Below are 113,603 nucleotides of genomic sequence, written 5' to 3'. Positions count from 1 at the left end.
TGAACTTGTGCCATTTCTGGGTTTCTGTACCACACCATTTTCAGCCCAAATACGGTCCACAATTGTTCAGTTCCTTCACTGCATGGGCTTATTACTAATGATTCTTTTAGTGCAGCACTAACAGAATTTAAATTTAACACACTGTCAGGTGGTGGACTGAATAACTAAACAATAAGAAATTGTTTTTTAAAATCCTATACTTATTTTGAATTCTTATTTGAAAAGTTTAGGTACCTGGCTGTGTTCGCCTAATGCCAACTCATCCTCACATTCAGTTAGGGATGAGTTTTGAAAAACCTCCTTCACTGTTTGGAAACTGTTCCATTCCAATTTGTTCTTTTCCCCTAGCTGTGCTTGTAGACTCAAAATTTGAGCTACAAAACCCGAATGAATAAAAGCAAATAAATAGAATCATTACGTATTAGGCCTACCATCCTTAGCTTTGTTGTTATCTAATATTTTGTGTTGTTCCAATAACTGGGCCTGCAGCTTCATAATTTGATCTAATAAACAATAATTAATAATTGAAAACCAACATAATAATCTTTATACTTACCATTTTGTTGTTTTATTATCTTATCCATTTTTCAATTGTTTCTCCAGCCACGCAGTTTTCTCCATCCACGCTGCTCAATTAAATGCAAATGGCATACAATTAACTGAAATTGCATACATACTTGTAATAACGAAACCGACTGATAGATGGCTACGGGTGGAAAAAAGAGAAAAAAGTGTGATTTTTTTTTTTTCCGCCATTTTTTTTTTTTTTTTTCATGTAAAACGGATTGCCATATAAAACGGATTGCCATATATACTGGCGGTTCGGCATTGAACAGCCGCAACGCCATCTTTGGAGCTTAACGTGCGGAGCTCAAGCAGCTCCGTGCTAAGGGTCTTTTGTGTCAACTGCTTAATTCGCAAACATTTCGTTGATTTAAACTAACTGAGATTGATTCTGAAAAATAAACTGAACGGAATGCGCAGTGAACTAAATCCGTTGATACCGTATTGTTTTTTAAAACTGGGAAATTACACCAATACAAGCCTCGGCGTTATGAGCGCAAATGCCGTCCACCAAAAGTACTTCGAGAAATGCTGGAGTATTGAAACATTCAAGTAAAACATAAAATTCTTTTAATCATTCAAAGTAATTCTTCAACCGTGGAAATGGATCGTATTTACTTAGTCGCCAGACTTTCAGCTGCCCTAACGGAGATTTTGTTCATAAATGAATCGATAAATACTGTAGATGAACTGCAAAGAAACAAGTTTGATTATAATTCGATTTGTCTGGCAATTCTTTTTTGTCCAAATTATTTCTTTTGATTACTGCTGTGCTAGGGCCCTGTCCTGTCAGTTTAATAACCGATTCGTCAGCTAAATAAAATTCAAAAAATTCCATTTGTTTTTCTTGAACTCGTTACTTTGACTGCTGTTTAGTCGTTTCGTTAAAGCAAATGGAAACATCCTAAATAAGATAGTCTACTTTAACCAATATAATTAATCCACGAATAACGAGTGCTCAACCATTGAGCAATAATTCTTTCATGCGTCTTCGGTTTTCTTTAACAATTAACACAACGGGATTTGCTCAAGGGTAATCGCAATAGTTACTGAAACAGACGTAAAAAGATTTAAATGGACAATATTACCGCTGCTGTTGAAATAGAATAAAACTTCTTTAGACTAATTGCTGGTGGCAATTAGAAGGCATCGGCTTAGCCACACATTATATTACATTACCTTTGTTTTCTAAGCATCACTCCGATGCTGCTCAAAAGGATTAAGAAGAGGATTAGTTTTCTCTTAAGCATATGGTTCCTTCAGGTCAAATGTCTACTTGACACATTCGCGTACAAACTGCACTATTATTGAGCAACGCATAGACCTATAAAAAATTGTACAGCTGTTGTGCGTATATAAACTCTATACCAAATAAACCAATGCGTAAGACACGCAGGACGCCTGAATCGGACGGGTACTAGATCGATTATGGTGGCGTTGGTCGGGTATGAACTAAACCGACGTCGCCCACGGTTGAAAAGAACCAGACACAGGCTTTGAAACCTTTGAGTAGAAAACAAACAGGTAAATAGTCATCCAAAAACATTTCAAAAGAAAATCACCTTTCGAATCAGATCGTCTTCGCAGGCCATGCGGATGCGTTCAGACGTAGCCGGCGAGTTTATAGTGAAATTGCCAATGATGCCAGCTTCGGTCCTAGCCGAGTGGATGGCGTCTTTAATCGCAAAAAAGACACTGGCTGCTAGAAATAAGGGCGGCTCTCCAACCGCCTGAAAAAAAAAAAGAAAAAATCAATATGACAACAATGATAGCTACATCAAAGGCAAATTCATACTTTGGAAGAGTAAACGGCGTGAGGATTAGGACATCCCCGTAGAAGAGAAACATTAAACTCTTCCGGAATGTCATCAGCTGACGGTATCTTGTAATTGGATGGTCCACGAGTAATGATCTGGCCGTTACTCGGCGAAAACAGTGGTTCTTCTAGAGTGAACAAGCCTAGCCCTTGAACGAATCCACCTTCGACTTGGCCTAATATCAAATAAATACATACGAAATGTAACATGTATTTTTATTGGAAATAAATAGACTGTTAAGTGAGACACGTAGTAAAATGAAAGTCGATTCGCAGTAAACGTGAGGCAAAATTGAATTTACCCAATAAGAGATAAACAATATTTCTGTAAGTAAAACACCTACGCTAATTTTTGTTCTAGTTTACCTATATCAATGGCTGGGTTCAAGCTTTCTCCAAGATCCATTACAATGTCCGTCCTCAATACTCTGTGGTTGCCCGTCAGGCAATCCACTTCGACAACGGAGCAAGCTGCACCGAAGGTAAAGTAGCGGAACGGAGTTCCTTTGTTGGTTACAAAGTCATAACCGATATCTGGAGTTCTATCAAAATCCATAAAAGAACTATTAAAGCCAGTAATATGGAAACATTAACATACCACACGTTTTTTACTTGTAAAAGCCTGTTGTTGAGAGGCTGATGCGCTGAAAATATGCTTGCTGGACCCATTGCTCCCAAGTTCCATCTGGATTAGCTTTGCGAATGGGCGCCAGGCGGTCCATTAGAATTTGACAAGCATTCTATCATTTCCAAAAGTAAGGGAAATCCTAAAATTCAAGAATAAACAAATCAAGTAACGCGAATTGACGTACGAGGACGGCCATTCCGTTGAGGTCAGATCCGGCGCTAGCTGCGGTCGGTGACGTGTTCGGGACTTTATCTGTCGACGTCTCCGAAATGAATATCAATTCGACAGGAATTTTGAGCACTCGGCTGGCCACTTGAAGCATTTTCGTGTGCAATCCTTGGCCCATTTCAGTTCCACCGTGAGTCAACAACACTGATCCGTCTTTTTAGACGTGCACTAAAGCTCCGGCTTGATTCAAAAAGAGCGCTGTGAAAGCGATGCCGAACTTGGTGGGAATCATAGCCATCCCACGCTTCTTGAACCGATGAGCTCGATTGAAATCGTCTATTTCTTTCCGACGTTCGTCCATGCGAGCTAGCGCCTGGCATTCGCTCCAACAGCGATCCAGCGTGCAGTACTCGAGCCGTTGATTGTAATGAGTTTCGTCGCCCTCTCTGTACAAGTTGAGCGATCGTACAGTCGTAGGATCCATGTTGAGGTACGTGGCTACGTCGGTCATTACATTTTCGATAACGGCCATGCCTTGAGGTCCACCAAAACCGCGGAAGGCTGTGTTTGAGGGTAGATTCGTCCGGCACACAAGACCATGACAACGTAAATGATCAAAGTGGTAAGCATTGTCAATGTGGAAGACGGCCCGTTCCACAATACTGCGAGACAAGTCCATCGTGTTACCCCCGTTGGAGAATAGTTGGACATCGAGGGCTGTTATTTTCCCCGTTGAATCAAAACCGACTTTGTAATGCGCCAGGAAAGGATGGCGAGTTCCAGTACTCATCATGTCTTCATCACGGTCCAGCATGCATCGGACAGGCCTTTGGAGTCGGAAGGAGGCCACGGCTGCCGGAGCGGCCAACATAGCAGAACGGGTTTCTTTACCACCAAAGCCACCGCCCATCCGCTTAACTCGACAGACGACGCGATTAGCCGGTAAGCCTAAAACTTCTGCCACGACTTGTTGCACTTCAGACGGATTTTGCGTCGAACACGTGACGTCCAATTCTCCATCTTCACCTTTGGGTATCACCAAAACGGCATGCGTTTCCAGGTAGAAATGTTCCTGACCGGCCATTTGGAACGTTCCTTCCAAGACGTGCTGGGCATTGGGTAGGGCGGCATCCACATTTCCTTTGATTATCTGGCGGGTATGACCTTCGTAGAAAGAATTGTGGTCAATAGCGTCTTCAATGGTGATGATGGTTGGGCCGGATGAAGATCGGTATGTTACTTTAACAAGACGGCTGGCCCTCTGGGCCAGCGCTAAATTGTCAGCCACTACGCAAGCGATCACCTGACCGCAACACGTGACTCTTTCCGACGCAAATACTTCTTCGTCATGAATAATGGGTCCGAAGATATTTCGGCCTGGGTCAATATCCTTAGCGGAGAAGAAGCCACGGACGCCTTCTAGCGCTAAAGCAGCAGACGGGTCGATGGAAACGATGTCTGCATTGGCTTGATTGCTCAAGACGAGGGCCATGTGGAGCTCACCTGCGACTGGTGGTAAATCATCGCAATAGAGGGCTTCACCCGTTACATGTTTCTCGCCCGCTACGTGAGCCAATGGTCGACCTACTGGATCTAAATTGGGCTGGTCTTTGGGCACCAATTCAAACAACTGGGCGGATTTGAATCGCCCGCGTTCGATGTCTAGTTCAGCGCCAGATAATTCCTCCGCGATGGAGCTTGTCACGATGTTCCGTGCGATCAAATCTCTCAAAACGTAGAGATGAAATTTGAAGAAGAAACTGAGGCAGAGCGATTGGCGATACGAACTCATTCCACCCGGTGCGGACGGCGACAGCGGCAAATCTTCCAGTAAAAAGCGGCAAACATCTTCCACTAAAGAATCTTCTTCCCAGCAACGGCCATTCAGTTTCTCCATTGTTCCAATAGCCATAACAGTAGTGGGTGCCATGCCACCAAAAGCCATTGAAATCTCTAGAATTTTGCTGGACTGAGGATGGAAAAGAACCCGGAAAGCCCCGTTAACGATGGCTATATCATCTTCTCTGCGACGTGACTGTTTGTATCCATTAACATACTCGTCCGGCCTCGTGCGTGGAACAGCAATTTTCAAGAGGATCTCATCCGGCTGGACAACATTACGCCGATAACCAGTGAAGAAATGTTGATCCATCTTAACGTAGCGGATGCCTTTCGTCTGACTCTGTAACGTCAGAATGCATCCGGCTGCCATGAAGAGAGGATTCAGATCGGAGATTGGGCTGCCCGTCATGATGTTTCCAGCAATGGCTGCTACGTTACGAATTTGCTTGCCCGCAAACCAATGCAGCATTTGATTTAAAGCTGAAAAGAATCGCGTCGATTCTCGGGGCTCCTTTTTGATTTCACGTTCCAGCATTTCTTTGAACGTCGAGAGAGTGACGGCCCCGCCGAATAGCAGGGCATCTTCAGTCCGTTCTACAGCGAGCGTTTCGGTAATCATGACTGGGCTGATTAGAACTGGATAATCGCAATGCTTGAATTTCATTTCCAAGGCCACTTCGGTGTTGCCCACCACAACTTTAGCGTGAGGGAAGTCCGATTTCAGTTTTAGCAGTTGCTCCAGTTTGACTGGTCGGTACCACGTGACGCGTTCTCCCTTGATGACTAAATATTGCTTATCCAGTTCGTCGGAAAGCTGAAGAGCCGGCGGGAAGATGGGCTCTTGGTTTTCCGAGTACGATTCTTCGAAATCAGACGGATTAGTCAAGGTTGTGCAAACGGGTCTTTGCAGCGTTGCACCGTTTCCATTGGTATGACCATTGATGGCATCCCCATTACTTTGGCTGATTGGGTCCATGCGGCAGCCATTGCCGTTTGCCTGACCACCGCAACAACCGTCCCTTGTTAAAGTACGGCATCCTTCTAAAATTGGTCTGTACCCGGTACAGCGGCAGAGGTTACCTTTGAAAAATGAATATGCATGCATAATCAGATCGCTTCTTTAAATATTGTTATGCTGTGCATAAACAATTCTCGAGTCGTTCTGCACATGGCCAAAAATGTAACAGACTTCTTATTTTATGGCAGTTGCTGATGGCACGCCATTTATTATTCGTTTTATTTTTACCTTGGAAGCCTTCTTCCACTTCTGCCATAGAGGGCAACTCTGTCTTGTTACTCCTGAGCAACGTATACATGGACATAACGAATCCTGGCGTGCAAAATCCACATTGAGAGCCATGAGCTTTGGCTAGACGCTCTTGTACGGCATGGAGACGTCTTTTGTGTTGTTTTCGCTGGCCTTCCACGTCGCCTGGTTGGCCTATCCCCTCCACTGTGGTGACAGCCAAGCCATGCACGGCGCATATCGGGGTCAAGCAAGCATTGACAGCGTAATGCCTTAAAAAAAAATCGAATTTTAGAACATAAAAATATTTACATACTTTGATTCCTTCTTTATTATTACACAATCGTTGCGGTTGTTCGGTCGTAACGAGAAATCATGACAGTGCAGGCTCCACATCCTCCTTCGCCGCAGCCAAGCTTCGTTCCAGTCAGTCGTACTAAAATGAGATCCAGTTCGAAGTGAATTTGTTATAGTTAAATTCTTATTAAATTGGATAGTTGTTGTTCTACGTTACACTGGTTGCGCAAGTAGAACAGGAGGGTCCATTCCGGTTGCGCCGTGTCCTCCACCACCTTTTACATAACAAGTTGTGGGCGTTATTTTAGGACACATTTTCACTTTCAGAATTCTATTCAAAATTCCTCTGTTTACCTTGCTACCGTTCACGTAAAACACTAAACTCGACACTGCTTCATCCATTGTTGCCTCGGTTTCACGGCTGAAGCGCAACTGTTGTGACGTATCACCAAGCAAGTGCAGGACCAAATGAATATATACTTTCTGCTGTTCCACGTCTGCCCTGCTCTTCTGCGTCGATAAATGCACAGCCACGAGTAGTCCCTTCGGGCTGTTTTTATACGATGAGAATGCCGATAAGAAGGCAGAGAAAATTTAATGGAGATGATGCCTCAGGCAACCAATGAAACAAGTTTCTTGAGCGCCAAGTTCTCGATCCCATTCTTTGATGCCATTTTCGTAAAAAAATCGTACGAAGTAATAATATCTCGCCGAAATAATATGGTTGCTGTGCGTAATAAGGCAACACTGCAACAAAGCGCAGTTACTCGCAGGCAGATTTCTTTCGGCAAACGTCATGTCGTAGCTCTGTTAATAAGTGCTTTGTACATCAGCCCAATTCAGTTAGTTTCTAAAATAGATAAATATATAGAAAATAATCGGCGATCACGATGTTTATATAGGCACCTGTTATTCAATTTATAATTGTCCATTGGATTCTTCCTTGAAACTAAAGTTACAAGTTCGAGAGAGGACTTATACGATGTGCGCTAGTGGTCTTCGAACTGATGTGCGGATTATTCAGGTGCTACCGAGAGCCCATTGCTGGAAGAGCAATTCTGTGATAAAACAGAAACAGAATTAGTGCAAACAAAAGAATTTTTTTAGTGTAGCTTGCTGTAATTATTATTGGTGTCTAGGCAAATCAAATACATTTGACTACTAAATGTGAGCAATACAACATATGCTATATTACTATCTATTACGATACTTAATTCTAAAAGGTTCTAAAGAAAATGGTTAATAAACCTTACTTTTGTTCAACTTTGAAGGTGGTATTTACCATATCTATGGAAATGATGAATTGTTAGCACTGGGACCATTGCCACTGACTCGGTTAGGACTAGAACAGAAAAAACGTAGCACCAAACTGATTGGGGCATGGAAGACAATCATTAGTGATATTCAAGATGGACAGGCTTCATGGCATGGAAGACAATCATTAGTAATAAGAAGGACACGGAAGGACAAGCTTTCTGTTACCTCTTGAATTTCTCATGCTGATAGGCTTCATGGTATACTTCAAGCAAAATTAGCTCTGAATCTCATTCTGGATTAGTCATTGGTTTAATGCAGAGATACTTTGTCCTTAAAAGAAAGCAAAAAACAATAATAATATCATAGTGAAGAAAAATGAGTGGACAGTTTGAAACTTAAAATGAGCAAGGAAATTTATACTGAGGTCCCGAAACACAGCTGGCAAGTCTCTATGACTATGAACAGGTGGCTGTCCAAAACATTAAAGTATAGGATCAATTGACCTAGACATTTCCATTGTGTCACATAGACATGAAATAAATTTATTGATAAATTGCCCAGGAGGCATAGTTGAAAACCATTTTTGAACCAAAATAATTAGTGAGTTAGAGCCAATGGTTTTCCACATTCTTTGCCTGCTAATTGGCAAAGATGACAAAACTTGGGATGAATCGCGCTCACGTTTGCATAGATAGGGTTCAGCAACTCAAAACACAGATTCTTCCTTTCATAGATCATGGCTTGCATGATTTAATTAGTTTTGACATGATCGTTTATTTGTTTTTAGGTCCTTTGCGTCACCTTTTTATGCACTTCACCGTAATTGAGTAATATCTTTAATAATTTAAGAGTCTTAAATTAAAAATTATAAGTGTCTTAAATTAAGACACTTAATTTAACGAGCTGTTACCTTTTTCTGGATAGGTATCGAGATTTTGGGTTATATAAAATTAAAAGGAATAAAGCAATTTATAAAAAACCAAAAAAGATATGGCAACACTATTTTTGTTGACTTGTTCGGCGACCAGAAGGCTGCAGCTCGTCTTGGTGGTCAAGTTTTCTGTAATCGACGAATGTTAAGATGCCCAGAATGAAAGCTTCAGTTAACGTCAATGATGCATCAATTGCTGTCAAGTAAGTGACAAGATAATGTAGTAATTAAATTTCGTGCTAAATTTATGATTTAAGTAAAAATCACGAACTTTTTTGAAGAACTATTCTTGATGTGAACGGTGGGATACACGGAATGACTCCACTATTTCATTAAATTCAATTTAAGCAAAAGGCTTATCAGTTTGGTTTTCACAATGATTTTCAAACAGGCAAAATCGATACCTGACGCTCAAGATGACCAAAATAAAATTTTGTAGTTTCATCAATGCTATTCCCAGTCCAACTAGTTGGGCTTTATACTAAAAATTTAAGATTTGAATTGGCAAATAGCTGTGTGTAACAATTCACAGTATTTAACTATACCTGAAAGTTGATTGCCACCAGCTGAGGCGCAAAAGAGCGGGTAATGATGTTAAACGCCCACATGGCCAAGCAAAAGCAAACAATGTTTAAAACGTTCAAAAAAATGAAAACGCCGTCGGGACCCTGTATAAAATTCAGTTGCATAATCGTACTCATGCTAAGACTGAAACATCTTTCAAGAAAATACCTTGTCTCGGCGAATCACTTCAGCTTCAGTTAAGAGGACAATCAATACAATAATGGTCAATTGAACCAGGGGCATTTGATAGACGAGTGATTTGAAGACACGCAGCCTCTTCCTGTTATTGAAAACCGCTATTCGTTAGTTAATTATTCCCACTGATTTATGTACAATTATACTTTGTATAGTCGAGTTGACGGATGCAGAGTCCAAGACAGCAGCACGGTGGAAGGCAGAATGTCATGGGCGTATTCGATTGCAATAGGTCTTCCAGCGCAGCTGATTGGCCACCTTTAAAGTTCAACGTTAAATCCACGAAGTGCATCATTATAAATGGCATAAAACTGTCATAATAACCAAAGAGAGATCAAAATTAGCAGTTTTACAAAATTCTTAAAACACGTCGTTACGCAATGTAGTGTACATTTGTTTGACGGTATCGCAGAGATTTCCGGCTCGTGGAATCAATAACGTCATCAGTGCCAAGAACGAAATAATCTGAAAAAAGCGGAAATCATAGTTATTTACATATGACGGTTAATGAACTTCAAAAACATATACCAACGGGAAGGAGGTAACCCAGCATAAAAGAAGTCGGCGATGCGGTGGACTGTGTCGTACAAAGCTGGCAACGTTCAGAATGAAGAGAGCAACAAGTATCAATGTGGCCACTGCAAACGTGATTGTGGCGATCCAACCATAAAAACCGAGCGCTATTAATGAATCCACAGGAAAGCAATCTTAATCAATCGTTCAAATCTGAAAATCTCAAAAAAAAATCTGAAAGAAAGAAAAAGAATTGATACCCTCCAAATGTTGTTGGACGCTAGGGGGTCGAGTACTAAAAGTCAACATGCTGCAGTTATCCTCCATGGTGTCAACGTGTTATTTGAGCCAAATATCACAAATGTAGGGTGGAACAAAAATAGAAAGACGTTGCCGCATCAACGAACTAGCAAGGAATGAATACTCGGTTGGGAGTTGAACCATAAAGAGCATCGATAGATAGAAAGTGGTATCCCTCTGTATGCGTTATTTACCTTGACGTTCCTTTTTCAGGATAAAGCAAAATATATATTAAGTCCCGGTCACGAGTGGACTGACCATCATTTAAACCCTTACCAGTAAATGCAAACGTTCGAAAGTGCGCGTAAATGTGGACAAACAAAAGTCTACAAATCACGACGTCATCACAGTTTTTAATTTTTGTATTTGAAGAAAGTTGTTTACGTTACATGCTTTTGAAAGAGACCGCGGCCGTGAGAGTGCCACTCCACAAGGGGACGTGGCGGGCATTCGCTTTCCCTTGTTCCAAAAGCCAAAATAAATACTAGTCATGCCTATTTCGATTTATTTAAACTGCTTGGTAGCTATCCGGTTTACGCAAGAAACTCCATGCCATCTACGAACTCCAGTCTTTACCTCTTGCTCTATGACTGTTATAATACTAGCAGATGTGGCCGAGTGGTTAAGGCGATAGACTTGAAATCTATTCCTCTCTGAGGGCGTAGGTTCGAACCCTACCATCTGCGTTTCATCTTTTTTCACATTTTTACCTAATTTTTAACGTTACCTTCAGTCAAAGATTACAATTTCCGTATTTCATCTTATCATTTTGTCGTTTTACGCATTTCAGCAAAATTACTGTGACAACAAACTACCAGCTTCAACCGGCACTAGTCAATATAACGTAGGCTAAATATTTTCATTATGCGTTACAAGTACATTTTAAGATTTACTTACGGTAGCCGAAAATAATTTTTCATACATTAAAACCTAAATAAGGCACTGTTGTTTGCAGTCATTTGTTGCCAAGCTCAACACACACTGTAGGAAATTCCGTCGATTACATTGACAGGAGGCATATTCCTAAAATCGTGTATGGGCTGCTTCATTATCACAGGGGGTGGAGGAGCAAGAAGGTGACGCTCAAAGGACGGCGTGTCTAGCATGTCCCCTTTCGAAGAGCGTTTCATCTCGGTGATGTCACTCACTTGGTATACCAGGTAAAAGAAGATACCGAAAAGAAGTGATTCCAAAAGGGACAAGGCAGCGTCAATAGCTAGAGTTAAATTTTAAGTATTAGTCACTTAGGCTCTTTTAGTTTTTTTTTTGCAAATGCAACCTACTTTTTCTCATAATAGCCGGTGAGATGTAAGGAACGATGCATGGAATGACTTTGGAGAAATAGAGAATACCCAGGATAAAGTTTTGCATCTTCAGGATGACGACAAAAGCGCTCAGCACTTTAGTTCGCAACTGTATGACAAAAAAAAAAAAACCCCCAAAATTAAAGCTAATGATTTGGCAAAAATTTTACATGCAATTAAACTATGTAACTAACTATATATCTCTTCCATTTGGTCTTCAGCATCGGGCTCAGAGCGGCGTTCAGAATGTTGAAACCCCAAATTCCAAACATAAATGCCAAAATGTTCAAAGCAGCAAAGAATTGGAATAATTTGTCGGCCGTCTATAATAGATAGAGGCGTGTTAATTCCAAGGAAATCAATAAAATAGGAAACAAAAAAAGATATAGAAATTTAAAGAAAAAAAACAATACTTTTTGTTCGAGAAAATCCGCGTGATCCAGCACGTTCATTATTATAATTAAAACAAATTGCAAGACTGGCGCTTGGTAGACCAATCCTTTAACAATGCGAAGTCTTATCCTGTAAAACGGAAAGGTAATTGTGCTTCAACAAAGGATGGAAAATCCCTTTTTAAAAAATACTTACTTGGTGAAAGTGAGATCATGGACGCAAATTCCAAAGAAACAACAAGGCGGTTGACACAAGGAAAAGGGGGCCTGAACCTCGACCACCTCGTTAAGGACACCCTCTTCGCCTCCTTGAATCAACAAAGCCAAATCGACGAAATGCATCAAGACGAAAGGTAAATACCTGCGTCAAAATGTCGTCATTAGAAATTTTGTTTAATATTGAGAAAGAGTCGCTTAATAAATTACACTTGTTTGACGGTGTCGCAAATATCACTGGCCCTGGGAATCAGAAAGATAAAGAGCGACAATATTGAGACCACCATGGGCATAGAAGTGATCCAGCAGAGCAATCTTCTTCTGCGTGCTGGACTCCTCTTGATATTAGTAAAAACATTGATGATGAAAAGGACAATCAACAGCGCGGTACTAATTCCGCCGGCAATTCCCACGCCCATGGCGAACTTGCCCAATGCTGTTCACAACAGGAAAATCAAAGATTAGATTATCGAGCAACAGTTACGTCAACCGATAAATTCAAGACGGAACATTCTCACCTTTCATTTGTTGGCCTATATTTGGGGGTGTCACGTTATTGTACTGAAAATAGCTACAATTGTAGGAGTATTCCATTTTGGTTGTTTGCATTTTTTTTTTCGGTAAGTAAAAGTTCAGGAATCAAGTGCACAATGTCTATATCCAAAAGGCAGGACAATTGAAGTGAAAAACGTACATAAAGGTTTCGCGTGAGTTTATCGACTGAAGTGAGATACGCAACTGCACCGATGACTGATTGGGCATTTTCTTTCCAGTGGGGCTTTATATACAGCATGTAGAACGACATTCATGTTCTGTCTGCCATATCTCACCGTTTCTCGAGCACGTGACCTTTTCACTGGTCGTCACGCATTTTTTATCATTGCCTAATAACGGCGGAAATCGTCATAGGTGTTGGCAAAGAATAATTCTGTAAATAGAGTAAAAGTTAATTATAAATCTCGACTGACCGAGAAATAAATCACAGGTTGACGATAAATGAATGTTGGCCTTGGCGTGCCTAGTTATTTTATCTCATGTTGCTCTGATGCCGATATTACACTTTGATTCCAAAGTCTTTCTAAACGCATTTTAATTTAGTTTTTCCTATGGTATTACTTTTGAAGGCTGCCACCAAAGATTTATTTATTATTAAAATGAATTTTGACGTTTTTCCAAAATTTGTTCAGAGTTTTTCTACAACAGTGAAATGGAAAATCTCACAGATTGAACACTTACAGCTGTGCGAATAGCGAACACAGTGACCATGAAATCACAGCCAGACATCCTATAGGAATTTGAGATAGAGCCAGACGTATTGGCATCGTTTACCGATCAAACAATTATCATCTCTGGGTTTTTCTTGTGTCAATCAACATTTTCCTCAACAACATATCGGGAATGTGAATCTTTGCCCGTTACAAAAATTAGACTTGTACAAATACTCGGTACTACTGGAACCGATTGCGGAGTTGAACCGGTGGACCATTGAAGCTACCCATTATTTTTGGTTTTAAATCTTCCTAATAAATGAATTCCGTTTCACGTCACTTCGTTTTATCTGCTTTCTTCTTCCGTTGCGCTATTCTAACTCGTAAGGATAAACAAATTCGTTATTTCGTGTTATCTTCTTTTAATTCCCCACCCTCAATTTCTTTAATACATACAAGTCCGCTTAGCTAAAAAAAAACCTGGAAACATCTGTACAAAATCGAAAACAAAGATAAATTGCGTTCACATTTCGCGCTGCTGTCAATCACGCAGGGGAAAACTGCCAGAAGGAAGTGCGATAACGGTGAAATTCTGTAAACAACTCACTGAGAGTAGAGGCATCTAGCAAGTCCACGTTCAAATGCATGCTATGGACGGCTCACGGTGTTTACAATGTTCGAATCGATAAATTTTTAAAATAAACATCTATGGTTGTTGTTTACTGCACCCAAGATAGATATTTCAACCAATGCTCAAGTTTCAAATTGCATAACTGTAGAGACAACAAATGGAATGTCCACTAACGTTGGTGACATGAAAATGTTTGATTAACCGTGTGAATCAAGAGAATACATTTCTACTGTACTTCTTTTCAGTTGTCTAACTCTTGTAAGGTGAGTTTTTCCCTTAACTAAAATCTGGTGATCATCTTACTTCTGTTATATTCTACAAACATCAATATTTCCATCCATCTACCATCAACCAAGCAATTATTTTCAATGAAGTACCTTCTTTTTTGGTGGAATCCATTACTGCATGTGTCAATCTACATCCCAGTTCCACATAGCTTCGTTTAGCTTTCATTTTTTGCTTTAACACTGCACTACTTCACACTTCGCTTCACACGAGTGAATCAAATAAGGGTACAAAATTCTAAAAGAACATAAAACGAAAAGAATTTGAAAAGGAAGAAAGGAATACATTGCTTATTTGAATTCGATGACACGATTTATGAGCTGGCAGTGCTACATCCACGTGCCGGTACACCAGAGAAGCTACAAGGTTATGAGCAAATCTCGCGGCCTTCAATTATGGAGCATTCAACGGCTAGCCATCTAGCGGTAACAAACCCGCCAAACACACTTGAAATTAGAATTCCATGCATTACTGCTCTGTTTGCAAAGACCAAAAACTGAAAACGTAACGGTGCCCTGCACCTTTTTCTTGTACACCCAGAAAGTCCAATTTTTATAGCTACAGAGATGGTAAACATTTAAACATTAATGGTCCCCCAAAGAACCGAAAAAGAAACCATATTTACCAAACACGTCCAGCACCATCTATGGGCAGAAAATTCGAATCGAGAAAATCGACAAACAGTACTAGTAGGACAAAAAAACACTAACACCCAAATCAAATATATATTCTCTATAGGCCCAAAATTTTATCTACATAGAAATAACAATTGACAATAGACGCCAAATTTTACCCAAACAACATGAGCGAAGAAGAAAACAACGTGTGTTTTGTTCTTTATTAAGCAAACAAACCGACAGTCTGCCGTTCAACTAATTTCTTAAACACGCCATTGGGGATGGAAATCAGTGCTTCATAGGTGCCCAGCTCAACCACTCGGCCGCGTTCCAGCACAGCAATCTGCGATGCCTTGCGGATGGTCGACAGTCGATGGGCAATAGTCAAGACCGTTCGGTCTTTCATCACGCGTTCTAGTGCCTCCTGAACAAGAGATTCGCTTTCAGAATCAAGCGCGCTCGTAGCTTCGTCTAGTAGCAATATACGAGGATTCTAATACAGTACAAATGAACATGTGCAATTATCGTTACATTGATGAAGTATTAAATTTTCTTTCAATACCTTGACTATGGCTCGTGCAATGGCTATTCTTTGCCTTTGTCCACCGGATAGGAGAACACCTCGTTCACCGACAATAGTTTCCAGTCCTTGAGGACATTGCTGAATGAACGACCAAGCATTAGCCTCTTTGGCAGCTTGGATAAGCTGTTCTTCACTAACAGAATCAGGCGTGTTGGCTCCATATAAAATATTTTCACGTATCGAGCAGGAAAACAACGATGGTTCCTGAAATAGTAGTGTTGGAAGTCCTCTCACGATAGATGTTGAAAGTAGCATAATGCATTACCTGGCTGACTGTGCCTATGTTCGACCGGAGCCATTGAGGATCGAGGTCGGTTACAGAATAACCATCAACAAGTACTTGACCCTAAACGTGGAAAACCACAATTTGATAAAAGGGAATGCAATAGGTAAACAGAAAAAACTATTTTCGTTACGCTGATGGGATCGTAAAAGCGGAGAAGAAGTGCTGCCAGGGTACTCTTTCCCGATCCGCTGGAACCGACAATCGCGGTGACGGATCCGGCCGGAACGTCGAGATTTAAATGGTTGAAAATGGGCGCGTCGGATCTGGTTGGGTAGGCAAAACTAAGGTCGCGGAACTGAATAGCGCCTTGGAATTGCCCGGCCGGGATGACAGCACCTCCAGAAATGGGGATGTCCGGCCGCTTGTCAATCAGTTGCCAAAGACGGGTAGAAGCACCTAATCCTTTCATCATTTCCGAGTAACACGAGGAGAGGCCACTCAGCGAAATGGTGACGTACGCGGCGTAAAGCAAAAAGGCAGAGAGCTGGCCAGCCGTCAGTGACGACTCCGTCACCATCAGCCCGCCGTAGTAGAGAACAGAAATTATGATTGCATTTCCGCTCAAACCAGTCTGTAACATTATAAAAAAAAAAACCTGGTGCCATTAGACAATTTTGAGAAAAATCCTTACATCCAGAAAATAAAATTACCAAAGCGAAAAAAATTCCTTTCGCTTTTGCTTCTTTGTAACCAAGTTGAAGTACGTGCTCGATACGTTCGTCATAGCGTGCAAACTCACGGTTCTCTTGGCCAAACGCCCTTACAGTCCGTACATTTGCAATTCGTTCCTCTGCAACTTGAGTGGCTTGCGCTAACGCATCCTAGAAAACAAAGAGGTTTGTCAAGTTTCCAAAGAAAAAGAATGTCGTCGTTGTACCTGAACATTTTTAGAAATTTTTCTAACGAAACGGCCATAGAGAATGGCCATTCCTGCAACTGGTGGAACAATCGACAGGCCGACTAGAGCTAACTGCGGGGACATGTAAAACTACACGGGATAAAAATTGTGGCTAAACAAAAAATTCTTTCGTTCTAATATGTTTGTAAACAAATACCATCATAGCAACACCTGAAACCACTAATGCACTGGATCTGATACCATCAGAAATGTTGGAGGTGACACACTGACTGACTAGGGATGTATCGGCAGAAAGCCTGTTGATCAGCTCTCCTGTCTTGTTTTTGTCAAAGAAAGCTACCTAGAATTTAGAAAATTAAAACCCGATGTTAGATGACTTAGTTCACATCAACGAGAAGTGGATAAAATCAGATAATCACTTCTTGTTTGATTATGGCAGCATAAACATTCCTTCGTAAAGCTTGAGTGATCCTCTGACCTGAAGGTGGACAAATATATTTGGAATAATAACAAGAAATCTTTACTGATGCAGCAAAATACCTGATACACCCATCAGGTAAGTACGTCCAAAATTACAAGCAGCTCCAAAGATGAAAATACCAACAAGGGCAAGGGAGACGTTGGTAAGATTTTCTACCATGGATTCTTGATTTGCCCCGTAAATGATATCTATGACCTTCCCCAGAGCAAATGGTATGGCCATAGTTATTGCACTGGAGACAAAGAGTAGTGCTATGCCACCTGATATAAGAACAAACACATGAAGGTCAAGAAGTGTTGCACATAATTAACAAACAGGTTGAATACCAGTCAATCTGTACTTTTCAGATTTCGCCAAACCAACAAGTCTCCGAAGTTCTTCGGATTTGATTTTGGGTTTGGTGGCTTTGGTGGCGGTCTCGGTTGTAGTTAAGCCGGCGTTCCTCAGCGAAGTTGAGCTGAGGAATCTCCATGAGCAGACACTATTGTTCTTACCATGTTTCGCATGTAGAAAAGATCTGCTGGCTAGACTACTACATTTCGCTCTTGTTAGGAAAATTACCTGTCGAGAGCACGACGGTGATGCCAATAGACGGGATACAAGAGCCATGGAGCGATAAGAAAACACACGTTACGTGACTTCGGGAATTGTTTACATCGGAGCGGGGTGTTGCTAATCAGTAACATCGTGTATTTTCAGTGAATTTTATTTTTCTTAAAAACGAGGCGCGAATTTAAATACTTATTTGGTAGGATTTAAAAAAAAGACGCATCCAGTGACATTCTTTACTTGGATGTAATGTTTAAGTCCACAATACCTTTTCTTTCAACAGTTTTATCATTAAAATAAAATCCGGACCGAATGTGTTAGGTTTTCACGCGCGCGTGTTAATTTTTATTTAAAAAATACCAGAACAAATTCCTGGATCCAACCAGTGAATTAGCTGTTTATAAACAACATTCATATTTCACTAAAGAATAGAAAGTTCGCGAGGGTAACACTGGATTGACAGGTTGTCCTAACCATAATAACTTGGCTTGGTGATGACAGTCATCCACCTTTCCAACCACCAAGCTCAAGGTTGTCAAGTTTGACTAGTTTATCTTTAAAAAAAGAAATATTTAAACATTTTTTTTTCTGCGGCTGACTTGCAAACGATGGCAATATCCAACTTTTGCCTATGTTATTGCCACTCGAATCTGTAAATCCAACTAATAAGAAAATGTGTTGACGATGGCGCAGTTCAGAGCTAAACTATAAGGTCTTTGAATCGACCATTTCCTACTTAAAAGTTGGCTAGTTGTATGGCAAAGTCCTGCTTAAATTGAATGTATAGTCTATTCGGATGGAATTGTCCTTGATTCATTTTCAAAGACTCGCGTGAAATCAAAGATCAATCAATTCTATCCGGAACTTATTGCCGGCGACGTCGGTCGCGGATGCCACTCGTTATTGATTGAAAATTGAAAGTTCCCGCTGCTTTGTACATGTTCAAATTTTTCTTATATTTGTACAGTTATACCAAACGGGACGGTTCCTCTTTCCGATTCCCTTTTTCTTTTACTCGTTCATTCTCCTGCTCCCGTTTCTCGCTTTTTCTTGTTCTCTCTCGTTTTCTCTCTCTACACTCCTGCTCAATTGAACAAAAGCAGGAAAGCGTCAATCAGAGCCCACCCGCCCTCGTTCTTTCTCTCCGTCTTTCCCTTTCGTGTAAAAGATTTCTCACAGAGCATCGTTCACCGGGAGCATTTTCCCGATTGTGAGGCTCATTCTCTCCCGACGAATTTTTAATATTTTTATTTATTTTTTCTCCAGAGTGATCAGTGGACTACAGCGCGCGCTGGCTTGCATACCGGCCGGCTGTTTAGACGCAAAAGTGGCCTAGGTAAAATAGCAAGTGAAAAAAAAAACAAAAGATAATCCCGGGTGTGGAAACTGGGGAGGAACGATAGAAAGGGTGGAATAGCCTTCCGTGTTATAAGCCACCCTCTGTGATTGCATTTGATTTCATTTTTGGCGGTATACCGGACGCTCTCCGACGTTTGACTCAAGGTCAGTCAGTCGCCGTCGGGACATCATCGCGGACGCACGTACCATCTCTTTCCTCTTCGTTTCCCCATCCGACAGTGTGCATCGTTCGGGAGACGAAAAAAAACGGGCCAACTAAGACGGACGAAAATTTTTGGAACATGTTGCCACCTTACCGGCCAATACTTCTTGCTTGTCTGCCCTTTTACCATCGTTTTTGACCAAGACAAACAAGAAAAAAAAACAGAAGAAAGTGCGAACGAGTTAGGCCTAACAAGGCCAGTAACCCAAAAATACCAAGAAAACAAACAAAAGTGTTGACCGGGTTTTGTTCGAAATCAAAGACAATGGGTGATCGAAGTGAATCGTTGTGGGTCCATCCGGCGGCAGTGTTGACGGACACGATGCTGTCCTTGTGTCTCGTCGCTCCGATGGTGGTATGCTATTGGCGCGGTACCTGGTTCCTCCTGGATGTCTACCTCTACCCGGACGATACGGCCATCAGTTGCTGGATCTCGTTGGTCGTTGGATTTGGCATTCTGCTGTTGGCCACTTGGTTTCAGCGCTACTTGCAGGATTACGTCACTCGACAGGCAGCTTGGCTCTATTTCTTACTCTCCAGACTTTACACCGTCGTACTCTGTCTCGGTATATCATTATTTATCTTAGCACCTAACCCACAGTGGACAATGAGATCTCTAAAATGTCGATGTAATCGCGAACGATAAGGCTGCGTGAATCATTGGCGCGGTGTTTGGGGAACGCTGGACGTTTACACGGGAATCGGATGGACAACGGCGTCCATGTCACTCGTTATTGGCGTTACTGGCCTCATTTGGCTGCACGCTTTCCGCAACATCATGGCACCACCACTGGTCATTATCGTCGATGATCCCGAAGAATATTTCACCTTTCCCACCATGTTTCGCACCCTTGTAATGTTTCTATCACTTTATATGTCTAACATTTTCTTGGCTAGTTCTTTAATTCCATTATTCCTTGGATAAAGGAATCTAAACAACGTCACCTGATAGCCCTGGATGGTCTATTCAGCGTGACAGTGGTAGGTTCGTTGGTCGTCTTGGTCTGGCGAGGATCCTTTCTTTTACTGGACCTCGTTATGTTCCCCGAAGACGTAGAACGGTCTGCCTGGGGATCTACGGTTAATATATTTCACATTTGTTTCTTGACGATGATAGTCTTCATGTCAAAGAGAAAATTGAATTGAAACTCCTCGTAGATTTTGGGCTACTCGTCATCGTTGTTCAGTTTCGCTCTGCAAGCGCCGTTGGCAGTTCTATGTTCGCGGATCACTGGCATTTGGCGCATCGTCGTCTTGGACGTGTCTACGGCCGTGGGTTACCTTGGATCGGTCAACGTCTGGCGTGGATTGTGGAACCTTTATGACATCTATTTATTCCCAGGTGCTCCCCTCAGTGAACAGGTTGCAACGGGCGCCTTTAACGCAGTTCTCTTAATCGCTGAAAATCGCATTTGAAATCTCATGTAGAACACAAAGTATGGAGCAATTTGCTGACCCACGTAGCCGGACTTGCCGTCCTGAGCATCTGCTATTGCGCCCACTCCATCCTCGTCCGCGGTGTCTACCTGGACGCCGAAGAACCAGGGGCTGACGCTGCTGCATTGCCTTATTACTACGTTAGATACTTCATTTTGGTGCGAAAAAAAACAAACAAACAAAAGATATCATGTTGATTACTGAAATTAAGGATTTGTCGACATTCATTTAACTCATTTTTTTCGTACTGGAACAGAAACGACGAAGAGTTTTGGCAGGACTGGCTGCAGAGGTGGAAACAACAGAACGGGAAGACGAGCGAAAGCAGAGAGACGGAAGAGTCATCGAAAACGGTTGGCTGCCAGAAGAAGTCGTTACGATGATTGACGAATCTCCAGATGAGGAAGATCATCGGTGGAAAGGCTCCAATAATGACAAAGAATCTGCTATTTAAATTTGAATTTCTTATTATAGCATTATCAGTTGTGTAAAATTTTGAGGTCCGTTGGCATGAAAACTCGTCGTTTGTTTTTACTTCTATTTTGGACTTTGTGGAGATTTGCAACGCGCTGTGTCTTATTTCTTTCGTTTGACGTGTTGTTGTCTCTACTTTTCTCGCCCATACACTTCTTTGTTTCAGACATTTTTGTTTGTTTGTTTATTATTTTATTCTGTTTTGTCCTACTCCCGCCATCCCCTCCCCTGGATTGTAATCGTTGTAATACAAATTCAACTTTGCAACTCGTTGACTGTTGACACTGAATATCATCAGACTAGAGGCGATGTTGTTTGCTTGCTTGAGCAACCAGAGACTAATGAATTCACGGCCCGTGCCTTTTGTTATTGTTTAAGACTTTAAGAGATCGTCTTCCGCCTTCCCAACATGACGAATTTGATAAGGAATCTCATCCATGACACCGTCTCCTGTTTCACTTTGAGCAAATCGTCGCCAGCCTTGGAATCACCATTGTTTGATTGTTGAATTCGTCAACTCGACAAGACCTCCCGCTCATCGATCATACTAAGCTGCCAAATTAATTCTCATCGTTAAATTGCTGTTGCGTTTGTTATGCTCTCCAGCCACACCGTCATACCAAAGAATCATACATACACGTTATATATCCTTTGTGAAACGTTTTAGAAACGACTTCTTTTACAAGATTGGCGATTTCGTGGTGGATTTAATAGATTCAATTGGCGCCACTTTAGATATCCGCGTGATATCCGTCTGCTTAGAGCTTACATTTTGACATATTGATGAGGTTGGTTACCCGATAGCGGCCACGGGGATACACCTACAATTTCAAATTATCAAAGTAGCTCATCTTTTGGAACAAATTTGTAAGAAAATAATTACTTTGCTGGTTTTTTTTTGCCATTCCAATTCGAAGCCATGGTCAGTGAAGGAAAAGGTGACGTTTATGACAGTTTGATTTTTCACCCTAATGTATATATATATTTATACTGAAATTCGACTTTCGATCGCTTTAAACTTTTAGATGAAGCGGCTAAAGTATCTCATCACTTATCATTGCTTAGGGAAGAATATAACAAGTTGCAAGCCCGCCATGCAGAAGTGCTTAAACAACTAAGTGCCTCTCCAGGAGAACATTCCAATAGTTTTCTTGCCCGTATTTTGAAGTTTGTTGCCAATTTACACTTGTCTCAACATCTCAGGTAACTTAAAAGTTACAAAACAAAAAATGTTATCAAATTAACTAAATATCTATGAGACTGCAGTGATGTGAGGGTAAAGCTCGCAACTGGCTCTGTACCTAGTCATCGTTTTGTACTTACAGCCAGAGCTGACACTTGGCTTGAAACTCACCAAAACTGGGAAAATGTTACAGAGTTAGGTAGGAGTACTCAAAACAGGTTGTTATAAAAACATCTTCATAATTTCACAACTGCTTTTTTAAGATTGGAGCCATTTAGATCAAGATATTGGAGAGGCCTTGCTGTGTTGGGTTTATAAAGATGAACTGAAAGTGCCAAATAATCGTTTAGATTTTCTTGTCAGTCTTCTTAAGGCTGCTGGCCAGTACAAGCTTAATGACTTGATAAGTAGTTGTGAACAGCAACTCATTCCTATGGTAAAGGTGTCCAATTGTGTCGAGCTTTTCGTCAGATCTGAAGAAACCGGTGCCGAAACCCTCAGAAAATTTTGTGCTAGCCTAATGAGCAACCACTGGGTAAGTCGCAGTTTACATTAATTTTTTTGCCACACACTGTAGTGAATACATTTTATGCTCATCAACACCCTAGGAAGATTTGAACCGTGAAAATTTAGCACCGTTTTCTGCCCAGTCTCTCTACCGACTGCTGGAAGAACATTCCTCCCACCCACTACACGCCGCCGTACGTCTTGGCAGAGAAGACGTCGTATTTCTGGATTTGATCAAGTACACTCAACAGGTACATCATTTTTCTTTTTATTACAGCGAAAACGCCCTTAACCATCGTACTAGCACACACGATTTAAGATTCTGGTTATTTTATCACAGACCATCATAGGGATGATGCGATGTTTTTCTAAACAAGTAAAATTTTCAAGAAACAGCAATCACAGGATATCGTTAGTTACAGGATATCGGGGAGGGGGGTACGTTTAAAGAATATAGTAAACAAGAAAAAGAAACAAACAAATGAGTAAGTTGGATTGTACGGTAGACGCAGCGTTACAGAATCTGCTTGAGCAGTAGCAATACTGGGTAGGAGGTTTGGTGCCTTGATGTTCCAAGATGCAGCCATCTTGGTAAATAGTTTCATTGACATCATTGACTGTTTGCCACTGACCACGTTTTAGCACCCTGTAGGAGAAACTCTGCTGGGCACAACCTCTCTCAGTGACAATTGCATTTCCTTTGAAGAAAGAGAAAAATTTGTTGAAGATCGATAAATTCAAACAATAGCCAAGCAATATTACTTCCATCTGGAAACTCGAGTGTGAAGTTCCTCTTCATGCAGAATGTTGAGAGGGGACAGTCGATGACAAACTTGCTAGAACCATCAAACTGTGAACAAGGTTCTAAGGAAGTAGTCTGGTTGTTTGTGTTTGGGACTGCTTTTGGAAGGCAACGATAACATTGGATTCCTAACACTGGAAAGGTACAAGGAAAATATTAATGTGTGATCTCATTAGAGAATCTACTTTCCTTTGCTTTGTCATTTTCATTCTTTTAAGTTTTTTATCTTATATTTTTGCAGAATTAATTTTAATCAATATTCCTAGTAACTTTATTTTGTACATTGAAAACTTATACAAATACTTTTTTTTATCTGGTAACTTGCCATAGCATGGTTGACAATACTTATAGCTTATACTGCCATGTTGCAAGTAAACTACTTTTATTAAGTTATATAATAGTTAATATCAATCGCGTGTTCTCTCCTATTTACCTGGAAGGAATGTCGAAGTGAACAATAGAAAAGGGATTAACCGAACCACTGTCGGGAACATCTTTTCCTTGTATAAAATCCCGTGTTGTGATGGAGAAATCCGTTGGTTTTACAGCTTTGAGCAACTCCGATTATTCATTTCCTTCTCGTCTTTATGTGTCTTTGGGGCTGTTTGATTTTTATCAGAACGACCAGTCGTATTACTCCCTCCTCGAAACCCGAAACGAACTGTCAGATTTTCCTTGTTGTGCTGACAGTCTTTTTCCCTATTGGTCCGCCCTTTCCTTCTCCAAATGGGTTTCGGCAACCTTTTGTTTATTACCGTTTTTATTGAGTGTTGTTTACGTGGGGCATTTTTTTTTCTCTTTCAAATAGTTACCTGTCAGGTTGAACACTGTCGACTCGAAGGGAGATATCGCGTTAGATATTGCATTACACCTACGCTACGAATCTTTGGCTCTTTGTTTGGTTCAACATGGAGCTAACGTGGACTGCGTCGACCCAACCGGCCAGCGGTTACTACACAAAGCCATTTTGCGAAGTAAAGACAACGTCGGATTCGAATCAAGCAACTTGTATTTATTAAACTTATTAATAATGTAATTATACAGAAGACGAATTTGCCTGTAATTTCCTACTTAAACACGGTGCTCTGCCAACGGCCGTTTTGTCCGACTCGGGCTACTCTCCCTTGCATTTATTGGCCGACTGGAAAACTGACACTGTTGCTGAAGTTTCAAGGTTACTTTTGAAACAAGGTAGCGGGCCCAATGCCGTCGCAGAAGACGGAAGGTAAAGTTCAACGTGACAATCTGTCATCCACGTGACCACATTATTTTTTTTCCTTCATTGATTTTTTATTATTTTTTTTTTACTTGCCAGCACGCCGTTGCACCTGGCCGTCCGTTCGAACAATGCGGTACTAATTGAGATCTTGTTGGGAGACCCCAGAACGGATTGCGAACGACAGGACAAGGAAGGTTTCGTCCCATTGTGGTACGCCCTGCAAAATCAGGTAACACCAGAAATACTAAGAAAAAAAATAGAATGCAAAGTAAAACCTTTTTTGTTCTAGGCGGATTTGTCCATTGCAGAGCAGCTCGTGGCCAAGTGTCCTACGTGTGTCAACGCAGTGTCTTCCGTAACCGGAGATCCGCTTCTGCATATGGCGGCGTTCGCCAAACTTGAACAAGCTACGTAAGCTTTTTTAATAGATTAATCGTATTGTTCCTGACTGGTGGTGACAAAGAAACTGCCAAATTCTTCCTCTTTCGTCATGGCATAGTCACCATTGATGCCTTAAGTGGGCCTTTGTGGGCGTCGCTCTGTTCGCCAATGAGCTGTGCCTTAATTTATGTTTTATTATTCCCACGTTATTGTTAGTATCTAAAAGCCTGTCTGTTGTTTTCTTCTCAGGTTCTTCCTCGTGAATCGCAAGGCGGATGTGAATGCACTGAATAGGCAGGGCGAATCTCCATTGCATATTGCCAGTCGGTCTGGAATGTCTAATTTGGTCAAGAAGCTGTTGGAGAGCGGCTCGGATCCTAATCTTCAGACTCCGCCTCCTTCACTTTCTAGCCCCATCCAAGCCAAAGTAGCTGATGAAAGTTACAATCCGTTCGAAGATGACGAAGTTGACCAATCTCAAGAGGAACATAATGAAAACATTGGCCTTCATTCGTCCATACACCTAGCCGTTCATGGTGGGTTCGAAGACGTCATCACAGCATTCGTGGAACACACTGAGTAATTAATCTTATTATAAAATATTTTGTTTTCAAAATAACTTGATATTTCTCGGGTGTACAGGAAGAACAAATCGACAATAGATTTTGATGTGAGAGATTCTTCTGGTGAATCTACTTTATGTGCGGCGTTACGTTTGGGCCGCTATTCGATAGCTCAGCTCTTGCTGAGAGGTCGGGCGTCAGTCAATGCCATGAGTCCCAATGATGGATACCGTTTGTTACATTACTTCCTGCTGAGGGGAGATGAAAAAGCCGCGCTCTTTTTATTAGACAATGGCGCGGATGTTCACGCACTCACGCCGACTGGAGAATCTTCATTGGTGCTGTGCATTCGCAAAAATTTGCCGTCGGTTTTGGAAGCGCTCTGTCGTCGTGGAGCTAATATGGAAGAAGCTCCTGGTGATGCTTGTCCGCTTTGGCTAGCGCTGACGACGGCCAATGAAGATTTGGCTTCCATTCTCGTCCGTTATGGCGTCGACACGGATCACTGGGAAGAAGGACCCGATGGGGCCAGTCAAACGTTGCTCCATCGTGCCTTGGATGCTAGTGATGAAACATCTGCTTGTTTCCTCATCCGCAGCGGATGCGAAGTCAATAGTCCTCGGAGAGGTGGAGCTGAGAACGATAAGAGCAGTCCGCTCCATCTCTGCGCTCAATGGGGTCTGGAACAGGTGGCCGCCACTCTTCTAGAACATGGGGCAGATATCAGCCCTCGCGATGTGGAGGGGAAGACACCACTCCATGTGGCTATTGAACAACATCAGGCTGGCCTTGTTCTACTGTTACTCAGACAGCCTGCCATTGACCTCTACGCCGTCGATCGAACCCAGAAGACACCCTTTGCCACTGCGTTGCTGGTTAAAAACAATAAAGCTGCGGCTGCCGTTCTCGAAAAGGATCCTTCCGTCGCCGAACAAGTAAATTCATTTCTTTTCATTTGCAATAACAATTTAGAAAGCACTGCTTAGCTATTGCATTTTTTTTTAGTATGATAACAAAGGAAGGACGTTACTTCACGACATTGTTTTGCGCGGTGATTTAGAAGGATTGCTCTTTTTACTTTCCGTTCGTGTGAACATAAACTCTCGGACGTCTGACACGGCCAAATTGACACCACTTCATTTAGCCGTTCAAACAGGTAACGAATACAACAATAGTTTTATTTGAAGTCTGTACTCATGGTTTTAAAAACGAAAATTAATTGTCAACGCAGGCAAAGATGAAATGATATTACGTAATTTGATCGTGGCTGGTGCAGGGCTGAATGAACGCGGACCACGCCAGCAATCGGCTTTGCATATGGCAGCCGAGCGCGAAGACGGCGCTACGTTGACAAGCATTTTGCTTGATGCAGGAGCTGACTGGTCGGCGCTAGACGATTGCGGAAATTCTGCTCTACATACAGCAGCCAGGCTTTGTCACGTGTCTGTGGCCCAGGTGCTTTTGACCCAGTCGCAAATTGATGCCGAATCGCGAACAATGCGCGGTCAGAATCCTCTCCATCTGGCGGCTGGAAGCGGGCGCGATGCATCCGCTAGTCTTCTAAGCCTTTTTTTGCAGTGTATGCCTCAATATCCAATCAACGCACCCGATATCGACGGCAATTCGCGTATGATTTCATGAATAATTTGTCCGATTTCAAGACGACGTAAACTAATGTTCGTCTGTGGTCTTTAATTTCAGCACTTTTATTGGCCTACATGAAAGGGAATGTATCGTTGTGCAAAGCTCTCGTCCGAGCTGGGGCCTGTTTAGCCGCCACGAACAAAAGTGGTGTCTCTATATTCAACTACCAACTGGCTACCAAGCAACTGCTTGTTAGGTAAACTTTTTCTTTTTCGTTCCGAGCAGTTGTAAATGAATAATTTTATAAGTGTTACTTTATCAGGTTATTGGAGCAGCTGAATGAGGAGCCGCCTTGGGCTGAACACGACTATTGCATGGAGTGTGGTAATAAATTTGGCATTACCACCCGCAAACATCATTGGCAAGTTTTTGATTCTACAATTCTATCCACATTGATTTATTTTAATTTCTATTATTACTATTGTTTTGATCACTTTGTAGTCGACATTGCGGAAGAATCTTATGCAGCAAATGTTCGGATCAGGTGGTACCCATTCTCAAGTTCAATCTGAGTAAACCTGTTCGGGTGTGCCTGCTGTGCTCACAGGTCTTGAGTTCCGGTGTTCCATCTCCATAAGTTACATTTGTTGATGTACTGCAGTTTAGATTTGTTTGAATATTTTTTTCTTCGGCCGACAAATGTTCAATCTATGAATTGAAAACCAAACGAGAATTAAGAAATACACCAATATTGTTATCAACATCCATGTCGAACTATATTCTGTAGTTCAATCTTAAACCAATTTGAACTTCTGAACCATTTTTCTTTCATTAAACAAATAGATTTACTTCCAACAAGAAAGGCTTGCTATCCAAAATTGTTAATATTTTAATAAATAACTATAAAGAGAATGAAAATCGAAAAATTCATCCGAGAATTCCTCTTTGGGCTTACCCATTGCCGATAGCCTGCTCCCTGGTGGCAAAAAAGGGAACTTTAGGCTATTTGGGATTTCGGCCTTCAGGCTTTAGTTAACAGTTGGGAATTCCCGGCCTTAAAGTATCAAGCATGTTACGTAAAAATTAAAAAAATCATGGCCTTTTCCCAAACAACAAACAGTGTTAGATTTCATTCTCATCATGGTTCGAATATTGTATTAGGTGAGAACAACACGGTGGCATATCGTAAGGCAAGTTTTGCCAACGGCCTGGTTTTTAGTGAGAGGTCGCTTAAACCGGGAGAAGTATTTTTCGTTAAAATAACTCAAACTGAATTGGGTTGGAATGGACACCTTCGACTAGGACTAACACAGTAAGTGAAAGATATTTTAAAGCAGCTAATCTTTCATGTCAAACTTAACATGAATTGCATTTTGCAGGTTGGATCCCAATACGTTTTTTGATCTACCACTAATCTCTTTTGATCTGCTGCCACTTGGCCAAACATGGGTTTTCTCTATATTCAAACCTGGTAATGAAGATTCTGAAGTCCGATTACCATCTGGTATGTCATAGATTTTTTTAGATAGTTACATTACCATTACAATAATGATGCATTTGTTTTATTTAGAAGTTGGAAGTTTAATTGGTTTGCATTACAAACCATACAATGAATTATTTGCCCACTTGCACCTGATTGTTGATGGAGTAGATAGAGGAGTTGTAGAATCTGATATCCCATATAACTCTAAGCCCCTGTTTGTAGTTGCTGACATATATGGAACAACAAAAGAAATTCGAATTAGGCAGATGCATGAAGTTACTTCTCTTCAAACAGCCTGTAAAGTTGCCATAATGCAAAACATTGCCCAAAAAGCCGTTGTTTCGTTACCACTTCCAAAGTTTCTTAAAGATTTCCTTTTGTATAGATGAATCTTTCTGTCAAAGTTCATTCTTGTCAAATTTTGTTATTGTATTCTTATGGAATTTCTATTTCTGTTTTACTTTTTGTTTGTATTTTGATGTGAATACCGATATCGCCGTCTAAACAATCATTCTTGTTATTTGTTAAACATTGTTTAGATTTTATCTTAAATAAATAATTTTTTTTTGTACATTTTGTTTGCCTACCATACCTTTTTATGGTAAACTCTTTTCTTATAAGCTGCAACCCGCCAAAACGTGCAAAATTAAAAGTGGGAAGATTGACAAAGTTAGAAAAGCAGAAAGAAAACCAGGGTAGCATAGGTATCATACTATCCCTTCCGTCAAAACGAAACAGAATTACATATACCCATTTGTCTGCTAAAGAAACTTTCTCTGGTGACTGTACAAGCTAATTTGGCAACAAAGCACTGTTTTTGAAATTTGAAAGCGTTTGGTTTTAAGCAGTCAAATTGTGTGTTTGTGGTGCGAAACATTTAGGAATTAGGCCTTGATAATGGCTTCAGAGAAACAAGAAGAAGATGTCGAGCGAATTGTTAATTGTATCAACAGCTGTTGGCCTGACTCTACATTTACTTACATGGATATCCGTAAACCGTGTGGTGAAAAATTCCGTGATGTACTTAAGAAATTTCTTAAAGGTTTTCTAGGTTGCAATTACCAGCTACCCGCTGTAAGTAAAGTTTAGTTTTTAAACTCCTGTGTTCGTTTTATTAGCTAGCTAACTATGAAATTCTTATTTTCTAGGTCAACATGAATGAATTTTCACGGAATCCTGAAATGTTTCCACACTTGGAAGGCAATATGTCACTATTTCGTGAAATCAATGATATTCTCAAGCATCTTGGATACACCAACTTCAAATATGGAAATATGCTAAAACCAAGTGAGTATTAAAGAATGTGTGTTTAGGAAACAGTTTTGTATTTTGACAACCATCATTTTTTTGCAGCATCAAATATTGTCAGAGATGTATTGCTGAGCTTAGTAAATTTCCTTGCATACTTTGAAGCTGAAGAAACCCACAAAGAGGAAATTGAAGAAGAAGTTCAAAGACTTAAACATCAAGTTATAAACAACGAAAAGCGTCTGATTGAAGAGGAGCGTTATTTAGATAAATGCAGACAGGTTTGGATTTGTTTATTCCTTTTCACCCTGTCACTTGTTTCATTGAATTTAGTAGTACTTTCATTGTTTCTTCTAGACTGATGAGGAGAAGAAAATTATGGGGGCTGAATTACGACATATGTTGGTTAATAGAAAGGAAAAGTATTTGAAAATTGAGGCAGTTGTTACAAAGCTAGAAAACGAAGTCGATGATTTCACCAAACGAATACAAGGTATTAGTGTCAGGATAGAGCAAGCTGCATACACATTAAAACAGGTAAAGTGTTTGCATCATCCATTGGTCCAACAGCTTTACCAATATCTATTTTTTAAGGTGGAATTGGAAAAAGAAAGAGCTGCAGAAGCAGTTGTTCCTGATCCAGATGCATTAGAAGCAGAGCTTAGTAAAAGCCATTCTGATAAGGAAAAAGTAGAGGTGGACTTTATGTGCCTTAAAAATCGATTGCCGATTCTTGAGCAGCAGATCCAAGATCGTACAATGCAACTTCAGGAGCATAAAGAAACCCACCAACGCTTAGCACAAGTCAAAACCAGAGAATCTAAAATAAAGTAACACCTCATATGACTCCATTATCATTCACATTTTAACCAACTGGTTTATGTTTTTCTGACAGATTAGAGTGGCAGAAAACTGAGCTTGGTTATCGACAAGTGGACGAAGAGAAACAGATTCTGGAAAACCAATTGAAGAAAGATACGAGTTTAATAGAAAGCAAAAAGCGGATGTTTGATGAATATAATCAGAAAGTAGAACAACTAAGAGGTCAACTGGAACAAGCCCGCTCTGACGTGAAACAGTATTATTTCAACAAACATACGTTATCAAACAAAGAAATTAATTTTATTCATTTTTCCAGACGCATGAATGAAGACGATTGTCGAAAAATGCAGTTACTAGCACGTATTCAAGCTATGGACAACGAAGTTGCTCAGTTGAATCACGATTTGAACTCTGGCCAGAAAGCCCTTGAAGAAGGAGCTGCAATTTTCGAAGCCATTCATTACAAGCATCAGCAAGACGTAAAAATTATTTTTCTGCATTTTACATTGAGAGTTATGTGCTTAATAGGATTTCGATTTTTGACTTATTATTATTTTGGTGTGTATTGTAGGTCGCTGAAATTTCTCGCAAGTACGAAGAACGATTCGAAACCATTCAGCAATTCCTTTTAAATGGAAATTTTCCAATGTTTTCTTCATAGTTTTTTGTCCCACATACATGTCACCAGTAAAGGATGTCAACCCAAGTTCTTTTTGTTACAATAAAATTCATATTGACCCATTAAATATTATTAAAAACAAGGACTCGCGTTTTAATGTATATTTTTATTTTCATAGCACTGCATGAGACAAGGAAACCAATTGCCGGAAATGCTGAAAATATTATAGGCGCTCAGCTTTTTTAGCCACTTGGCGGAATATTCCATCCGAGCGTCTCCCCGTTACGTGCGTTCTCCTTTTCAAGCCATTCGTGAAGCGGCCGGAAATAGTTTAACAAAGGTAATACGGACATTTCACGTTGACCAGTTAATGCTTCCATCGCATCAGGCCATGGCTTGGACGATCCCATGCTCAACATTTTCCTACAGTAGCACATATTCTAGATTAAACTGTACGCAATAGAAGCTCGGATCACTTACGCTAATGCCGTCCCGGCTTTAGTTGAGTTGTAAAAATCACATTTATACAACGGCCCGACGTGATCAGAAATGTCGCAAAGAGCCTGGGCAAACTGGAATTGCATAATGGTCCTGGTGAAGTAACGTATCATGTCGAAATCTCCCGAAACGTGAAAGATTGCTACTGGATCGAGATCTTGAGGATCGTCACGTGGAACCGGTGGTGCTACACCTACTGTTGCCATCCTAAAATGCGATCAGATATTAGATCAAACTGTATCGGTTAATTTATCAAGATTCTCCACTTTTCCAGCCAGTATGCCTGATTCCACTCGTCCGTTGGAATTTCTCCTCTGAAGAGCTTCCATCGCCATGTGTCCTGTACCAGATGAAAAGGCAGAGTGGAGACGGTTGATAGCGCTTGCTGCATCAGAAAGTTAATGTCCACTTCTGCGAATGTTTATCAATGAACGTTGGGTTACATATAACCTCATAATCATAGAATGCAGTTTTCTTTTTACCTGGATCGTCTTCCATTACGTCCAGCAATCCGACGGACTGAAGGTGTTTTGTAGTTGCTACGCTCATCGCCATTAATTCGCCAATGGCCTCGTGAAATCCGTCGTTGGCTCCGTCTCTACACATTCAAAACGGAAGATTCCAGTCGTCATTGATATTCGACGAAAATAAAATTACTCACCTGTATCCGTAAGGCAGATGAGCGTATTGCATGCCATATTGTATGTGACCCAATTCATGATGGATTGTCAAGAAATCGCTAAAACTAACGCTTGTGCACATCCGGATGCGGAAGTCTTTGCCATCACTAAAATCCCAAGCTGTAGCGTGACACACCACTTCGCGATCAGTTGGCTTCTCCAGCATTGATAGATTGAAAAACGTGTCTGGAACAGGTTTGAGTCCCATGGAAACCAAAAACTCATTTCCCATGTCAAACATCCGACAGACTGTGTAATTTTGGGCAATCATGGCCGGTGTGGGATCGACCGATGGTTTGTTTGGATACGGCCGGACGATGTCACCGAGATCGGACCAAAAACGACCCCACATGTCACCGACGAGGTGAGCAGGCAGAGGACCCTTTAGATCGATGACGCTTGGGCCGTACGTTTCGTAGAGTCGACGACGGACGTATGCGTGCAGTTGGCGATAGAGTGGTTCAACTTGTTTGTACAAGTCTTGAACTAGAGATTCCAGCTCTTTAGTCTCGTAGTTTTGTCGCCATTCATCACCGTAATCCTCGTATCCGTTCAAGCGGGCTTGCTTGTTTTTCAGATGGACGTATTTGACATAAAGAGGTCGGATAGCTCGACCAACACCTTCGTGCCATTGCTGCCACGCCCACAGTCGTTCGGTGGCATTGGTCGATGAAGCCATCAACTTGGTTAATTCAGGCTCTAGGGAGTAACATTTCTCTTCTTTGCAAACCTGTTCATTTTGGGAACAAAACAAAGCCTTTCAATAATCAGTGTTTCCTTGATTACAACAATCATAGAAGACCTTATGGTTGCCATATATTCGACTCATCTGATGAAGAACTTGAGTCAATTCCTTCATCTCCTCAGGGTCCAGGCTTAAAGAGCCAACTTTGGTGAGCAACCGATGCGTGTCGTATGTAAATAAGGTGGTGTCAAACGAAGACGCGTTGCTGTTCGCTGTGTCGCCGTAGGCTGACACACGTGCGCTGACTTCTTCCTGTACAGTATGTAAAAATTGACATGGATTTCAGATAAAACACGATACCTTGAATTATAAAAATCTACCACGATGGCTGCATTGTAATCTGTTAAATTTGTTTGGTAGTTCCAGCTTGCCCGTGCCCTCTCATTGACCAATTGACTAAATTCCTTGTTGTATCGCTCAAGAAACTCTTTGGCTAGACCTTCATCCTTGTTGTGGCCAACTGCTGTCTTTCTGTTAGGAGCACTCGATGATTTGATTAATTAAGTAAAAAGAGAAACTCGGCAACAACCGGTATAACATTTTAACACGAAAACTACCTGTTGGCGAACGCCGTTGGGACAGACAACAAGGAATTAAGCACGAGTATCAAGAAGAAGTAGTTCATTCCTCGGCCGTCAGAGACACACTGTGGTGGCAATTTACCACCTAATTCGCCAGATGAAGCGTCTGTCCTGGAGGAACCACTTTGAAAGTTCAGGTAATTTTGCATTTAAGTTAGTTCTCTTAAAATAATCGACAACTTCAACATGAAAATAGCCTAATCGTTGAGTTACAGATGCCTTTCGTGGACATGTTGTTTCTACGTAGAAATGATGAAGAGATCAGAAATACGACGAACATATTATTTTACATTTTTATTTTTTTTCATCTTTTTTTTTTCAAAACTAGTTTGAGCTAGACCAACAATGTGCGTTGCTAGGGGCAAAAGCAAGGAAAACTCAAGATTGAAATTTTTTTAAAGGAAAGAAAGATCAGACGTGTCAAGCGGTGGAAATTGGAAGGTCACACCAGCAAGAATATATGATCAACTCGATCGCGGTCGTTCTTTAACGATGAAATCAAATGTCAGTGCACCATAAAGTTGTAAAATCTATTCCAAAAAAAAATCGTTAAAGCCATATTTAATCTACTTCACACGAGGATGTTTCTTTGTCTTTTTTTTTGGCTATTTATGACAGTGTTTGCTGTAAAATCCTTCAATGGGTCTTCAAAGGTGGGCAATCATCCTCACATTGATTTAAATAACTTTAAAATTTTAATTTTAAACAATCTCGGGTTCTAAGCCATTAAGTAATTTAGCGAAATACAATTCAATTTTGTGGAAATAATCAAAAGTATACCTCCCCGACGGGGAATTGAACCCCGGTCTCCCGCGTGACAGGCGGGGATACTGACCACTATACTATCGAGGACTTATTTACAGTATGGCAAGAATATTATTGGCCGTCATTATTTATATCATTTTGATGTGTTAGTTTAAGACGCAAAAAGCCAAAATCAGAAATCAGGTACTGTATCCAGGCCCGAAAAAAAGATCTGCTTGCACATCAGCACAGCTTGTTCCCGCCTAGTTTGTTCTCGTTCATTTAAAAAACGGTTGGTTTCATGAGAAAACCAATTACGTAATGGAAATCAGCGTTCAATTTTTTCCCCATTTTTTAATTCACATTTTGAAAGATGTATATTAGCGAATTCAGAACATATTGTATTTCCACAACAAGGAAAGGTTCAACAAGGAAGACCGACCATGGGAATGACAAATTTTTAAAAAATATTAGAACTAATTTGGTTACCCACTCTACACTATCAATCCACTAAAGGAATTGATTTTTCTTGACTTTCTGTAATTAATTTCGACTCATTAGGTAGTTTCAGATTATTTAGCGCATCCAGTTCACTTGTCGATGTTAACACTGTCCAGATGTGCTACGAATCTGAATAAGTCACAGTGTGAAGTTATGACGTACAAACCCAAGGGCTTCTGAGAAATTTTCAGTTTAATGTACCGTTACGATATTTTGGTATTGACACGTGTCATCTATGCGGAATAAGATTTGACGGAGCGGAATGCTAAACAGCCGGAAATACTGACGACTGTCTCAAAACCCTGACTTCCCGTTTGTTTTATTGTTCTCGTTTTAGACTAAAACATCAAATAAGAGAGCATTTTTTATTACAGGTGTGTTCGTTTTGATGGCAAGAATTTAATTGTTTCACTGTGCCCTTTTCAAAGTCGATTGAATACGTGAAAACTTGAAGAAAATTGATTGTGGGAATGCCCCACATTGCAAGTTTGCAATGACGGATGATTCAGCGCAATCTCCCTTTCTCCGTAGATTCAGCCACATCACCGTGGAGAAGGAAAAACAATGGACATGTGACTTTAACACACAAAAAAAGTTACGTCATTTAGAAAGTCCATTAACGTCGTTCTAATTGCAATTCTATCGTCCGCGGCTATTCTAGTAGCCAAATCATCCGGAAAAATGGAACCAGGAAAATCCTGGAGGCAAAAATTCACATTTACAAAATCAACGTTTCGTGACCTTGTAGATTAAAATCCACACGACGTTTATTAGCTAAAATTTTGATTATTTTGCCCTGTTGAATATTTTTAGAAAATACTTAAAATATAAAATGACTATTTAAGCGTTCACTTAAATGCATAACGGAGGTCTCGTACAGAGCAAAGCATTTCTTAAGCTGTTTTAACGCGTCGAAATAAAAAGAGAAAGTTAGTAAATACTAAAGTAAAATTTACTGATGTCATTTGCTGATTCAGGTACATACACTTTTGGCTGCACTCAAGGTAAATTCGAGTCATTTGATTGGCTTCCAGCTGTACACACGTCTACTAAAGAGACCATATAAGAAAGTTTGTGGCGCGTCCAATGGTTCAACAAAAGTCGACCCCCGCGTGTAGCTTTCGTGAAATGGGGACATTTGGTTTTATCGTGAAAAAAAAAGCACAAAAGCCATCCATGATGATGAGGCATGAACAGTCCAATCTCTACACCCTAACGAGTTGGCAATCGAAACAAAGACGACCTCGCTCCACATACTTACATTACGGATCGATTCAAAGCAACAGTGCAATAATGATGAGCCATTAGTTATTCATTCATTACATGGCAAACTAGATTTTTTTTTCTAACTATTTCTATGCTGAGTGAATGTGGAGAAAGCCCGACGACTATCCAAAACATTTTTGGGTTGTTCTTTGTCATATCATTTTTCTGATTTCTAACAAAATTACGCAACTTCCGCTTGCAGTCGAAACTAGCTCGAAATAAAAATGTTTACCCGTGCAGCTATAACAGAATTTCGTTTCAATCGAAATAGAGAAAATAATATACTTTTAAACAATGTTTGATAACGAAGCAAAATGGCGTGACAAGTTTTGTTAGGGCCATAAGTTTCACGTTCGGCGATCGGTTACACATACAACACGGACGAGCTGCAGATGGTGAGAGAAAGCAAAAGTTTGGTTCTTTCTCTCTCTCTCTCTCTTTATAATTTCGTTTTCTCTTCGTTATAAAAAGAATAGCGTATATTTTTTTCTCCATTTCTTTTTATTTTGATAGTGTGCAAAAATTGCGGGGAAAGTATAACTCACCAGTAGCTTTAAAAAAATCGAATACACTTTCACGCCTTGGGGATACAGGTTTGCTTTCCCTGTTTGCCGATGAATGTAACGAGGGAGGGACTTGGGTTACATATACAAACTCTCATCGTATACCCCCCATTATAATAGATTGCCGGTGGGTTGGCGGAGAAAGTCCCGCCAGCCAACAGCAGGCCCTAAAGACTACAGCTGAAAACCTAAACGTCAGTTAGTAGCGACTGCAACGTCGTCCCAACAGGTTCTGTTCTTGCCGCCCGGTATAAACGTCAACCCATCCCAGTGGAAGAGAGTTATATTCCACGGGCAAACAAAGGGGATCTATAGATAAACTATTTTATAGTACACACAGCTCACTTCCAGGTAAGTCCAACGTATCCTGGCAATTTTTCTTTTATGCATTTCGAAACTATCGAATCCCTTGATGCGGAACTTGTCATTGTGTTTCGACATTTGGGGACAATGCGTGTGTAACATTTGTTTTCCCTAAAACACCCCTCTCACTTTCTAGAAGAGAAAGAAAAGATCCGTTATGCTTTTATACCCTGGTGACCTCAATCTCTTGTCCCTAATATTATTTATGTACATACTGAATTAAGACGTGATTACAATTAGCTGTTTGAACGTTCTAATCCAGTTTTTATTTGAAACAGAGCGCCAGTTAGCAACAACACATCAAAAAATGACACCCAATAAATCAGTGGAAAATGCTGATTCAGAAATTGAAACAATACCCGGCACTTGCGATTCGGGATGGACAGCGTGCTGGAAACAGCGCACGCTCCCCGAAAAACTGCTCCTGTCAGCGATTGCCATTATTTTTATTGGTATACTTTATTTTTTTTTTTTATTGAAATTTGATCTGCTTACAGCATTTTAATCCATGCAAAAACATCAAAAGGTTTCTTCGTGGCTATGATAGTTTTAGTTGAAATCTATCTGAGATTAGAGGATCGACTTTTAACGGCTGGAAACAAATCGTTCATCGTCACGGACGATGTGATCCCTGTAGGATCGCTAATTGGCAACCTGACACGGGTTAGCAGCTTTTTAAATAAAAATAAAAACAAAAACACACATTAGAAAGTGAAAGAAATCTGATACAGGAACCGGATATGTGCGTGTCATTGGAATGCGTAGAAGCATCAGCGCGGATTCTAACAGCGCTGGATACGAAAGCCGATCCGTGCGACGATATGGCCCAATTCGCTTGCGGTGGTTGGCTCGAACGACAAGCCCGAACGCCTGGTGGTAAAGACGTCGTCCTGGTATTAGAGAATCTTCAAGCTTCGGTCGATCACCAATTGAAATGTGAGTTTACAAACATCGCACGAACCTTCAAATATCCGTTAGGTTCGATTGAAACAACAATTTGTTTGTGTATACAGTAATGCTGGAAAGCCCAACGAAACCGGATGAAATCAAAGCCAACGACAAAGTTCGCAGTTATTTCGCGTCGTGCATGGCTGATCGTCAGGACCAAGTTCGTCACGCTTCCGGTAAGTTGGCGCCCTTTTGTTTTGTTTTTCCTGTCTATACAGCACTTGAAATTCATTCAACTCGTTGTCACCTTGATCTCAAATGCAGTGAAAAAAGCCGTTGACGAACTCGGATTCATTGCCGCACCATCGGAATGGGATCCAGCTCAATGGGACCTAACGGAGTTGATCGGAAAAATCCTGAACGTGAACGGAGCACCGCTTTTTGATCTCGTCGTGCAAGTTGACGATCGCAACACTTCACGTTACGTGTTGAGTGTAACTTTGCCCAGGCAGAGTGGCATCGTTCCGCAATTCCATTCGCCTGTTCCGCGCGACCTCTTGCATCAACTGAACGTCATTCGAGAAAAGAAAGAAAGGCACAGAGTGAAAAGACAATTCCTAGGCATGGGTGATGGCCAACTGGATAATCACGATGAATTTCCTGATTTCGCCATATTTGAATCGTTGAACCATCCTGATCCATCTCAGGACCTTGATAACCAATTTCTACCAGACGCCAATTTCCTCCAATCGATTCAGGTAGGCAAAATCACGACGAGACTTGTAAATTCAACGTGTTAACATGTTGTTTGTCTTAAAGCAATTGTCGAGAGACGCTAGGGCTTCAGCAGCCTTCCGGTTAATGCAGGACCTTGGGGCTTTCAATTCTTTCTCTGGTGCCAATGATTACAGGAAGGAGGAATCGGCCATCCGCCGAGTAATATCTTCCATCGATCACCTGTTGCCCAGCGATCGAGACCGAAAACTCAAGCAGCAAAGTTCCAAAATACTCAACTATTACACAGTGGATTTGCTCCAACAACATTTTGGCTTTGTAATTACATAATCCTCCTGCTTTTAAAAAAAATTTCAAGTATTTATATTCATTTTTCTGCGCAGATCAACTGGCCCGTTTTGTTGCGGAAAACATTTAGAAAAGATGTTCCTATGGATACAACGGTGGTTGTTCATTACCCGGACATCCTTCATCAAATCGAGGCGATTGTGAACGTGACAGAACCGAGAATCCTGCACAACACTTTGCTAATGTTAGTGGTGCGTGATCTCGCTTTGGAGCTCTTCAAAGCACCACCTGGCATGGACAAATGGTCGTTTTGCATCCAGGCAGTTAAAGGAGGATTCGGTGAGATTCTCAGCGGCATCTATCTGCAACATTTCACTCCCGCTCAGCTAGAAAACTACCGAGTTAAGGTCAGCATATCAAATCATTTATTTTATTATTATTTAATAATTTTTGGGGTTTATTTCTGCTGTTTTAATTAGGCTGAAGAGATGTTTGTGGCTCTTAAGGAATCGGTAATTGAAATGATTCAACAGTCCAGTTGGCCAGACTCAATCACCAAAGTGAAAGCCTTGAATAAAGCTCGCAATTTAAAACCAAATTTGGTGGCGCCTTCCATTTTCTTCAATCAAACTTTTCTTGAAAGCATGGCGGCTCAGGTAAGCATTATTGCTTTAACTTAATTGAGTTGAATTCAGAACAATGAATAAATAAAAGGTGAACATCGATGGACTGGATTTCGTAGCGAGTACCTGGCAAATGTACCAACTCTTCCGACGTGATTTTTTCGACATTTACGGCAAACCGGTTGATGAAACAACTGTGACGTAATTGATTCAAAAAGCGTAATACTTAAAAAAACAGGTAGCAGATCATTCTAACCTGGTTATCTTTCATTGACAGGTGGCAAATGCTTGCGTATCCGATGATTGCCAACGCGTTTTACTTGCAGCATTTTAACAGCATGGGTGAGTTTGATTAGTTAAATGTGTAAGACGTCCATGATAGTAAAAATGGATTCATCTTGACATGTAGTGTTACCCCTCGGACTGTTGCACGATCCGCTTTTTTCTCTGGACACGCCCAACTACCTCGGATTGGGTACTCTTGGCTTCATCGTAGCTCACGAGATCATGCACGGTTTCGACAATTCCGGTGTCGAATTCGACGAGGAAGGAGTCAGGCGGAATTTACTTAGCCCGTCTTCGCAACGGTTGTTCCAGCAGAAAATGACGTGCGTCAGCAATCAATTCTCCAACGCCTTCCGCACTGAATATTCCATTAACGGAACTAGCATTGTTCTCAAGGTGGGATATTTACCTATTAAAATGAACGTCGATAAATATCCTTAGAATATTAAAATTATGTAGGTGGATGGCGAACTGACGTTAAATGAGAACGTCGCAGATTTGGGAGCCATTAAAGCCATTGTGGCAACGCAAAGAAGAATGGCCCGTGAGAAGGGATCCCAACCAAATTTACCCGGTTTAAACTACACACATGAGCAAATCATGTTGATCAATGCTGCTCAGGTATTGAAAAAATCTATGACCAGTCATTTAAATAAGGGTAATTCTCTACTGAATTTAAATGTACAGGCTTATTGCGCCCTGATTACTCCGCAAGCTTACGCTCTGATTCTCGGTATGGACGAGCACGCTCCACCTCACGATCGGTATAGACTGATTTCATTTGTTCTCTTCGTTTTCTGTATTTATTTAAACACTAAAAGTTTCATATCGTGAAATAGAGTCAACGGTTTCATGATGAACTTACCCGAATACGGACGGATTTTCAACTGTCCGGCCGGAACGCGCATCAATCCTAAAAAGAAATGTTCCGTCTGGTAGAGAAACCCGAGTCACCTAAATCATTACAATTGTGATTAATCATTCTCCTATGTAAATAATGAATATCATTGATATTGTTGCGTATTCATCCTACGCCGTGTCCGGAGAAAGGAAATCCTGATGTCAGGCACAATAGTCTGTCATCCGCTCCGAGCTCTATCTGTGAACATGTACAAGTCTCATTTTCCGCTTTGGCATCGGCTCGGACATTATTCTTTTTTATTTGTCGTTTCATATCCATTATTTCTTCTATCGAGCTGTTATAATCACGGTGTGCGAGTATATATGTATACGTGTGCAGGTCACTTGAAAATACAGGTACATGCATCGCTCAAAACACTAACAGCATGTAATGAAATTCTTGTATGGACGTCTCGCAGTATCTTAAAGTTTTAACGCAAAGAAATTATAGGCTTCCGTAGTGTAGTGGCTATCACGGCTGTCTCACACACAGCAGGTCCTCAGTTCGAACCTGGGCGGAAGCAAACTTTTACCAAAAGCATGTAAGGTGAATAAAAAAATTTTATTGAAAGATTCTTTCCGATGGCGACCTTCAGTTGTTCTTGAGTTTTCAAGCAATATAGCTTAAGTTGATACATTAATTTCTCATCGGCCTTTTTTTTCTGTTCGCTGCTATCGCCATCTACCGGTCAGATATATAGTAGTTAGTTCTTTATTTACGCTTACCCAAAATTTCTGCTATATAGCACTAGCGCTGTAGCGTACTGGCGAGCTAGCATTGCGTCAAATATTCGGTGTATTTCGAAAACGACTAACTTAATGAAAAAACGGCAATTTTACCACAATCAGCATTCATTTTTGAGTATATCCTTTGATGTTCAACCAACTCCGATGAGTGTTAGTTTTTGCAGAAAAGATTTTTAAGCCCGACTAGTCGGGCTTATTTTGTCGGATTTATTTAGTCGGGCTTAAAAATTTTTTCTGTAAAAACTGACACTCATCGGAATTGGTTGAATATCACAGAATATACTCAAAATTGAATGCTGATTCTGGGAAAATTGCTATGTTTTTCATTAAGTTAATCGTTTTTGAAATACGCCAAATATTTGACGCAATGCTAGCGTGCAAGTAGGCCTACACGACAGCGCTAGCGCGATGCAGCAGAAATGTTCGATGAGTGTATGTGAAGCAATAACTAGAAATCTGACCGCTACATGATGACAGGTGTAGAACAGAAAAACAAGTAGGTTAATACAATTTATTAGTTTTTTAACTGAGCAGTAGATGGCATCTGACTATGTTGACGTTTCAACATAAACAGACGTTTGAAATGCTCATAGCCATAGATTTTTTTTCACCAGCTTTCTAATAATATAACGCGCGTGCTGTTGCGTCCTTGAACTCCTCCCGAAAACAAGTTTTTGTTGCTTCTCCAGCCAGGACCAATAGGCTGCACATCGCTGACGTCTTGCCTTTGTTTGTCTCCTCCTACCAAATGTTATGATCAGTAATTCTTGCTGGCAAACAATTTTTTCTCGCAAAATCTTTCACCATGACAGAAAAGGGTATAAAAAATGTTTTTACCATATGTTACAGTTCTAAGATTATTTTTTAAATAATAGCTCCCGATAGCAAAATTGTAAAATGTACCCTCAAATATGATGACTATATTCCTAACATCTCTCTAAACCAATACCTTTTCCATGAAATGAGTAAATGGAAATCTAGGATTGCAATGGTATGTAATATACATTTTTTTCCCCTTCAAGCTCAGTTATTGTCAGTTGACATCTTAGGTTAACGTCAGTACCATGGAAGAGCTTACTTATGGACAACTGATCTGTGATGTAAACCATTTGGCAGCAGGTCTTCAAGCTTCACAAGGCTTGAAATATGGACAATGTGTTGCATTGGCTATACCTAATTCCATGGAATTTATAGTTACTCTGCTAGCTGTGAACCAGTTGGGGGCAGTTGCTTCATTTGTTAATCCAATCTATACTTTTCGTCAGTATTAGTTTTCCAAATAATACCAAGTTTGCAGTGGATTAAAACTCTTTTTTCTTTAAGGGGAACTGGAACATGTGGCTAGTATAAACAATGCAGACATCTGGATATGTACATCAGAATTTGTTCCAATGCTCTCCAAGCTTGGCAAAGCCGGATATAGTACTAGGGCTGTCGTCATCGACAGCTCGAACACTGAAGCTTCGCAATGGCACGCAATCCTTAAGTCTGGTCAGTCCTTGACCGTCGACCCTCCAAATGTTAACGTCTTTGAAGATCTTGCTACCATGCCATTCTCGAGCGGTACTACGGGCTTACCCAAAGGGGTGATGCTTACTCATCGCAACGTGGTCTCCGCATTGTGTCAATTCAAGTAAGGCTAACAGTAATAAAGATACAATAGAATACTGATCTCTATCTTGTCATACACCCCACAGAGCTTGGTCTCCATACACCGAAAAAGACGTCAATCTTGGTCTGTTGCCCATGTTCCATCAGTATGGTTGTCTTATGGTCCTAACCACTCTAGCAGTTGGTGCCAAGGCCATTATTTTGCCTAAATTTAACTTCTCGGACATGTTACGTGCAATTCAAAAATATAAGGTTCCCAATGAATTTCAATTACACTTATCAGTGTATTAACTTAGTTTCTTTTTCTACTGGCAGGTAACAATGATACCTCTAGTGCCTCCTATAGCTGTTCTCCTAGCCAAACATCCGGCTGCAAACAATTTCGATCTTTCTTCCGTAAGAGCTATTGTTAGCTCGGCGGCACCTTTAAGCTTAGAAATTATAAAAACGATTATTAGTAAGTATAACTGGGACGTCCTTCAAGGCTACGGGATGACTGAGTGTACCTTGGCTACACACTTCATGCCACCCGGCCAGCGCAAATACGGAAGCGTCGGTATGGTTATGCCGTATTATGAATCAAAGGTAGATCGATCAATCTATTTAACTACATGTGTTTGTTATTCTCGTTACACATATTTTTTTATATTTAGATCGTTGATCAAAATACCGGACAAGATCTAGGTGCTCAGCAAGTGGGCGAAATCTGCGTTCGTGGTTCAATGGTGATGAAGGGCTACTGTGGTAATCCGGGAGCTACCGCCGCTATGATTGACGCACAGAACTGGCTCCACACTGGGGACATTGGTTATTATGATGAAGATGGTTTCTTCTATGTGGTTGACCGGCTCAAGGAACTGATCAAGTATAAAGCCACGCAAGTTGCCCCCTCAGAGCTTGAACATTTGCTGTTAACACACTCAGAAGTGACTGATGCTGCTGTCATCGGGATTCCCGACGAAGTAGCCGGCGAGCTTCCAAGAGCGTTCGTCGTCAAACGGCCAGGTTCTACTGTTACTGCATTAGACCTTATTCGTTTCATCGACGGTAAATTAATCAAATTAGTGCATCTAAAAGAATATAAAACTTGACGTTTCAATTTTTGAGCGCAGGTCAAGTTTCTCCCTCTAAGAAACTCCGGGGAGGTGTCGTTTTTCTTGACGCCATTCCGAAGCTGTTAAGCGGAAAAATTTTACGACGTGAGCTAAGAGCGCTCTCTTCCAAATTGTAACACGCAACCTGTGAACCTCAAAAAATCTCGGTGTTCTATTAGCGCTGCGTCATATTGTGATGGAAGCGACGCAATTTGCTTTTTATCAGGCCATCATTTCTAGATATTTTATTTTTCCCTTATTGAATAGAATAGTTTAATCAAATAAAGAAGTTCAAACTTCCATAAGATTATAACATACGTTTGGATAGGGTTACCATCTCTATAACAGGTGTTGCTGATCCCATGTTTCCTGTTCCGACTTAGGGTTCATCTAGACACCCTACAGATAAATGTTCCAGGCCTCTCCGCGAAACTATAACAAGTATTTTTCCCACATGAGCCTATAGTTAGAGCTTACTGCTGAGCTTCAGTTCACGACGAAGGATTTTTCCCGTGGCAGTTTTGGGGATGCTCTTGATAAAGACAACTCCACCACGTAGCCGCTTGTGTGGACTCACTTTATCTAATATGAGAGATTCAATGCATTGAAGAAGATGGACCTGCTATTTGTAAATTATGAAATTGCTAACCAGCCACAAATTTGACGACGTCATCTTCAGTCAGGGTAGAACCAGGAATTTTGACGACATAGGCGCGAGGTAGTTCACCTGCGGCTTCGTCAGGAACGGGAGCAACGGCCGCTTCCATAATGCCAGGATGAGTCAACAGGATCTGTTCGAGCTCGGTTGGGGACACTTGCAATCCCTTGTATTTAATGAGTTCTTTCATACGGTCCGTGATGAAAAAGAATCCATCTTCGTCGTAATAGCCAATATCACCAGTATGCAGCCATCCCTGGGAGTCGATCGTGTGTTGGGTAGCATCGTCGTCACCTATGTATCCCTTCATAATTAAAGGTCCTCTGACGCAAATTTCACCTTCTTCGTTAGGGCCCAAAGCTTTGTTCGTATCAGGATCCACTACGATGGACTCGCAGAAAGGCATTACGGTGCCGATACTTCCATCACGAGAGGAGCCAATAAAATTGCTATGCGTTCGCAGGGTTGATTCCGTCATTCCGTAACCTAAACACATTTACGAATGAGTTTTGCGTGAACGGCAATCAATCATGCTTCATAAACGAGATGAAACCTTGAAACACGAAACATCCAAATTTTTCCACCAATCCAGCTTGAATTTCTTTGCTGAGGGCAGCCGCGCCGGAGAAAAGCAATCGAAGCGAAGACAAATCATAATGTTGCTCGACTGGTTGCTTGACCAGTTGAGTAGCGATGGCAGGAACAACAGACATAATTGAAATCTGCGTTTTCAATGAGTATTTTATTCTAGAGAATCTTAGTGAAAAAAAAAAATAATATTCATACCCGATATTCTTGAATGGCCTCCAACATGTTCTTGAAAGTGAAATGAGGCACCAGAATAAATCGCAATCCTCTGACCATGTTATCAAAAATGCTGCTAATGCCAAAAGTATGATAGAGAGGAAGCATAACAGTATTAAGGTCTTCGGGATTCTTGGGGATATCTTTTGTGAGCTCCCTGCAAGACGTAAGCAACAAATTACAAATAATAAAACTAAATTATAATAATTGTTATCTAAGTGTTCAACTATCAGTCGTTGCGCTTGAAACTAACACATTTTGTCTCCGAGCTGCAATGTAGTTGGCATTTGTCAGAGATACTCCTTTGGGGACTCCAGTAGTTCCGCTTGAAAACAGGATAAGCGCCGTATCTTCTTTGGAATTGATGGTAGGTCGTCGAACAGGTTTACCCTGCCCAAATGCTAACAAACCAGCCCAAGTTGATGGATGCTCCGCTTTGTTCGTCAAAACAATCAAGGGCGGTCGTTGCGCGGCATTTGGAAACAGTTCGTGAAACTTCGTTGAAAATTCTTCTGTCCCAATCCACACTTTTGGGTTTGTAAGTTTAATTGCATGTTTCAGCTCACCTTAGAACAAGAAGGAATAAAAAAGAGGACATAACTAGTATGTTCATTTGAATTACTTATTGTTTGACTGGGATTAATGAGTGTAGCAGCTGCACCACAATAGTTAACACCCAAAACTGCAACAGGGTACTCCAAGCAGCTCGGAAGAACAATGGCAATATTTTCTTTGGGCTGGACACCAAACTTAATTTGTAATCCAGCTGCTAATGCCTTGGTTTGATTGACAATTTGTGAGAAGGTAATGTTCTGCTTGGTCTCTGAGTTGGTCTGTAACAATCAAATAAAATGATAACTCTAAATCAGATTCCAAAAGTGAGAATGTTTCCCTACAGAAGAAATATCATCACCAAATTTTTCAATCTCATTAAGAATGTACTCTGCTAGAGATATGTCTTCAGGAATAACATTGTCATATTCTCCTGGATAGGTCAATATTCTGGAAGCTGCGTGATTACATAGTAACACTTAGTTTAATAAATTTATGTGGTATTTTAAAAGTAAAATTTACCGACCAGGTTGATGCACAGTCATGTTGTGGATAACACAATTGTCACAGCCAATGTGATAAACCTTCTGAAACACTCACAGTATTTGATTGTATAACTGCAAAAACAATATCAACCATGAAGAACCTATCAGAAAAGATAACTGACCCTTATGTCTTGATCATAAAAAAGGACTTTGAGCTTTTCGCTCCCTTATGCTTGGTACCTTTCAATATCGAGTATGTTATGGTTTTATTCTATAACTTCGCCTTGTCTTTCATTAGCGCGATTTTACTTGGCTACATTTGAATGTTTAGCTTTCAAAGTTACTGTACATGGGTTTCCCACTCACCTTATCGGATTATAGTATGTCAAGAGATACACGCTAGCATCGCAGAGGCAGCTAGTGCAAACGCACCAACTACAATAATAAACTCTATGCGCGCCTGAAGCAATTTTATTATCTTTTGTGTATATTTAAGACGATACGTCAAGTCTGTTGACGAATTAAGCGCTGCATGGTGATATAGACAAGTACACTGTTGAAGGCCACGCCACCTGTTGTCGAGGATGACAGAACACTTATATTGACGATATCAGCTATGCAACTGGAAGTCTGAAAGGCTTCCGAGCAGCATAACCAATGGCTTGATATTAAGAGATACGGCAATGGTATAAGGTTTGTTCAGGAGCCAATAGCTGTTCCTGTTCCTGTTCCGAGTCGGGGCGGGTACCCCGATTACAGCCAATCGGGGCAAATGGTTTTTCACATGTTACGTCCAATTATACACTTTATTAATTAATACTACAATTTTATCTAGGCTTACCGTAATACAATTAAAGGCCATGAAATTCAAAATAATGTTCATTTGTTAAATATAATGTAATAGAATAATATTTTGATTTAACGTGCTAAACAGGAGATCACTACCTGTTTCTTTGCCAAAGTTGTTTTCTCCTTCGGGCCTTTCGTAATTCTCTAGTATTTGCCGACCCAAGAAATTAATAAATAAAAACTTTAAATATAAAACCGTGTTGTATTTATTGTCGAAAAAAAAAGAGCTGGCAAGCCACAAAAAATCAGAAACACCATGCACATTTTTTTTATTTGCAAAAATACACAATGTTTGACAGTTTCTGCGTTAGAGAAAGTTGATTTTAAAAAATCCTTTTGATAAGCCGAACCAGTTATGAGGTCACATCACATCTTATTATTCAAAGCAATCTGCGCCTGCAATTTTTCGCCCCACAGTAGCAAAACAACTTTTTGCCAGGCACACTGTCGATCTGATAACCGTAGTCCCACGTCAGCTCGGTACCTGCACGAATGAATTCCTGAGCGAAGAATCCTACCCATGGAAAACGCAAATCTTGTGTGTCGACGAAAATGTTTTGCACAAAAATATTCGGCTCGCAAGAGTGCTGGAAATTAAAACCCATTTTTAAACTGATGGAATCAAATAATTACGAATGAATTTGTTTTTGGTCCTTACATTAAAATATCTACCAATGTTCCCAATGTTCCTCGCATCGATAACAAAACATTTTTCCATCGGGCCGTATAAAGTACGGGTAAAATTTTTCTGGCCATCTTCTTGGCCGTCATCAGCAACGTCAATCGGTTTCACTGGTGTACGAGATAACAATTTCGACATCTTACTGGGGCGCCCTCTTCTCCCTCCTCTTTTTCCACCTGGATAGTTTTTCGAACCGGAAGCGTCGGAAGATTCATCCCAGTCGTCATCTATAATGAAAAAAATAATGAAATATAGAAACCGTAATAATACACAGACTAGAGGTAAAAGTTTCAAAGAAAGGAGACTTAAGCAATAATAAATCGCACCACTAGTGGATGATTGAGATTCCGAACTCTGTTGATCGCTTTGATAGCATTCACTCTCGTAGCCATCTTTTTGATTTTCGATTAGTTCGATAAAATTCAAATCGGCCAAATATTCGTCGCCAAATTGCGTTCCATCGTCGTTTGCATCTTGATCAGTTAGCAGCTCTCCTACATATACGCAGATAAATTGGCCGTTTGGAATGTCATCTAAACAGCGAATACCCCAGCCGCACTTGACAGTCCGGAACAGCTAAACGAACGTAAGATCATTTAAACAGTAATTTGATGTCATGTTACACTCAAAGGAAATACTTGTAGTCGCAAATGTAAAGGCCTTTGAGCCACGCGGTTAAGACACGTCTTTTGGCACCGACAGCGAGAATTGCATTCATAGACGCCCGTCACCAAGTTTTGCGTCAAACGGCGGTATTCATATCCAGCATTGGGATTGATCTTTCCACCAGGGCCTCTGGCAGTTGCCTGTCGAATTATTTTTTATTTATATAGTAATCAAGAAACTTGAAGGCAAGGTCATTTTCGACGTTACATTTATGGTGAGTTGCCAACATTGGCATTTTTCTTTGTCTTGGCAGTCGTCCGTGCAATCGCAGCAGATGAGAAAGCTGGGATCTAAATTCATTGTGACTCCTTTTCGGGGAATGCGTTCAGTGCAGTAATCAACGTAAAGCGGACTTTGACGGTCAATCGAATTGACACATGATATCCGAACATTTTCCTTACCATAACTTATGTCTAGATCAAACAGAAATACATAAGAAGCCACTGAATGGCACATTTGAGAAGTCTATGGTACCTTTGATTTGACAGTAGATAATATTTGGTTTGAATTCTTTGAAGCATTGGACTAGACTATCAAAGCAAAACAGGTCGATACCCAGTTCGCTTCCTGTGATTCGTAGATACCGGTGTACTTCCTCGAGGTTTCGTACGCGGCGTCCACAAGGGGCACGATAAAATACAATCAAGGAGCTTTCACCTTGTCGCTGTTTAGCTAATTCTCGCGCCCAACCCCATCGCATTGGAATCGAAAACGGATTGACATCTAAATAGAAAAACGTTCCTTTATCAATTGCTTTAGAAAATAATAATAATAAAATTTTCGGAGAAAAAATAAAATAAAGTAAAATACATAAATAAAAATACTTTTGTTCTCTCCATCCACGAATGGGTATTCCTTCACACAGTAGGTACCACACTGATGTGGCTCGAAATAAATATGTTGATTACACGGATTCACTTGACGATTCATACAGCCATCGTCCACATCTGGTTCTCTCGTTCGTCGTTGTGCTGATACAACAGGAGGCGATTTAAAAACTTTGGTAGTGCTTTTCCGGGCTACGGCTCGAATTGGGTTCTAAAGCAAAAAATAAATAAATAAAAATAAAAATTGAAGAAATACTTCTCACAGCTTTTTAGAGCCATTCCAATTTTACCTCCTGGGATGCAGATGGCAGTTGAAGGGCTAACAAAGGCGGAGATGAAGGTTTATGCAAGTCATCCACTGGTCCACCAGTATACTCCACATACGGGGCATTTTTCTTTTGATGTACAAGTACCATGTTATGGGTAGGCCTCGTGGGTCTCGTGGTTCCTTGCTTTTTCCTGGCTTCTTCTTTGGCAAGCAGGTCGTACAGATGGCGGAAACGAGTTGATCCTCGATAAATCCATTCAAAACGTTTTTCAGAAGGAAAGTAAATTTTGGCCAGAGAGCCATCCACCGCATCTACGCGTCCACGAAACCAATAACCGTTCAATTCCGTTTTGATAGTCTGTCCGCGTTGTAACTTCACCATGGCGCGCTCTGGGTATCCTTTTAAATACGTCGACACGAAAGCACGAGATTTCGAATAGACATCTTGCCAGACGTCTCGTGAGCTGTGACATACCATCATAATCTAATAAGTTTGTTGTTAAAAACAAAACAAATCAAAAATTGGTAAACAAGAAATGGATTTCGATAGCATAACCAAACTTTGGATACAGATTTTCACCTGTTCATGGTGGCAATACTGCGCATATCCTTGATCGAAAAACACGAGATATCGCTGTTGAGTTAAGGCTTTGGCCTCTTCGGCTATTATGCCAGCGTAATAAGCTAAAGGTTCCATCATCTCGTATTTTTCTCCAACGTACTGAGCTATAACTCGGGCCCCAACAGCGAACTGGACAGGACTTGGTTCAGCATATGCCAAGTATTTTGGAGGGAAGGTGCGCGATGGTTTATCAGCCGCATTTTCAAAACAGATCTCGTAAGGCATTTCCTTATTTTCTTTAATCTGGCAACGAATGAAAACACGGTGGTAATAACATAAAATGAAAAACATACTAGTAGATAATAATTATTGTTTTATACCTTTACTACTGTTCCTTTAAACCACGGTTTCAAAAGAGATATTTTCATTGCATATACTGTTTGCAGAGCTTGAATTGGCTTATGAATGAATTCTCCAATAGGAGGTAGTTCTCTTATTTTTTTGTAAGTTGACACTGTTTCTAAGGAAGCAGGAGAAGAGCTCAAAGTGGTACTGTGTTTTGTCACTATCCCTTCTTCATCTATATCGACAGAATCCACGTAGCAAATTATGGGTTCGTATGGTTGAAACAGTTCTTTCCTCAGGGCAGTGATGTTATTCTCAAGAGCTGAAATCGACAAGTCAAGCTTGGTGAATTCTTCTTTGGCAACAGCACATTTATCTCCTGTAAATGATTATTACAACAAGAAAATGTATCATTTACCATCGGATCCTTATAAATAAACTTAACTATGTCATTGTTACTCAAATGGATGGATGCATCTTGCAGCTGTTTACTGAATTGGTATTTCTCCATTACTGATTCAACAAATTGTTCAACATCCACAGTTATTTCTACTTCTTCTGGGCATTCTTCTGGCTCTTCATCAGATTCAGCATTGACATCCTCAGCATCGAGATCAATAATTTCGATGCCATTCTTTGGTCTCTTAGGTCCAGAGACAATGCTTTTATGCTCAGACAGTAAATTTACTAAAGCGATTTGATGATTTTCTGCTTCTTCAAAACATTTTTTGCAAACCCTTCTTGATTTGCCAGTGTCTAGGCTAAAATAAGCACGCACAAAATAAGGCGCCAGTCCAAGATTGTCTCCTTTCACATTGCAAGCAGAACAAATTTTCACTCGTACTCCATTTTTTCCCGAATTTTCTTTTTCTTTCTCTATTTCCATTTGTTTGCTTGGACTTTCTCCGCGCAAATTAAAAAAAAAAAACCAGAAAAATAAAACAAATAAAATTGAAAAAAAAAAAATCCTAATTCAAAATTTTAAAGCAAACATAGTCTGCTACAGAATGCTTGTAAACCACGCCATCTACTAGTGACAGACGGTGATCACAAAGACGATAGCGCGGAGTCTCAAACATCATCGAGAGGCAAGATAGGGTCGTGACGAAGATCATGACCCAGTCCAAGTAAGTCACCAATCCCACCAAGTTGCGTTATTGTTGATCGTTTGCTGGATCTCATCCATTGGATAACGAGTTTTCAGGATTGATGGCTGAATTTGAATTTTAAGTTAATTCGTGAATATTTTTGTATGTGTGCTGACCTAACAAAAGCGAATCTCAGGGGTAGGCTTTTCTTGTCCTGAAGATCTCTCGCTTCTGTTATTAATAAATTTATGTTTGAGCAAAAGATCAAACGACACAAGAATAGGCTTCCAGTGGAGCATAACCCATGATAGGAAAACAGAACAATGGAAAACATCGCTTGTTACATGTTACATCCAATTCTACATTTTATCAATTCATACTACAATTTTATCTCGGTTTACCGTAATCAAATTAAAGGCCATGAAATTTCAAATAATGTTCATTTGTTAAATATAAAGTAATAGAATAATATTTAGATTTAACGTGCTAAACTGGAGATTACTAGCTGTTTTTTGTCAACGTTGTTTTGAACCCGAAAAATACGGTATAAAAGGCCGAGGTTTCAATTATTGCATTGGTGGTGTAGCTGGTTGGTGAATATCGGTGGCAGTTGGTCTCGAAAGAGAATAACTGCTAGTTGGAACCGGCCGTTTGTCTCGCAAGGGATGAACGACAGGCAGGAGTTTGCGTGGAACTCCTGTTGGTAACTCGATGGCTCATGATCGCAGCCATACCTGGATGAGGAGACATCGTGTAGGAAAGGAGAAGAATTCCTACAGGAGTGTGGCTCGTGGTGATTACAACCGTAGTCATCATTCCAGCCTCAGTCAGAAGACCCTCAGAGTTAAAGTCATGGTTTAATTCAAGGATTCAGGGTTAAGTTAAGCAATTTGGCATGTGAAGCTACCACTCGCAGGGTTGCCTAGAGGCTTCCCCATCAGTCTACCTGGTAGACTATGAGCGAAACCACCAATTTTTTTTCCTGTTCATTGGTTATCTCATCAACTAGTGCATAATAATGAGTAAGTACGACAATGATAAGAAATATTAAAAATTTTTAAAAGACTTTTTGTTTAATCCGTCCCGCTTTATGCTATTTTCCTGTTATTTATAGTAAATGTTAACGTTTTTTTGTCTCGTGCTGACATGTACCATGAAACAAGCCCTTAGTGACAGATGATATTATTAACAAACCGGTTTTGTAATATAGTTGTACCGGATATTGGGTTGCGGAATTTATAAATTCTGCCTGTGTGCCTCTCAAAAACAGGGAAGAAAATTACCATAGGAAAAAAGATGAAGAGATCTCATGTAAAAGAAAGGATGTCATTAAAACTTGACAAAAATGTGAAACTGATAGGACACTGTTTATTCTAGCATGGGCTAGCAACATTTTACCGTGTTTCCTTAAAGCAGTGGTAGACTAGAACAAATGAACGTGCGCAACTTATAAATATCGTTAACGATGCACTCTCCGTTGACGAAAACAATAAATTTTAACGAAACGATGGAACTTATCTTCGGAAGAGATTCAGGTTACACGGAAGATTTTCACATTTTTGTTTAGAATACAGAAATTTAGATCTATGATCTATAAACAAACAATAGCTTTGGCACAGACGCCGGGACTAGAATTTTGAGTGATTTGTTCTCTGGAATCATGTGCGGCTTTGTAGATGCAATATGGAAGATAATATCTGGGTTTAAATAATCAATCTTCATCAGAATCGTCAAGAGATGCGAGTTGATCGCGCCACCAGTCCTGCACCTCAGTCACAGCCGATGCAACGCGAACGGCCAATGCACTGGGCGGTGCCAGCGGAGGCAGTGGATGGCCAAGGCCGCGGCTTGACCAGTTGGAAGACGCACCACCACCAATGCTCGAGTATGGGAAGGCCAGGACGTGCTGGCCGCTGCCTGTTGGACTGCAAATGCCAAAAGAATTTCGCTTAAGCAAAAGAACAGATTGCGATGGATCAAAAGTGCGAGGTCTCACCATGTTGGACTGGTACCAGGACTACACTCGCCAACAGAATGTGAAAAGCTGGAAGAAGGCATCCCCTTGCCTGTGCCTGATTACAAAAGATGAATGATGAAAAACAACAGAGCGAATATTTTTGTTATGAATTATTTTGAATACTACTTTGACGGGACGGTCTCTTTTTGGGATTGGAAGAGACGCCGAGTCGTTCCTTGTCGTAGTTGGATCTCTGCGTCGACGATCCGTCTCCGTGACAGGGCGCGTAGAACAAACGCCGACCGCTGACGCTGTTGATGCTGTCGGAACGCGTGACCAGCATGCCTTTCCGACGGTGTTTCCCGCTACCTTCCGTCTCCTGGAATGTCGGGTTTTAATTAGAATTTTCATTCACGTCCATGCAGGATTCAAATTGATTATACTTTCACTTCAGTCATATCTCTTTCGCCCCCTCCAGAGCTGAATTCACGGTGTTTCTCTTCCTGTGCCTCTTGCAGTTGGTCATTAGTGGCCCGTAAACCAGCCAACAAGCTATTATGATCCTTCTGTAAAATCCAACATGAAAACTTAATGCGACATGATGAAAATAGAATGAAAAAAGACTGACCGCATCGTGGATATTGACAGTTTTCATTCTTTTTAAACAGGAATCCAACCATTGGCGGATAGTTTGCTTTGCCACTTCTTCTTCGATGATGTATTCGAGTTCTTCGCGAGCCAGAAGCTCCTCCAGTTGCAAAGATTTTCGGATGTCCACTGAACGATACGACAGCATACTAAATGAGGATTCATTTTAATTTCTTATCTGTTTTAAAATTGAGCATCTTGCTCAATTGATTCTAATTCTAGTTGAATACGATTACTTGAGAACGTCGTGGAACGTGACGTCCTCGCCGTTGTGGAGCCGTTCCAGCTCGAAGCACATGTGCTTGAAGAGGAGACGATCTTTCTGCGGATCGACTTCGAGACGGCCTTTGAGTAACCGCAGGACGAATTTGACTTTGCGAACGGGAATGACGCCGCGCTGGTTGACGTCCACAATGTTCCAAGTGTTCTGGAAATTGCGAATGTCGGCGTAGGAGAGCAGGGCGTCCTCTTCGTTCGAGTAGAACAGCGAAAAGTTCTCCATAATAATAGCTAAGAAGAAAACAAGAATTGATGAAGATTAAACGATTTGTGTGGAATTAGAGGAATCCCCTACCGACAAGAAGATTGAGGACGATATAAGTGATGATAACGTAAAAGGAACAGAAAAAGATCATGGCCGCTGTGAAGTTGCCGCAATCGGTTTCCCAATAATTGGCACCGGGCGTACAAAACGGTGGCAATACCATGCAATCGTGCATGATTTTGTACCAGTCTTCGCCTGTCACGATGCGGAACAGCATGATGATACCTCTGGGTGTGCTACCGAAATTCGCTTGCCTTTACAAGACAAACGGGGTAAAATGTAACATTTACGAGATAAAACATTTTGATCAGTAGATCTACCTTCCAACACTTTCGCCGTACTTAACCGTGCCAAACAGCAGACAGCCGGTCAAGGCGTAAACGAAGATTAACAAGAACATTCCTGGATTTATGTACGATCGTAAAAAGTAAAAGTAAGTCAGGAGCGAATAAACTGGTTGATATGGAAGGAAAAAAAAGGTATTTTTACGATATACCCATGATGATGAAAAAGCTCTTGTAGACGGAGACGACGACGGTGAGCATCAACATTTTCAGAGTGGCGTGTTTGCCCGTGATGGTGAAAAAGCGCAAAATGATGGCGACGAACCCGAACGAATGCGACAAATCGTTCTATTATACGAAAGGCAATCGATTAGATATCAAATAGAATGTTATAAAAAAAAAAGGTAAACGACGCCATTACTCCCATGGTGTAGTTTGTGATGGCCCACACGAGACCCATTACGGTCACCAACGTATCGTAACGATTTCTTCGTGACTGCCAATAACCATGGGGAGTGAAAGCGATCATCTTCATCGACACTTCTGCCACAAAAACAAAGCTCAAGCAAGAGCTGATGGTGGCCAGCAATGACGTATGCGCCTGATCTTCGCGCCACTGTGTGATAAAAAACGAAACATTTTCAAAAATCATGCTAAGATTAAGAAGCGACGTGGCAAAGGATCTCCTTACCGAGACGCAGAGGAGGCTGCTATTAAGTATAACCATCAGGGCGATGAACCTTTTGAAATAGATGTGCTGCGTGATATCGTATATGAAGGCGCGAAATCTATGGCCCTCCGGACGTGGTGGCAAATGCAACGGCTGCGCGATCTTCAATCGTTTTTTCAAATCGCACCTAAGTCAATTTCGTTAATTGGTGATGTTTTCATTATTTAGTTACGACAAACTGCAACTTACCAACGCCGCTGATCAACAGTTAAAAGCGCTGTTCCTTTGTTTTCAGAATAATTGGCAATAACGACGCCGACAAACAGCGTTAGACCAATCATGCAACCCAAAAAGACAAAGATGTGGATGTAAATTGCATGAATCTACAAAAAAATAAACCACATCATTTAGCGATTTAGAGTTTTTGACGAAATTTTAAACATTTTTATTACCGGTCCTAAAGTCTTGATAAGAACATCACGGATGTCTAACCAGCCTTTAAAAGATAGAACTTCAAATAAGGCTAGCATGGCATTGCCGATATTATCGAAATTAAAGCGCCGCGGATTAGCCCTGAAAAATGAAAGTACATTAACCCAAGGTTTCTGTATCGAGGCGTGCAAAATTTTGACTCACCAAACGCGAGGGACTAAAATGGCCGGATGGGTTTCGTTCTCGCCGGGCGCCAATTTCATTTTGGTGACGAACACTTTGCGCAAAAAGACGCCGACGCACTGGTCGCGCGTCTTAATCTCCGAGTCGTTGCAACGGGCCAACCGGCCACCGTAGAGCTGGACGCCATAGCTGGCAAAGACGAACATCAAGACGATGAGGAGGATCGAGACGAGGAGGATTTCTTTGAAACCGCGACAGAGTTCGCAGACGACTTTTCTCATGTGCGGCACCAAAATGAAGATGCGCAACGGACGCAAACAACGTAACAATAGCAACAATTGTGCGCTCGAATTTTGGGGTACTACTTTAGGCATCCAACACAGCATGGCCAAACCGACCTACTCATCAAAATAAATCGGAATTTATTAGGGGACATATTCTTAAAAGAAAAGGGTAGGCCTTACGGCAAAGGTAAATAGATCCAGAATGCCAGCCGCGTCTTTGAACAACGCTTTCGGAGTGAAGAAGAGTCCATCTGCCAAAATTTTCAATCCAAGCTCTAAACTCATAAAAATGACGAAACCGAATTCGGCGATTTGCAATTCGCGGTGATCGCAGAGCCGGTAGCGCGGAGTCTCAAACATCATCGAGAGGCAAGATAGGGTCGTGACGAAGATCATGACCCAGTCCAAGTAAGTTACCAATCCCACCAGATTGCTGTTTAGAAACAAACGAAATTTGTAGGAGTGAACTGGAACGACATCACTTAAAATCGAAAGAAAACGAACTGTAAGCGTTTGTAGTGCAGTTTGCGCTCTTTGCCCGTGATGGGATCTTTGAGACGGGGGCAGTATCGGGCGTAGACCATGCGCTGGCACAGACGGCGGAAGCCGGACTCGCGGGGCACCAGGAACAGCGGCGTGTCGAAATATGGATGATTTTCCCGTAAATCCTCTTCTCGTTGATTTCTAACATCACAAAAAGAAATGATTATTTTACAGGGATTTTTTAGAAACGCATCAGACTAACCGACGCATCTCGGCCTGTTGGCGTTTGGCTTGAAGTAGTTTGATATCGATATCAGGCGTTCGTCTGGACGTTGACGTTCGGTTCATCGCACCTAGATCGCCATTTTCCTTTAAATGTTCATATGTCTGTTTAATTTTGACTGATCCCCTGAAACTTCGATGTCCACTCCTGAACCAAAAATAATTAAGAAAAGAAGAGTACACGACATAAAAAAGATATCCCGCGTACTTTTTCAAATCCTGGCGATTCTTCTGGCCTGCAGCGCCTGGTTTGCCGGTACCAATGATTGGAATAGGTCCTGAATCACCCAAGAGCAGCCGTTGATTGTTCGACTCACTAACAATAAATTTCATTTACCTATTGAAATTTAAAGGTAAACATTTTCGCATACTTGATGATGCCCGTGATGGCATTTTGCTTTTGATTTGTGCCCGCAACGCAGGTAGAAATGACGCTGTTCAACAGACGCAATGGCTGTTTCTTTCTGTACAGCACTTTCCCGTTGCCCTTGCTGTCATCGTTGCCTTTGTCGATTGGCAAGTCGTCATCGTCACCCGCCTCCAGCATAAACTGACGGACGAAACTGTCTCGAACCTGCACTTAATGGTTGAATTTCAAAAAACTTTCTCTCACAGTTAAAATTTCAGCATCACCTTTGGGAGGTTGAAATCCGACGGGACTTTGTGCAGGCGCGTCATCTGAGGCCGGTCGGGGAATTTCTCAAAGAGCCTCAAACGCCTTGGCAGAGTTTTCTTGATCTCGGCGCTCTGCTCGCGAGCCTTCATCTGTTTCAGCTTCTTGATGTCCTCGTCCAACTCCAAGTTGTCGAGAATGACGGCGACAAACAAGCTCAACACGATCTAGATGGAAGGGATTTTGGATTCAGTTAGAATTTCAGTGCCCAAGCTTCGATACCATACCAGCGTAACGAAAAGGTGGTAAAGAATAAAATAAACAGCAACTATGGGTACGATGGTTTCACTGGTACGCAACATTGTTTCGTCCATGACTTCTACCCAGGCTTCTTGCGTCAGGATTTGAAACATGGACATGAAAGCCTGCAAACATTACAATGAATATTGATGAGTAAGTCAAAGAACTAAGGCTACCAATCACTAGACAATTCACCTCTGGGAAAGTTTCGAATTTGGTGAAATCGGCCAAGAAGCAAAAGAGCTGCATGGAGATGCTGGACGTGATGATGAGCAAGCACATGGTGAAAATGATGAGACTGCCCAGCTTCTTGCCCGGCCCGAAAATTTTGTAAACGAAATCTTCTAATAATGGCGAGGCTTTGATGAGCCTGACCACCCGTAAAACCTGTTGAGCAAACATCAGAATTATTTCGATGTTGTGGCGACCGAAGCAGGGACTTTTAACGAACTTGAAAGTAGGTCAGAACAGATAGATAAAATTGGGGAAGCAAGTGGAGTGTTGTTCCAATGACCAGGAGTAACTCAAACTTGTAAATAGTGCGACCATAATAGTCGCGGAAGCCAAGACACCATATTTTGAACAGGCCTCCAAGTTAAAAAAGACCGTAAATCCCACCTGAGAGAAGGACAATTTAAAATTTCTTTTCAGTTATATTAAAATTCAACAATAATAATAATAAACGAAAATTACTTCAATGTAGTAATGTTGTTGGTAAAAATCGCTGCGAGGACGCCCATCATGTTTGAAACTCATGCTGGCCGTAAAGAGTCCGTTTGCCAGAATGGCCATCATTAAAAGTAAATGGAAGGCGGCTGAGTTCAAAACAGGAAGGAAGAGCATAACGGTGCGATATTGATGGCGGGTTGCATCTGTCGGTACTAGCTTCCATCCACGGTCATCTCCGCTAATAATGGGAGCACGGGCATCCACAATATCAGCCAATTGCGAACCCCTTTGGCCCCACATTTGCTGGAACTGCACACGGATCTCGTTGAAAGTCTCCGTAATGACGGCGATGAAAACGTTTTTGACGAGCCAACTCAAGAAGAAAATCATCGTCGTAAAGTACATAAAGGCCCGCCAGGCCGGCAGGGTATCCACTGCTCGGTACATGATGAACACCCAGCCTTCCTGAGAGAAGGCCTGGTAGACCGTGAAAATGCTGGTTGCTGTACAGAATGAAGACAAAGATTTAGTTCAAATTCTGCCGCTAGTTTTGCTGTACGAGTACGCTTACCTATTTCATCAAAGCCATTAAATCCTAATTTGTATCGTGAATCTTTTAATTTTGTGCAAACCGTTCCTTCGGGACACTAAACAAAATACTTTGTGTTATTGCCAAAAAAAAAAATTACGAAAAAATTAGCCGCCCGATAAGGGACTTGAACCCTTGACCTCAGGATTAAAAGTCCCGCGCTCTACCGACTGAGCTAACCGGGCTATGGACAAACCGAATGTTTCAATGAAGTCATACCTGATATCCTGATGAAGAATCCATTGAACAATATGTGTCCGGTATGGTGAGACTATTAACCGTAATGTGGCTGTGCAAAAGCAATCAAGTATTAAAGACAATTTAAGACATTTTGCTGCAGATTACTTACTTGAAGTCAGTGTCGTTTAGAATGCAGTGGTTACGTAATTCTCCAAAAAATTGAACACCTAGGAGGCCGTACAATGACATGAAGAAGAGGAAGAACAGCGTGACGTTATAAATCTGTTGACCTGAACGCCTGGATATAAAAGTTATTAGGAAAACGGCCGTAGCAGATGGCGGTGTCACACAATGTTTTTACTTGAATATTTGATTGATTCGCGATTTCGGCATGGAAAACTTAAGGAAAACGCGGATAAAACGGATCATGATCAACGGACGAGGAGCTCGGAGTATGGAAAGATAAGCATATGTCGACGACACAAGTGCCGTAAGCTCCAACGCCTGTAGAATGACAGAGATCCACAGGAAGAAAAGCATGCTCGTGTCAAACAAACACCACCGGTCTCTTAAATACGAATCTTCTCCCTACGAAAAAAATAATAAGTTTTGTAAGCCGAAGGAAGAACTCTCTGTAAATATTTCTCTACAACCTTTAGCAAACTACGCGTATTGATCTTTATCACCATTTCAGCGGTAAACAGGAGCCCGGTGGTCAAATCACAGGCAAATGTAACGGGACGCAGAAAGGGATATAGTTCGAAGGTTTTGGGCGTATTCAGAGAAACAGAACAGAGGCAGAGCAACGCGCTCATCCGCAAGAGTCGCTTCATCCATAGCTAAAGCAGGGGAAAATAGATACAAACCAGATAAGCTTTTTTGGAAGAAAGGAAACTGAAATTTACCTTATTCATCCAATCAACCCCGACTGATTCATTATTCGTCTCTTCTTGGGCTGCCTCATAAGGAAGGAGTTCCCCCCGCAAGGATTGCTTTCTGCCCAGCATTTTATGGTTTTCGACTGATGTGCTGTCAGTGAACAAATGGGATGTTTTGGGAAAACATCTTATCCTGAGAAAAAGAAAGAAATTGTTTAGCTAATTTCTATTTTTAGTTTCACATGGTTTATCAAATAAATATAAAGGCAGAACTTTCAGATCAATGGTAACTCTTGAATAATCTTAATTTTGTAAACATAAGAGAGGCAGGTTTTACCATCTGGACACTGATCTAATATGGTTAATAGCCTAGAGAAGTTTTTTTTTGTTTTCGTGAATGTCTTGGATAAAAAACGTAACCTGCGCAAGAAGATCGTTCACAGACAAATATAAATAAAACTATGACTTCCTATCACACATAACACTCCTTATTAAAGTAGACGATCTAGTTAAAATCAGACAATTTGAAATTTAATGTAACGTGAAATAACAAACCACTTTTAGCCAAGTCATCCCATGAGCTTGACGAGAGACAGAGATTCTGGAAATCCAAGGAGAACACGTTCGTTTATTGATTTTATTCATGTTTGTTTGTATCGCCACATTGCCGCTTCTGAAAAAATTTACGAATGTTGTCTGCTAGTGCCCGAGGCTACGACTCTACGACCAGAAAATTAGAAATGGCGCTACTCACAAGGACGGAGGATGTGCGCGCCGATTTTTTAAACTGTTTTTTTACTATGATAAAAAAAATTTATCGATGCGGCTAATTTAATGAAATTTGTTTAGTTAACAGAGAAATTGGAATTTTTCTAACTTAACCCGAATATTTCTTATTCATAGCACCTGTTTTTACCAGGCTGTTACTTGATATTTACTGGAGACTTCTAATTTCGCGTTCGTTGTTTTGGTATTAAAATGAATAGTGCTTGTTTTTCGCTACCCCGTCAGTTTAAGCTCCCTCTAAATTAGAACAATTATTTTGCAATAGTAAAATCATCTATGGTAAAATGGTAGGAAATGGTGTCCTAGTTAATAATAATGAATAACGTAGGACCCACATTTGTAAAGTTTTATGTGGCAATGTTGTTATTCACTACTGGCGGGAAGTCATAGATCGGCTGCCGTAAAAAAAAGAACAATTAGATAGCTAGCTCTGACAACTACAAAGTATTTTTTCGGTTTTTATTGCAAGCAGTCTTTCTGTTTCTAAGATTTTAATATACGTAAAAGTTAGTTGTGGCTAGCCTTTTAATTTAAAAAAATGAAGAGGATGAAATTTGCCCATGTCGAAGGGCATACTGACCTTACATATTCGGAAGATGGCTCGTAAATATTTTAATTACCTTGGTTCGGGAGGGCTACTTGGCTTACAAACTATAACGTCATGTTTTGTGATTTTTTACTTTAGAAATATCATAACGTGTGGTGCTGATGGGGACTACCGAGTTTGGAAAGGATATGAAGATGATGATCCTGAATGTGTTCGTGTTGGAGATGAAGCCACAGCCATTACTTTTAAGGTATCAGAGGAATTTTATATGTTTTTTAAAATTTATTTGATTTTAATTTGATTTCTCTTCTGTATGTCACTGTAGAATGAAAAGATTTATGTTGGAACAGACATGCATGTTCTACAAATTTTTTCTCATCCAGACAATCAGACTGATGGTATTGTCACACGATTTACCTCAACAATCACTCACATTTCATTTAACAAAGATGGAACCAAAGTTGCAGCTGGTTCAGGGTTTGTTTAATAAAATATTTCTTGGTTCTTAAGAATTGTGAATATGAAAATGTTTGAATTTTTGTTAGTGATATGACTGTTAAGGTTAAAGACCTAGCCCCTACCAGCAAGAACAAAGAAGTCGTGTTTACAGGGCACACAGCACCAATTCTCAGTGTCAGCCTTGATCCCAAATCAGAGTTCTTAGTAAGTTTTTATTCAGATTTTCCCCCCTAATCTCAGGTATTAATTTATAAACATTTCAGGCGTCGAGTAGCTGCGACGGAACTGTCCGTGTCTGGTGCCTGGCTACCAATGAACAGGTTCAATCTTGGCAATGGGGTCCTAAGAGTAACGATTTTAGCAATTCGCCTTCGCTTTGCCGCATCCATTTTGAACCTACGACTGGTCGTTTCCTGGCCATTCCATTTTATCAGTCATCAACGGTCAAAATTCTGGAGAGAAAAACTTGGAAGGAGGTTGCCGAACTTACTGACGATCGCCTAAAGGATGTGAGCGTTAAAAAGCTTTTATTATGATAGGTTTTAGGTTATTTATTTTGAATTTTTGTATGGTACAGATTTCTATATGCTGCTGGTCTACGTGCGGCAAGTTTTTAGCAACCGCTTCAAAGGCTGGTGATATTCTTGTCTGGGATATGCAATCAAAAGCTGTGATCAACGCGTATCAGCATGAAAAGAAAACACAAATTTGCAATTTGGCGTGGAACCCAGCCATGAACACCAACAAAGAGATTGCCTTCTGTGATTGCAGGGGTCACATTGGCCTTTTGGACAATGTAACCTCTCCAGATGGCAAAACACAGCAAAATACAAAGACTTCCAACAGTGTTACATGTACCGGTGACGATGATGACGCAGAAATATCCATAAGTCAGATTAAGAAGAATACTGGATTTACTATAGATGAAGAAAATGGCACAGACGTCTTCATCGGAGTTCGATCATCTCCTATGGGTAGGTCTTAATTTTTCCTTTTGAAAGGATTATTCAACTAGCTAAAGAAATTACCCTCCGCCATGTTCTTGTACATTAGAATACGATGTCCTGGACGATGTAGCATCAAAGATTGACAGCCGACCGTCTAGTCCTTTAGCAAGTAATTCCAGACGTCGTTACTCCCCAAGTAAAAAACAAGAACCATTTCAACCGGGGTCATCTCCAGCTCATCTTCTTCACCGGTACATGGTCTGGAACAACATCGGAATCGTTCGTTGTTTTGGAGAAGACGGTGATCAGACGACCAGCAACATTGAAGTCGAATTCCATGACACATCCGTACACCACGGGCTGCACATACCCAACACGTTGGGCCATACCATGGCCGCACTCTCTGCTCGGTCACTCTTCTTGGCTGGTCCGGCACTAGAAGACGGCTCTAGTAAGCTTGTCTGCGTTAATTTTGCCGCTTGGGATGGACATAAAGAATGGACGACTACATTACCTCTCGGTGAGGATGCTTTAGCCTTAGCTGTCGGTGACAGCTGGGTGGCCGTAGCCACTTCGAGACGATTACTGAGACTCTTTTCAAATTCGGGTCTCCAACGCGCTGTAATCTCTCTACCTGGTCCCATCATCTGTCTCGCTGGTCACGGTCCAAAACTATTCATGGCTTATCACGCTGGAATGGGTAGAATTATTATTATTGCAAATGCACACCGGTAATTTAACTTTCGCATTAACCAACAGGCATGGATGATGAACAATCCATTGGTTATGCACTCGTGAACATTGATAAGAAATCTCCCATTGGTTATGAGTGGCTAGCCAATCCGCAATTGCTTCCTCTGGGTCCAGAATGCGAGTTATCGTGGGCTGGATTCAGCGATGAAGGAACACTGTCCACAATGGACAGCAGTGGGCTCCTTCAAGTGCAACTCCGTTCGGGCATGTGGATGCCGTTGCTGGACACGCGACAAAACGTCAAGGGTAAATCGGACCATTACTTCCTCATCGGATTGAGCGAGCTGGAAAAATGCGTCCGCTGCGTCTTGTGCAAAGGCGCCCGCTACCCTCCAACACTGCCGAGACCCAACATGGCCTTGCTGGACGTGAAACTGCCTCTGTGTGACGTCAGCAATGAAAAGACGCAGCTGGAAGAATCGCTTATCCAATCATCGCTGCAAATGCAGTTAGCCAGTACGTTGGACCAAATTGGATTCGATGTAGACGACCCTCGAGACAAAGCCGACCGCCTATCGAAAGAATCTTTGATGAAGATGTTCGCCGTCAGTCACACGTCTTTGTTTTGTGTTATTGAATATAAGCTGATGATTCTTTTTGGTCGATCAACAGCTGGCCTGTCAGGCTGAACGGGAAGTGCGGGCTCTGGAAGTGGCCGATTGGATGCACAGCGAACAATTACTCCAGCTGGCCGTCAAATACGCCACACGGGCTAGAAAACGACAGCTAGCTAATAGACTTACAAGCATGGCTGAGCAACTTGTCAGTGAGCGCGAAGCTGAGGAAACGCTATTGCTTGAATCAACTCGCTCTTCATTTCTGTCTGCCCCGAATGCTTCACAAACTTTGGATGAAGACAGGTAATTATTACACAACATATTAATACTCGTCCGAGTGACGTAAAACTGTTTCTAATTAGGGATATGTTTGCGTCGACACCTCCCATTCTCGAAGTTGAAGGTAAGCAAAGTCAACTGATAAAATGATTGGAAGTAATTGACAGTGATGCGTTATTCATAGATAACCCGATTCTACAAGCGAAACAAAGAAAAACTTCCATTACTGCAGCGGCACCGACAGACGGCTGTAAAACGATCCGCCCAATGAGTCAAAACAGGAAAAATCCTTTCGCGAAAAAGACTTCCATCACGGATGATTCATCGCCGGGAGCGACGCCTTCTCCTCGCGGCTTGGCTATTTTTGACCAGCCAAGAGTTACACAAGCAATGACTGGGCCATCGAAAGAAAATGTTAAGGCTAAAATGACGAAGCAGCCGACGCTGTTCGGCATGAAAAAAACGGCGAAAGAAGTTGCACCATCGAATCAGGAAATCTCACCAGAATCCCAAGATTCTTCTCCGATTCCAGTCCAGCAGCCCCCCAAAAGCGGTTTTATGCTTTGGCTGGAACAAAACAAAGCTCAGCTTAAGGTTGACAATCCTGAATGCAACGAGGCTGAACTGGTTCGATTGGGTGCGCAGAAATTCAAAACTCTATCAGAAGAGGAGCGACAGGTAAACACCTCGCCAATCGCAATTGTTCTAACAAATCGTAACATAATATTTCTTCAAAATTAGAAATACACACGCAAGAGAAAGTCTTCCGGAAATGCCGAACAGCCTGATGAAACGGTTAAAAAGACGAGACCAACTTTGGCTGAAAGACTTTCGACTTTCGAAGCCTAAAATAGCCAAATTAATTGTAAATCGAGTGAAATACCTACTTCTGGGACTTCTATTTTTTTTTCCCCAATGCTATCTTACACTGTTTAAAAAATAAAACTAATCTTATCAAATAATTGTTATGCAGCTGGTCCGCTTTGTCGATTTAGGTCAACATTTTTAATTGGAAAGCTCTTGGCTATGGGGACGTATCGGTTTCAGTGTCCAACTGCCATCGCCTTTGAGGTGCAGCAAGTTTTTGTGGAAGGCACGAAGTGATTCACGATGGCCGACACTAATTAGAGTTATGCCCCTGTCAACAGCAGCGCTGTACAGCAACTGTTCCATTTCCATATCCACGGCGGAGGTAGCTTCATCTAAGAATGCCATGGCAGGTTTGTGGTACAGCAAGCGGATGAAGGACAAACGCTGCATTTCACCAGGTGAAAGAACATCGTACCTTATGAAAACAGAATGATGATAATCTCATTTTCTTTAAATTTTTTTTTAGTTTTAGTACCAATTCCATTCGGCCGGGCGATCCAAACCCCCAATGCGGCTCATCAGCCCATCAAGCTTCATCTTGTGTAAGTAACTGAGCAATTCTTCCGTTTCGTCGTTAGGAATCAGGTCCAAATCGACGCTTAGAGGAAACGTAATCTAATTCGGACAGAGTGTTTCTTAATCAAAAGGGATACGACACTTTCCGTAATAAATACCTGTTCCCTGAGCGTTCCATCCGTCAAATAAGGTTTCTGAGGTAGAAAGAGTACACCGCACGGTCCGGGAGTGTAATTGGCGGTTAAAGTACCACGATTGAGTTTCCAGAGCCCGCGCAACAACCGCAGTAAACTTGTTTTCCCTGCCGAGCTGCTGCCAGTGATGAGTAGGCTCTCACCTGGTCTCACATGCAAGTAGAGCTCCTTGACTAGGTCTTCACTTCTACCGGGCGCTTTGAATGCCACTCCCTCCATTAAATAGCCATCTTGTTTCATATCGTCCATCATGCCGGAAGAATTTTTCTTGCCAACGCTGACCACTTTCAGATCCCTTTAAAAAGGAAAGAAAATTGATTTTTTCCAAGGAAGAATTCGAATATTTGCATAAATTATGCATATAGGATGTACCCCGGAGTGTCGGCATCATTCCGGTCGTATAGCTGTTGCAGTCGTTCAATCAGCTCGGAAACACGATGAGTGACACCAGCAAGCTGACTGTGAAAAGCATAAGATATGCTAATGTCATACCAATTACATATGCTATTGTAAATGACCATACGTGACACTCGAAGATAAATCAACCAAGGTGCTGAATGTTGAAATGAGATATATACAGACGAATGCATTTTGACTGATGAGAGCGCTGAGTTCAGCGGATGAGAGTCCGTCATAGCGTCCGGCGAAGATGGGTACGGCCAACGCCAAGTAACTGATAATGCTGCCAATATAATCGAACATGTTGACGGCCAAATTGAGGAAAAATTGCCGGCCATAGAGGCTGTGCTGAGTTGTAAGCAACAAGTCCAGTTTGTTATTGGTTTTTGATTCTTCTAGCCTAGCACCAGTCAGGAAAGCCAACGATTCAGCATTACTCCTAATTTGCATATGTTTGTACCTGAATCAATAAAATTTTGTTATTTGCCTGAATAAACATTCTAGATTTGAATTAAACAATGGACGCACCTAAAGTCACCCTCCCTGCGTTCGTTTCTTACCACCCAAGCCACAATGGGTGACATAAGCAACTTGTTCACCAATGTGCCGACAATAAAAAAAAGGAAACATGATGTTGGGCCAACCCATCCTGTCCTGTAAAAAAAAAGTTATCAAAAATGATTATCATGTAAACCTTGTAAATAATTTTTGAAGTATCCATTATTACCCAACATAGGCTTTGTAGCTATAATAAGCAATAGTAAAAGGAGAAACTACAACTTTTATGGCAACACTGCTAAAAACAAGACATAAAATGTTGATGTCTGCAGTGATTCTCTGGTCCCTAGATATAATGCTTTTGGTTATTCAGAAAATAAGGACACAAGTAACTGATCTTACGGATTGTCCACATATTTGTCTAAAACATTGAGCTGGTAATAGTTGATACCAGTAAAGTAGAGTCGGTGGACAGACCTGGTGAGAAGCTGCCTCCACGTCAAATTGAGAACTTGAGATATGTATGTTTTGATGGCTTTGTTGACTGCTACTGCTAGAATTATTCCTAAACTTTTAAGAGTCTGGTTAATAAAACCAGGAAGGTCTTTTTCACCCAAAACCTGGTAGAAGCCACTAGGTATCAGACCAACACCATAAATAATGAACTCGTCTAAGAAAAAGAAATATGATTTTGAGAAGCAGAAAAAGAATAGAAAAACAGAGTATTACCTAAAAGAGCCACCAAAAGAAGTAATGAAAAAAGGCCTAGTGGCAGGGAAAAGACTCCAGGGAAGAGGAGATGCTGCAGCCTCCAAAACCGGCGGAAAAAATTGACGTTGAAACCGTGGTCCTTGCCATCCTGGTCATCCTCTTTCGTAGTCATATCGAGCGTAGTCGACTGACGTCCGCTCGGGCTGCTGCTGTTTCCCGGTGATCGCTTTCAAGGTCCAACGTCTCAATATCTGGATGACGTTATCGCGTCATTATGATACAATGCCTAAAGCGAAATTGATAGCTTGCAATCCACGTAGTATTAGAAAACCCGCCTCTCAACAAGCTCTTTACTTACATAAAAGGTAATGTTCACGTTAAACGAATAATAATAACCGGCTTGTTTACATGACGGCGTGTCTGCTATGCAGCGATGCCTTTCAATTTTTAACCATTTGTTTTTAGAACTTGTTTGGCACAGAATGCGTGTAAATGAAACATGAAAATAAAGCATTCATGTGTCTAACCAAAAACGTCTGTGAGCAGAACGGCGTTGTTCCGTTTCCAAACAAAAGGAGCAACAGCTCTTACGGAAGAAAAACGGTTGTTTTTACTAGATAAAAAAAAAACAATGCCGGGTCTAGCAGTCACGTAAGTATGGATGGGGTGAGAAAAAAAAAGGATTCCCCGTTGGATAAACTCCGTTTATCGATTGAACTGAATGTTGATATCTATTTGGCAGTGTGTTGAGACGTCCGCGGCGGCGTAAAGAAGTTAAAGGAGGGCGCATGAGCAAAACACACGTCCATGGTTTCTTCAAACCCTGCTGCGATATTGTTTGGCAGAGCGGATTTGAGAGTTTGCCAGGGCCGTTGACGGGCCGGGGCTAAGAAACTCGTGCGTGCAGTCTTTCCCGCTCGATATGAAGCCCCACATTTCCCGCTCTGTCCTCCGACTGTAGAAAACAGCACGAAAGAAAGAACAGAGAAAGAAAACCCCAAGTGTGTGTGTGTGTGTGACACGTTGACGAAAGGATATCCAGACAACAGACGGGAGACGACACATTAGAAAAGTGAAAATGTCCGTCAGTTGTCGGTTGCTATTAGCATCGTCTAACAGCTGAAGAAGGTAAAGATTTTCTTCCTGCCTCGAATTTTGTGTCTAGACAGGCATGTTTCGCTTGAAACAACTGTTTTGGTTTTGCTCCTATTTTGGCCGCCATTAGAACCCATTCCGTAGTGCAATTTTGACGTTGTTGTCCTAAACGATGTGTCTGTGTACGTTAGCTAGGACAAGTGGGGGGGGAAAAGGGTGTTGGTGGTATAAAAAAAAACTTTTCTTCCCCTCGCCTTCCGTCAATATTTATTAATGAGCGCACAGCTGTGTTGCGCACCTGCGGGCCTTTCCTGTCTGTTGTAGAATTTTTGTTCCGTTCATTGTAGCATTGCGATGATGCCCGAACATACAGGTAGTTTACACACGTTGTTAGAAAACTTGCTATTACGCGGAAAATAAGATTGAAAAAAAATTATGTACACGGCCATTGAAAATAGCACAACAACGACAGCAACTCCCGGTCAGTATACGTTTTAATTGATTCCTGTGCGTAACCTAAAAAATCGAAATGACGTAAGCTAAAAATGTTAAGATAAATTATTATTATTATAACAAAGTAAAAACAATACATAAATAATAATAAATAGGTTCTTTGATGGAGACGGAACCGTGGTGGCCCGGTTTGTTGGTGGCCGTCGTCAGCAGTTTGATCCTGTTGTTGTTCCTCGTGACTCTTCTCGTGCACCACCTGCCTCCATTACAGAAATGGCTTCTGCCCGTCCTCACTCGTATCGCACCACCTAACAAACCTATTCCGCCCCAAACGACTTCGGCCGGTCATATCCAGTCTGACAACGGATCACCTCAACAGCCTCATCCTGCGCTTCATCCCAGGTAACGATCCCCACTTTATTTGTTTTTGTTTTGTTTTTTAAACCAGGATGTTGAATGTCCTACAGGAGCCGACCATCCCGTCCTAGTTCACTGCCATGTTTACCCGAAGAAAAGTTGGTACATTATCCATCATCGAGTTCGGTTGTAGCCGTGGCGGCGGCCGCTGCGGCCCAAGCCGCTCAGGCTGCGGCCATGCCTCATCGACCCCATTCGTTCTATCCGCCGGACGAAGAGGACGAACCCGGGGAGGAGGACGAAGAAGATTGCACGACGCCGCAGCAACAGCCACTACCGTATCCGCCGCAACAGCGAGGCCGCGTCCACCACAAGCTCAATCTGGCCCTGCACAGGTGACTATGACTATACCCCTCACCTTCACCTTGTCTAGACCAACCACTTGCCTGTAGGAAAAAAGACGGTAGGTCAAAAGGTTCTAATCTTGCGTGGTCGGATCGATGTCGTTGTGTTTTTTGTTTTTTTTTCACCATCGATCAGCTAAACCAACAGCTGCTTTAATGTGCACAGGGACGAAAAAGAGGCTGTGGCTCGTCAATGAACCTCCCTTTGCTGCGAGAGCATAGGAAAGGGAGGTACCTTTCATAGTGCGTCATGGACTGCAGATGAGATTTATCGATTGGCTTCTCCTAGTAGATGTGTACCTATACACCTAGTTATTCCCCAAGCCATTGCCTTCCTATTGTCGGTTTTTCTTCTCTTTTTCCCTCTCCGTATGTTTGAGTTTGTTGTTGTTAGTCGGATGGATATCATCGCTAGTAACAAGCCGACAACTGGCGGGGGGGATCTCCTTTAATTGTCTGTGGACGTTACAGTCTATTTTTTTCGGGCCACCTTTTTTCTTGAATGATTTCATTTTTTTGAAACCAAAATTATTATTTTTTTTTTAACTATTGGCAAGGTTTATTTGGATGGGTTGCATTCAAGTCTTTGATTTGAACGCAGTTCTCATCATGCGAATAAACTGCTTTTGTCGCCCAGCTTCGGACCTTACACGCGCCGAAAGAAAGCGATAACCGTTCGATATTACCATTAAATAGACGTACTGTATTGCCGATAAGAATATAAAAAAAGCCGGCGTTGGCAGTATAGGCAAATATATACTCTGTCAAGAATCTAACGTACATACACGAGTCAGGGAGATAGAGAGAAACAAGTACAAGGCGAAAGTACACCGTTAGAACCTTGAAACTATTGATTTCTGTTTGCTCATGTATCCCTGAAAAATGGCAGCAGCCCGACGTCTACATTCACACAAAATGTTGCCGTGCATGTCATAAAAAAAAAAATCGGCAACATGATGTACACCTTCCCTATAGTTAATAACGCGTTATAGTTATGAAGGGGCTAATTGAATTCTCCCCATCCGTCTCTGAGTCGCCGTCCCAAAACATTTTAGCCCCGAACATTGAAGAAAAAAAGGGACCATTGCCAAAAGTTAATAGTTTCTATGTAAACGCATAGCCAAAGCGTAGATCAAGTGGAGCGCATCATCTAATTGTTTTTTTTTTTTCTCATTGTTTTCCCACCTTTGGTGTCTCACCTCTGACGTGTCAAAGTGATGGATCGGAGGCGAGTAATTCATCATCATCGGCCAGCGCCATCAACGATCATCCGGACCATCTTCCTGCTTCAGTAGGATCTCATCATCACCACAGCCAGGCACATCATTCAAACGAGCAACAAAGACGTCACCATCGATCACCAGACGAAGCCGTTTTGAGGCAGCGTGCCGCCAATCGACAAGATTTGGCTCATCAACAGCATCGTCATCAACGACTCGTCGATCACGACGATATCCAGCGACTGGATGAGTGGACGCCGCCCACCCAACGGCAATCCAGCTTGGCCGAGACCGACTGCGATGTAAGTAACCGTTCGACAGCACCATCGTCGCATGCCATCCCCGACGTCAATAATAGCTCGAGTAGATTTTACCCCAACGACGTCGTCCTAGATATGCCGCCCACCCCACCCGTAAGTAACGCTATACACCGCATGAAACTATTATAATGTAGTCAAACTGGACGGTGCGTACACAACACACTGCATGTAGTTTTAGATCTATTGATTCTTTGTGCGATGACAATCTGTAGTTTGCATGTTTGTTTTTATACGCTACGTATATTTATGGGGCTAGTCGTCGACTGTTGGCAGCACGTTAAAATCTAGTCGAACCCTAAGCCGCAGTCTGGCCGTTTTGACGGCAACCGGCTTGGACCGCATTCGCTCCATGATCCACATGGACACCGATAGTAGAGCTGTATGTCTCTCTACTTTTATTCTTTTATGATACTATCTTTTTTTGAATTTTAAATTTCATTTCACTACATTTTTGTTGAAAGGAGAGTATGATTGACATGACGGACATGTCCAGCACTTTCGGCGAATCGGAATCGGTGACCGGATCGGTCATTCTGCCCGGTCCCAACAGGACTGCAAACAAAGCCGTAGCAGAAATGGGTTTCTCTTACAACTCGGCGTCAGGTAAACTGGTGGTTCGGCTGGTGGAATTGCGCCAGCTGACTTCCGCCAGCCGCAACACATCCATCCAGTTGAGATTACTTTTGCTGCCCGACCGGAAGCAGCGTTGCAAGAGCAAATTGCGTTACATCAATCAAGATGGCAGCACAGTGTCCGTCATGGAAACGTTCGTCTTCAGCCGGATCGAGCCGGCCGAATTGAGCAGCACCGGCATCCGTCTACGGCTCTACTGCTCGGAACGGCTACGCAGGGAGAGGCTCCTCGGGGAGGCTTTCGTCGGTCTAGCTTCCATGACTCTCGATCATCAAAGAGAACAGTCTCTCCTTGTCGCCCTAGAGACCAAATCTGGCCCGTTCAAAGTAAGATTTACAAACAAATCTTGACGACGTACCAGTCACGCACGAAGACACTCACCTTCCTTTTTTTTTTTTTCGTTCTTTTCCCTTGACGTGCTAGAAATCATTGGCCGCTTTGGGTCGAAGCACAAGCAGTAGCAGCAGCCGAGGCGACATTAGTCCAACGTCTATCGGCCCATCGGAGCAATGGCCACCGGAGATGATTCCACCACGTAATGGCATTCCGGAATTGTTGCTGGGCTTGGCTTACAATGGGACAACTGGTCGTTTGTCTGTGGAAATCCTTAGGGCCGCTTCGTTACGAAGTTGGACGTCCAACAGGGTACCAGATGCTTGCGTGAAAGTGATGCTGTTGACGCAAACGGGACAAGAACTCGGACGTGCCAAGACGATTACCCAAAAAGAATTCGGACGGCGGGCCGACCTGGTTGGAGACGTTCGCTTTCCAGGTGACGCTCTTCCAGCTGGCCGAAGTCACCTTGCTCATCTCTGTTGTCAACAAGCGAAGTTTGAAGCGTCGTGAATTGCTCGGTTGGATCTCGTTGGGTTTCGATAGTTCCGTAGATCAACAGACGGAACATTGGCAGGAAATGAGAGAGGCTGCAGGTGAGCAAATATGCCATTGGCACGCTCTCCTGCCACCTTAATAGATTAATACATAAACACAGAATATGCAGGAAAAAATAGAATACGATAAATTTCTTTTTGAATCTCCTCCTTTTTTCCATTGTGATTCAGATTCCTTTTTTTTGAATCTTACATAACAAAACAAATCTCTATTTGATCGGTGGTGGTTTTTATTCAAATTCTCTTTTTAAAAAAATAAAACGTTCTTTTTGCAAATATTTAATATAAGAAGCATCACCTTTATACGTCCAGTAATTACTTTAATTATTGTCTCGCTAAACTCTTCAAACCTTTGATAAAAAAAAAAAGCTGTATTTTGTTTCTTTGGCCGGCATCCAATCATGTGCACGTTTTTTTACATATATTATACATATACATATATATCTTTATTCAATTTTGTACTTACCACATGTGGTACTCATGGATGTGAAAACTCCACAAACAAACCATTTGTCTATAGCCTTATATGAAAAGAAAAGAGGAACGTATCTGCCGGACATGCACATTATTCGATGTCAAAGACTAGTCATCAATTCTGAAATGATGATGCAAAAAGAAAAGTTAACTCTGTTCGTCCATTTTCATTTCGTTTTTTTACCACATGCAGACACAACAATTGATATCATCATATTTGGCAATGAAGCAAAGTGGGGTGGGGACGGTCAGCCAATCCGTTTTCTAATAACACTCACTTTCTTTTTGTGTATGTTTAATCGATCGTAATATTCTAATACTATGTAGCACGAATATTGCTCCACTTTTTTTTACTGATCGAACAATACAAAAACATTCCGACATAAATTAGTCAATCTGTCAACGTACCACACCATGTCCATACCAGACGACATCGATTAACGTATAGAAAAGGAAAAGAAACGACTTTCAAACGTCAGTGTTTTGCAATATTCGATTCCCTCATTCGGGATTCCATTCGTGCAACATGACGACCACCAAAGTAGAACAACACGCTTTCCATTTTTATAATAGAATTTCGTAAATATTGTTTTCATTATAGATAGAGTTTGCTGTTCCCTTGTCGTGCCAGTCATGCGTTGACAAGGTTAGCAATGTGTTGAACGGAATGGATGGCATCAAGAATTTTGAAGTGGATTTGAGCCAGGAACGAGTAGTCATCGAGAGCAGTCTACCAATTCATCAATTACATGCTGCCTTGGAAACCTCTGGCAAACGGGTAATCATCACAGGAGTAGGTTCCAAAAAAATGGCCTCTGCTGTTGCTGTGCTGGGCTACCCTGTCGGATTCTCAAAGGGCTCTATTAAAGGTGTGGTGAGGTTCACTGAAGTTGACGAAGAATGTGTTATTGATGGAACCATTGATGGATTGAAGCCAGGACCTCATGGTTTCCACATTTATTCCAGTGGTGATCTAAGTCAAGGGTGTGACAGCATTGGGGATCACTACAATCCTTACAATCGACCACACGGTGGGCCTGATGACAACATCCAAAATAGGGTATTTTGATGCAAACAAATGTAACAGTTCTATTAGAATTTATTCAACTGTAATCAATAGCACTTGGGAGATTTAGGCAACATCATTTCGGACGAAAGCGGTAGAGCCGCCTTCAGAATCATTGACAAATACATAAAAGTACATGATTTAATTGGACGCTCAGTTGCTGTGACGGCTCAAGCAGACGACCTTGGCCGTGGATCCAACACCAATTCAAAAATGGACGGCAATTCCGGCGAAAGGTAACTGCAACTCGAAGTAGTATAAATATCAAGTCATTGATTGTTATTACGCGTCACAGAATCGGGTGTGGAATTATAGCCCGCTCGGCCGGAATCTTGGAAAACACCAAGCGAATTTGCTTGTGTTCCGGTCTCACATTATGGGATGAAAAAGGCGCAACGATCTAAAACATTCGTTAGGTTCGCTCAAACGACTCCAAAGCTTATGACGTGAACTTGGTCTTCGTTGTTGTCCTCTGTCGAAAGAATTTAAGAAATCAACATTTATATTACATATTAGGTTTAAAGCGGTACACACCCAAGTTGAGGTTCGATAATTGATGTGATGGATCGTCATGAGTCGAATGGCTTTCATCGCACGTGGAACACGATTCCGACGTATCGCTACTGCTACTAGAAATGTAAGACGAAGATCGCGATGATCTCGTAGATGAGCTAGTGGAAGAAAATTCGTCCCGGACACAGTCCAATACAGTTGTCGCTTGAGACACCAAAGCTTCATCGCCGGCATTGCGAGCGTGGAGTACCAATTCGATCAACAAATCAGGATCCTGTACTCTGAGGGCGTAGACTGCAGCTAGCTGAAGACGACCGCGACGAAACATGGCTCGGCAACATCTTCGAGCGGCATCAAAGACCGGTTCGGCAAGGGCATCATCTCCTCTGACAGTGCCTAGAAGATTGATGATGACTCGTTCCAGGAGATTATCAGCCACAGGGTTGGGTTGGTGCAACAGGCCATTAACTACTTTCACCAGACAGCTCAACAGAACATCTTCCTCGTAGAAGCTCCTAACATTCGTCCATTTGAGCGATAACAGATGCTGTACAGCTGCTTCCAATTGCTGCCATAACAAATATTCAGAACAAATGGACAGCGAGTCTAAGGAGCATCCACCAGGCCAGCAGCTAGTCAGGAATTGAAGACACAATATCGGGCCTCTTTCGAAGCAGACTAATAAATATTGTGCGGCTGTTCTAGTGGTGTTATTGCGATATTGTCCCACATCCCGAACGGCAGGAGAGCGTGATTTCTTCCGGATACTCCGCGTAGATTTCAATCTGAATTGCAGTGTCGCCGTGTTATGTACTGGAGATTCTCTAAGACTGCTTAGGTGGTCGGGTAAGGCGGCCCATTTTAGGGCAAGAACTGAAGGCTGGTGGCGAAGATATTGTTGCAAATGCAAAACGGGCGATCCATCGGTACCGCGCTGTAGGCGAAGCAGAAGCGGGTTTAGTGCACGATCCCAACATTGAAGTTGTCCTCTTTCTCCGCAAACGGTGAAAAAAGCGCTTTCTCCGTGCCACGACAAATGAAAGGGTATCTAACATTTTGCAAAACAGATTTGATTACGGCATTTCATATTTGATTATAGAATTGGAGGTGACAGTACTCACAAACGAAGATTTGATCGTTGTAATTGTATCTCTTGTCACATCCCACGCGATGATGGAAGCATCAACGCAACCTAGCAACAGGATTTGCTCGTCTGGGCTATGCGAATGACATCTGGGAAGAGCGGGTATCCTTAACAATCTTCGTTGAATTGGCTTAAAAGGCTGCTGCACGTTGAAGACAGTATAATGTACACTTAATCGACCCTGTACATCGTAAAAAAAATGCCGCTGTTTTTTTTTCTTTCTTTTTTGGTTTAAATGAAAGAGCTAAGGAAACCGTACTTTGGCTGAAGATAAAAGCTCTGCCACTCTCAGCTGGCCATTGTCTTTGGCACTAAATTCCACTAAAAATGGATTGTGTTCCGTATAGTGGCACGCAATTAACTCAGATGAAATGGAGTAGACCAGGATATTTGCTCGGTCTTCTGCCCTGACAACAGGAGCCCAGGCAAACAATTCTCCACCTTCTCTCTCCCACCAGAGACAAAACTGAACGACATGGAAATTTAACACCGATGTTTAGCAGTAAATTCAAAAACATTCGTCAGTAATTCTTACAGTAGTATTTTGGGGAGAAAGGCTTATTTTCCTTTCTTGACGCCGGGTCCCAGGCCCGGGAAGCTGTACGCTGTTAACTGTCACGTTACACTGGTTTAAGTAAGACGGGCGGACTGTATTAAAAACAGGCTGGTTCGTAGCGATAATAGTTAGTTGCGGGATTCCATGGGCGATCACCAACAATTCTGATGAACTGCACACTACAATAGTTCAAATATGATTTCACTTATTACAACATGGTTTCCTTGAAAACAATAACTAACTCACCACCAACTATATCAGCTAACAGTTTCCCTTCGAGACTTTTGTCAATAATAATATCAATAACATCTGTCTGGTGGAGATCCACTGTGAGATGGACAATAAATCCATTGCTAAACACAATCAACCCGAGACCATAGTCAGTCACAGACCATCCGACATGAGCAATCATGTGATTGGCAAGCAGATCCTGGATCAAATAAAACAACAATGAATGAAGCTGAACAACAATAAAAATATAAATAAATGAAACTAGAGACAAGCATAAAATACACAAACCTCAAATTCAAGTAAGTTATCTCTCAAACGTGAAGGACGTTTGTTACTGGGAGTAGTAATCTTATCACGGCTTTGGCAGAGAGTTCTTTTGAGCTGGCCATAGGGCCCTGACAACAGATCTCCATCTTTATTCATCTGGTATCTTTATACGAAATACGATAGCTTACAATCACTCATGTTATTATGAGACCATAACATTGCAAAGCTTGATAACGTACTTGAAGGCTCCAAGGTCGCAGTCTGGAATGATAACATCGTCTCTTAAGGTCCAGAAGTGAGCCGACAACTGCTGAGTGGCCATGTCACCAGTCCATCTCGCTTCTTATAGTTGATTGAATAAGAAGAGATTCACTGAATACCAGATTAATCACACCAAAATCACCCACAAAAAAATTCTACAGAAGACTGTGGAACGTCAGAGATCGATCATAAAAGAAAATCGCTCCAAGCAAATACAATAGCTTTCTCAGCCGTCAAAAACACTAGGGCAGGCGGCTAGGAGCAGCAGGCAACGAAAAAAGGTACAGTACGATATTTACTTAGATGTGGTTTAGTTGACAGCGCCATAACGGATGGGATCGTCGTTACCAACAAATGCAGAAACTGAGCAAGGCTCTATTTTTAATATGGAAAAGCTATATTATAAATTTCATTAAATAAATTTAAATTTTTGGGAGTATTTCTCGAACAGTAAAATATAATTTTTTCTTATAGAGTATAAAACAGTAGCCTTATGACATCGGTAGCTAGGAACATTCGACGCTGTAGGTCATTCGATGCGTACTCAAACAGTCATCCTACGTTGATGTACAAAAATGATTAAAACTACATTATTGAAAGTCTAGGGTAAAAAATCACTGGATTGGAACTGCAAGTGCTAGTTATTTTTTTTTATTTGGGGAAAATGTAATAGCATATGGCAGTTGTTTAGTGAAAGGTGGCGCTGGCCAATGGACGGAACGAATATTTCGAGTATTTCTTGTTAGCGTCGTCTGCTTGAAACGGTTTACGTTGCGTGGTTGTCTAGTTTCCCGGTGAATGTCGCCAATTCTCGTTCCTCTTTCTTCTGGTAAGGTTCTTGCCCATTCCTACTGTATTCCGGTCTTTCCTTCCTCACGCAGTCCAGCCGGCATATGGAGTAAACTTGCGAATGGGTCCATCCATAGACGTGGCATTGATGAACTGTTGAATTCATCCTTACATTCACCACCAAATTACCTATTTCACGACTGATTTAGCTTTGCTGGTTCCACGTTCCTTCTCGTAACGGATTTCTATTGCAAGTAAGTAAATGAAGACGTAAATTGTCGCAGTACTTCTGTGACCTATGCGGAAGCAACTCAAGTTCACTACCTTGACGTATGTTCATTAGGGCATTAGGGTCCTATACATTCTTGTCTCTTATATCTGTGTTATCCTGTGTTTTGTCTACCAGGTTAATTGTTAAGGTGCAGTAGAAAGTAGTGAGCACATTTTGCAGATGACAGTTCATAGTCAGCCATTTTAGTTTCATGTTCAACAACTGTTGCTTACTATTCTGTTTTATTATAATCTTTTTCATTAGCTTACATAACTTTTTTTTTTTGACAGACCTCAGGATGGACGTTGCCTCAGTACTAATTGGCCTTGCCATTTGCGCCATCACAGCTGCAATTCTCTACTTAATTTCAGTGAAAAGCTTTCAGGTAGAATCATTTGAACATACTTTAGAAAGTACAATTTTACAACACAACCCTTAAATCATGTATTAAGGAGAAGCCGTTCGAAGAAGTGTTAGCTGAACAGCAACAGTTTGCAGATAATTTGCTGAAAGGAGAAAAATCCAATAAGGATAAAGAGAAAAAAACTAAAAAACATGTTGTCAAGAAGAACAAAGAGAAAGAGAAAGGCAAAAACCATAGTAATTCAGGAGCAATCCCCCAACCCATTTCGTTGGAGGAGAAACCACACGTGGAATTTGAACCTGATACTGAAATCATCCCTGAGGAACCCATTGCAGTAAATCTTGATAAAGAAAAGAAAAAAAGTGACAAAAAAGAGAAGGTAATTCATGGTTCCCATATCTAATAAAATCTAAACCAAAATTTCAATCGTACAAGGATTACTGCAAGGCCATTTTTTTTTCCCTTTGGTCTAGGTCAAACCGATATTACGGAATCGTGATCATGCATCAACCGATACATTTGATCCGGATGTGGATTCCTTGAATCATTTTATGGAACACCCACCTAAAGACGATTTAGAACTGAAGGCCAAAGGAAAAGAGAAGGCGGGCAAAAAAGAGCCTAAAGTCGTTGTTGAAGAAAAGATTAATGCATCCGAAGCACCCGTAGTCGAGGGGGCACCTGTAAAAGAAGTAGCGTTCACCGTCGCACGCGGAAATGTCAGCAATGTGAGCAGTGCCCCAACTGCTGTTGCCGCACAGCCACCTCAACAACCTAGCACTCCCAAGAAACAGAGAAAGAGGAACGTCAAAACCGATTCGGTTGATGCGGCTGATGGTGGCGAAGAGCTCCTTTTGCAGTTAGGAGGAACAGAGAAACTTCTCTCAGCCCTTCGTCAGTTGCCGTTAACTTCCGCTGAATTGCAAACCATGATTGAAGTCCTACTTAATCGACAGCAAGAGGCAGCAGGTACTGTCGAATCCGAGTGGATGGAACGAGGTGGACGTCTTGACCCCCTCGGAGCACTAAGGAAGCAGTTAGCCGATAAAGATAAAGCTTTGCAAGAAGAGTTGGAAGAGAAACAAGCGTACCAGAATAAAGTAAACTTTCCTTTTAGTACCTTTACATTAGTATTTTATTTTTTAAGTATTCGTGTATCAATTCCTCGTTTCATTTCAGTTGCGCACTCTGGGAACGGAAATGACCAGTGAACGGACACGTGCCGCTGCCGCACGGAAGCAGCTAGAAGAGTCTTTGGCTCGTCAGACGACCGAGCTGCAGCTGTTGACCGTTCGCCTTCAACAAGCATCTGAGCAACACGTGGCGGAGGTGAATGCTCTGAGGGCTGCGGTCCAACAAGCACAGAAGGTATCTCAGACGTCGGATGAAACCCTCCGCCAGCTGCAACGTCTACAGGATGAGAAGAACCAGTTTGAAGCACGGTTCGCCACCGCCCAACAAATGCAGCAAGAAATGGGTGCACGTGTGCAACAGCTTGAAGATTTCTTAATTCATAAAGAACAACAGCTAATGGAACAAGCCAATCAAATGGCTCTCCTGGCATGCAAATTGCAAGAATCAGAACAGGCCCGCAACGGGCAAAGCCACGAAGTTGAACGCGAAGTGGCTCAATTACGAGAAGCACTCCAGACATCAGAAGCCCAATCGTTGCATACTGCACACGATGCCCGCATTCGTCTCGAAGAGATGGAACGCACCAAGCAGCTACTAGAAGATCGCATCACTAAAGTCGATCGCGATCTAGCGATGGAACGCAGCTTAGCTGCCCAGAATGAAGAACGTATCCGGCAGGAAGTATCTCGTCTCTGTTTGGAAAATCAGGCTCTTAATCTTCAGCTATCGAATTCATCACAGAGCCGACAGGATGAAGATGCTAAATGGGCATCTATTCAGGAACAAATGCAAATCGAACGAAACCAAATGGCCGCAAAAGATGTTGAGACACAAAAAGAGCTGGAACAGTTGCGGAATAAAATTCAAGATCTGAATGTTCAACTGTCCAATTCTTCCCAAAACCGACAAGAAGAGGACGCAAAATTGGCAGCCATCCAAGAGCAAATAAAAGTTGAGCGTGATCTAATGGCTGCCAAAGAGGCAGAAGCGCAGAAAGAGCTGGAACAATTGCGAAATGAAATTCAAAATCTTACTGTTCAGTTATCCAGTTCGTCGCAAAGCCGAAAAGAAGATGATGCAAAGCTAGTTGCTATGCAAGAGCAAATAAAGGTGGAACATGAACAAATGACCATCAAAGAGGCAGAAGCACAGAAGGAGCTGGAACAGTTGCGCAATACAATTCAGGATCTTACTACCCAGTTGTCCAATTCTTCCCAAAACCGACAAGAAGATGACGCAAAATGGGTTTCTCTTCAAGAACAAATAAAAGACGAACGAAACCAAATGGCCGCCAAAGAGGCGGAATTAAAGAAAGAACTTGAACAGTTACGTGGAGAAACGCAAGCTTTAACTGAGCAATTGAATCAAGCAAGCCAAGGCCAGAAAGATCATCAGTTGCAGCTGGAGGTGGAATTGAAAGCCAAGGATGAGGAATTGGAAATTCAGAAACGTAAGAACAATGAACTTCGGGACAAAAACTACAAAGCAATGGATGCGCTATCCGCGGCTGAGAAGGCTTTGGTCGAATTGAAAAAATCAAGCAGCAGCGCAAAGAACGTCCCGAATCCAGCCGAAATCCAGCAGGTTATTGGCGCCGGCTTGCAAAGAGTCTTTCCAGAGTTATCGTTTGATGCGTCCACATCACCGACCGCTTTTGCCGAATCCCTCTCCTGTCAAGTGACGATGTCGCTTGAGCGACTTCAAAGCGAAGAGCAATCGAAAGCTCAAGCGCAAGTACTGCATTACAAAACGGTCCTGTCGCAGACGGAGGAGTTACTCAACCGACTCCAAAGTCGCGTAGAGGCTGAAGAGGCATCGTGGAAAGTTAAAGTGGCTCAAATGGAATCTGATTTAACGACTGTAAAGCAAGAGAAAGACTTTTGGATGGAGCAGTGTCAGAAGCAGGAAACTAGAGCTCAGCAGGTGCAAGAATCCCCAATAGATGTCACACCACTTCATACCAGGATTGAATCTCTGCAAGAAGAAAAAGAACGATTAGCACAGGTTGGTGAATGGAAATATTATCTATGCAATTACCGCCATTAAATGTTTCTTTTATTTGGAAGGAATTGGAAAAAGAACGGCAAGATGCAGAGGAGCGCTCCGTGCAATCCGGAAGTCATCTAGAACAATTGGAAACACTGGAATCGTTGTTGGCCGAAGAAAGACGAGCAGTTCAGCTTTTACGGGATCAATTGGATCAAGCCAAGGTACATATTATGCGTGTGTGTGTTTTTTTTTCTTCTTCTTTCTCGAGTGCTGATTTCTCTCAAACAAAAACGATATAATTGGTCCGTGGAGCACAGGCCGAATTGTCGGCCACTAAGGTAGGTTCCATCGGCTTCATGGTGGGCTGGGCAAAGAGCTCGGCAATGACAGTGGCCGCTGCCACGGCCAGGAAAAACAGCCTTAACTCAGAGAGTGTTTCTTCAGATGAGGCCGCCCCGCCGTCGCCACAGGTTAGCCACACAAACACTCTGCCCCATTCGTCTCACTTTTTTTTTTTTTTTATTCTTTTCCCCGTTCCTTCGTTCAACCTTGGATTTTTATATCCTATTTATTTTACTAATAACATCACCTTACTACATTACCTCAACTTCAGTTTTTTCTGTTGTTCTTCCTTCAGACACACCCCTACCATTCCTTTGCGTGGCACCTGGGTACTGGAAGTCTAAATTAAACCATCTAGTACACCAGACGGGCTCTTGTTTAAAAAAAAAAAATCAAAGGTGTTGCGTCTCTTCCTAATGTTGTGCAGCGTGGCATTAACCTTAGTTATTTTCCATTAAAAAAAAAAAATTAGGATGACGCACAGTGCATTTCACGTTTAGTTACAAATAATTTACAATGACTTTTTGTTAACGTTTCGTTTCTTTTACATTTAAAACAGAAGGAAGAAATAGCGACCAAATCTCCAGCGCCGGCCACCAACGGTAACGGAACCAAGGGCGAATCGCCAAGTGAAGAGGTAAAAGCATAAGACTCTTTAATTTTCATCCATAGTTGGTTGGATGTATTTGTTCGAATGCACTTGGCATTTGACATTGACGACTAACTCTTGTTACCGTGCTTTTTTCTACCTCTCAATCACTTCTTTGTCCTCTGGGGGATTGTCTTTAAAATTAACATAACTAATGACCAAATAAAGCCGAAAACTACGACGAAGATGAACAGCAATGGTCAGAAAAGCAAAAATCGAAAGAAAAAGGTACCGTAAATAATTCTAAAAGACTCTGAAAAAAAAAATAGCATACCAGACTTCAAAGCTTCAAGTGTAGTGTAGATGTTTTCCTACTTCTCTGTTTGTTCTTGTTTGTTGTTGATTTCTCGTTTGTTTCTATGACTCTTCTCCTGCCATTGTGTGTACCTTCTGCATTGATTTCTCACTTCCAAAGTATTCGTTTCAAAAGCACTCGTCTCCTTCTTCTACCATTCCGCTTGAACACAACTTTGACGACTTTAGTTTGACCGATCGCGCTAAAAGAAGTACCGTAGGTAAACTGAGTTGGTAGATGTTAGCATGACGGTTTTTGATTTATTTGTACTTCAATCACATTACCTACGATTTCGATTTTGATGGCTATTCGGCAGTGAATCATTGTGTGTTCTTGTTGTTTTTCAGGGTGTTTCTCATTTCGAAAGCTGAAATCGTGAGCTTAGTGTGAAGCTACTGCATCGCTAAGGAAACGGAGCCTGGATGGAAAACAGCAGCAGATCGAGCTTCATTATTCAATTTCTTGGTTTTCTTGATCTTCCTCCCCACCCCCCGCTCCCCTTCCGTTCAGTACAGAAATCCATATTTTCAAAAAGAGCAAATTTTTCTGGTTCAAGAAACTTGCTTTATTTTGTTTTCCTTTTTTCTTATTACATCTGTCAGCCGATTGTCTTATAATAGGCGCCTGTTTTTCAGTAGGTGCATTATGTAACATGATTCCCATGGATGAAGATTCTTCATTCACCAGTTCTTATTTAAAAGGAAATATGAAAAAAAAATACTAACTATAGAGTTTAAGTAGCTCGATGACATTTATTCTATACCCTTCCTTTTTTCACTTTGTATTGTGGGGAGCCCTGACGAGGTGTTCGTCCTTGTGTCGTTAATTGAACCAAAACAAGAATACCAAGCCCAGAATCCATATCGTATATCTGGCTGTTATTTTCAATGACCGGTTTTTGTTAAATCCCGTTTACTTCGTTTCTACTCTTGCCAGTCAAGCTCTCTTAAATCTTTTCTTCTCTTTATCTTTCTCCCTCTCTGGCAAATTATGTATTGGGTTTTGATATTTTGTTGATGTTTAAGATTTTTTTTTCATCCTCTGCCCCCGGCCTGTCCCTTTATATTGCATCCTCTTATGATGCGAAAAGCCCTGTATCCAATGATTGTGTTGGCTTACACCGGACTGAAATACATCAGCATTCCTAACCTGAATGTTCGTTAAATATCCATCGGATACTTGGTTCACGTGTGCATAAACATACAGAAAATTATAATCCAAACGTTAAAGTAAGCTTGAGTAGAACGTATACTCTGTAAAACAAATTAAAAAGTACCACGAGAAACAATTCAAAGTAATCTAGTTAACATGAATTTTTGTTCACCCTCCCTCCAGATCTTGATCTAAGGAATTTGTGTCTAAGCAATTAGCAGGTTCTTGGAATTGTCGAAACAAAAAAGGTGTAGAAAAAAACAGTGCCGATGGCATAAGAGAAAAAGAACCAACCACCTTGCTGCAATATTTTTCATATGATGCAGTTCCTTAGACATTAGTGTACCTCACAGTCCTGGTGTGCAGTCGTCACAGAACATCGCTCTGATTCTGTTCAAGAAACAACTTCAAATCAAGAACGCAAAACACGTTTGTGTTCATCAGCTACAATGGGAATTCTATTGTGACAGTATTTTTCCTGAAATTGAGACGGATTACAAATACATCTGTTAAAATTTTGGTACGTAACTGGTAAAGGAGAATCACTAGTTTTCTCTGTCGCAAAACATAAGTAATTAACAGAATAAATTCCAAATTCTGCACAGAATGATACAGATAGAGCTGCTTACCATAGCCGTTGATGTTATTGTTAATCAGTTTTGATTTTGTGTAATTAGTGTACTGTCCAAGCATTTCGATTAATAATTCCTTCTCAATATCCTCCTCGCAGTGACAACCGCTCTATCGTATTAGCTTTGTAACAATGAAATAACTAAAAGAAATTTAGTTGTGTTGTTCAGGTGGTCCAGCCAATACAGAAACATTACAAAGTCGAAGGTGTGGCAGATAATTCCGAATTCCATAGTCCCGATAATTTCCGAGTAAACAAATCATCGGGACAAAAAGGTATGTGAAGGATTAACATAGATGGTACATAAACTCGATGTAAAAAAAAACATGGCTGGAATATAGAGTACATAACAGTGATAGTGAAATCTATCGAAACAGTGAAAATTCTCTAAAATCGTGTTACAATGTTTCTGCTGCTCAATTAGATCTTTTTAAAGCGAAGCAAACGTAATGATTAATCATTTAGATTCTCTCGGATCTAGTGGGAGAATTCAAACGTAACAAACATATTGTTTATACCTAAGACACGCAATCATTCTAATTGTTATTAGAATTACATTCATTACATTTGCTGAAGTACAAAATTGAAAGTTAATAGTTAATAGTAATACTAAATAAGCTAATTAAGTAGAATATAACAAAATATTTATTGTGTAGTTATATTTTTAATCAAATAAAGTTATTCATTTAAAAAATATAAATTTATATGGCTAGAATGCGTAAAGTTGTATTTAGAAAATTAAATAGGAATTTGGCCGATAGATGGCCATAGGATTAACACTCATACATCAGTTCCACTAAGAATTAAAGTTCCATTATCGCCTAGTCACGAATCAGGTCAATCTACAACAAGATTCCTGGGAACAAAACTGGCAATTTTTGTAGATTCGTTCCACCGATAGTCCCTATTTAGTCAAGAGTAGTCACAAATGGAACAGTCATCGTGAAACCGCGAAAGAAAATCCCGTGTAATCTAAACCATCTTTCCAATTTAAAGTTAATTATTTGCTTTCATTATAATAGATTTATTACACGAATGTTTCTATATGGTTACGTTGCAGCTATTTTTTTCAATAATAATAAGCGTAGAAACAAACTTCATTAAATTTTCTTACCAGAAATAATGCTAACACCATCCTCTCAAACTTCTCTTCCTTCAAACATCTCTCAGCCTTGTCTTCCGAGGCGCGATTTGATGCAACATTGCAATTTTCAAGTTTACGATTACGGTTTACAATTATAATTTAAATAATAACTAAATAATTAAGATTAACTCAAAATATTACATAAATAATAATGACTGTTCAGAAAAATTTACAGCTATAATCTGTAATCAAGGGAATCCTCCCGCCCCGAAAAAAAAATAAATCTTGGGCAAACGGGGATTGAGCTTTACCCGATTACCTGAGACACGAGAAACCACAGGGAAATATTAGCCAACTTAACTAATGGAAAAAAAACATATCAACTTGCTCTGAATCCCGCTTATGAAACCCGACTGAAATTGGGTTCAAGGCGAAAAATTTTACATCTAGAACCGCCTGCTCCGATTGCCAAAAAAAGCCCCGATCGGCCCGGGGCCAACTCCTAGTCCCATTCTCTGGCGGTAGATGCGCTGCAATCTGACAATACGCTAGGTGCGCTGTAATCTGACCATGAGCTATGTGCGCTTCAATCTGACCATACGCTAGGCGCGCTGCAATCTGACCATGCTACAATCTGACTGCTCAAGCTTTGGCCTTCTATTATGGCTTCCCGCATGCGTATTTCTGATTTAAAACAAGCGACTAAATTTGTCTGCTAGCCCCCCATTTAATGTCGTCCCGTGGTTTGACGTGTGTACGTCATTAAAAGTATCCTGGCGTATATTTGTGAAATTTAGGTGAATACAAACGTGTCTTTTGTGTCCCGGAATTGTGTGTTGGATTTGAAGTTTATTGGATGCTCCGCCTGTAAATATGTGTAAGTGTATACTTAATTGGTACTTACGCATGTTATCATTACGGCATCACCTTTTACTTTCTTCAAATGGCATGACTAAATTTTTTTCGGATGGTGACTTGTTGTTGACGCCAGCTTTTTTTTTTTTTTTTTTGCATCATCGCTGTTTTTTCTTTTCACATGGCGGCCCGTTTTTTGCCCGCCATATCATTTCCTCTCAACACGTTGTGGGCCGTTGTGGGCCGTTGTTGCCCACCAGCTATTTTTTGGCTGGATTTCTCCTTACCCCAGATCTAGGTTTCTTTTTGTTTACAGTTTCTTTCTTTTATTGCAAATGATTTGCATTTTCTTGGCTTTTCACTGACAGAACACAAACTGAAATTTGCCTTTTTTCTCTTTCTTTTTGTAAACTATTTGAAAAGTTAGTAAAATCGTTAGTATACCTACACCAAGTAAGAAAAAAAGGGTGGGATTGATTAAGGCAGGGACTAAAGCAAACCCGAACCGTTACAGCTACAACTAACGACCATGGATCGAAAGGGACGTGCAATCAGTGCATAGTGAATTACCCGTAAAGCCAAAATGATTAAAGGGAAACTAAAGTAGGGACAAAGGAATGAGCAACACGTTGGTATGACACAGATCACAACAAATGGAAAAAGTAAAAAAAAAATGCCGATTCGGCCATACTAAACCGTACCATCTTCTTTTCTTCGTAATCCAAATGGGCATGAATCTCTGGTTCTCGAGGCGGCGACCTTGTAGCTCCCACGGCGATCTTGTAGCTCCCACGACGATCTTCGTTGGGCCTTTTCGGTCCTTTGGCCGGCCAATCTAGATACATAAAAGACAAAAAAACACAGTTAGTACACTTTGATTTATCACTGATACCTTTTATGGCGACGATCCCACGGCGATCTTGTAGCTCCCACGACGATCCACGATGAGCCTTTTCGGTCCCTTGGCCGGCCAATCTAGATACATAAAAGACAAAAAAACACAGTTAGTACACTTTGATTTATCACTGATACCTTTTATGGCGACGATCCCACGGCGATCTTGTAGCTCCCACGACGATCCTCGTTGGGTCTTTTCGGTCCTTTGGCCAGCCAATCTAGATACATAAAAGACAAAAAAACACAGTTAGTACACTTTGATTTATCACTGATACCTTTTATGGCGACGATCCCACGGCGATGTTGTAGCTCCAACGACGATCCACGATGGGCCTTTTCGGTCCTTTGGCCGGCCAATCTAGATACATAAAAGACAAAAAAACACAGTTAGTACACTTTGATTTATCACTGATACCTGTTTTTGGTGTCGCCGATCCTCGATGTCCCGCGGTCCACGGTGACTCCCAGAGATTGCCCTCCTAATTCATCGAGAACGAAAGAGAAAAAAAAAAGAACAAAGAATTGCTTTTGATTAATCAAATAACAACTACTGTCTGCTTAACACTAGCACATATCAAGTATACACGAATGGCAAACAAGTTTTGACAGATAGGTCCTGAAATAAAATTTATCGTTAATGATGAACAGGTTAGGAAAGTCGTGGGGTTGTTAATGTTAGTAGAGTGTTTGCATATTGTGCTGAGAGGTTTGATTGCAAGTTGGTGTGCAAATTGCAAAAAGTGCAAAGGTTGTATATATACGAAGTGCATTGCATGGAGGCAGTGTAGTGCAAAAGTATCCCGTGTGACAATGATTGTGCCTTAATCATCGTTTTTCTAATCTATCTATTCTAATCTATCTTATGCTAACTAGACTATACACCCTTATGAAGGCAAAACCTAGTGCTTATGTGAGGCTTTCGGGGTGTGAGCGGGATTGAGAAGGCGTGAAACACTACACAAAACACCCGGAGAGATCTATCTACACTAGTGTGCACCGTGCAAGTGAGTGAACTACTGATCGGAAAAGCGGAATTTTTTTTTTTTTCATTTTTAAAAATTAAATTGCTCGAGGGCATTGATGTATTCGAGGTCACTGCTTATGGGTAGATCAATTAGGATGAAATTGGTATTTCCTCCGATTATGCTGAAATGTTCCAAAAGCCATTGACCTTTAGGTTTATGTTACCTCTCCTTTTAAATTTTATTTCGAAGAAGTGTTTTCATTTATTTCCATTCAGAATTCACGGGCATAGAAATGCCCTTGTCTGACATTCAACTTCACGCTGTGTGGTGCGCAAAAAAAGGAAAGGGTAAGAATTTGATGGCTACGTCAAGATGTAATGGTACACCCGCTGGGGATGGCGAGCAACATCAGGGTGACATCAAATCGTATAAAATGGTACAGCAGAGCCAACTACAATCAGTCGAGTGTTCATCTTCGACGTAGCATTACCATCAGCAGCTTCAGTTCGTCGTGCAACAATGGGTAAAGTATAACGTTTAGTTAAAATAGAAATTGATGTTGATGTAATGCAAGGGTTCAGTGATTGATTTCCCTAAATGAAATGTTGGAGTGAAATTTTTAAACTTAATTCTGTACATTTGTTTGCAATGTTTCAACGTTCTGTGGTATGTTAGCAATAAATTATGTCTTTCTTCCACTGCTATATCTATGGCTATCTATGGCATTACGCTTCTACTACGGTTACACTTCGCTGGGTCGAGCATAGATGTGCCAATGGGTTCACCGGCTTCTAACTATGGTAGTTATTTGTATCAGACTTAAAGTGCTGTGCCATACTACACCACGATGTATGCAGCCCCCAATTACTACAGTACAAAGGCGCCCTAGTACTACACCACAACATATGCGGCTCCTACTTACTACTCGGAGGCCCCGAAATACTACGCCGCACCAAGCTATTACACAGAGGCGCCAGTGTATTACACAACAAACGTGCGCCACTCCAACATACTACACCGCAGCTGCGCCGTCTTACTACGCTGAAGCTCCAAAATCCTACACTGCCCCAAGTTACTACACAGCGGTTGCCCCTTCGTACTACGCGGAACCTAGCTACTACACCACAACTTATGCTGCCCCGCCTTACTACACCACAAAAGCGCCAGTGTACTACACTACCACTTACGGCCGCTCCCAGTTACTACACCGAGGCTCGAGCATATTACACAACAACGTACGCCACTCTCAGCTATTACACTGAGCGATCAAAGTATTATTAATTGTAAAAATTGTGCTGTCCATCAAGCTTGATGACGGGATGGTTAGATCTTGTTTTATTATTTGCTGTCCTCGTTCCAAAATGAGTCATTACCCTGTCATGTATTTACCTATATAACTAGCCATTGCATACGTATGTTGTTTCTAAATGAGATGTTGAATAGAGCCATAATGTCGTTATCGAATCCACTTTTCTTTATTCTTTTATTACATAAAGCGGATGAAGCGATTTAAATTTGTGTTCGTACAACATGGTAATTTCTAAACACAATTATGCATTAAGACGTATTAGTAAGAACTATATCATGCGTATTTGTAAATTTTCTGTGAATTTATATATTCAACTGCGTAGCACGAAGTCGCATTGATTTATTGCGTTAGGGCATTGGCATTGTTCAGTTGTCGTGGTTAAAATCATTTATCTTTCACGTTTCATGATTGAATAGCAGGGTATGGCGAAATTTTTTTTCATCGCTTAAATAAATATACTTAATATTCGGCAGAGATATCAGTTTCGGTTTGCCAAATTTGATTTTAGTTTTAGGGAAAAAAGCCAAAAAGGTTGCGCTAAGCACTTGACTGACATACTAGTATCCTCCAGAACTGTCACGATGGTGGCCCGGATCATATTGCTGTACTATATGATCCCCATCGTGACATCAGCTGAGAGCTCTTACATCTCTATTCAGTTTTGCATTGGAATGGTGGGCCAATCCCATACCAACGCTCGACGTTTCGAGTTGGTAATTGCTTACAGACTCTTGGTACTAGTCCCAACATTGGGAGGGTGCCATACCCAGTCGTTTCAAGTGCCGCTACATTAGGATGTTCACGCAACTATTATATACCGTGAATGATGACCCCAAACCATGTTGATAACGCAAGCGCGCATTTTCCGTCTCAAACTAACTCTCATTTAAATTCAGCGAAACCATTGTACAATGTAAATAATGAACTGTATCCAGAAAATGGTGATAAATAACATCCAAGGTAATTATAAAACAAAAAACTTAATTAAATGTTTTAAATATTCAATTATTATGTAGCACCCACAGATTAGGGCGTGGCATCACGCACCGTTAATGACATGCAAGAATCCTCCATATCACCTGGCGGCCGATTTTGGCACCAATGCGTTCATGCATTGGCTTGGTGCTATTCTAGCTGTGAAGGAAAAGTAAGTTGGAGCCAATCTAGGTTTGCCATTATTTATTTTTGGCATTCGTATACAATTATTAGTAGCCATGTATGCAGCTCATTGCGTCTAGTGGGCCATAATACTTCAATGATCCAGCTTTCTAAATTTCCGCTTTTGACAACCATGGCCTATGCCACATTCCCAGGGCTTATCAAGTCTAGTACAAAAATGTTTGTTCGTATTTACCGTACAGTCTGTTGGCACCATGAATATTCCGCAAAGGAATTTTTGAACGTTAGTTTACCAGGGAATATGCGTATAAGATTGGGTTCGATATATGATATACTTCCGCTTTTCTTTCGTTTTTCTCCCGAGTGAGTGAGTGATCTTCAGTGAGAGCATATTGCAGGCATGTTGTAGCACAAAAATTTTTTTCTTTCAATTCCTGAATTGTTAATTTTATTATGCTAGGTGCTGCATTATAATTGCAGAACAAAACCTGTACAACTATGATTCTTTTCTACAGCCAATGCAGTATGGAATGCTTGAGTCCTTATCTGACTAGAATCCAAGTGTCCAAAAAAGTGATGTGTTGCCCTCAGTGTACTTATCTTAGTGGCACGGCTTAAATCCTTCTAATAGATAAACATCAAAGGGGAAGGATCTGCATCCTGACCAAGGTTCCTCAGCAAATGCAGTAGCAAGTTCCCATGCAAGTTTTAGCACACAACTTGTTCGACTGTGATTCATCCTGAACATGCATGCAGTATGAAATGCTGGACAGGCAAATGTACAACTATCTCATAAACATTGATCATCTGCCTTATATGTGTTTATTGTTCTTCTAGGGGTGAAGTGTGGAAGATGCCAAAGGCCATTTTCATTACGTAGAGTGGAACTTAAATTTCTCTTGTTGGTTATTTCAAGGCAGTAATAACTATGCTATAAACAATTCATGAAACATGGTCATCTTTTCCTCTCAGTGACGAGGTGAGAACAATTTATGGAGTAAATTAATCAATAAATTTCTTTTCTGACAAAAAAGGCATTGAGGAAGCAAATCCGAAAAAGTTATTCGTTTCACCCATCCCATATGAAAATGCTGCAGAGTTCAACAAAGAATAGAGCAAATGATTTCCTGTGGTCTGATCAACATGCTAAATCCACAAGACGTATGTCATTTCTTTCAAAGAATTCCTATTGAAGATTTTCAGTCTCTTCTGAAATATCGATAACATTCATCTTAAGGACATGATCCTGACCCGCAGGAATTATCTTCACATAATGGTTGCGCCAAATGCGATTTATCTGCATTGCATATCCCGTTGCAATGAAGAAGTTGTTACAGTGGAAAATTTTAAAAGGTGGTACAATATATTACGTGTGTTCCTATTAAATTAATATATGTTTTATGCTGATGGGTTGACCAGGCAGGAGAGATTTGCAAAACCGAACAGGATCCAAGTAACTTAATATTAAAAATTTCTAAATGCGGGACCAAAGGATCTTAAATTAATATATCCAAGTGTAAGCAGGTCTTGAATGGCAAACGAGCGCCTAATGGTTATGAAGTTCGCAGTTTGCTCCACTTTCAGCGCCATTTCAAAATCCTCGCTGCCAAAAGAGTTGTTTCTAACACTATTATTCTGGACTGGCGCCCACAGAACTAAATTTACATGCAAAGGGTGGTCGTGAGGATTTGGCTGATCACTACAGTAAACACTGCAGAGAGTGGGTAAACTTTTACGTTAAGTGACCAAAACGATTGTCATTACAGTATGTTTTCATAGGTGCGTACAACGACGACTTGTTAAATCCTTGGAGTATCATCGTTGCAAATACAATTCGACTGGGAGAAATACTGCCGGTAAGATGGTAAGTTAATTTATGGAGACGATTGTTTGGATCAACCTACATTAAAGCCAAAGATCTCTGTAGATTTTCGAAGAGCTCTTGATCGTATTATAGCAACGCATGCAGATGAAGATCTGCTGGGTCACATTACCACAATTTTTTACGACAATTATGGAAACGATCCCTTTAAATCGCTTGGGGTCTACTTCAAACATAAACTTAGGTAATCCACTGCTTTTTGTCAGTTGATAAAGCATTTTAAGGGTACTATTTGGCATCGGTTGTATTTTTCTGGAGGTTAAAGTCAAACAAGTATAGAAAGTACGGGAGCATTACAAAACTGAATGTCGGCCACCCTTGACAGTGGATACAATTTGGAGTGCATTACCGCAGGTAAACTACTGGAGCTTTGCAAATTTTGTAAAGAGATGTATCACCGTGTGACCCGGGTATAACAGCGTTAAATTTTTTCATAGCTAGTTTCTTTAGATAATTCCCCTGGTATGTTGCACATGTGACTATGTATTGTGCTTGGAAACGGCTGCCGGTGACCTTTGCGCCCAGAGCATTGGTGAACACGGCACTCACTCGACGTAAAATACGTTTTTCACTCGTGCGTCATCAATGAGCATCATATAGCGAGTTCCTAGGTATGGAAGGAATTTTCGTCAGTGATGAGGTTTGTGACTTTGTATCCCGGCAATTTTCAGGATTTAGGAAATATTTAACATCTCAAAGGCCACTAGTACAGCTGTTAGCTGCAGCTGCTGTCCATGCCTTTGCATGTAAACTAGAAAACAAAAGTTTGAACCAATTCATTAATGAAAAAATAGTCACCGTCAAAACTGCTCCATCTGCAAAATCATCAATATATCGATAGATGCAGTACCTCAAGGAACGGGGTTATCATAAAGGTATTTTAAACTTTTGTAACCAGTAACGCATTTCAATTTGTAACTTCTCTTATGGTTTGGCAACTATTTGGCTGAGCTGGCTTAACGGGTTAACTAAAATGAAGGAGTACATTTTTATGTTTTCGCTCGTAACAGCATGCGAAGCATTTTTTTGTGTCCAATAGGACTAGGTCACTGGTTTAAGTGAGTGCGTCATTATGGGAGTACCAATCGCAATCTTAACCAGAGCTTTCAAGTTACTACATAATGCAGGGAACATCATTCTACCAAAACCAAGGCCATTTACTTTTGATGACACCTCTCATCTGTTCACTCAGCCATGACATGTTATCTGTCAGGTACAAGTATAATGTTTTCATTTGCAATTAATATGCTTTTTCAGAAGCTCCTGACAGAATATTTACGGAAGTATCCAATATGATGAATTTATGTATCATGTGTACGCTATATAAACAAAAAAAAAATATCTGCTAACTATGTTTTATCTTAATATAGATTAATACTCATACCGGATCTCAAAATGTGCCTGTTTGGATTAAGACACGGAATAAACTGTAAGGATTGGATGGAAGACGTGGAATTGCTATGCTGTATTCAGATTCCCTGCGGTATTTAATTTTAAAAAAATTTAAGTGCATATCTGGGCACCCTTCTTTTCCGTAGCCCCGTTTCTCCTTGACTCGTAATAAGCCCGTAGAGGGTCATGCCCCTACTGTACAGTATATTTGAAAAAAAAAAAAAAAACATATACCGAGGTTGGAGGGCTTTGGTCGGAAAAGGGATGTGGGGATCCGCATAGTCCGATGAAATGTTCATGGAGGGCTATGTCGCTACCCACAAATCCGAATTAAAGGTTAATCGCTCCTGTAACATAATGCAGTGTCGTAAGCGGCGCAGTGGTCGTGGACGAGTTGTTAGGTTGTTTGGATTGTGGTTGTAAACATGCAGCTGGGTGTAAAAGTTGTGGGCGCAGACAATGTTGTTCGCCAGCAGAGATTATTCTGGAACGTCAAGTTCCATTGTATAAAACAAATATCGGAAATACCTGTTAACGAATTCGAAAACAATTTTAAAGTGGATGCGTACTATGACGTTACTAGATGGCAGCACGTTGGAGGCTCGTTATTAGATGGCCGCCAACTGTTTTTCTAAACGTAATTTTTTGGTAACTTATAAGTAAACCGGCCATAACTTTAAATTGTAACATCTAGAAAAAGGTTAAGGGCCTTAACCTTTTTCTATGATGCCTTAACTTAAGGCTAAGACATCATCTGAAACTTCTGTTATAACCGTGATTGCCAGGTAAAATCAGCCCAATCAATGACCTTAGGGTTGTATGGATTTATTCAAAACAAAAATTATGCAAAAGAAATCTCAGAGATGCTTTTGTTTTATTATGTCATAGCTTTCAGGGGCGTCAAACAGACGAAACTCAAATTACCATCAGTTGCCATCATAGTTACATCTGCTTCGTCTAGTGCTGTTCTGGAATTTCTTTGTCGTAAAAACTTTCGAGTTCTCCGCCATGCACGTTTTAAACAAGTCAGCCGAAAATGGTATCAAATTTTGTATATCGCAAATGAGTTAATAGGTTTCAGTGATTTCATAAGGTACATATGAATTTCTTTCTGCAGGTTGTATAGGATGTGTGTTGTGTCCCATGCGGTGTTGTTTGCAGCCCTTTCTTGTGGAATGTGTTTAATATAGGCATTTTAGATGTAGAGCCATTTACTGCGGATAAAATTTATGCAGGGAAAAGAACTTCATGATAATGGTGCATTGGAACTGACATGAGCTACTGAATTTCTACCCCTTAATGGCTTCCATTAAAATTTCAGGGTAAATAAGTATTAACAATATTCCCCTTGACTTCAAGGAATTGATCACTGAAATTACCAGCAAGGGTTGAACGAAGTTCTACCTGGAAAAGCTTCCTTCGAGAATAATGGTTGGATAATGAAAGTGAATTATCCTAAATCAAGGTTTGGGCTTCTTCGAAGACATAATGACCATTCCATTTTGATTTGTGTGTAGAAATTGAATCCTCTCTTTTTAAAGTTGTAAAATATTGTGCTTGAATGATTGGTAAGTTAATAGTTTCTACTGTTTAGCTTCTTGGTGTTTTCTTTTTTATCTTTTTTTTTGCCCATAGAACCAAATTTTCTTCTTTAGTATAAAAAAAAAGCTACTGCGAGAGAATACATAGTGATTGCCGTACAGCCAACCCGTTTACAACATCGATTGCGTGACGCTTCAAATTCAGCTTATTGTAATAGTTTACACACATTAATATCTACGCGCATGAAATGTTTTATGTAAGTCTGATATGAAATATTTTTTTTTACAGTGACCAGAATAATGAAGATGAGGAATGAACTGGGCATCGAAATGCGGAGGGATAAGGCATAGAGCTGTTTATTTGGGGGGAAAAATGGTTAGCAAAGGAAAGGTTACCTTAAACCAATAGCAGGAATGTATATCAGTTAGTAATTACAATATGTAGGTTGAATTCAACTCTGAACATCTCTTATAGTTAGCACTGTGTAAAATGACAAAGTAGGGTGACTGGAAAGGCCTCCCACAAGAAACCATTCACTCATTCCATAGAGATATACTGTGAAAAGGAAAACCTGGCAGACAAGAAAAACAAAGGAGTTATTCTGCACCAGAGGATTTCCTCTGCCAGGTGGGTATAAATGTTTAAAAATTGGTAATTGTAGCTGACGTAGTTATGCAATCCATTGTCTACACTCAAATAAACATATTCTAAATTTGCCTATAGTAGTTACGCGCAGCCTGTGCCACTGCATACAAGTAGTATTCTCTCAAAGCTGGGACATGGTGGCTATACCAGCTTTGCGCCAACTATCTGGAATGAAAAATCCACTTGCAATTGCTAGAACTTCATTTTCTATCTTGCGAGTGACATCGTAACATTTCACCGATTTATTGACGAATCTATTGGATTCTAATGTTATTTGGTACAAAAATTATCTTATGCAAACGATGAGACGGCTATTGACATATTCACGAAGTTTGGCTTTACAAAGTCTAACTACGGCCGCCAGATGTCCCAAATCATTGTTATAAAAAGTTGTATCAGAATTGTGCTTGTGCTGTAGGTTTTTATTTAATAATAATGTAAACTTATGAGTGTAATCGTGTGAAGCTAATTAATTCTGATGGATATCAAATAAAGGTGAGGGTTTTGAAACATTTGCCTGGATTATTATGTGTGTGCTATTGCTTTAAAGTGGTATATGAGTCATACCGGAAAACTGAACTTCAACAACTTTAAAAGGCCATGTTATATTAATTTACAACAGTTAACGTTTGACGTTTGAAACTGCGCAGATCTTCTATACCTTGTAAAGAAGAACGTAGTTCACTTTTAAATTTTCGAAATTTCAATTTTTCGGTTTAAGATCCGGTTTGGAAATGCTTAATAACTCACTATCTATTGGTCTGAACAAAAAAAGACCGGCATTTTCGTAATCCTCGTGAAATTTGGGGTCGAATCCATGTGTCAGTAGAAAATACCCGAAAATGGTCAAAAATCACAAATTTCCCTGAACTATAGTTCAGGAAAAATCGCGATTTTGGCCAAATTGGACTTTTCGCAAAAAACAGGTCAAAATAGGTCAGACACACCTTAAATTTCACGAGGACCACGAAAATCATATTCGTTTTGTTGTGGGCCTACTATTTCTGGAGATATAGGCTACTTCCGATCACTTCCGGTAATTTTTTTTCAACTTGGCAAAAAAGTAAAAAATGAACATTAATATTCCAAACATTTTAAGCATTTTGATCATAAATGAAATGGGTTGGCGGCTTTTTTCGCGTTTGTTTTGCTATTTCATTATTGGTTGATCGCGCGAGTTGCATATACTTATAACACTACTTCGTTAACAGAGACTACTAGCTTTATGTATCACACTAATGGGAAGGTATACCTGATAAGTATAGATGAAGATATACCTCGTGCTATTATTATAACCTTATCATGCACGGCCATCTGATCTACAGTCAGGTTTAGAAATAAGCCCGACCTTTTCTTATTTTACGTTACGCTGTAGCGTACTGGCACGCTACGGGAAATTGTGTAATACTAATAGCGCCCTAATGTCTCATTACTATAAAAGTCGTATGTTGAATGTGCAACACATTCTGTTAATTTTTTTTCCTATGTCAATTTTGTCCGGCTTTCCATTGCTCGTAACATACGAATATACTCGCTTGAAAGTTGCGTTCTGCGATTTTATGGGTATTATACATCTCTGATTCGTTTCGTTGTGTAATTAGTAGTTCAGAAATTCTTCGTTAATTCCGATACACTTCGGAATTTGCATACAAACAGTAAGGAACCTTGAATTAAAAATCTAATCAATCACTGGGGGGTATATTTAAAATTCGAGAATGCTTATCGTATGAAGATTTAAAATCTCGGTTGCTTCGCATTAAAACCCGAAAGACTGAACGCCACCGTCGTCTGTCATGTCCGCTATTAGCCATGTCACCATATAAACATTTTTGCCCTGTTGTATTTTTTAGTTTTCCTCCTGTTTTGTGCGTCTACATCAACGAGTAAGTAACATACGATCATTATTTTTATTCAGGCATTATTATTTTGCTTTATTGTTAGAATTAGGAAGATGGAAGCGTTTTATGTAAACCAGCAATGATAAGTTGAACGCAGATGGTAAGGAAGTCGATGCCCAGCTGGTGCTTTGGAAAATCAGCCGTATGATTTTTGTAGCGTAAAATATCTTTAAGCTCTTCTTCAGAGCATAATAGAAATATTGTTGGCAAATTGTTGGGTATTATTTAGCAGTGAGTCTCTTACATAGAATTGTGAGTAGAGGTTAAAGGATTGGCTTAATGTTTCAATAATGAGCACACTAGCTGAGCTATCAGCATTCAACTTATCAGCCTTTTTCATCTGTATCATAATTATATATACTAAATGGTTTATTAAACTTTTTCAAGTTTGTATTCAATATCGTGACTTCTGTTGTACTAAATATTTGTTTGTTTGAACTTCTTGAATCTACGTTCAACTAACAAAGCTTTATGACAACTGTTTGTGACAAGCTCTTTTTGAAGAAGATTGAACATATGGAATGTTTGATAACCATTTAGCAAAGGATTTCTTTTGAATGAAAAACTATTTTACAGAAGTAACATTCCCTGTCTTCAGTCTGTTCATATTATGGACCCAGTAATCCTGGGAAACTAATCGAGCTAGTTTTCGTTATTTAACCTGTATCATTTTTATAGTCCCGGTGAACCATTAATATACTTATATCTCTTTTATTAAATTCGTATGTTGTTCTTTTATTTAATTCCTTTACATCTGTTACATTTACATAGGGTCAATAAAAAGAAAATCCGGATAGTCGCCTCATCGCCATCGCCGTCTCCATCGCCGTCTTCGCCATCGCCATCGCCATCGCCGTCTTCGCCATCGCCATCGCCATCGCCGTCTTCGCCATCGCCATCGCCATCGACGTCTTCGCCATCGCCATCGCCATCGCCGTCTTCGCCATCGCCATCGCCGTCTTCGCCATCGCCATCGCCGTCTCCATCGCCGTCTTCGCCATCGCCATCGCCGTCTCCATCGCCGTCTTCGCCATCGCCGTCTCCATCGCCGTCTTCGCCATCGCCGTCTCCATCGCCGTCTTCGCCATCGCCGTCTCCATCGCCGTCTTCGCCATCGCCGTCTCCATCGCCGTCTTCGCCATCGCCGTCTCCATCGCCGTCTTCGCCATCGCCGTCTCCATCGCCGTCTTCGCCATCGCCGTCTCCATCGTCGTCTTCGCCATCGCCGTCTCCATCGCCGTCTTCGCCATCGCCGTCTCCATCGCCGTCTTCGCCATCGCCGTCTCCATCGCCGTCTTCGCCATCGCCATCGCCGTCTTCGCCATCGCCATCGCCGTCTTCGCCATCGCCATCGCCGTCTCCATCGCTGCCTCCATCGCCGTCATCTCATCGCCATCTACGGGATTCGTCTTGGTATTGTTTTGTTTTGTTTTGCATTCTAGTGTATAAGTTAACCTGTTGGCTGCCACGCCGTTTGCTCCAATTTTTTTTGGTAGTTGTAGGGACTTGGGCGCTGTTCTCCTCATGGCCATGGGGGGAACAGTCGCCATTGCGCCTAATGGCTTTATGCCATTAGGCGCTAGGCAATGCACCAGTAGGGACTTCTCTTTGTCGGCACGGTGAGAGATATCCTGGGGTGTGCATTCCCAGAATGGACTCTTTCATCGTGCCAGCCCGGGCTTGTCTTCGGACAAGCCCCACCTTGGTCGGGGATCCTTCGGACCCGACATGTAGCGACCGTAGCTTAAGCAACGTACGAGTTGCATGGCGTGGCAGCCAACAGGTTAATTTAGTTAAGTGTATATATGTTCTTATGTATGTATTTGTATGTATATATATGTAATGTAAAATAGTGGTGGAATTGAAGGGTGGAGGTGGGACAATAAAAACAATTTAAAATTTATATATTTGTTTTGTGTATTTCATTTTTATGGTAATTGACTTATTAAAAGTCAAAAGATAAACTTAGCTTATTTTTTTCTATCAACTTGTTTGACTTGAAGTCTAGCCATAGCAAACAAAAATTGCTACAAATTTTCTTTCTTTATTCAAATTTACTGTCAACTACAAAAAAAACTAAGAATCTCAAAACACAATTGGCAAAGGAGGTATGTAAACCCAAGTTTTCGGTGACCAGCACAATGTGACACTTGACTAGCCACTTAGGAACAAAGAAATGACCAAATTCATCTCGAATCTTTCCCCGTTTCTTGAATGAATAAGTAATCCAACAATGATACTGGAATTTTTCATTTACACTGATAATGGAACATCAACAGCATTCCTTTCTGGCAAACGACTCTGCTGCCACCACATCACACCAGGCATCTCCCAAAAATCTAGGAGTACAGTTAAAAACTAAACCATAAATTGTAAGATAGCCTACAAGTACCTTATGGAATCAGGATCCGAGAAATTTGGATCTAAGAGATCCAGGTTGTACAGACTAGGATCCAGAGAAGAGAACAGATCGTTAAGAATTGCCTTCTGCAAGTAGCACCTTTGGTATTAAATGTGTAGTTGCCTAACAGAGATGAAAAACTGGGTTAAATCAAGCCATGCACCGAAGCGGTGTGTTTAACTAATGGAGATCAAAAACGTGCTGGCTAAGTTAAGCAATGCTCGTCTTTTGAATAATTTAGAATGTGTTACACAATAGTTTACGAATGAATAGCTGCCATAACACCGTTAAGAAATTACTCTTACCTTTTAGCAAAGATTCAACCCACAAAATCCAGGTCTAGGCATGGCGAAATCGACGGTAAAATTTCGAGAAGGAAGACGTTCATTTCATGCTTCCATCCTAAATCCGACGCCACGCGAAATGAAACAGCTGATAGAAATTTGGGCAGAATAGCTGACGTGGTGGCTATGAAAACGAATCGGAGTTAGCCACTTGTCCACTAGATGTCTTGAAAAATATGCATCACAGAATTTATTTGACGTGTAAAACAAAAAAAGACAATATTTTTTATTTCTATTTTGGGTAAAATGGATTGCCATACCCGATGAGTTTCTATGGCAATCTATGGCAAACCGTTTTACCCAAAGAAAAAAAAATATATCGGCCTTTTTTTTCTATTTCACTGCTACCGCCATCTATCGGTTGGTAGGAGTAAAACAGAAAGTAAGGCCGATATTTTATTTTTTTTTTTTTTTCTGGGGGGGGGGGGGGGGGGGAAGGAAAACGGGTTGCCATACATTGCATCAGACTTACCCATTCGCCAACCCAAGTGTGCATATGTCTTTCTTGGACAATTATTTTATTTTGCTACTATGTTTGGTAAACTGCAATTATGCCCAATATTTTTGTCTTTGCATTTTAGGTTTCCTCGTAGATGATCTATACCTGATCATGTGTTCTAAAGTGATCTGCTTTCACAGCAGCTACATTTCTGTGTTCTTTTCCATTGGTGTATGGTTCTGAATTGAGGCAGGGATATCTATTATGCTATGTCACTAAGTACTATAGGGAAAAGAATAACTGAAGTTGATTGAGATCTATTCTGATTCTCCTGGTATCCATCTCAACAGGTTTTTATTTGCTTTTCAACACCCATTTCATAGTGGTACATGTGGCTTTGATTAATATTACCATAAAGACTGCTGAAAATGGGTGTGATACAGAAACCAAGAAATGGCATGAGTTCAACATCAAACATGGATTAGGCACTTATCGGTTTTTTGTCTATCGAAAAAGTATTTTTAATGCTATTATTTTGCATTCACAGAATTTTAGCAGGGGATCAAGTCAAATCTGGAAGTGTTACAGGATGGAAGAGTTGCCCTGTAGTTGAAAAAACACTGAGAGTGCATTACTGTTAAGGTATGAGGTAAAGTAATAGAGTAATGCAAATTGTCTAATGAGAAGTATCATCTTGTGTTAATAAATCCGGTACAATCCTTCATAGTGTCACAGCTAAAAGCCTCTAATAATTCTGCTTCTCTGGCTAAAGAACAACTTGTCCTTTACGTTCAGAGTGTTGGTGAAGCTGGATACTTAAATGGCCCTAAAGATGTTTCACTTTGCTGGCATTGCAGCGATGAACATCATACATGGACTCTTTAGGTATGAAAGGAATTTTCTTGAAAAAATTCTGAATTTATGACGAATCATTTCTCCTCCTTTTTGCCAACCATGTCTAATCTACAAAAAAAAATTTATCCAATAGGAAAGGATTTTCATATACTGGGAACATAACTATCAACAATGCAACATTCTACGGGTGCTATTTTATCATTCAAGAGCCTTATACAATGATGTTCATCTGCAATTTGTATGGCCTTTCCCAAGCTTCTGCCAGAAGTTGAATCTATGAGTCATGTAAGTCACATGAGCAACAATTGAGATGCTTAATGGTGTTGTTTTTCTTTTCTCAGTATAGGTTAATAGTAACATTGGATCTGAAAAGATTCTTGGTTGGGGCAAGACACTGAATAAATTGTAATGATTGGATGGATGACATGACATTTCTATACTTCATTCGGATTCTCGAGACGGTATTTTATATTTTAAAAATTGAAGTGCATATCTGGGCTCCCTTCCTTTCCGTAGCCCCGTTTCCCCTTGACTCGTAATAAGCCCGTAGGGGGTCATGCCCCTACTGTACGGTATATATAAAAATAACATATACCGAGGTTTGGAGGGCTCTGGCCGGAAAGAGGACGTGGGGGTCCGCTTAGTCCGATGATGTGTTCACGGAGGGCGACGTGGCTACCCACAAATCCGAACTAAAGGTTAATCGCTCCAGTAAAAATGTTCCAAATCTTCTGCTCTTCTTCCGGCTTCTCTTAGCCAATCACCGGGTAATCTCCCCGGTGGGTCAACAAGGCAGTGTCTCCCCCTGCCTGGGTTGACGGCAACTTTTGAAAGGGCTATTGTGCCTTTTTAAAGTTGCAAAAATAATTGTAATGTGCAGAGTAATGTCAATACAATTTATTTTTTTTAAACAAAAAATAGCAAAACTTATGTTTTTAACTGCTTTCTTACTCTGCCCTTTCTTTTTTTTTATATTGCTTGGTCTTGTGTTTTCTGCTTTGCATTCTTCTAATTTCTTTCTTCATTTAATATTCTTACTTCGATAATCCATTTTAAGTCGTCTGGGATTTGAACCACAGAATTCTTGCACCATAGGCCAGCCTGCTACCGGTATGTCATACTACTCTTGTTAACATTGTTTCGGATTGTGATACCTATATAGATATTCAGTACACACTAGCTTATTGTTGAATGCATATTAGTTATTTGTAAGTTCATGGTTGGAATAATGGTAAAGCATGTGGTTGTCATGCTAGAATACTAGGGTTCGATCCCCATATCAGTTAATGTACAGCTAAATAATAAATACAAAATTAAATAGTGTAAAATCGTTTTTATTGTCCCTCCTTCCACCCACATATCCACCACTATTACATACATTTTAAAATACAGTACACAACATACAATACATACACAGATACACTTAAACTAACACGTTGGCTGCCACGCCACCATTTTCTACTGTCGCTAGTGTCGCTATCCTAGGGATAGCGACCAAGGGGGCCGGGTAGGCCGGGCTGACACGGCGATGAGACCTTTTTGGGAACGCACACCCCAGGTCTCATCAGCCGCATCGAAAAAGGGAATTCCCTGTGGTGCGTTGCCTAGGGGCCATTCGGCCAATCTTGGGCAGTGGCGCTGCTCCACCCCATGGCAGATAGACCATGGAGCAGAACAGCGCGGCCCGTCCCTGTCAAGCTACAAAAAAAAAGGGGATCAAAGTGGGTGGGTGGCAGCCAACGTGTTAGTTTGCAAAACATAATACAACATAAAACAAAACACAACCATACCACGAAGACGAGGCGACCACGAGGTGATGAAGGGGCGATAGGGGAGGCGTAGACGGCGTGACCACGAGGCGATGACAGGGCGACGACGACGGGCGAGGCGACGGGAGAGGCGAAGACGGGGCGACGGGCGAGGCGACGGGCAAGGCGACGGGCGAGGCGACGGGCAAGGCGACGCGCGAGGCGAAGACGGGGAGACGGGCGAGGCGACGGGCGAGGCGAAGACGGGGAGACGGGCGAGGCGACGGGCGAGGCGAAGACGGCTACAGGCGAGGCGACGGACGGGGCGAAAAGCCAGGCGACGAAGGATTATGAAGTGAAGAACGGGCAAAACTTAGAATTTTGATTCAATTTTGCGTGGAACAGAAGATGATGGCATAGTTCTAAATGATAAATATGAAGAAAACGTTACTACATGTGGAATATAATATTATTGGCATAATTATAACAGGGAAGGAAATTTACTTTACCCTGTTGTCCAAAGACGCAAAAGTTGTTGGGCTGGTAATTTTGCTGAAGGAGAAGGCTCGGCAGACCTACGATGGGATATTATATTTAAAGAATGGCAACAGTAGATAAGCCTCAAACTTAAAATACCAAACAGGACTGGCTGTGATGTCCATTTCTATGTAAGTTGGTTGGTAGTGGTTAATCATTGGAATCCAAACAAAGAGGGACATGATGCACTAGTCAGATTAAAGCTGTTTCTGATGACTAGGCAAAGGGTAGTCAAATGAGACAGTGGTGTGTTGGTTCTATCATTGGTGACCTTCCCACTGGTTAGTATGTCTTCCGTTGTAAGTTTTACAAAGCTAGATGTTAAAGTCAGAATCATGCCAATATTAACGGCCACACACAAGTTACATACCTCTAAATAGAGCAACAGAGTAGCATGATGGAATGCTAAGGTCATAGTTCTTTGACAGAGCAATTTGTGACAGTTTGGAATTGGCAGCTTGCATAGCTTGCAAGATTGCCCGTTACATGAAAAATGAAATATTTGGTTTGCTTCACGTCCAAAACGACACAGGGAATAAAACACTTAATAGTACTTAATTTTATACAACTTTTCACTGGAGTCTAACATTTTTAACAAAGACTTTCAAGCAGGATTAACTGCTTACACCACTGTCACACGTAAACATTCCACCATTTTGGAAGCGCAACAGCGACATCTAGTTTTTCTCTCAACAACCAAAATAAAAGTGAATCGAAGAAGAATTAGTGAACAAGTTGTTTATTAAAAAACCTCGGTATTACCATTAAAATACATGATTTAGATTGGAAATTTCACAGGGCTTTTTACAAGCGTGTCTGACCAGCATCAAACTGTAGTTTAAGAATAAATAATCTTACGTGTTTTTGTTTAAAATAGTACTTCCCATCTCTTGCCAGCTTTTAGTCGTATAAATATCAACACATAATCACCAGGTTTTTCTTGTGTCTTCTCGGTTAGAAAATGAAAATACAAAATGACAAGGTTAAGTCAAAACAACGAATTACTAGAAGATCAACTGTCGGTCACACAACATGATACAAAAACACGACATTTACATATAAAACAATCGGTTCGGTATTGCGAACGCCTGTGTGCCCTTTGCGCTAATACCAATTTAATGAAGATATTGACCAAAAAGAACGACATTTTAGTTTTTTGCGCTCGTCCCCAGAGTCAGACGATTGAACGTAAAAAGTATAAAACACGCTCAAAATAGCCCAGAGAAAACTGAATCGGATAGCGCGGAATAACACGCAGGAGAATACCGAGTAGTCTAACAAGAATAACGTTTATTACCTTTCAGCAGATTGTAAAACGGTGACAGTCAGTAGGATGTTTCGTATCCAATTGGAGACGCCTACGTAGATCCTTGGGAAACTAAAAATTTTGGGCAAATCAAACAGTCCTCAAAACCCACTTCCTGGTGACGCAAGTTCACATATTATTTACATACTTTAACGGCTGTTGATGCTAGCTGCAATTTTTCCGGCGCAATGTAAATCCATCAATATTAGTAACCTAGAAAGAGAAAGTTTCTATTAGAAGAAAATAAGGATGATTCTTAATGTTCCGAGAATAATTAAACTTCGATAGGTCTTATTTACTAATTACTCACCCGATTTAGTATGTGTCACGCACCCTTGTTTTGCGTAACAGCCAGACAGAGAAAACATTTTAAACCTTGGCTAAGGAGATCCGCCGGGCTCATCCAGGTTACGTGCTAGTGCTTTTCCATAAAACCTTCATTGTTAACTTGTTTGGAATTGATGTGACTCCTTGTTGTAATCATAGTAGGAGAGCAATCCCTTGATTTAATGTAATCTGGAAGGGAAAAATATTATAACGATTCAAGAAAAACATGGCTATTAAGATTACCACTAACTAAAATCTTAATCCTTTGAAGATAAGTTTTGTGCATTTCAAGAATTATTGAACATCAGAATTTTCTATTAATTCACCATCAGGACAGATTAATATGTACCACTGCTATTGAAAAATGTAGACTGTACGTGATGTGTGCGATAAAAAAATCCAGAAAAATATCTGTTAATTCAAGTTCATCTAATTTTCATCCATTCTACCATACCATTTCATTCCAACTACAGGGGAAACGGCCTCACGTGCAGAGACTTATCAAGGCGTATTCGGTTTTCTCAAGTATAAAGCACGCTTTGAAATAGATGGAATGTTTGTCTGTTGGAAAGCAAACGAAATCATCCAGAGCCATTTCGGTCAGTATGGGGACGAGTTGAGTGCAATCCGGCCGAAAACCTTCGACGAAATCAACAGAAAGCATTGAAAACTTCCTCGATCGACAACTGAATTCGACATCTTGTTAACTATATGTTTTGCCCTGATGAGGAATGAATCACACACTTCTGGGATTTAAACTACGATAGGCCTACTCCAATATACAGACATAATGCAATTTTAAAACATCCGCCGCGTATATTCGAGAAAGCCTATTAAGCATAAAATCAAAAGGTGTGTATATAGTTTACATGATGTGAAATAAGAAAAAAAAAATCACCCGAATTGTAAATTTATTAAATAAATCCCGTGCTTAAGGCTTCGCCTTTAGACCTTAGCCGGATTTAACTTCACCCCGTTCCCACACTGACCAAAACGGCTCTTAGTGATTCCGTTTCGTTCTGCCTGCATTTTCACTTTCAAAGAAATACATTAAACAAAGATAAATTTATACGTAATAAATAAATATCCGCAAGGAGGCCGTTCCCTTTGTAATTGGAATTAACTTTGAATTTGTGGAATAGAATGGTATAGTAAAATGGAGGACGATTGAGGGATTACTTATGACAAACTACGCAAGATATCTAGATGTTAGAATGATTTGGATCTAAATGGATGTCCTACCTCGTTCACATCACTTGAACATTTCAATTATATATGAATACGGGAAGAGCTTCTCAGCACTCAACTTCAGATTGAGAAGCGTAAAATTTTAAATAAATACTATTACTTGTATGGCTTCCAACTATTTTGAAGTTGAAGCTTTGCTGCTGTGCCAATTCCGGATGTTTAACTCTGTGTTTCTAATAACAAACCCTTATGATAATGGTAGATACATGGTTGCATGTTGCTGCGTAGTCGGTTGTTTTAAAGACGAATGCTTCCTTTTCTTTGCTCTCGTTTCACAGATAAGAAAGACTTCAGATTAATATAGCACATAAAAGAATTATACGACTCAAACCTTACCTAGGCCATGGTTATTTCAGACATCAGCAGCGTTGGCAATACAAGACGCACTGAAAATGTGATACAATTTTGAAAATGTTTTAGTAATGATTAAAATGGAATCTCAAAACGACATGCCTTGCTTATAGAAGAATAAGGTTTTCACAGCTAAACGCAAAGTCCTCGAAGTACATAGCGTAAAGTGAAAGCTGTAACAAAAATAAATTAAGAAAACAATTAATGAATAAATATTTGTATAATAACGTACCACATAGTATCTAGATTCCAACCTTTTTGTTGTTTTAGCCATGGCAACATGGATATCGACGGATAAACGTCAAACATGCAAAAAGCAGTACGGTAGTCCAAAAACTCTTATCGGTTTTCTATGTAAATCTAACATAACCATGCCCAAAAAGAAAAGAAATATGTATATATGATGAATTAAACATGTGGTCTAAAGAAGAATAGCAAAAGTCAGTTAATCATATAGCTTTACCATGAATGAGAACCTGCAACTGGTTACTGATGTAGTTTTTTCTTCAAACAGAAGCTTTCTTGTTGTCCACATACTGTTGTGTATATTTGTTGTTCCATATCGCCGTTGATTCCAAAAACAGAACTATGAACAAATCGAGCTCGCTGAAGACGTTTCTGAGCGTATAGAACAAAGTTATGAGCATGCAAAAACTTCCATTGCATACCTAAGAGAGCTTAAAAGAACTTCAACTTCTATTTCTTCACCTGACTAACTCTTTCTTTTAAGATGACTATTACTAACTATGGAACTAACCTGGAAAAAGTAGTACTATGGGGTTCTTAGAGGCGACAGCAAGACTCCATGTTTGAAGAGTAGCAGCCTGGATGAACACAGAAGCGCCGGGGGATAGGTAGATTTTCTTCGCGCCAAGTGGCGCTAATTTTCCTTAGGAGTAGGTGAAAGAATATGAAAGAAGTTTTAAATTTATATAAATTTGTCAATTTTAAATAGTCTACTAGTACTACTGTACGTAATGGTGTTAGATACAAAAAGAAACAACAAAAACTTACAGGTATCGAATTGGGTCACATATCCCGATCATAAGCGTCTGCATCCACGAGCCGTCTTTCAGGCCGTGGGGAGGCTAACGAACAGCCTACGTTCAATGTTCCCCTCTTCTCCACCCTTCAGTTTGTGGGTCGATCCTTAACGTGTAGTGAACAGTACTACAGATCGATTTTTAGCCTGGCAAGGCTTTTTTTTGCCATTTTTAGCCTGGCAAGGCTTTTTTGGTGTACCATTTAGCCCCGTTATAGTAGGCATGGCTCTTCTTTTCTCTCTTCTTTTATTCTTTCTTCTTTTATTCTTTCTTCTTTTTTTTTTATTCTTTTCTTCTTTTTCTTCTTTTCTTTCTTCTTTTTCTTTCTTGAATGAGTAGAATCTTGCGTATCTTGAATGATGAATTGGAGGGAAAGGGAGGGAGGGAAATTGGCGGTGGCGGGACTTGAACCCGGGGACCTCAGAATGCGAAGCGAAGGTGGTAACCACTGTGCCAGGACCGCACATCCCAAACAAATTTTGCTTTGGGTGTCACCCATTGAAATAGGTAGCTTATGAAGCAATGGAATAGTGTAGTATGGCGCTATGGCTTAGTATACGGCTACCATGCTGATTTCTCGGGTTCGATTCTATGTTTTTATAATTATATTAATATTTTTTTTTACGTTTAGCAACGCACTAGTAACTTTTGCCCGTGCAAGACCTGGGGATAGCGCATTTTAACGCTTCTTTTTCTTAATTTTAGTCGGTCAATCGTTAATTTGAGCCTAATTTATTCGTTATTTTGCCGTCTAATTTTAATTCTTTTTTCATATTAAAACACTCCCTATTTTTGCCCGCAAACCCTCTCACTTTATTTATTTACTAGTAACGTTGAGCCCGTCCACGGCCGGGGGATAGTTGGCGCTAGCGTATTTTTACGCTATTTTTAAGAAAATTGACCCATGCCTATTTTTTGCCCGTCTACTCTTAATTCTATTCATCAATCAAGAGTTCCCCTTTCATCCCCGCCGACCCACTCATTGTTTCTGCCGGCCATCCCCTCGCTTTCTCTGCCCAACCACACTTTACCCGTCGACCCCCTCTCTGCCCGTCAACCCACACTCTGCCCGTCAACTCCCATTCTGCCCCCAAAAATGCCTACTGGGGGAACATCTACCTTTTTTTTGCATTTGCCCACCCTTTCGTCACAGTCTCGGCCCGTCAACACCCCCGCTATAGTTGTCCGTCCATCCATTTTTTGCTTCTGCCCGCTAAGAAGCCCGCTGTTATTGCCCGTAGACCCTCTCTCTGCCCGTCAGCCCCCGTTCTGCCCGTCGGCCCCCTCGCTGCCCGTCGACCCACTCATCTGCCCGTCGGCCCACGCGCTGCCTGTCGACCCACTCGCTTCCCGTGACGTGACTCGTGATGTGACAGACACAGGCTCCTCCTCTTCAAAGACATCATGTGTCGCCATCTAGGTAAAATCCAGTTCAGTCAGATTCAAACAAAAAACAAGCTTAACTTTGTCTTTACTTATTTTCTCAGAAATCTGGATTGCTATAAAAACCCATGATTTTGAATCGAAATTCAACGATGATGTCGGAAAACCAGTGCGTTTTTAGTTGCGTTTTTTCGGAACGAATATCGTTTGGCCTTTCGAAAATCGATTAAAGGATCCGATAAGCAAGAACCCATTTGGCGTAGTCAATGGGGGGGGGGGGGGGGTGTAAAACGGATTACCATTGTTTGCATCAAACTTACCCATTCGGCAACCCAAGTGTGCATATGTTTTTCTTTGATAATTATTTTATTTTGCTACTATGCTTGGTAAACTGCAATTATGCCCAATATTTTTACCTTTGCATTTTAGGTCTTCTCTTCTATGTCACTAAGTACTATAGGGAAGGGAATAACTGAAGTTGATTGAGATCTATTCTGATTCTCCTGATATCCATCTCAACAGGTTTTTATTTGCTTTTCAACATCCATTTCATAGTGGGACGGGTGGCTTTGATTAATATTGCCATAAAGTCTGCCGAAAATGGGTGTGGTACGGAAACCCAGAAACGGCATGAGCTCAACATCAAACATGGATTAGGTACTTTTTGGTTTTTTGTCTATCGAAAAAGTATTTTTAATGCTATTGTTTTACATTCACAGAATTTTAGCGGGGGATCAAGTCAAGTCTGGAAGTGTTACAGGATGGAAGAGTGAGCCTACAGTTGAAAAAACACTGAGAGTGCATTGCCGTTAAGGTATGAGGTAAAGTAATAGAGTATGCAAATTGTCTAATGAGAAGTACCATCTTGTGTGAATGAATCCTGTATAACAGCAATCCTTTATAGTTCTGTCACAGCTAGAAGCCTCAAATAATTCTGCTTCTCTTGCTAAAGAACAACTTGTCCTTAACATTCAGAGTGTTGGTGAAGCTGGGTACATAAATGGCCCTAAAGATGTTTCACTTCGCTGGCATTGCAGCGATGAACATCATACATGGACTCTTTAGGTATGAAAGAAATTTTCTTGAAAAATTTTTGAATTTATGACGAAGCATTTCTCCTCCTTTTTGCCAACCATGTCTAATCTACAAAAAAAAATTTATCCAATAGGAAAGGATTTTCAGCATACTGGGAACACAGCTATCAACAATGCAACATTCTATGGGTGCTACTTTATCATTCAAGAGCCTTATACAATGATTTTCATCTGCAATTTGTATGGCCTTTCCCAAGCTTCTGCTACAATTATTTTTGCAACTTTAAAAAGGCACAATAGCCCTTTCAAAAGTTGCCGTCAACCCAGGCAGGGGGAGACACTGCCTTGTTGACCCACCGGGGAGATTACCCGGTGATTGGCTAAGAGAAGCCGGAAGAAGAGCTGAAGATTTGGAACATTTTTACAGGAGCGATTAACCTTTAGTTCGGATTTGTGGGCAGCCATGTCACCCTC

The 113,603-nt window shown here is 41.0% G+C and overlaps 21 protein-coding genes, 4 long non-coding RNA genes and 4 other non-coding genes across 45 annotated transcripts; 13 read left to right on the top strand and 16 right to left on the bottom strand.

Moving 5' to 3' along the window:
* Window positions 1-1,848: 1,848 nt before the first annotated feature.
* Window positions 1,849-7,174, bottom strand: LOC130702349 (xanthine dehydrogenase-like). Its single transcript, XM_057524028.2, is given in 10 exon segments — window positions 1,849-2,067; window positions 2,127-2,294; window positions 2,360-2,556; window positions 2,747-2,922; window positions 2,993-3,120; window positions 3,193-6,098; window positions 6,265-6,536; window positions 6,604-6,700; window positions 6,779-6,836; window positions 6,916-7,174. Coding segments are annotated over 10 exon segments (4,101 nt in total). The 5' UTR covers window positions 6,964-7,174; the 3' UTR covers window positions 1,849-2,016.
* A 1,427-nt stretch (window positions 7,175-8,601) lies between these two features.
* LOC130702358 (organic solute transporter subunit alpha-like) lies at window positions 8,602-10,470 on the bottom strand. 2 transcript variants are annotated; one of them, XR_009421970.1, is made up of 10 exons: window positions 10,282-10,470; window positions 10,037-10,188; window positions 9,900-9,973; window positions 9,655-9,819; window positions 9,482-9,593; window positions 9,295-9,417; window positions 9,154-9,230; window positions 9,021-9,073; window positions 8,729-8,945; window positions 8,602-8,619 (listed from the first exon to the last, which is right to left on the bottom strand). XR_009421970.1 is itself a non-coding variant. In XM_057524040.2 (9 exons), exons 1-9 carry the CDS (start codon window positions 10,346-10,348, stop codon window positions 8,818-8,820), a joined length of 951 nt encoding a protein of 316 aa, XP_057380023.1. In that variant the 5' UTR covers window positions 10,349-10,469; the 3' UTR covers window positions 8,663-8,817. The 2 variants fall into 2 exon arrangements, 1 of the variants encoding a protein (XP_057380023.1); XM_057524040.2 differs by lacking the exon at window positions 8,602-8,619 and having other exon boundaries at window positions 8,663-8,945; window positions 10,282-10,469.
* Window positions 10,471-10,925: 455 nt separating this feature from the next.
* On the top strand, window positions 10,926-11,007 carry Trnas-uga (transfer RNA serine (anticodon UGA)). Its single transcript has one exon. It is a non-coding gene; the product is annotated as a tRNA-Ser (tRNA).
* Window positions 11,008-11,203: 196 nt separating this feature from the next.
* On the bottom strand, window positions 11,204-13,097 carry LOC130702268 (organic solute transporter alpha-like protein 2). Its single transcript, XM_057523929.2, has 7 exons — window positions 12,752-13,097; window positions 12,444-12,669; window positions 12,214-12,378; window positions 12,039-12,147; window positions 11,820-11,948; window positions 11,605-11,734; window positions 11,204-11,537 (listed from the first exon to the last, which is right to left on the bottom strand). The coding sequence occupies exons 1-7, from the start codon at window positions 12,840-12,842 to the stop codon at window positions 11,293-11,295; spliced, it is 1,095 nt and encodes a 364-aa protein (XP_057379912.1). The 5' UTR covers window positions 12,843-13,097; the 3' UTR covers window positions 11,204-11,292.
* A 1,971-nt stretch (window positions 13,098-15,068) lies between these two features.
* Window positions 15,069-17,837, bottom strand: LOC130698757 (ATP-binding cassette sub-family B member 10, mitochondrial-like). The gene is made up of 10 exons (XM_057521443.2): window positions 17,510-17,837; window positions 17,243-17,443; window positions 17,122-17,180; window positions 16,899-17,042; window positions 16,721-16,831; window positions 16,494-16,664; window positions 15,974-16,414; window positions 15,823-15,903; window positions 15,537-15,761; window positions 15,069-15,467 (listed from the first exon to the last, which is right to left on the bottom strand). Exons 1-10 carry the CDS (start codon window positions 17,790-17,792, stop codon window positions 15,198-15,200), a joined length of 1,986 nt encoding a protein of 661 aa, XP_057377426.1. The 5' UTR covers window positions 17,793-17,837; the 3' UTR covers window positions 15,069-15,197.
* A 1,333-nt stretch (window positions 17,838-19,170) lies between these two features.
* LOC130698863 (uncharacterized) lies at window positions 19,171-21,471 on the top strand. Its single transcript, XM_057521451.2, has 6 exons — window positions 19,171-19,859; window positions 19,941-20,146; window positions 20,221-20,373; window positions 20,452-20,635; window positions 20,722-20,888; window positions 20,987-21,471. Exons 1-6 carry the CDS (start codon window positions 19,559-19,561, stop codon window positions 21,182-21,184), a joined length of 1,209 nt encoding a protein of 402 aa, XP_057377434.1. The 5' UTR covers window positions 19,171-19,558; the 3' UTR covers window positions 21,185-21,471.
* A 511-nt stretch (window positions 21,472-21,982) lies between these two features.
* LOC130698701 (rabankyrin-5-like) lies at window positions 21,983-28,206 on the top strand. Its single transcript, XM_057521387.2, has 16 exons — window positions 21,983-22,142; window positions 22,230-22,407; window positions 22,471-22,586; window positions 22,651-22,922; window positions 22,996-23,145; window positions 24,505-24,670; window positions 24,741-24,921; window positions 25,012-25,144; window positions 25,205-25,326; window positions 25,546-25,875; window positions 25,939-26,794; window positions 26,865-27,015; window positions 27,091-27,486; window positions 27,561-27,699; window positions 27,766-27,864; window positions 27,945-28,206. The coding sequence occupies exons 1-16, from the start codon at window positions 22,124-22,126 to the stop codon at window positions 28,078-28,080; spliced, it is 3,444 nt and encodes a 1,147-aa protein (XP_057377370.1). The 5' UTR covers window positions 21,983-22,123; the 3' UTR covers window positions 28,081-28,206.
* Window positions 23,147-24,403, bottom strand: LOC130698942 (uncharacterized). Its single transcript, XM_057521457.2, has 3 exons — window positions 24,130-24,403; window positions 23,657-23,830; window positions 23,147-23,592 (listed from the first exon to the last, which is right to left on the bottom strand). Exons 1-3 carry the CDS (start codon window positions 24,188-24,190, stop codon window positions 23,339-23,341), a joined length of 489 nt encoding a protein of 162 aa, XP_057377440.1. The 5' UTR covers window positions 24,191-24,403; the 3' UTR covers window positions 23,147-23,338.
* A 243-nt stretch (window positions 28,207-28,449) lies between the features above and the next one.
* On the top strand, window positions 28,450-29,497 carry LOC130698915 (neuralized-like protein 2). The gene is made up of 3 exons (XM_057521455.2): window positions 28,450-28,755; window positions 28,823-28,947; window positions 29,014-29,497. The coding sequence occupies exons 1-3, from the start codon at window positions 28,538-28,540 to the stop codon at window positions 29,313-29,315; spliced, it is 645 nt and encodes a 214-aa protein (XP_057377438.1). The 5' UTR covers window positions 28,450-28,537; the 3' UTR covers window positions 29,316-29,497.
* A 272-nt stretch (window positions 29,498-29,769) lies between these two features.
* On the top strand, window positions 29,770-31,757 carry LOC130698847 (unconventional myosin-XVIIIa-like). Its single transcript, XM_057521450.2, has 8 exons — window positions 29,770-30,000; window positions 30,075-30,213; window positions 30,280-30,455; window positions 30,532-30,711; window positions 30,769-31,004; window positions 31,070-31,252; window positions 31,313-31,475; window positions 31,568-31,757. Exons 1-8 carry the CDS (start codon window positions 29,824-29,826, stop codon window positions 31,655-31,657), a joined length of 1,344 nt encoding a protein of 447 aa, XP_057377433.1. The 5' UTR covers window positions 29,770-29,823; the 3' UTR covers window positions 31,658-31,757.
* Window positions 31,758-31,761: 4 nt separating this feature from the next.
* Window positions 31,762-34,283, bottom strand: LOC130698772 (angiotensin-converting enzyme 2-like). The gene is made up of 8 exons (XM_057521444.2): window positions 34,096-34,283; window positions 33,859-34,009; window positions 33,596-33,790; window positions 32,775-33,523; window positions 32,596-32,711; window positions 32,380-32,524; window positions 32,096-32,320; window positions 31,762-32,038 (listed from the first exon to the last, which is right to left on the bottom strand). The coding sequence occupies exons 1-8, from the start codon at window positions 34,266-34,268 to the stop codon at window positions 31,858-31,860; spliced, it is 1,935 nt and encodes a 644-aa protein (XP_057377427.1). The 5' UTR covers window positions 34,269-34,283; the 3' UTR covers window positions 31,762-31,857.
* Window positions 34,284-34,899: 616 nt separating this feature from the next.
* Trnad-guc (transfer RNA aspartic acid (anticodon GUC)) lies at window positions 34,900-34,971 on the bottom strand. Its single transcript has one exon. It is a non-coding gene; the product is annotated as a tRNA-Asp (tRNA).
* A 2,415-nt stretch (window positions 34,972-37,386) lies between these two features.
* On the top strand, window positions 37,387-41,651 carry LOC130698728 (endothelin-converting enzyme-like 1). The gene is made up of 15 exons (XM_057521419.2): window positions 37,387-37,544; window positions 37,835-38,008; window positions 38,083-38,219; window positions 38,288-38,492; window positions 38,570-38,680; window positions 38,769-39,202; window positions 39,264-39,497; window positions 39,563-39,874; window positions 39,947-40,123; window positions 40,182-40,291; window positions 40,368-40,432; window positions 40,500-40,771; window positions 40,835-40,996; window positions 41,063-41,139; window positions 41,215-41,651. Exons 2-15 carry the CDS (start codon window positions 37,864-37,866, stop codon window positions 41,312-41,314), a joined length of 2,541 nt encoding a protein of 846 aa, XP_057377402.1. The 5' UTR covers window positions 37,387-37,544; window positions 37,835-37,863; the 3' UTR covers window positions 41,315-41,651.
* A 75-nt stretch (window positions 41,652-41,726) lies between these two features.
* Trnav-cac (transfer RNA valine (anticodon CAC)) lies at window positions 41,727-41,799 on the top strand. Its single transcript has one exon. It is a non-coding gene; the product is annotated as a tRNA-Val (tRNA).
* Window positions 41,800-42,618: 819 nt separating this feature from the next.
* On the top strand, window positions 42,619-45,044 carry LOC130698831 (uncharacterized). Its single transcript, XM_057521449.2, has 8 exons — window positions 42,619-42,840; window positions 42,898-43,013; window positions 43,072-43,282; window positions 43,346-43,655; window positions 43,720-43,885; window positions 43,949-44,218; window positions 44,287-44,680; window positions 44,746-45,044. The coding sequence occupies exons 1-8, from the start codon at window positions 42,828-42,830 to the stop codon at window positions 44,862-44,864; spliced, it is 1,599 nt and encodes a 532-aa protein (XP_057377432.1). The 5' UTR covers window positions 42,619-42,827; the 3' UTR covers window positions 44,865-45,044.
* Window positions 45,045-45,052: 8 nt separating this feature from the next.
* LOC130698815 (uncharacterized) lies at window positions 45,053-47,724 on the bottom strand. Its single transcript, XM_057521447.2, has 9 exons — window positions 47,593-47,724; window positions 47,268-47,358; window positions 47,086-47,198; window positions 46,812-47,022; window positions 46,443-46,755; window positions 46,172-46,346; window positions 45,939-46,107; window positions 45,377-45,871; window positions 45,053-45,309 (listed from the first exon to the last, which is right to left on the bottom strand). Exons 2-9 carry the CDS (start codon window positions 47,284-47,286, stop codon window positions 45,194-45,196), a joined length of 1,611 nt encoding a protein of 536 aa, XP_057377430.1. The 5' UTR covers window positions 47,287-47,358; window positions 47,593-47,724; the 3' UTR covers window positions 45,053-45,193.
* Window positions 47,725-48,329: 605 nt separating this feature from the next.
* On the bottom strand, window positions 48,330-52,366 carry LOC130698714 (histone-lysine N-methyltransferase SETDB1-like). 2 transcript variants are annotated; one of them, XM_057521407.2, is made up of 12 exons: window positions 51,885-52,366; window positions 51,461-51,804; window positions 51,099-51,383; window positions 50,541-51,002; window positions 50,248-50,461; window positions 49,898-50,146; window positions 49,631-49,836; window positions 49,396-49,563; window positions 49,306-49,333; window positions 49,084-49,251; window positions 48,734-48,984; window positions 48,330-48,662 (listed from the first exon to the last, which is right to left on the bottom strand). In XM_057521407.2, the coding sequence occupies exons 1-12, from the start codon at window positions 52,309-52,311 to the stop codon at window positions 48,456-48,458; spliced, it is 3,009 nt and encodes a 1,002-aa protein (XP_057377390.1). In that variant the 5' UTR covers window positions 52,312-52,366; the 3' UTR covers window positions 48,330-48,455. The 2 variants fall into 2 exon arrangements, with proteins under 2 accessions (XP_057377390.1, XP_057377382.1); XM_057521399.2 differs by having other exon boundaries at window positions 49,084-49,333; window positions 51,885-52,364.
* A 1,514-nt stretch (window positions 52,367-53,880) lies between these two features.
* LOC130698994 (sodium leak channel NALCN-like) lies at window positions 53,881-61,865 on the bottom strand. Its single transcript, XM_059497348.1, is given in 32 exon segments — window positions 53,881-54,438; window positions 54,510-54,585; window positions 54,657-54,849; window positions 54,914-55,036; window positions 55,099-55,267; window positions 55,355-55,628; window positions 55,693-55,916; window positions 55,983-56,064; window positions 56,159-56,294; window positions 56,368-56,562; window positions 56,638-56,803; window positions 56,866-56,999; window positions 57,069-57,189; window positions 57,253-57,629; window positions 57,696-57,948; window positions 58,020-58,199; window positions 58,261-58,428; window positions 58,489-58,596; window positions 58,652-58,854; window positions 58,914-59,120; window positions 59,181-59,318; window positions 59,389-59,580; window positions 59,645-59,781; window positions 59,784-59,811; window positions 59,887-60,365; window positions 60,434-60,509; window positions 60,671-60,740; window positions 60,801-60,929; window positions 60,993-61,219; window positions 61,285-61,470; window positions 61,537-61,702; window positions 61,847-61,865. Coding segments are annotated over 31 exon segments (5,367 nt in total). The 5' UTR covers window positions 61,639-61,702; window positions 61,847-61,865; the 3' UTR covers window positions 53,881-54,224.
* Window positions 60,564-60,636, bottom strand: Trnak-uuu (transfer RNA lysine (anticodon UUU)). Its single transcript has one exon. It is a non-coding gene; the product is annotated as a tRNA-Lys (tRNA).
* Window positions 61,866-62,679: 814 nt separating the features above from the next.
* Window positions 62,680-66,782, top strand: LOC130698708 (WD repeat and HMG-box DNA-binding protein 1-like). The gene is made up of 12 exons (XM_057521395.1): window positions 62,680-62,898; window positions 62,981-63,092; window positions 63,168-63,319; window positions 63,388-63,505; window positions 63,565-63,810; window positions 63,879-64,275; window positions 64,355-64,948; window positions 65,008-65,546; window positions 65,614-65,861; window positions 65,921-65,961; window positions 66,022-66,515; window positions 66,579-66,782. The coding sequence occupies exons 1-12, from the start codon at window positions 62,834-62,836 to the stop codon at window positions 66,684-66,686; spliced, it is 3,114 nt and encodes a 1,037-aa protein (XP_057377378.1). The 5' UTR covers window positions 62,680-62,833; the 3' UTR covers window positions 66,687-66,782.
* On the bottom strand, window positions 66,708-69,559 carry LOC130698789 (lysosomal cobalamin transporter ABCD4-like). Its single transcript, XM_057521445.2, has 10 exons — window positions 69,384-69,559; window positions 69,044-69,311; window positions 68,717-68,984; window positions 68,544-68,660; window positions 68,345-68,470; window positions 67,941-68,276; window positions 67,790-67,876; window positions 67,382-67,712; window positions 67,183-67,322; window positions 66,708-67,122 (listed from the first exon to the last, which is right to left on the bottom strand). The coding sequence occupies exons 2-10, from the start codon at window positions 69,195-69,197 to the stop codon at window positions 66,843-66,845; spliced, it is 1,839 nt and encodes a 612-aa protein (XP_057377428.1). The 5' UTR covers window positions 69,198-69,311; window positions 69,384-69,559; the 3' UTR covers window positions 66,708-66,842.
* A 211-nt stretch (window positions 69,560-69,770) lies between these two features.
* LOC130698737 (synaptotagmin-16-like) lies at window positions 69,771-74,580 on the top strand. Its single transcript, XM_059497354.1, is given in 8 exon segments — window positions 69,771-70,153; window positions 70,729-70,975; window positions 71,041-71,325; window positions 72,550-72,967; window positions 73,131-73,253; window positions 73,336-73,833; window positions 73,931-74,221; window positions 74,223-74,580. Coding segments are annotated over 7 exon segments (2,109 nt in total). The 5' UTR covers window positions 69,771-70,153; window positions 70,729-70,736; the 3' UTR covers window positions 74,478-74,580.
* A 522-nt stretch (window positions 74,581-75,102) lies between these two features.
* Window positions 75,103-76,449, top strand: LOC130698879 (copper chaperone for superoxide dismutase-like). 3 transcript variants are annotated; one of them, XM_057521454.2, is made up of 5 exons: window positions 75,103-75,412; window positions 75,473-75,649; window positions 75,728-75,931; window positions 75,992-76,173; window positions 76,233-76,449. In XM_057521454.2, the coding sequence occupies exons 1-5, from the start codon at window positions 75,398-75,400 to the stop codon at window positions 76,339-76,341; spliced, it is 687 nt and encodes a 228-aa protein (XP_057377437.1). In that variant the 5' UTR covers window positions 75,103-75,397; the 3' UTR covers window positions 76,342-76,449. The 3 variants fall into 3 exon arrangements, with proteins under 3 accessions (XP_057377437.1, XP_057377436.1, XP_057377435.1); XM_057521453.2 differs by having other exon boundaries at window positions 75,473-75,740; window positions 75,810-75,931; XM_057521452.2 differs by having other exon boundaries at window positions 75,473-75,931.
* On the bottom strand, window positions 75,953-79,139 carry LOC130698746 (WD repeat-containing and planar cell polarity effector protein fritz-like). Its single transcript, XM_057521437.2, has 8 exons — window positions 78,888-79,139; window positions 78,670-78,811; window positions 78,397-78,580; window positions 78,130-78,329; window positions 77,854-78,060; window positions 77,572-77,775; window positions 76,472-77,498; window positions 75,953-76,409 (listed from the first exon to the last, which is right to left on the bottom strand). The coding sequence occupies exons 1-8, from the start codon at window positions 78,968-78,970 to the stop codon at window positions 76,360-76,362; spliced, it is 2,097 nt and encodes a 698-aa protein (XP_057377420.1). The 5' UTR covers window positions 78,971-79,139; the 3' UTR covers window positions 75,953-76,359.
* A 448-nt stretch (window positions 79,140-79,587) lies between these two features.
* On the top strand, window positions 79,588-85,896 carry LOC130698663 (kinectin-like). 7 transcript variants are annotated; one of them, XM_059497349.1, is made up of 11 exons: window positions 79,588-79,952; window positions 80,260-80,354; window positions 80,422-80,712; window positions 80,807-81,433; window positions 81,513-83,471; window positions 83,534-83,677; window positions 83,774-83,926; window positions 84,361-84,435; window positions 84,616-84,675; window positions 84,863-84,962; window positions 85,090-85,896. In XM_059497349.1, exons 2-11 carry the CDS (start codon window positions 80,268-80,270, stop codon window positions 85,119-85,121), a joined length of 3,528 nt encoding a protein of 1,175 aa, XP_059353332.1. In that variant the 5' UTR covers window positions 79,588-79,952; window positions 80,260-80,267; the 3' UTR covers window positions 85,122-85,896. The 7 variants fall into 7 exon arrangements, with proteins under 7 accessions (XP_059353332.1, XP_059353334.1, XP_059353333.1 ...); XM_059497351.1 differs by lacking the exon at window positions 83,774-83,926 and having other exon boundaries at window positions 79,589-79,952; XM_059497350.1 differs by lacking the exon at window positions 84,863-84,962 and having other exon boundaries at window positions 79,589-79,952.
* Window positions 85,897-102,152: 16,256 nt separating this feature from the next.
* LOC130699046 (uncharacterized) lies at window positions 102,153-102,933 on the bottom strand. Its single transcript, XR_009003355.2, has 3 exons — window positions 102,820-102,933; window positions 102,506-102,637; window positions 102,153-102,452 (listed from the first exon to the last, which is right to left on the bottom strand). It is a non-coding gene; the product is annotated as an uncharacterized LOC130699046 (long non-coding RNA).
* A 3,247-nt stretch (window positions 102,934-106,180) lies between these two features.
* On the bottom strand, window positions 106,181-109,701 carry LOC130699010 (uncharacterized). 6 transcript variants are annotated; one of them, XR_009421973.1, is made up of 5 exons: window positions 108,054-109,700; window positions 107,892-107,956; window positions 107,735-107,815; window positions 106,410-106,475; window positions 106,181-106,322 (listed from the first exon to the last, which is right to left on the bottom strand). It is a non-coding gene; the product is annotated as an uncharacterized LOC130699010 (long non-coding RNA). The 6 variants fall into 6 exon arrangements; XR_009003352.1 differs by lacking the exons at window positions 106,181-106,322; window positions 106,410-106,475 and having other exon boundaries at window positions 107,161-107,815; window positions 108,054-109,584; window positions 109,655-109,701; XR_009003349.1 differs by lacking the exons at window positions 106,181-106,322; window positions 106,410-106,475 and adding an exon at window positions 107,161-107,383.
* A 66-nt stretch (window positions 109,702-109,767) lies between these two features.
* LOC130699057 (uncharacterized) lies at window positions 109,768-110,898 on the bottom strand. Of its 2 annotated transcripts, none has more exons than XR_009003356.2 (5): window positions 110,684-110,898; window positions 110,427-110,558; window positions 110,133-110,287; window positions 109,902-110,029; window positions 109,768-109,842 (listed from the first exon to the last, which is right to left on the bottom strand). It is a non-coding gene; the product is annotated as an uncharacterized LOC130699057 (long non-coding RNA). The 2 variants fall into 2 exon arrangements; XR_009003357.2 differs by having other exon boundaries at window positions 109,828-109,842; window positions 109,924-110,029.
* A 1,540-nt stretch (window positions 110,899-112,438) lies between these two features.
* On the top strand, window positions 112,439-113,372 carry LOC130699073 (uncharacterized). The gene is made up of 3 exons (XR_009003358.2): window positions 112,439-112,752; window positions 112,815-113,160; window positions 113,264-113,372. It is a non-coding gene; the product is annotated as an uncharacterized LOC130699073 (long non-coding RNA).
* The last annotated feature ends 231 nt before the right edge of the window (window positions 113,373-113,603 follow it).

This window comes from Daphnia carinata, chromosome 10 (genome assembly GCF_022539665.2).
Source record: "Daphnia carinata strain CSIRO-1 chromosome 10, CSIRO_AGI_Dcar_HiC_V3, whole genome shotgun sequence".
Classification (NCBI taxonomy): Eukaryota; Metazoa; Arthropoda; class Branchiopoda; order Diplostraca; family Daphniidae; genus Daphnia; species Daphnia carinata.
Note: the sequence above shows the minus strand (reverse complement) of the source record. Positions and strands in the feature narration are given on the sequence as shown.

Excerpts from the sequence above, each read along its gene's own strand:
- LOC130698847 (XM_057521450.2), top strand. The coding sequence starts at position 29,824 with ATGGCTTCAGAGAAACAAGAAGAAGATGTCGAGCGAATTGTTAATTGT. Across the intron at positions 30,214-30,279 it reads TGGAAATATGCTAAAACCAA|CATCAAATATTGTCAGAGAT; the intron begins GTGAGTATTAAA and ends ATTTTTTTGCAG. Across the intron at positions 30,456-30,531 it reads ATTTAGATAAATGCAGACAG|ACTGATGAGGAGAAGAAAAT; the intron begins GTTTGGATTTGT and ends TGTTTCTTCTAG.
- LOC130698728 (XM_057521419.2), top strand. The coding sequence starts at position 37,864 with ATGACACCCAATAAATCAGTGGAAAATGCTGATTCAGAAATTGAAACA. Across the intron at positions 39,203-39,263 it reads ATTTCCTCCAATCGATTCAG|CAATTGTCGAGAGACGCTAG; the intron begins GTAGGCAAAATC and ends TTTGTCTTAAAG. Across the intron at positions 39,498-39,562 it reads TCCAACAACATTTTGGCTTT|ATCAACTGGCCCGTTTTGTT; the intron begins GTAATTACATAA and ends TTTTCTGCGCAG.
- LOC130698831 (XM_057521449.2), top strand. Across the intron at positions 43,014-43,071 it reads GGAAATCTAGGATTGCAATG|GTTAACGTCAGTACCATGGA; the intron begins GTATGTAATATA and ends TTGACATCTTAG. Across the intron at positions 44,681-44,745 it reads CCTTATTCGTTTCATCGACG|GTCAAGTTTCTCCCTCTAAG; the intron begins GTAAATTAATCA and ends TTTTGAGCGCAG.
- LOC130698942 (XM_057521457.2), bottom strand. The coding sequence starts at position 24,190 with ATGTTCCCGACAGTGGTTCGGTTAATCCCTTTTCTATTGTTCACTTCG. Across the intron at positions 23,831-24,129 it reads CACTTCGACATTCCTTCCAG|TGTTAGGAATCCAATGTTAT; the intron begins GTAAATAGGAGA and ends GTACCTTTCCAG. Across the intron at positions 23,593-23,656 it reads ACTCGAGTTTCCAGATGGAA|GAAATGCAATTGTCACTGAG; the intron begins GTAATATTGCTT and ends CTTTCTTCAAAG.
- LOC130698663 (XM_059497349.1), top strand. The coding sequence starts at position 80,268 with ATGGACGTTGCCTCAGTACTAATTGGCCTTGCCATTTGCGCCATCACA. Across the intron at positions 80,355-80,421 it reads TTTCAGTGAAAAGCTTTCAG|GAGAAGCCGTTCGAAGAAGT; the intron begins GTAGAATCATTT and ends TCATGTATTAAG. Across the intron at positions 84,436-84,615 it reads GCGAATCGCCAAGTGAAGAG|CCGAAAACTACGACGAAGAT; the intron begins GTAAAAGCATAA and ends GACCAAATAAAG.
- LOC130698708 (XM_057521395.1), top strand. The coding sequence starts at position 62,834 with ATGAAGAGGATGAAATTTGCCCATGTCGAAGGGCATACTGACCTTACA. Across the intron at positions 64,276-64,354 it reads AGTTCGATCATCTCCTATGG|AATACGATGTCCTGGACGAT; the intron begins GTAGGTCTTAAT and ends CTTGTACATTAG. Across the intron at positions 65,547-65,613 it reads CTTTGATGAAGATGTTCGCC|CTGGCCTGTCAGGCTGAACG; the intron begins GTCAGTCACACG and ends GTCGATCAACAG.
- LOC130698879 (XM_057521452.2), top strand. Across the intron at positions 75,932-75,991 it reads ATGACAACATCCAAAATAGG|CACTTGGGAGATTTAGGCAA; the intron begins GTATTTTGATGC and ends TGTAATCAATAG. Across the intron at positions 76,174-76,232 it reads GACGGCAATTCCGGCGAAAG|AATCGGGTGTGGAATTATAG; the intron begins GTAACTGCAACT and ends TACGCGTCACAG.
- LOC130702268 (XM_057523929.2), bottom strand. The coding sequence starts at position 12,842 with ATGCAAACAACCAAAATGGAATACTCCTACAATTGTAGCTATTTTCAG. Across the intron at positions 12,670-12,751 it reads TATAGGCCAACAAATGAAAG|CATTGGGCAAGTTCGCCATG; the intron begins GTGAGAATGTTC and ends TGTTGTGAACAG. Across the intron at positions 12,379-12,443 it reads TGCGACACCGTCAAACAAGT|GTATTTACCTTTCGTCTTGA; the intron begins GTAATTTATTAA and ends ATTTTGACGCAG.
- LOC130702358 (XM_057524040.2), bottom strand. The coding sequence starts at position 10,348 with ATGGAGGATAACTGCAGCATGTTGACTTTTAGTACTCGACCCCCTAGC. Across the intron at positions 9,231-9,294 it reads TGGTGGCAATCAACTTTCAG|TATAAAGCCCAACTAGTTGG; the intron begins GTATAGTTAAAT and ends TTAAATTTTTAG. Across the intron at positions 8,946-9,020 it reads AAGAATAGTTCTTCAAAAAA|CAATTGATGCATCATTGACG; the intron begins GTTCGTGATTTT and ends CTTACTTGACAG.
- LOC130698746 (XM_057521437.2), bottom strand. The coding sequence starts at position 78,970 with ATGGCCACTCAGCAGTTGTCGGCTCACTTCTGGACCTTAAGAGACGAT. Across the intron at positions 78,330-78,396 it reads GTTAGCTGATATAGTTGGTG|TGTGCAGTTCATCAGAATTG; the intron begins GTGAGTTAGTTA and ends GAACTATTGTAG. Across the intron at positions 77,776-77,853 it reads AGCTTTTATCTTCAGCCAAA|GGTCGATTAAGTGTACATTA; the intron begins GTACGGTTTCCT and ends TACGATGTACAG.
- LOC130698772 (XM_057521444.2), bottom strand. The coding sequence starts at position 34,268 with ATGCAAAATTACCTGAACTTTCAAAGTGGTTCCTCCAGGACAGACGCT. Across the intron at positions 34,010-34,095 it reads CCAACGGCGTTCGCCAACAG|AAAGACAGCAGTTGGCCACA; the intron begins GTAGTTTTCGTG and ends TGCTCCTAACAG. Across the intron at positions 32,039-32,095 it reads AAAGCCGGGACGGCATTAGC|GAAAATGTTGAGCATGGGAT; the intron begins GTAAGTGATCCG and ends GTGCTACTGTAG.
- LOC130698757 (XM_057521443.2), bottom strand. The coding sequence starts at position 17,792 with ATGGCTCTTGTATCCCGTCTATTGGCATCACCGTCGTGCTCTCGACAG. Across the intron at positions 17,181-17,242 it reads TTACCTGATGGGTGTATCAG|GTCAGAGGATCACTCAAGCT; the intron begins GTATTTTGCTGC and ends GTCCACCTTCAG. Across the intron at positions 15,468-15,536 it reads TTGCACGAGCCATAGTCAAG|AATCCTCGTATATTGCTACT; the intron begins GTATTGAAAGAA and ends GTACTGTATTAG.
- LOC130698714 (XM_057521399.2), bottom strand. The coding sequence starts at position 52,311 with ATGGAAATAGAGAAAGAAAAAGAAAATTCGGGAAAAAATGGAGTACGA. Across the intron at positions 50,147-50,247 it reads CGTGGATGGAGAGAACAAAA|ATGTCAATCCGTTTTCGATT; the intron begins GTATTTTTATTT and ends TTTTCTATTTAG. Across the intron at positions 49,334-49,395 it reads CTTTACATTTGCGACTACAA|CTGTTCCGGACTGTCAAGTG; the intron begins GTATTTCCTTTG and ends ACGTTCGTTTAG.
- LOC130698701 (XM_057521387.2), top strand. Across the intron at positions 24,671-24,740 it reads ACACAAAGCCATTTTGCGAA|AAGACGAATTTGCCTGTAAT; the intron begins GTAAAGACAACG and ends GTAATTATACAG. Across the intron at positions 24,922-25,011 it reads GCCGTCGCAGAAGACGGAAG|CACGCCGTTGCACCTGGCCG; the intron begins GTAAAGTTCAAC and ends TTTACTTGCCAG.
- LOC130698789 (XM_057521445.2), bottom strand. The coding sequence starts at position 69,197 with ATGACTACGAAAGAGGATGACCAGGATGGCAAGGACCACGGTTTCAAC. Across the intron at positions 68,471-68,543 it reads AGCTACAAAGCCTATGTTGG|GACAGGATGGGTTGGCCCAA; the intron begins GTAATAATGGAT and ends TTTTTTTTACAG. Across the intron at positions 67,713-67,789 it reads AATGATGCCGACACTCCGGG|GGATCTGAAAGTGGTCAGCG; the intron begins GTACATCCTATA and ends TCCTTTTTAAAG.
- LOC130698863 (XM_057521451.2), top strand. The coding sequence starts at position 19,559 with ATGGGTGATCGAAGTGAATCGTTGTGGGTCCATCCGGCGGCAGTGTTG. Across the intron at positions 20,636-20,721 it reads TGACATCTATTTATTCCCAG|AACACAAAGTATGGAGCAAT; the intron begins GTGCTCCCCTCA and ends AATCTCATGTAG. Across the intron at positions 20,889-20,986 it reads ACGTTAGATACTTCATTTTG|AAACGACGAAGAGTTTTGGC; the intron begins GTGCGAAAAAAA and ends GTACTGGAACAG.
- LOC130698915 (XM_057521455.2), top strand. The coding sequence starts at position 28,538 with ATGGCCTTTTCCCAAACAACAAACAGTGTTAGATTTCATTCTCATCAT. Across the intron at positions 28,756-28,822 it reads CTTCGACTAGGACTAACACA|GTTGGATCCCAATACGTTTT; the intron begins GTAAGTGAAAGA and ends TGCATTTTGCAG. Across the intron at positions 28,948-29,013 it reads TGAAGTCCGATTACCATCTG|AAGTTGGAAGTTTAATTGGT; the intron begins GTATGTCATAGA and ends TGTTTTATTTAG.
- LOC130698815 (XM_057521447.2), bottom strand. Across the intron at positions 46,756-46,811 it reads TAATCCCAGTCAAACAATAA|GTGAGCTGAAACATGCAATT; the intron begins GTAATTCAAATG and ends TCTTGTTCTAAG. Across the intron at positions 45,872-45,938 it reads TGGATGTTTCGTGTTTCAAG|GTTACGGAATGACGGAATCA; the intron begins GTTTCATCTCGT and ends AAATGTGTTTAG.